We start from the raw sequence: 144179 nt of genomic DNA, 5'->3' as shown, positions 1-144179 counted from the left end.
CTCGTTATCACTCTCCTTTCTTTGTGTTCAGTCTCCTCTGCATTCGTTCAGTGTTTTCCAGCCCTAGTTCCCAGTGTTGTTTGTATTTGGACTCTTAGTTGTGAGTGTATTTTCATTATTAAGTCTTTGTTGCCTCCTCATCACTATGTGCATTTGGGTCCTTCTCCTGCTCAGCATTAAACTGGATATACAGCTTTGTCCACAGGTAACAAATCTGTCTTCTAGCGCCTCCTAAAGCTCACTAATGAATCTGAACAGAAGCCAAACTTTATAAGCTAGTCGACCCGTGTTTGACCTTTATGCAGAGCCAGTTTGGTAACAATCTCCTGTCTGTGGCTTCATATTTACTGTGCAGACGTGAGGAAGGCGTTGATCATCCTGTCTTACTGTTGTCAAGACGGCAAAAACGCCTATTTCCCAAAATATCAAGCTACTCCTTTTTTAAAGATTGTATTTTTGGCAGTTTTTCAAGCTTTTATTAGAAAGGACAGACAGGAAATAGGGTAAGAGGGAGAGAGAGAGAGGGGGGAGACATGCAGCAAAGGGCCGCAGATCGGAATTGAACTTCAGTCTCTTTACATGGGGCGACTGCTCAAACCACTCACCACCGGCCGCCCCTACGCTTCTCCTTTAAGGGATACTAAAGATATGTTTAAGTGTGGTTATGTGGTACTTCATAGTCATTGTCAGTTACCTGCAACAGATGACGGTCGGCATGCTCCTGGTTCGGAGACGCAGATAGAGAAGCTAAGCGATGTATGTTGTGAACGGGGGCAGCAGCTAAATCTTCTTTAGCCAACTTAAAATTCTACTACCAGTCAGTCTGCTCTTCTCCAGCTCCCCCCTCTCTCTTTCAGCCCTTCAGTCTCAACACAGTTGTCTCCACAGTCCCTGTTATAACCGCTCATTTTAATTTACCTGTATGTTAAAGTCTGACTCAAACAACTGGTCTGGGGCGCCCCAGTGGATCAGAGGCCGTGTACTCGTTGCAGCTTCCCGCGTTCGACTCCGACCTGCGGCCCTTTGCTGCATGTGGCCCCCTCTCTCTCTCCTATTTGCTGTCAACCTCCAGCTGTACTGAGAAATAAAGGCTAAAAGGCCAGAAAACCCTTTTTAAAACCCCCCAAAACATCTGGCCTGCATCTCAATACAGTGCTGCGCTGATGTGTGGGAATTTGTTGAGAAAATGTATGAAAGGGCTTTAAAATATGTAAATATAGTGAACACTTCAACTGATCTTTTATTGTGTTTTTTTTAGGTGGATCTTTTCCCCCCTTCACAGCGGCGTCTTGTCTGCTTCTTCAAGCTGGGATCTACTGAAGGTAACACACTGATTTTGGATAAAAACCTCATACAACCACACACGGCTTAAGGTTTAAATTGTATGTAATGCTCCAAAGGATTTTAGAGTTTTTCTGCCGTTTGTGTGTACAGAGTAAAGTCTTCACTGCCTGAGCCCCCTGGTGTCAGTCAAGAAAAAACAACTGAGGGAGCGGATTATTAAACTTGGGAACCTGTGCCCTCGGATACGACGTCAGCTACTTCTGTTCAACATTGCGACCGCACCGCACTTCACAGGTAAGTCGACGTTAATGAAAAGTGCGTTTGACGTGACGACCATAGTAAATGCAACGTTACGAAAGCAGTCAATGTACAGTGCTGAACAGAATATAGCATTAACTGTGAGGCTGCTCGTAAATACTGATAGCTGTTCAAGTATTGAACTAAGCTACATTTAAAGTATCCATGGGTCAAATGTTGCATCTACCTTAAGTAGTGATGTTACGCTTTGACCAAAATCAGTGTAAACAGGTCCATGCTGGATCTAGCCTACATGCTAAAAGCGTGCGTGCGTGCGTGCGTGTGTGTCTGCCTGCCCCCCCTGATGGCACACGGTAATCCTTTCACTCTATAGCCAACAGGCTCGAGGGTTCACCGGTCTCCGTCAAGGACAAATGCTAATCAGATATTAGAGCAGATTAGCATCAAGGATCTGTTTTCACACATTGTATGTTTTGCCAGAAAACAACACCGTTGGCCTCAAACTGACAGAAAGTCAGCGCGTGAAGTTGCAGTTTATTTTCCCATGTTTAGTTTTGAGTCTAATTTTCATGCACTGCCATATCTGATGCATACAAAAACACTGAATCTTCCAATCGGAGGTAGATGGCGCTTAAAATGATGATAAAAGTGAATATCAGAGATGATTACTGCGACAGCTAAAGACATAAACATGCCATTAGTGTATCCTGTGACTCAGCTGCAGCAGTTTTCTCTTTCCTATCTCATTTTTTAGAGAAAAAAGCCACTAAACACAATAAATTTCTTACACAAGATCCAGCAGGAAATGTATCTGCGGCACATCCTCATGGGGAATTCTTCCAACGTGTTGTTTTGCTTTTTCCAAGAAATTGGGGTCGTGATTTACTGGAGAGTAGAAACTGTTAAACCTGCGACATACGGGACTGAATTAACACCACAAATCTCCACAGCAGCTGCCATCTGTTCCCGTGTGCGTGAGTGTGTGTGTGTTTGTGTCTTAAGTTAAGGGCGTGTTGTGATTTTACAGCCTCACAGACGCTCGCTCACATGTCGGCACCAAGTTTCTGCCTCCTCAGGCGATTATTTCGACAAGTTCTCCACCTCCAGTCATCGGCCTCACGAGCTCCGCAGGAGAGAATCATCCGTAATCATCTGCACTATCACCCCCCTCTCTCTCTCTCTCTCTCTCTCTCTCTCACTCTCTCACTTTACTTTAACTGCAAGTGTGTGTGCTCATAAGTGCTGTTCGTGTATGTTTATAACAGCAAATATGCTTTAAAGGAAGCGGTTACATCCTCGTTCTATCAACACAATGAGGAAACATACTGGAGGTTTTACTGATACGCTCAGGCCCTCTGTCCCTCTGTCCCTGTCTCCGGCCCCTGCTCCTCTGATCTCCCAAACCTGATTTCCCCCAAACCGTTCTCTACTTGTCCTCCAGCAGTCGTCCTCAGTCACCGTTCACGCACATACCCAGGAAAAGTAATGCATAACGTGTCGTATGTAATCCACGTCTTCATTACTGTAGAAACTTGGGGAAATGGCCTCTTCAAAAACTTGATTTTGTCAAACAGACGAGCAAGAAAAATACTGAAAACAGCCTCTATTTTAGGACACACAGTCTCACAAAGTGAAAACATTAGCAGGGTTTCTGTCGCGGCTGGTGATTACGCCTGGAACAAAGAAGAAAATCCAGTCACGTAGTTTCAGAGCACTAAAGTCTGCGTAAGGAGGAGGGTCGGGGTGATGGACGGGGTCCCAAATCACTGGACTTCCACCTGAAGGACTGGTGTTCATGTCCTGGAAGTACTCAACCAAACCACAGCCAAGTTGTTTTGTTGCATTGACCGTCACCGTCACGCACCGTTCGGCGTTTCACAGCGATGTTTTAGATCTCAGTAGAACCTGCTGATGTGAATACATTGCATCCAGATGTCCTCAGACCTTCCCTCCCCCGTCCCAGACACCTCACCCTCTCATTCACCTTCTCTCATCATCAGCCCTACAGTACAGACACCAGTACTCCTCCAGTGAGTTGCCAATTTGCCAGTGTTGCCTCTGGGCGTCATACCTTTTGCTTTCCTGCTTCCGTTCTCTTGGCATCGTACGTTTCGTTTATGTTGATATTTAATGTTTTTGGCACCGTTTTACGTCTGAAACACCGGGGCTTCCAACTGGCTTTCATGTAACTTTTACACATTCAGAGCAAGCGATCCGGAAATCAGGTAACGTGGTACAACAAGCCTCAAATGCACGCTGGACGTTCACGCGGGAGCAACGTTAAGACCGGAGCCATCAGTGCAAAGCATAACTATTTCCATTTGTAAAAAAAGAAAATGGTTGAATCAGACGTATCTTGTTGATGGTGTTGTCTTGTGACTGATCAGTTATTTCTGTCTGGGCTGTTTCTGCCCGTAAGCTTTTTGCATCTTCACGTTTGTCCATGGACTTTCTTTCTCTGACGATACACACTTAACATTGGACGTCGGATAGATGTGCAGATCGTGTCCTTGTTGGGTCCTGCGGTTCAATTCTGGATCAAACTATCAAACTAGCGGCACTATTTGGACGTCCAACCAAGACCCAACTTGGACGTCATATCGACGTTCATCATTTGACCTTTGAACTGGGGACATTTTTTGACGGGTGCAGGAAATGTACATGTTGTTTTTACATTTTCCTGTTTTTCTTTTACTGGTTTATTTTTAATACTCAAGTTATTTATTCATGCATATATGTATTGATCTGTTTTATGTATTTAATACAATAATTTCATGGTAGCATGTCCACCTCATCATGTCAGAACTCTCTGACAGTCAAATATACTGAGCCAGAAAATGCAGGTCAGGAGCAACAAGCTAACATTAGCGCCTCTGCTAGCATCAAAAAGCTGCTATAGCTGCTGTTGCTGAGCTGTGGCTCAGGTTGTAGAGCAGCTTGGCCAATGTTCAGGGGTCAGCGGTTTGATCCCCGCCCTGCCTTGTGTCATGAGCGTTGTGTCCTTGGGTAAGACACTTCACTCACCTTACCTTGTCTGGATGCTGCATGTTTGAGGTGGTGGTTGTTGGAGCTATAGCTGCTGAATGGCGGCCTAGAGAAGTGCCATGTTACTATTAGTATAAGTATTAGTAATATTAATAGAAGTAGTCTAAAATTAATTTGATGTTGAAAAGACGTCCACAGACGACCACATTTGGACGATAAATAGCCCTCACACCGAGGTCCCACGGACGTCAACATTGGACGTTTGGTCAATGTCGATAAAGGACGTCACTTCCTTCAGTGGACCAAAATTGAACGTCCAGAAATGACACAGAAAATACTTAATAATACACTCTGACGTCACATTGCGCAGTGGGTAGCGACAACAAATAAACGTTTATTAGCATTTTGTCGCCTGATTGAAACCCCAGAAGGGAATCAGGCTTAAACCCTGGACTCTGGTGTGAAGATGCTGAGGTTTGTACGTCGACCGTGCAGATAAACGTATCCTTCATTAACTCGAAAAACTCAGTGATTAGGTGTCACCACAGTGCGATTGGGAAAACAATTTAGTAATGTGTAAACACTTCTTCTTGGAGACCCGTCTGGAAAGTTTACAGTTCTGCACTTTCTGTTAAATTTGTTTTCCACTCTCCGGCAGTTATTGATCATCAGGTTGTTTACAGTCTTTTCTCAGCAAATTGAGGTTTGAGAGTTTCCAGTACACTGGTGATTAGCCTGCTTTTGTTTTCTTTGGAAGTAAATGCATATGTTCCCCCCATGTGTTCTCCCTTTTTCTAAGAGACGAAGTGCAAACGGGCAATCACAGCCTCCAGAATCAGTCAATCAAAGCCACCAATCACAGGCAAGGTGAGATTAATCAGGCTGGAGCAATCAATTCTGCTCCATGTAAGGCATGTGAGCGGCTCCGAGGACAGGCAGCGTGGCTTAAGTGAAGCTATTTTAGAGCAGATTAGTTTAGGCCTGATTAGCTGGTTCTGCTTTACCACACCGCCGCTGCTGCTGCTGCTGCTGTTGCTGCTGTTGCTGCTGCTGCTGCTGCCAAACACGGACTCCCAGCTGCCTGCTGTGGTTTAAATGCTGCGTGCGTATTTCAGGTGAAGCTCAAATAATTTGCAAACACATTGTTGAATAATAAAATTGGTGGAAAAAAAAGATACTAATGCAAAGAAGCGAACTCGGGTCATACTAACAGCAATTGCAGAGCACCAATTAGTGTGTTTACACTTCAAGAGACTGATTAGCAGCGTGCAAACAGAGCGCTAATGAAAGAATATCCATATTTGCACCATTACTGTTAACTCATCCTTCTGCTGCTCTTACATAAAGGCCGCCTGCTGTGTCGTTTTTATTATTACTTCTTGCTAAAACACTGTTATGGTTCCATTGGTTTGTAACATGGGAAAACATGTCCAGCGTTATTCATTTGGAGTTCCAGTGGAGTCCAAAATGAAAACATATGTCAGACTAAATTACAAGGAAATACTTGTAAAACGATGCAAAGTACATCTACAATATCTTTACATGTTTATTATCTCACAGCTTTAATGAAATGCAGGAAGAAACAGGTGCAGAAGTAAGGGTGGCTGTGGCTTAGTGGTAGAGTGGGTCGTCCTCCATTTGAGAGATTGGCAGTTCGATCCCTAGCTCCCCCAGTCCACATGTCGAAGTGTCCTTGGGCAAGACACTGAACCCCGAATTGCTCCCCGTGCTGCGCATGAGTGTGTGGATGTGGTGTGAATGGTGAGGAACTCGGAGTAGAGCCGCTGCTCCTTTGCATTGAAAGGAGCCAGTTGAGGTGGTTCAGGATCATCTGGTAAGGATGAACCCTGGGCGCCTCCCTAGGGAGGTGTTCCAGTCACGTCCAGCTGGGAGGAGGCCTCGGGGAAGACCGAGGACCAGGTGGAGAGATTAGATCTCCACACTGGCCTGGGAACGCCTCGGGATCCCCCAGTTAGAGCTGGTTAAGGTGGCCCCGGAAAGGGAAGTTTGGGGTCCCCTGCTAAAGCTGCTGCGACCCGACCCCGGATAAGAGGCTGAAGATGAGATGAGATGAGATGGTGTGTAGATGTCCACTGCATCAGTGTGAATGTCTGTGTGAACAGGTGAATGTGACAAACACTGTGAAAGCGCCTTGAGTAGTCAGAAGACTAGAAAGGCGCTTTATAAGTCCATTTATCAAGTATAGATTTTTTGTACTTTAAAGCTGCTACAGGAAATTCAGAAGAACAATTAGAGGAACAATGCAAGAGAAAAGACATGCCAATATGTTAAGACAATACCAATATGGGGGTAGAGTGGTAAATGGAGGACTTTTAAACTAGGAGGAAATTGGACCTTTTTTTTGTGGATTTTGCACCGATATGACTCTGAAACGATGCTCTGAAGGCTGCTTTCCTAAACAAATCACTTTATTAAAGAATATTTAACAATATTACGCATGATATACACAATGTATTATCTGCCAATTCTAAATAAACACTGTGAACATAAAGAATTGCAATAAAAGCTGAATAAACATTTTCAATATCTGTCATTTAAATATAAAATAATAGCTATATAGAGTATTTTCTGCAATTTCTGTTCTTTAAAAAAGGTTTTCATATCGTTGTATATCAGAAAACAAACGCTGTATCAGTATTTTCTCAATAAACAAACACTTTTCCATCCCACCTCGAAGCCCTCACGGCTCCTTGTGGGCTTTAAATCCTTTAACAAAAATAAAAGGCACCTTCATTAGTAGGACTCAGGCAGAAACATCCCTGACACTCACAGCGTCCATTCAGAATGTTCAGGACGGCGCCGCTTCACGCCTTTGTGACTTTAAGCCGCTCAGAATAAAGAGTTCATAATTACTTCTAAGGACCCTGTGAAAGGTTCCCAACGTCCTGAAGCACAATAACCTTTTACCGAGAAACCGTTCAGGCCGACGGCGAGATGATTAGATAAAACCTGGCACTTCTGCAAAATACGGGGCGCAGTAATGGAGGGCCTGTTGAAACTATAATTTGGGAAATTAATGGCACCTAATGAAGCCGCAGTGGCGCTTAAATGCTGAATTATATACACAGTGTCTAAAGGTGCGGCAAACAGGAGCCTGCACAGTCCCCGGGGTGCGACACGAAGGTCCTCTGTTAAATTTCAGCCCTTTAGAAAAGAGACAGAGATGTTTTTATTAAAGATTCACTGAGCTGCCTCTGAAATACAGGAGGACACGAATACCTCGAAGGTCATGTTGCTCCAGCAATGAAATAGCATTTATTGTGCATGCTGCCGTGATAACAATGACGTCATCATGTCAGTAATGAATGAATTTAGCAAAAACATGCAGCTTTAAAATGACCAGCAGCCGCGAAACGCCCCGCACGGGTGTGAACTCTCATCTCATCTTCATCCGCTTATCCGGGGTCGGGTCTCGGGGGCAGCAGCTTTAGCAGGGGACCCCAAACTTCCCTTTCCCGGGCCACATTAACCAGCTCTAACTGGGTGATCCTGAGGCGTTCCCAGGCCAGTGTGGAGATCTAATCTCTCCACCTGGTCCTGGGTCTTCCCCGAGGCCTCCTCCCAGCTGGACGTGCCTGGAACACCTCCCTAGGGAGGCGCCCAGGGTTCATCCTTACCAGATGATCCTGAACCACCTCAACTGGCTCCTTTCAACGCAAAGGAGCAGCGGCTCTACTCCGAGTTCCTCACGGATGCTGAACTTCTCACCCTACGGGTGTGACGGCTGAATTAAATCATATACTGCAAAGGAGTCGCAACAGATCCTCCGAACCAGACGAAAACATCTGTGACACCGCACCGGACTGATGTAACGTTAAACATTATCAGCGACCTTGACACATTCACGTCTGAGCATGTGTGCCTCATAAACACCTCGTTGTCACCGTCTCCAGTGGTGGTGGTGTAGCATCAGCAGGTGTCGGTCAGTGCAGGGCAGATCGTGTTTGCTTTGAAAGAAGGAAGCTTTACCCTTTCTTTCTCGGCCGCTCACTCCGACTTAGGGACTGTGTCTTCAGAAGCACTTACTTGGCCTTTGAATCTAGATATGAAATAAGACGACGCATCTTTTTCAGACGTCTTATATTCCAGGGCCAGTACCGTTTATAGTTTCACCGCTGCAGTGGAGTCAGATTTTAGTAGGAAGTATGAAAAGAAGAAGAGTTTTGCCTTAAAGCTGCAGTCCTGCTCGTGCTCTTGCTCATACACGTGCACACACTCGTGCTCGCACATGTGCAAACGTGCTTTACAAAAGCCCACCTCTCCCAAACGGGCCGTGGCCGCCAACTGTGCCGCTCCTAGGTGTGGTACGGTTGCACTCACACTGGTCAAACGAACTCGACTTTACCCGTAAAACCTGTTTGGGTACGGTACGGATGGACAGTGTGAGTGCACCCTTAATGCCTTCACCGTACTGCCCCGAGCTAATCACTGTTAGCCTCGTCCGGCTGTTAGCGACTCTCCTGGGTTTCTCCGTTAATAGTTGTTACACAAAAAAACTGTCTCGATGGTTATTTGATGAATGTAAGTGCTGAAAACAACCAAGGGATCATTTTGCGCTGGAATTTCACTTGAACTGAAAGAAAGATCAATTATTAGATATCGAGGGGAACAACTGGATACAACTGCCTCCGTCTGGACTCAAACTCTGGTTGTCATGGTTGCATGTTACATAGATCATCGGTTCACCGAGACGCCCCCACTCGAATAACCGCTCTGTGACCACATTATCCAGGCTGAACGCTCCGAACCAATCCAAACATGACCAATGTGGCTCTTTTTAAGCCGTTTCACTGCCGAGTTTTCTGAGACAAAAGGAGAAAAATAAAAAATCCTTTATTTCTAACAACAAAAGGACGAGCGCTCCTCACAAACAGATGGCTGCTCTTCACATGCTGCCAGCTGAAAAACGCAGAGGCAGACAAGGGCAAAGTGTCCAGCAACCCTGGCTGACACTGGTGGGATTAGGATGGTGTGTGTGTGTGTGTGTGTGTGCGTACAAGCCTATATGCGCCGTCCTCTTTATCCAAACTGTCTGCTCTCAGCCACAAAATAGAAAAATGCTGAGCCGGAGACATGCAACAGTGAACCCTTTCCACTGGTGTATAATTGAAGAGAATATGAAATATTGAAGATAATGAGGAAACCAAGCCAGCGCTGAAAGCTGAGCCTCTCTGTGGGCAGTCCCATTAGTCCAAGGATAAGGGATGCAGATGTACATGCACCGAATCCAATAACACCAATAACTTATCATGCCGACCTGGAGGGTTGTGTTTTTCTTTTCCTCTTCTTCTTCTTCTTCGGCTCTGCAGCACACCTGGCTCTTTACATTTGGTATTTCAGTGCATTTAAAGTGGCTTCATACTGCCATCGAACATATATTCGAGGTCTGGTCCCACCTCCTGCACACACACACACACACACATTTTATTTAAGATGTGTTATTTTCTCTTCTTTATTTGTATTTTACCATTGTTGTGATGTAATGTTATTACAGACTTTTCTGTTTTACTGCTCAGATAGTTGTGTAGTGTGTGTTTGCAAAGTGTCGAACAAAAAACAACTAAGATCAATGAAAACTATGATGATAAAATGAGACATATATTTGGTGGTGTAGTGTTTGTCATTTACTCGTCTACTTTAGATTAGATTTTGAAGAATGAAGAATGAAGAAGAAGAAGAAGAAGAAGAAGAAGAATTACTTTATTTTTATCCCACACGGGGAAATTAAATTTTCCGCTTGCCGACAGCTTTTTGAGATCCCCGACAAAAGCCCCAGATCTGAGGCAAAGTGTAAACTTTGTACTGTAATAATCTGGTCCTTAGATCAAACGTAACATCCGTTCAAAATACTATTTCCGGTTCCAACAGCTCAGTTGAACAAAACGGCCGAACCTGTGAACTTTTTACGATAATTTCTTTCTTCAGTCGTCTCCTTTTCATCGAGAGAAAAGAAAATATAAAATGACTGAATTGGCTTTAAACTCAAGCAGGTTGTTTGAGTGACTTTATATCATCAAATGTATGTACCTGAGACCGTTCCCACTGTGTAGTGTGACGTGGAATTGACGTATTGGTCCTATTTCAGTCCACTGAAGCGGTTGTTTTGTAACGCCAGGTTCTTTTTCTGATGTCCAATGTTGGCGTCCGTGGGACCTCCGTGTGAGGGCTATTTATTGTCCAAATGTGGTCATTTGTGGACGTCTTTTCAACATCACATTTAGGATAATTCATTAATAATAATTATAATATTTAACATGGAACTTTTATAGGGTCACAGGTCACATTCAGCCCCTCGGACATCCTCCAACCCACTGTACCACCTGAGCCACAGCTCAGCAACAGCAGTTATAGCAACATGGTTTGCTAGCAGAGGCGCTAACGTTAGCTTGTTGCTCCTGACCTGCATCTTCTGGCTCGGTATATTTGACTGTCATGATAAGGTGGACAGGCTACCATAAATTATTTAACACAGATTACCAGAAAATGTAAAATAACAACAACAAAAATTCCCCCACATCATGTACATTTCCTGCACCTGTCATTGACGTCCAAAAAATGTCCCCACTTCAAAGGTCAAATGATGAACGTTGATATGACGTCCAAGTTGGGTCATGGTTGGACGTCCAAATAGTGGAGCTAGTTTGGACGTTGAATCGATGATGGTCCCAATATAGACATGATCTGCACGTCTATCCAACATCCCATGTTTAGTGGGTTGTCATACGATATAAGAACCTGTTGATGAGAATATGTTGAGTTATAATAAGTGAGAAGATCAACTAAAACTGCACCATGTGTGATATTAAAACATCTGCACGGATCTCTCAGTCAGACGCCGTTATCACCTCCACCAGCCAAAGACACTTCTTCGTCCTCTTTAACACTCACACCTTCATACAGATAGCGTCCGATAAAACAGGTTCAGCCCCACGGTTGGTAATCATCTCTGACTTTGCAGCGCAGTTTATTCCTCCAAGTTAACACTCAGATAGTATCGCTGGCACTTTGCTGACACTGTCCCTACACAAGCGGATGAGCTGCTAACGAGACAAAATAACACACTCTTTCTCGCCACATCCCTTTTAGCTCCTACGGTGAAATGACTGCAAAGCACTTAACACATTTCCTAGCATGCTGGTGCCTCCCGCTGCTTGGGATCAGCGTGTGTGTGACAAAGTGAGGGAGCAGGACAGAAGCTACACTGAGTGAAACAGTTCAATGGAAAACAGGGAAATCAGGACAGAGACAGAGAGGGACGAAGCAAACAAGTCAGGGAACATACGGAGAACCAGGTGGAGAGCCGTATTTGATGCCTGCGCTCCTCTTAACACCTCAACAGTTATCAAGTCATTAATTTAAGTGCAGCAGCTGCTCTCCACATGTCCATAATAAGGAAAATAGTATTCGTGATAATTATTTTGTTGGTTTGTTTTAATGGCTTTTTGTACATTTTTGTTATTTATGTAAGTGTCCCTAACGGAGCTGTACTTCATCACAACAAACGCCGTTCTCCACTCCATATCTTTACACGTTTGCTGCTATATAAATGCTCTGAATGCTGACAATGGCTCCTTTTTAGACGCTCATTTTATAACAATAACCAAACCACCCACGGATCCGTTTTGTTTTGTTCACCTGTACAACGTGGCCGCTGTGAAACAGGCTGCAATGTCATCAAACTCAATTCTCTACTGCAAATGTACGTCCACTAAACGTTGTTTTTCACCGACAAGCTCAGATTGATATCAGAACTGTTTGACTACATTATGGAAGTTGCCGTTCACCTGCCATGCTCTGCTGTGTAACTACAACACGGTAGCTTTGGCTAGTAGCATTAGCCTACCTCTGCTCTGTCTGCAGCTATGCTTTGGTAGGATGTCTTCTCGTCTTTGTCTGGCAGGAGTGTCAAACCGCGGACCTGATGGCCTGAAGGTGCTGTGTATCTGTAGTTATTAGGATCCATTTGTAGCACAACTAGACTTATGCTGTTCTGCATCCAAAGGGAACCTTAATCTGGGAAAGCAACGTGCGTGTTAGCAAGATTCAGAAATGCGTTTTCAATAAAGGTGAAAGGGACGCAAGGGCAACCTGAGACCGTCGTGGTTGGGCTAGTTTCATGAACACGCACACATCCACCTTCTGCATGAGTTAAAATTATCTTTTTGCACAGTGCAATCAATGCACAGAAGACTGATCTGCTGTTGTGAGTTCACGGTTTTCTAAAAAGATATGACGACTTAAGCAGGAGCAGAGCAGTGGGTCAAGAATGGATGCATCAGGCAACGTGTTGTTTTGACTTTTGACTTTATAGCTAGGCTATAAAGTTACAATGCTGCTAATTTAGCATAGCTTTTTACTCGTGGAGTGCTTGTCTGCCTCTTCATTCACATGAGGAGGGCAATGAAAACCCACAGACCCCGTTGCAGATATTTCAGAGCTGTGGTCGGGGCCTTAGGGCACACTCACACTGTCCTTCCACACCGGGCCTAGTGCATTTGAGCAGTGTGAGTGCAACCGCTCCGCGCATAACTGCGGCCAGCTGGCCGTCCACGGGCGGTGTGAGAGGGGTGGGCTTTTGGAAAGCGCGTTTGCACATGTACGAGCATGAGCGTGCGCACGTGTACGAGCACGAGCACGAGGCCTACAGCGGTTCTGACGTCATTTATGTGCGCCTGTTCGGACATAGGACGGATGGACCATGCACGGACATTTAAAACAATGGCGGTGAAAGGTTCACGTTGGTGTGATGCGGAGGTGGAGGGTTTACTGCAGATTTGGTCGATAAAAATATTCAAAAACAGTCGACAAGACGCACAAAAGCTCTGAGGTCTATGGAAAGATTTGTAAACAAAGCGACGCATCGCCATGACGTCATCAATGCGTGTGACGTGTTACGGCGTGATGACGTATAGGCAGCAAGAAGCATTCTCCGAGGCCCAGGTAGTGTGAGTACAAACGGACCTGGAGGGGGGACAAGGACCCTAAAGCACGGGGCACGGGGCACGGGACAGATGGACAGTGTGAGTGCGCCCTTAGATTCTAACTAACCTCACTCTGATAAAGCATCAGGGGCAGATCTCAGGTCTCTGGTATCAAATACATGTACCCCCATCTCTCGGATCATGTGGTTCAGGTCTGCTTTCTGTCCCCGGAGACAGAACTAAACATGGAGAGCAGCGTTCAGGTTTTATGTTCCACTAATCTGCAATAAACTAAGGAGAAAACTGCAACCCTCGGTTATTTTAAACCAAGGCTGAAAACCTTTTCTGTCTGAAGTGGCTTTGTTTCTCTTTCTCTCTCTCTTTTTCTTTCTTTTTTTTTATTAAACGACATCTTCACAGTTTATCTGACTCATTTAGAGAAGATGGGAAAGGGTGGCAGGTGAGAACAGATATGTGCGAGGACAAACGCCACAGATTTCATTTAGCAACTTTAACATTTCATTAACACCATTTTAGAAAGATGTGAGAAGAAGAATGAACTAAAAACTTAAAACAAACTAAAAATATAAAAGATTGGGAGGTCGTATTAAAGTAATTACACAACTAACAAAGGAGGTTAAAGGAAAAAAAAAGATAATTAAAGTATAATTTATCTCATCTCATCTTTAACCTCTTATCCGGGGTCGGGTCGCGGGGGCAGCAGCTCCAGCAGGGGACCCCAAACTTCCCTTTCCCGGGCCACAGTTTTTTACAGATATGACGTAGCGAAACGACTGTTGTGATTCAGACAACAATGGCATCGAGGAAGCAGGCGTCGACATCGATGCTGCTTTTTCATCCGTGTTGTCCGATCTGGCGATTATTTCTTCTTTAAGAGAACACAAGAGAACGGCTCTGAACGCTTTTGTTGGTGGAGACCATGTCGCCTGTTCTGTTTTGGCTTTTCCCTGCGTCACTCATCAGCGTCACAGGTTGGTTTTGATGTGAGCGGTTGAATCAGCAGGTCAATAAAGATGACGGACAAGTGGTTTATCCAATCATCTCATCTCATCTTCAGCCTCTTATCCGGGGTCGGGTCTCGGGGGCAGCAGCTTTAGCAGGGGACCCCAAACTTCCCTTTCCCGGGCCACATTAACCAGCTCTAACTTGCCAGGAGCGTGACCTCTGAACGTCCTGGTGGAGGACTGGTGTAAAGAGAAGTCCTCCGCGGGGACGGATAAAGTACATTAACATGATTAAAGCCGCTTTATGCAACTCTTTGCCTTGAGCGACTGAATACGTGACTCCGGTTACATTTGACCTCGGCGGCTAACATCCGTCCTGTCACTCATCTTGATGAGCTGTCTGCTTTGAAACGGCGTCAGGCCTGAAGCTTAAATGACACACGTCACTTAAAAGCAGCAGAGAGGCTGAAGAGAGCAGGCAGCGGACACAGAATCTGTGGTTTTAAAAGAGGAAGTATGACGCTAACAGTGTTTTTAAGCAGCTCCTGCCTAATTAACTGTGATTGTATGATAGAGCCGTCTGCATGTGAACACAAATCACCTCTAACGTTCCTCATGATTCTGCTACTGTTAAATTCTTCTTCTTTTGTCTTTCTATCAATGATTGACATGTGCACAGAAGGGAGGAGTGAGTTGGTGCACATGCGGAGCACATATGGGAGCGAGTCGGGCAAAGTTTTGACAGCTCAGTTTGCCTGAGTATTTTCCAGCAGCGTTGTGATTCAGCCGTTTTATCGTCGTTGGCCTTTGCTGCTCATATTTCAGCGTACAAATCTGTTAACTTTCATTTCATAGTCCACTAATGGTGCGGTGCAGGCGGCTGCTCCGACTGCTGATTGGTTCAATGTGTGTGTAAGTGTATGCCTGTGTGTGTGTGTGTGTGTGTGAGGAGCTGTTGACAGGTAAACGTCACAATCACAGATTCCTTTGAACAAACAAAAGAAGCTAAATGATGATACAGCAGGCCGACTCACCCGCCAGCTTGATAAAAACTGTAATTTTTGTTTTTTTAAATGCAATCAGAGCTCCTGGATCGGCTTTGATTGTGCAGAGCAGCAGCCGCAGTGACACAGTCTCTGTTTCCACAGTCTCTGTCTCCACAGTCACAAGCCGAATACCAAATGACAGCGTGGAGCAGCTGCACTCTGACAGTAAAAAGGCTTTCAAGAACATTTAGAGGGGTTAGAGATAATCCCAGAAACTTCCTGCGGATGCTCTTTGGTGACTGTGTGCATTCCTGCCTTTGAGTGATTGAGGATCAGTTGTACGTATGGTGGTATGCTACTTTACATTTCTGCTGCTCAAAATCACCCTGCGGGCGACACGGTGGAGTGGTGGTTAGCACTGTCAACCCTCACAGCGAGAGGGTTCCTGGTTTGAATCCTGTCCGGGGCCCATCTGTGTGGAGTTTGCATGTTCTCCCCGTGTCTGCGTGGGTTTTCTCCGGGTTCTCCGGTTTCCTCCCACAGTCCAAAGACGTGACCAAAATGAACAAAAACCACAAAGTGCTCGGGTGAAACTGATCAAACCTTTCATTTCTGCGGTTCGATCCGCGCCCTTCCCTACTTGTGTCATGGTCGTTGTGTCCTTGGGCAAGACACTTCACCCACCTTGCCTCGTGTGAATGTGTATGACTGCCGTATGTTTGAGGAGGTGGTGGGAGGGGCTGTAGGCGCTCATTGGCAGCCACGCTTCAGTCAGTCTGCCCCGGGGCAGCTGTGACTACTGCGAAGTTTAACACGACCATGTAGGTCTGTGTGAATGAATGGAACCTGGACTCTGTAAAGCGCCTTGAGCACTGAGAAAGACGCTATATAAATCTAAGCCATAATAATAATAATTTAGAAAAGGCTCATCCATAACGCACAGTCGTTAATGTTCTTTAACATCCAAATGACGTCTTAAAGAACCTCTGATCCATGTTTTTGTGAGTGTGAGACCTTCTGAAATGAAGGACGACAGAGAGGGAAACTCATTTTTTAAAAACTTGGAGGCGATCCAAGCCTCCCTTTTCTCATTTCCCTTATCAGTGTTTGCAAGCGACAAACTGGAATGCAACATATGACAAATTTACAAAGGGACAGGAATACATTAGACAGGCTGCTCTCTGCATGGCCCTGGACTGAATGCACTTCTTTCATCTGCCTGGGCATTTTCACCACTTCTTCATTATCATTAAATGGTTGGACACAGTTTTGAGCTGTTTGCCGATGATTTGATACTTTAATGTCGACACTGTTTGGGGGCCAGTTTGCTGTCGTTTGTGTTTGTCTCTTCCTTAGGGCGCACTCACACTGTCCTTCCGCACCGCGCCAAAACAGGTTTTTCAGGTCAAGCCTAGTGCGTTTGACCAGTGTGAGTGCAACCGCTCCGCGCATAACTGCGGCAAGCTGGCCGTCCACGGCCCGTCTGACAGAGGTGGGCTTTTGTAGAGTGCATTTGCACATGTATGAGCACGAGCGCGTGCACGTGTACGAGCACGAGGCCTACGGCGGTTCTGACGTCATTTTATGTGCGCCTGTTGGGACGTAGAAAAAAGAAGGAGGGACCATGCGCGGACACTTAAAACAATGGCGGTGAAAGGTTCACGTTGGTGTGATGCGGAGGTGGAGTGTTTACTGCAGATTTGGTCGATGAAAAGATTAAAAAAAAGTTGACAAGACGCACAAAAACGCAGAGGTCTACGGAAAGATTTGGAAACAGAGCCACGCATCGCGATGACGTCATCAATGCGTGTGACGTGTTACGGCGTGATGACGTATAGGCAGCAAGAAGCATTTGCGTGAGGCCCAGGTAGTGTGAATACAAATGGGCCTGGGGCGCGGTGGAGAGGGATGGGGGGACAAGTACCCTAAAGCCTGGGGCACGGTGCGGAAGGACAGTGTGAGTGTGCCCTAAGTGTTTCAAGCACATTTGGGTTTTGGCAGAGCCGCTGAGAGATGAAATTAGTGCTGAAGTCCTGCTACAGGAAAGCAAATTCAAGGACTGTACACACACTCAAAACCATTTTGAATAGATGCCTTCAGGTGCCAAAGCAGCTTTTTTTATATCTGAGAATGACTTCAACATCCGAATCAAGGTAAATATAAAATATGTTACAAAGAATACAAATTGAAAAGGCAAATATTTCACACAACAAGGATTCAGAGCTTCCCTGGAGACTGTCTGGACTCAACGCGGCCCCTACCACGACTTAAGCACCGAAACCAATTAACAAAACACTCCAAACCACTCAAACGTCTCTCTCTCTCCTCCACCGCAGAGGTCGCAGACGATGGCACAGCAATAAAGTGCATCTCTGTCTCGCTTCAGCAAAAATAAAGTTTTTATTCTGACTTCCCGCAGACCTCGTTGCCCCCGCAGACAAAGGGAAAAACTCATCTGATTTATCGTCCTCTTCCTCCAAACAGACACGGAGAGAGACGGAGACAGAGGCAGGCGGCGAGAATTAATTTCAGCACAGAAGAAAAATTGCCCACATGACGACCTTCAGTGCAACAGAAACACAAGAGAAAGACAATGTGAAGTGCGACGCTGCTGTAAATGTGCGTGTAGACTCAAAGCTGCGGAACAAAAGCAGCAGCTCGGTGTAGTCTAATAAAGGGGTAGAGGTCGCTGAAGGTTTTGAACGTTTTACACAAATCTCTCTGCAGGCGGAAATAAACTATCATCAATTTAGTTTGGCAGTGTTTGATGTGTTCACATAAAGCTCCGCCTTCACTGCTTCAGCTCAAATTAACACTTATTTCTATAGCTCAGTTTTAAAGTTATGAGATGTTTGTTGGACGCTTCACGTCTCTGAGTTTAAGGCCCCGTTAACGGTACACGGTTATTTTACAACATGTGTAAACGTAGCCCAGGATTAATGAGGCTGTGATTATCTTAACAGCTAATTTTAGACAATGAAATGTCTCCTATGGGGACTCACATCATCACACATGAAGACAACTGATTCATTGAATCCACAAGAGTCTCAGCTTTACAGACAGACTGTCACAGTGTGCTCGGCTCCTCCCTCTGCTCTGCTGCTCAGCCACACCCCTGATCAGTCCACAGCTGTCACCTGCTGCTCTCACCTGCTCACCATCTCTAATCAAGCCAGTATATATGCAGCCTCACTCCACTCACTCTTCGCCAGATTGTCTTCTCCAGCACTTGTTCCTGGACTGCTTAGCTGGTATCGACCCTGACTTGCCTCTGACCTTCGCCTCTCGTCTAAGCCCCGGTGAATCCACCATCCTTCTGTCCCTGACCGCGAGTATTGCCTGCCTAGTTTCTGTTCCTCGTCTGCCTGTGGCTGTGGCACCTGGCCTGTTCCTGCTGTCCCCTGGTCGGCCGTGTACCTGCTTTTACCTGCTGAATAAAGGCTGTTTTAAAACGAATACCCGGTTCATCTGTGCTGCAATTGGGTTCGCTCCACACCCATTACACAGACCCAGTTTATGACCTTCGACACTGTTTATGGACCTCTGTGTGCAGACATTTTCAAATAAGCAAACTTTGTCAGGTGGAGACCCAAAGAACCCGTTTTCATTCAGATATCTTGACGTCAGACGTAGAGGGACCCCTTTCAGCCCTCTTAGGGACAAGCTGCCATGATCCGTATCAATGCATTTCTAAGATTGTCTAGTTTCTTATGATACCAACATGTTATAGTCAAGTACCAGTCGCCGCTTCCCGTCTTTAAATAAAACGTCCTCTCTCACTCTTTCCAGACTTTCCTGTCTCACCTGAACTACCTGTCGTCCTGTGTAATAACAGCTACATGAAGTACTTGAAACGTAAGAAAGGCATTTTTCACATGCAGGAGGCAGAACAGCGGCTCAACTCCCCTCTTCCTCTGTAGCAGATTATGCTCCATCGCAGTTTCAAACGAGTAACACCCCATTAACACTGTGAACCCGGAGCCACTGATGCACAGAGAGCTCCATTAACGTCCTGTACAGTCGTTAGGCTCTCCATTAATCCGTCACCTCCATACTCTGCCGATTTCACCACGGTAAACTGCCGGCAGTGGGCATTTCAAACAGCCGAGTGATTAAATGTGCACATCTTCAAGTGATTGAGTTGGATGCGGATGCGAGAGTCCTAGGCAGACGCGTGCTTCAAGACACTGACAGAAGATCAGCACGCAGAATTAACCGCTGAAGGCTTGAGATGTGTTGAGAGGAAGCAATTTGAGGTGTTTAATCTACTGCTTCATTTGAACAGTGCAGCTGAGCATCAATTCAACAATCTCACACTTAGATTTTATATGGCAATGTGAAACGCTGTCCTTCTGCCAGAGAGTTTGAATACTCCAGATTATAACAACTGTCTTCTTTATAGAGCTTCTTTATGTTGCATGACATGTCGGTGTCACAGTAAGGCTGTTAATAAAGACTGAGTTGCTCTTTTAACGCCTGTTTTGTTGCACAAAATCGTGCATTTACAAGATTTCATTCGATTTTTAGAGCTGAAACGACTGAAACTGATCCAATTTTCAGTAATCAAATTAAATGTTTAAGTTATATATCATGTAAAAACAATCTTCTTTGTTCCTGCTTCTTAAATGTGAGGATGTGCTGCTTTCTTTCTCATAGTTGTCAGGCCAGGAATGATGCGATACACACACAGCCACGCTGACACACAGACACACACCTACACAAACACTAGCTGTCACTACAGAGACATGGCCGGGCAGCGAGACCTGAGGTACAGAGGAGGCTAGAGGAAGCTTCCTTTGGGGGGGCCAACCACACTGGGAGAGATCCCAGTCCAAGGTCGCAGGGAGCACCACCACAGAGACCACCCCGACCCGGGCAGACAGGAGCCTCCGCACTAAGGTGCAGAGCCCTCTAGTCGGCCGGGCCGGAACTGTCCACGGGACAGCACCCCCCGCGGCCAGACCAGAGACAACTCCCAATCTGGCAGGCCCCCTGAGGAATTGTTGACAATAAATGAAACCAAACCAAGAAGAACATCGAGGAAACAACCAGGAAACAGAGACACGCAGAGACAGAGCGCGGCGGACAGAGAGAGAATGGTTGGCATGGTTACGGATGGTGAGTGTGCTGGAGAGCGGAGGTTATCTCTGTTATAAATTCGCCGGTTCCTGATCACGGCGTCCTGAGCCGGGGCGGCGGAGATTCGTTCTGTGCGGAGAAATCTGCAGAGCAGCTGCACGGAGACTTTTACCGCCTTCATAAATTTAGTGCAGCAACTCACAGAGAAATGTATTAACAGGCGGAGATGGAGGATATTTATGGAGCGGCTGCATCAGACAATGAGAAGGAACGGAAAAGGAATCTGCGGGGTCAGATCCACCAAATGATTACAGGCAGAACAAAGCCCCCGCAGGGGTCAGAGGTCGCCGCTCTGACTGATTTACTGACTGAATGTAATGCCGTTAACAGAGATACTGGTCAGACAGCGATATCAATCTTTAAACCAATTTCACAGTGGGAAAAGATCACATCTGTTAGAAAAGACGTTAACAAGAACACAGCAGAAAAGAGACAGAAGCCGTTTGTTATTGTCCTTTTACTGAGCGAGCTGAACCGTACGAGTATGAGAATATGTGAGCGTCTGAAGCACATGTGCTGCACAAGGCAAAAGATGGCTTCAAAATTGTCTTTGCAAAATAAATCCATCACTGTGCTAAAAAAACAGCAGTTCGGTCTCACGCGTATCAAGCAGACTTTTGATTACACATGTTTTGTTTCAATTTGTGCAACAAAAGAAAAACAAGAAAACATCCGGAAGGTAAAACCAGTCTTACATGTGTTTACATTTTGAAAGTATTTAATTATGTCTGACACGGTAGTGGTTAGCACTGTCATCTCACAGCAAGAAGTGGAGTTTGCATGTTCTCCCCGTGTCTGCGTGGGTTTTCTCCGGGTTCATGATGACACAGTGTGCAAATCGAATGTGTTCTCATCAACAGGTTTGCATGCTATCTTAGGAAATATGATATTTAACGGTGTGTTCGTCCGTCCCGTGCCCCGTGCTTTAGGGTACTTGTCCCCCCCTCCAGGCCCGTTTGTACTCACACTACCTGGGCCTCGGAGAATGCTTCTTGCTGCCTATACGTCATCACGCCGTAACACGTCACACGCATTGATGACGTCATGGCGATGCGTGGCTTTGTTTACAAATCTTTCGGTAGACCTCAGAGTTTTTGTACGTCTTGTAAACACTCCACCTCCGCATCACACCAACGTGAACCTTTCGCCGCCGTTGTTTTAAATGTCCGCGCATGGTCCCTCCTTCTTTTTTCTACGTCCCAACAGGCGCACAGGAAATGACGTCAGAACCGCCACAGGCCTCATGCTCGTGCTCATACACGTGCGCATGCTCTTGCTCGTGCATGTGCAAATGTGCTTTACAAAAGCCCACCTCTCCCAAATGGGCCGTGGTCGGCAAACTACTGCTCCTAGGCGCGGTACGGTTGCACTCACACTGGTCAAAGGAATTAGATTTTAGCCTAGAAATGTGCTTGGGCACGGTATGGATGGACAGTGTGAGTGCGCCCTAACACTACGTCACCTGATGTTCTTTGCTACAGATGTAATTTCTGCAGTAATAAATCTGTGGACGACATTATTTTTATAGTTAAACGTATGAATGAGGAGAGGCTGACAGACTGAAGGCTAATGGAAACGGACGAAAACTGTCCGCTTTTTGTCCCCCTGCATGTTTTGGTGCATCTGGAGTTTTTTTATCTGGAGGCCCACTGACTTCTGTGTATGGCTGTGTATGTACTTTATGTCCCATGCTGTGCAGTAATCTGTGTTCTGACAGCAGATTTACCCTCTGACTCTTTCCCAGTTGTGGCCCAAAGCGGCGTTCTCTTCCAGCTGAGCGACCCCTGTCAGTCAGCGCCGACAGGTCAGCGATGCCTCGGGATCCTTAACGCTCCGAGGCGTCCTGGCGCCAAGACCTGCACCTAATATCACGCTTCACAACCCCAGTCAATACCCCGCAGCACCGGTGAAAAAAAGCCCGGTTCAGCCTAAACGCTCCCAGAACACCAGAGCACATACATTCACTCACCCACCGAGGTCAAAGCCATCGAGGAGAAATCAGCTGTCGTTTGTCAGGAGGGAAATGTAAGAGTCAGTCAGTGAGACGGCCTGTTAGCTACTCATGCAGTCGGTTAGTCAAACAGTCACAGCTGGACATCGAGCAAAGAGTTCTCGGTGAGTTGATGTCATAAACTGTCACAATTCACTGTCGTTCAGGACGTTCTGCTCCTGGCTTTAACCCACTGAAGGTCGCCTTAAATTATATCTTTATATTGCAGGAACACACCTGCAGGAAGCTCAGTTCAAACTTGACGCAGCTATATTGCACACAGTACTGTTCATGGAGTTGTTATGGAGGTGTCACACAGGATAACCCTGAGATTTAGATGCGTTCATACCCGTTGGTTCAATCCCAATCTCCACTCTCAAGGACTCACAGTCTCCGAGGCTCATTCCTGGTAATTCTGTGAGTGCTGAGGGCCGTCCCCCCGGTCAGATTGTCAAGTGCATGACTTTTTGAGCCCTTTATCAGCACTTTTAGTAAGTCCTCATTTCTGCAGACTTCGCCTGAGGGAGTTACCCACAGTTCATAGCGTGGTGGCTCTAAGTCCTCGCCGCAGCAGCCCGGGTTTGACTCTGGCCCGCGGCCCTTGGCCGCATGTCAATCCTTCTCGCTCTCTTCCCCATTTCCTGTCAATCTTCAAATGTACTTAAAAAATAAGGACGTAAAAAGCTGAAAAAATAATCTTTAAAAAGGTGTTTTACAGGGAGCAGACATAAAAGCGAACGCAAGCAGGCAATGAGATAAAGACACCACATGCAACATGAAATATTCACTAAATTCAAATTCAAATTCAAAAAGCTTTATTTGTCCCCGGGGGGCAATTCAGGGCACACAGAGCAGCAAATAACGACAGTGCAACTATACAAAAACATTTTAACCTATCAACAAGAATAAAGTGAAAAAGAAGAGTAAGTGTCAGGATGTTAGTGTGTTAGTACAGGTAGAATAAGTGTGTTAGTGTGTTAGTACAGGTAGAATAAGTGTGTTAGTACAGGTAAGAATAAGTGTGTTAGTGTGTTAGTACAGGTTAGAATCCAGTCACAGAGTTAGATACGAAGAACAGCAGAGAGGAAAGTGTCTTGATGTTAGTACAAGTTAAACACACACAAGTCACAGTTAGATACGGAGAACATCGTCGGCGTGAGATGTAGAAAGACATGCGTGTATCAGATGTAAGCAGACATGTGAACGGGTGTATATGATGTAAACATGCAGTAGACTGTTGAAGCAGGTATAAACAGAACTGTAGTGCAGGAAAGATATAAGTGGACAGTGATCGGATTCAGATGTGTTGATATAAAGTAATGTAACAAAGGAGCAGCGCTATAAGTAACAGATTTAAATGGTAAAATGGTAAATGGACTTGTACTTATATAGCGCCTTTCTAGTCATCTGACTACTCAAGGCGCTTCACAGTATCTGTCACATTCACCCATTCACACAGACATTCACACTGATGGCAGTGGACATCTACATACCATCTAATCTGATCTAACCATTCACACCACATTTACACACCCATGCGCAGCACGGGGAGCAATTCGGGGTTCAGTGTCTTGCCCAAGGATACTTCGACATGTGGACCAGGGGGAGATGGGGATCGAACCACCAATCTCTCGAACAGAGGACGACCCACTCTGCCACCAAGCCACAGCCGCCCATTTAAGGACGCTAACGACGCTGCTCGTCTGATCTCATTGGACAGAAAGAGAGAGGTGTGCTGGCTTTTTTTTTTTTAAATAGCAAGGCCATTTAATGCTTCAAAGACGTGAATGAAATGCAGCCACACCTTAAACCTCCAGGGCTTGTGTTTTGATCAACTTTACCTAACTGCAACACCGCTGCTGTCTGTTCTTCTAACTTAAATGTATACAAAGCCTTTCCTCTACTTTTCCAAACACGTTGAGGGGGAAACTAGCTCCACAAATTAACGATTGTAACAGTAACCAAGAAGAGAGTTTTTCAAAGGTGAGAGCGCGAGACTGTAATTGATGTTCCTTCACATTATTCACGAGGAGATAGTATCCAAGGTAACTGTTTGGAGGTCAGCCGTGGCACAAAGAAAACAACCATTGCTTCTGGTCAATAATGGAAAACAAACTGGAGTCGATAATGGAAACGAAGCCGCTCCTGTGAAATGAGCAGCAGCAGGCGGAGCGGCACAGAAGCCTCATCTCTTTATGCAGACGAGCTCTGTCTGTCTGTTTTGGAAAGAGAGGCGCGTACAATTAACCGTAAAGGAAAGTCTTGCTATCAAACTGCAGGAGGAAGCCGGTCTCTAGGAGGGAGACGCTTCAGACGGCCCAATAAGTCAGCCTGGATGTTGCAGGATTATACATTCATATTCAAGGTGACCATAGTTTGATCGTTAGCATCTGATTTTGTTTCATCACAGAATTGTGAACAAAATTATTTTCCGGTACAGTAGCACTTTAAATTGCTAACTAGCTTAGCAGAAATAGTTTTCACCACTCTATAAATTCATTAACATTGTGTCTGTAGAAAATAATAACTAACTAAGTAAGAAGTAGAGTACGAGACTGCAGGGTATACCCAAGGTTTACAGCGTTTCTGGGAATTTAAGGAATCATGATGTTTAATGTGTTTCGACTGTAGCGCTGTTGCCTTAATGTTCTTTTGTTGCCGTGCCAGTTGGTGTTTAATCAGACAATTTAATGGTTAAGTTCGTATTAAAGGTCAATCCCCACATGGATAAATGAATCAATGTTAAAAGGTGTTCAGACAGACAGATCACAGTAACACAGCAATAATCAGCCACAATTCAAACTCAGTTTAAACCAGTGTTTCACACAATGAGCTACACTCTGCATCAGAAAGTGTCTTTTAAATAATTAATGTCCAAAAGGTCCAAATAATGTTCTCCAACAGATGCAGAACAAAGTTAAATCAAAAATCAACAAAATAAAGAAAGAATTTCAGTTTGTTTAATTCTGTTTTAGTTGTTTTTTTTAGGCGTGAATCATCTTCTCAAACTAAATAATAAAGGATCTCTGATAAGTTTCAGTTTCGTTTTCCCGTTAAGAGTGGAGCCTCTTCCCAAACAATTAAAAAAAACGATCTTTGAACTAGTGAACATCCAACGCTGTCGGAGTTTTTTAAGAATTGGAAACATGCGACCACGTAGAGACAGAATTTACAATAGGATAAAAACATGATTAGTTTGTTTGCTAAAAGGACAGAACTGTTTTATAGGAAAGGATCCTTAAACGACTCCTGTTGGGATCGGACGCTGTTCAGAAAATACAAATAAATGAAATTAACTTGGGGTGGCGCAGTGCCCCCCTTATATAATGGTAGGGGAAAAACTGGACTATGTGACAGGTTGTTGTTACTCAGAAATGCCACACATATTGCCGCCCAGAATTATATACAATTGTTATTATTTCACTAACAAAACCACGATCTTGTGCGGTATGAAAGTACTTTTATCGGCTGGATCATCTGGGAACCTGGGGGGTCGAGACTCAGGGTGGGGGTCGATGAGAAACGACTAAAAACAGATGCAAAACAATCACAAAATGACCAAAAGGAGGTTCACAATGACTAAAAGTAGTCCTTGAGTTCGGGTGTCTAGTTCGGGGGGGGACCCAGGGAGCCAGGGAGCCAGGGACCCAATGTCTCATAATCTGTCCATGGGTGTCAGTCATATTTAGGCACCAAAACCACCATTATGTGACTAGTTTAGGCCGAGAAAACATGACAGTTAGGTTAAGGCATGAAAACCATTAGTTTAGGATTAGAAAATTTTTTTGTGATATTGTTAATGTCCCATAAACGCCAAAAGGAAACAAACCCAACCCAGGGTGAAAGTCTTGTATTTTGGGACCCATCCACCTCCGCAACCTGCCTCCCTCAGCCGAGATTCACTGTCTCACACTACGTCTCCTGCTTTGAATACACACAGAACAAATACGTGGAAAATGCACAAATGACTGTGCATTACTTTTCGTTGTTGAATGTACCAAAAATACATGAGAACCATTATCGTCGCCCCCCTGGGGTTCAGGTCCAGGACCTTTTTGTGACAGGAGAACGATGGCTAGACACACCCGAATAGATCTGCAAAGGTGTTTGGATTAGACGGAGAGACACGCATCTTGCACCTGAACCTTACTTGTCATAACTTAATGCATGAACAAGTACCCCGGTCCTTTTTAAGAACAGTAAGGTAAACGTATATGAATGTTAAATAGGTTCAGCCTTGGTGGGAGGAGGGTTCCTGCTCTTTCAGAGACTGGCTGGTCTGAGGAACGTTATATTAAAATACAGCATGAAACCAGGAAATCTGATCTTCTTTTGCTCTAAAAAGAGAGAAGAGATTTGTGTCCGTCACTCAAATTAACAGTTGAAGATTTACAGCCAACAGTAGAATCACCTTTCCTCACATAAAAACTAGATTTGTTTTAAATGCTTCCAGATTTACGGCAGATAAAGAGCGAATTCTCAAATGTCTTTCCTCTCTCCGTCAGGTTTGAAGCTTCCCTTCTCACCTCTTAAACAAACTCAAAGTCTTTCCTGTCTTGGCCCATCAGCTCGCTGGACAAAGCCAAAATCCCCCCACAAAGCTTCCAGCAGGTGCTGTGAATATAAAGTAGAGTGGGAGTGCATCATTCATTGGCCGGCTTCATTTGGTATGCAAAATAAAAATGAGTTACAAAAAACAAGCCCTGGCAGGAGGCTGCACGGGGGCTCAAATACAGCTGCAAAGCGACAAAGTGGAAGCAAAACAGGCCGTTTTCAACAGAAACAACACAATGTCAAAGAAGGGGTCATTTGTTTGACTTCAATCGAATAAGTTCATCAACTGTTTCCGTTGGCAAAGCTCACATGAAACACACAAAAATGCAAGTTGCTTATTTATAATAAGAGTTACGTCATTAATGACGCTGCAAACTCGTCCAGAAGCTCGTCTGTTGTTCTTAAATCCATATTAAATATCTGAGAAAGTCTTTTGTATTGGTCCCTTCAGGATCTCAGGGCGCACTCACACTGTCCATCTGTACCGTGCCCAAACAGGTTTTACGAGTAAAGCCTAGTTCCTTTGACCAGTGTGAGTGCAACCGTACCGCGCCTATTTGCGGCACGCTTGCCGTCCACGGCCCGTTTGGGAGAGGTGGGCTTTTGTAAAGCACGTTTTTGTACGAGCACGAGCGTGCGCGGACATTTAAAACAATGGCGGCGAAAGGTTCACGTTGGTGTGATGCGGAGGTGGAGTGTTTACTGCAGATTTGGTCGATGAAAAGATTCAAAAACAGTCGACAAGACGCACAAAAACTCCGAGGTCTACGGAAAGATTTGTAACAAAGCGACGCATCGCGATGAATTCAACCAATGCGTGTGACGTGTTACAGCGTGATGACGTATGGACAGCAAGAAGCATTCACTGAGGCCCAGGTAGTGTGAGTACAAACGGGCCTGGGTCGCGGGGGGAGAGGGGGGGGGGGGGGTGTACCCTAAAGCACAGGGCGCGGTACGGACGGACAGTGTGAGAGCGCCCTTAAGCCCTATTCGTCCAGATTAGTTTGACGTGGGGACATGGGGTAAATAGTTTGACCTCAGGACTTCTGTTTTTCATGCCCAACCCTAACTTTACCTTTTGTTGGTCCCGTAACATTACTTTTTTTACGTTGTTGCACTTCCGGTTTCGCGTCTTTTGACTTCCGATCCAGTCCTGCAGCTCTAGCGTCTCCGTCGAGGTCTGTTCTCTCAACTTGATCCAATTGTCCTCGCCTATGGGAGTCGCCATCTTGTCAGACTTTGACCTTACCTCATTTCCTCTTACCAAAAAAGGGTGTGTATGTGACGTTAGGGGGAGGGAGATACGTCCACTGCCATCGCGTTCACACAATCTAACCATTCACACCACATTTACACACTCATGCGCAGCATGGGTAGCAATTCGGAGTTCAGTGTCTTGCTCAAGGACACTTCGACATGTGGACCGGGGGAGGTGGGGATCGAATCACTGATCTCTCAAATGGAGGACGACCCACTCTCCCACTGAGCCACAGTCGCCCCTCATCTATCAGCTGATGACCACTTGGTTAACGTTAGGGTGGCTTCGTCATCATCGTTACCATTATAAACACTGGAGAGTTGGTTGGAAACAAACAGCAGACTCCTGTGGTAAAGTGTGACGATCCCTCCGCTGACTCTGATGCTTTTGCTTTTCTGTAAAAAGGACGGTCTGAGAGTCTGTTTGACCTCTTAGAGGTGCGCTCTGCTGCACCTGTAACCACACCCTCCAGCCCTATGTCTACATCCCAGCAGCAAGAAGTTAGACCACTGGATGTCAGCAGAAACTCTTTAAATACACGGCACTTTCCACTGGGAACAAGGTGCAGAAGAACCTTCAATCGTCACACGTTATTATTCAAGGACTCAGGGAAATAAATGTCCTGGCGAATGTTTTCATTTCCCATTTATTTGGACGTTTATTCGAAGATTGAAATACTTGTTTTCTCACCTTTAACTGCAGATTGTCACACGCCGTGACCGTGTCTTAGCCTGTTTATGTTTCCTGTATTGTATTCATCGTCACAACAGCGTTTCATTCTGCTTCCTGGTCTGGATCTTAAAAAGTGGATTTTAATCTCAGTTTTACCTGAAGGGGAAGAACAATTAGACCATTTCACAAGATTTCTTTCCCAGGAGGGGGTAAAATATGAACCGATGCAGCCTGTAATTAGATTCTGAGCAGTCATTTCAATTCCTTTTATCTCCTCTCAGTGAGAAACTTTCTATTGATTTGCAGGGGACTGAATCACCACGCTGAGGATCTTCTTCTGTGACCAGCGGACCTGAACTGCTGCATTACACGATGACAAACAGACTGTGAGCAGCAGCCCGGAGCCTAATGGGACCTGAGACGACTCCTTCCTCAAACATTGTCGGAGCAGAATGGTGTAGCCTGCGGTGGGTGTTCTGCTGAGGGATTTTGGCAGAGCGCGGAGTCTTCAAGTCTCTTTAATGACTGAAGTACCTTTCACTGGAGCTGTGATATTAGTGAAAGCTCTCCCCCTCTCTCCCCTCCCCTCCCCTCCCTTCCCTCCTCACTCTGCAGAGTGCAGCCGCACAGAAAGTAGCCTCTTACCTCTGCTGTCATCGCCGTGGAGAGAGAGAGAGCCAGGCGGATGTTAGGGAGCACTGCAGACGCAGAAGTGCAAAATTCAGCAGGTATCTGGAAAGTGAGAGCGTGGAGGAGGAGGAGGAGGAGTGGAGTAAAGAGAGGAGAGGAGAGGAGAGGCAGACTGTCTCCCTCCTTCACCCGCTGGGCTTTTCTGCAGCATCCTTCCACTTCACCATGGATCTCTGGAGTAAAAAAGTCTGGGGAATTATTACGCAGGTCACCCTGATACTTCTCAGCTCGTACGGGGCAACGAAAGGAGGTGAGTGAGATTTATGTTTTTGATATAACAGAGATCATATGTGAGGTTGTGGCTCTGCTGCTGAGTGCTGAACACTGTGTGTTTACATTTAAATGTGAAGGTGTTGCTCAAAGTGTAGACATCATACAGGTATTTCCCCTCTTTGTATAAGTTGTGCACGTTGGGAATTAACTAATGCAGATTAGTCTTTTTGGGGTTTTTCCAACGTGCACAGCAAATATCTCGTCACTGATTCATTTCCATGTTGGATGCACGAGTTCCCATGCACCGCTCTTCAGCGAGGCAGTGGGAGTGGAAGCGTGCGGGTGCGGACGGTGAATGAGAAACACTTTTTCACTCACTCAGCATTTTAAACAGGTGCCCATGAGCAAGGCGCCCGAGCCTCGCCTGCACCAGTGGAGCTGCAGGAGTCTGTGGCCGCACTTGAAAGCGTGGCTGCATGAGAGTGAAGCAGGTTTTGATGATGATGATGATGATGATGATGATGAGGATCAAAATGAATTCAGTTGGGAAGAGAATTAGCAGCACGAGGAGGAGAAATGCTGTTCACCTGCCTCTGCTGTTAAAAGCAATGTTTAGACCAAACCACTGATTCATCAGATTCTCTTGTGGGGGGGGGGGGGGGGGTCAGAAGCCCCTTAGGAAGTTTGCTTTTCATTCAGTAAAACAGAAAATACATAAATATCTCTTTGCTTTTCCGGTTTTTAAACCCAGCTTATTAAAGTTAACAGAGGATTTGTGGCTGGAGCTGTGTGCGTAAAAAATCACAGTTACCGGTTTATGAGACAAGTAAAGAAGAAGAAGAATTACTTTATTTATCCCACAACATGGAAATTGAATTTTTTCACTCTTATAATTAATCATGTTACACACACACATGCACAGACAGGACCAATATACATGCAATTAAGGAGAGATGTTAGAGCGAGGGGGCTGCCAGTGACCGGCGCACTGAGCAGTTTGGGGTTCGGTGCCTTGCTCAACAGCACCTCAGCAGTGCCCAGGAGATGAACTGGCACCTCTCCAACCACCTGTCCACGCTCCATACATGGTCCACACAGGGACTTGAACCAGCGACCCTACGGTTCCCAGCCAAGTCACCTATGGACTGAGCTACTGCCGCCCCAAAACCACTGCAAAAACATAATTTATGGTCCATTTGGCATCCCGATCATACACTGTGTTGATGGAAATGTCAACAGAGGGATCACTTCGCGCGGGAGCTGTTTGCGAGTGCCAAACAGCGGCATTAGGAGTGACAATACCGCGGTCTAATAAAGCACGTGTCAGAGGGTAAATGTTTATCTGACGCTGTGTTAGAATGCATCCTGAGTCAACACGCCTGGGCAAATACGACTTATTAAACATTTGAGGGAATCAAATACCACTAAGGGATTCAGTGTGGGTGGAGCGGGGACAGACGGATGAATAGTACATATTACCACGTCAGGTTCAAACTCCCCTCGACAGACAACAGCTGCTGGAGAGAGACACGCTGACATTAAAGGCTTTCAAAGAGTAAAATAAAGGAGATAAAGAGTTGTTTTTATAGCCCTGAAGGAAATGGTCTGGACTTTGCGGAGTGCCTGTCAGAAATCAGAACCAAAAGAAAAGAAAATGTGGACTGTCTCGCACAAATCGATAAAGTACGGCTTGAAAAACCCCTTTTTAGCCTTCTTGAAGAGCAAACACGCGGTTCATCATCCACTCTATAATCTCTGATGCCCAGACCTCTCCCCACGTCTTACTTGACTTTGTGTTCGTGCTGAGCCGGTGCCACAGGCAAGGTCTGGCTCCAGCCATTTGTCAGCGTGAACAAAGGAGGGAAAACGGTCGAGGTAGGGCAGATGTTTGTTTTCTGCAGCAGCGCGGTGACCCTGCTCAGCCCTGAGGCAGCAGCAGCAGCAGCAGCAGCAGCAGCAGCAGCAGCAGCAGCAGCAGCAGCAGCAGCAGCAGCAGCAGCAGCAGCAGCAGCAGCAGCAGCAGCAGCAGCGGGCACGGGGGCCATCCTGTGACACGATGACTGTCACAAGCAGCTTCGTTTTTCCTCCATCGAAAACAAAAGACGTCTCATGCTGCTCCGAAACTATATATAACTAACTAAGACTTTGGGTCGTGTCGTGGAAATGGATTTCTTCAATAAAGATCAACAAACTGGATCAGCTTTTTCTCCGTGGTTTATTTTGACAAAGTATTTTCCTCCGCAGACAAAAATACGTTTACCCGTGCCTCCTCACTCTTCCAAGAGTCCAGCAGGAATGACCCCGATCCAACTCGTGCCCAGTCTTTTAGAGGAAGAGCCAGAACGACCTTATCATTGGTTTGGTGACGTCTTTAGACCAAACAAAAACACGCCTTAGACATTACAATCCCCCTCTGAACTTCTCTCATCACAAGGTCTCTAACACAGGGTCCACCCAGGCCAAGGTCTCTAACACAGGGTCAACACAGGCCAAGGTCTCTAAAACAGGGTCCACATAGGCCAAGGTCTCTAAAACAGGGTCCACATAGGCCAAGGTCTCTAAAACAGGGTCCACATAGGCTAAGGTCTCTAAAACAGGGTCCACACAGGCCAAGGTCTCTAAAACAGGGTCCACACAGGCCAAGGTCTCTAAAACAGGGTCCACACAGGCCAAGGTCTCTAAAACAGGGTCCACATAGACCAAGGTCTCTAAAACAGGGTCCACATAGGACAAGGTCTCTAAAACACGGTCCACACACTAAATTGTCGTCAGGCAGAAAGCTGATGGGTTCTGAGACATTCAGCAGAAAAAATTGAAGAGAAAGCAATTCATCAGAAAGCAAAGTCATTTAACATTAATAATGCAGGTGAAGGAGAGAGAGGCAGTGGAGCATCCTCATCTCATCTTCAGCCTCTTATCCGGGGTCGGGTCTCGGGGGCAGCAGCTTTAGCAGGGGACCCCAAACTTCCCTTTCCTGGGCCACATTAACCAGCTCTAACTGGGGGATCCTGAGGCGTTCCCAGGCCAGTGTGGAGATATAATCTCTCCACCTGGTCCTGGGTCTTCCCCGAGGCCTCCTCCCAGCTGGCCGTGCCTGGAACACCTCCCTAGGGAGGCGCCCAGGGTTCATCCTTACCAGATGATCCTGAACCACCTCAACTGGCTCCTTTCAACGCAAAGGAGCAGCGGCTCTACTCCGAGTTCCTCACAGATGCTGAACTTCTCCCCCTCTCTCTAAGGGAGACTCCAGCCCCCCTCCTGAGGAAACACATTTCGGCCGCTTGTACCCACGACCTGGTTCTTTGGGTCATGACCCAGCTTTCATGACCACAGGTGAGGGTAGGAACCAAGATTGAAGTGGAGCATCCTGGAGTCTCAAAAAGTGGAAGATTTGCGTTTCAAGCCAGAACTTTCAACAACAACAATCTACTCTTGTTACTGCGAAACACAAATCTACATAGACTCTACCTTCTACCTTTAGAAAATGTTTCTGTGCAACAGACGGAGAGCTGGAGAGAGGTAAGAAGCTAATTGGATGCGGATGGGAATGTCTGTAACCTTTCACTTCCATCTGAAGTCCAAACGGTTACTGCGACTCATTTATCGAAACGCTTTCCTGCAGACATACGTCGCCTAGCAATACATCATTGAACTGAGTGTCACGGTTCAGGAGTTAAGTCTCCGTTTCTAAATGATCAGCGACGGCAGAACGACGTTGCATCATTGTCCCAACTGCATTTGTCCTTTTTCAATATTTCAGTCATGTTCACTCCTACATTATGATTCTGGGAAGGTCACAAAGTTAAATGCATGACAGCTTGTGTTGATATTTCAATTCTTGTTGCATAAAAAGTGTAATTTGTCTTCCGATGCACCGACGCAGCAGCTCAGTCAGCCCCTGTGCGCGTAGACGAGCTTTAGTAATGGGAGTTGTCTGAAATCACCAAGCTCAGAAAAGAAGAAATGCATAAAAAAATGTACTTTAATGAAGATTGTTTCATTTAACAATCATAAAATAAACACAATATGCTGCTTCTGCTGCCGTTCTCACAAACTGTTGAGGATCGAATTACACGAGGAAGCAAATACAATCAATTTAATCATATAAATGGCCTCAAACTGCTCATTTTGTTTTAGATCCTAATACTGAGAAACGTATTTATCCAAAGCGTGCTTGAAATTTCTCGCTGCTTCACTGAGTTTCGGGGACACTTGAAGTTTATTCCATTCAAATACGGCCGGGTATGAAAAGCTGAACTCTTGAATCTCAAAAGGATGAAAGCTGCACGGAGCCGAAGCTGAGCGCAGCGGGTGGAGGGAGGAGGTGTTTACTGTACGTGCACACATCTGTGGAGGTGAACCACTCACTGTAAAATCCTTATGAATGTTTCTGAAGAGTGGGAGGGAAACTGAGACAATAACACAACAATCAATAGTCTGAAGGAGACAGAGTGGAATGAAAACAAACGCGTTTTATTTACAGCGTAAAACAAAAAGGTTCTGAAAGTGTGGAGGAGGATGGGACGAGGGACCTGCCGAACAACTGAACCGATGAATGCATGACACCAGGACCGACTAATGTAACGAACAATAGACCTGCTGTCGTGTTTCTAGACAAAATATTATATTCATGTGGACACGAATAACCTGTTTTATGACTTGAAGCATGTACACACTGTTTCAGATACCCTGAATAAGACGCCTGGGGGCTGTTCCACAAAACCTAGATGACAGATTAAGCTGTGATTTCTTTATTTTTTTATTTAACCTGGCTGAATGTAGCCTCCACTCGTAGAGGCACATAAGTCAGCCTGCTGCAGACTAGACTTGATCAATCCAGGGACTTTGTTTTAGACCGAACTGCTAATCAGACTTTAGATAGACGTCTAAATTCATCTGGCACCTAACTCAAGACACCCAAATTCAGCCCAGAGAGTCAACTTTTAGTCGTTTTGTAGTAGTTTTGTTTCTCTTTGTGGGCATTTTAGGTCCATTTTTAGTTGTTTTTTATCTCTTTGTGATTGTTTTGCATCTATTTTTAGTCGTTTTGCATCTTTTTGTGGTGGTTTTGCATCTATTTTTAGTCGTTTTGCATCTTTTTGTGGTGGTTTTGCATCTATTTTTAGTCGTTTTGCATCTTTTTGTGGTGGTTTTGCATCTTTTTGTGGTGGGTTTTGCATCTTTTTGTGGTGGTTTTGCATCTATTTTTAGTCATTTTACATCTTTTTGTGGTGGTTTTGCATCTATTTTTAGTCGTTTTGCATCTTTTTGTGGTGGTTTTGCATCTTTTTGTGGTGGTTTTTGCATCTTTTTGTGGTGGTTTTGCATCTATTTTTAGTCATTTTGCATCTTTTTGTGGTGTATTTGCATCTTTTTGCATCTTTTTGTGGTGGTTTTGCATCTATTTTAGTCATTTTTCATCTTTTTGTGGTGTTTTTGCATCTTTTGCATCTTTTTGTGGTGGTTTTGCATCTATTTTAGACATTTTGCATCTTTTTGTGGTGTTTTTGCATCTTTTTATATCTTCTTATGGTGGTTTTGCATCTATTTTTAATCATTTTCATCCTTTTCTGGTGGTTCTGCAGCTATTTTTAGTCATTTTGCATCTTTTTGTGTTAGTTTTGCATTTATCTTAGACATTTTGCATCTTTTTGTGTTGGTTTTGCATTTATTTTAGACATTTTGCATCTTTTTGAGCTGTTTTTGCATCTTTTTGTGGTGTTTTGTAGTCTATGCGGTTGTTTTGTATGCTAGTAGTCATTTTTTTGGTCATATTGTATAGTTTTGTGTGTATACTTGTGGTCATTTGCAAAATCGCCCCCAAACAAATGACGTGGGTCCAGTTGAAAGGACAACATGTGCTCCAATGCTCTGCACAATGCTCACTCAACATGCTCAGCAATAAGAAGTGCTGACATTCAGAGAGTGCTCCTGATGAAGTGCACTTCCAGGCTGCTGCTCCTGTTCACCTGTTGTGAATGTTATCACTCCAGTGAATGGGCGTAATCATGGGCTGTTATCAGCCTCATAGACACAGGTTAGAAGGAGCCATGCACGATAACACTCACCTTTATCTTGGTTGGGACCCCTTGGCGTCACTTTTTAGCTTTGTGAATTCCAAACAAAACTTTACTTGTTGAGGTTCAGGCAACAAAACTATGTGGTTAAGTTTAGGAGAAGAGTGTGGATTGGGTGAAACACCAGAGAACGTTTTGTAAGAAAGTCATGTTGTCTTTTGGCCCAAAAGGAACGCCAACGCAGCTCCTTCTGGTGAACGTCCTCTGTGCGTCTGATCCACCCATGACCCCAACAGGATGGCCTACTGAGCCAACCGTACTCCCTCATATAGTAGTGATAACGGCTAATATCGGCCGAGTCACACACGACTTTAGACACTGAAAAGGGTCCGACCCTCCGGTGTGGTTGCATGAGTCCACCGTGGGATTTGTATCTCATCTCTCAGCTGATTTGGAGTCAGTGGAGTGTGTGTCCTAACCGCAGCCTAATGAGAGATAATACTTCTGTACTCCTGTGTGTCTGTGTGCTCCAGTTTGTGTGTGTTTTTGTGAGTGTGTGTGCATCCTGAGATAAGGGGCATGTGAACACGATGAAAGGTATGGAGAGAATGCTAAGCAACGCCGCTGTGTGTGTGTGTGTGTGTGTGTGTGTGTGTGTGCACATGTTGTGTTCAGATAACGAATGACTCACCACTCACAGTCACCCGTCTCCCAGGAGAGAGAGTCTCGAGTTAAAGCTGATGTGTAGGGTGGGGCTGCACCCACACAGAGGAAGTGTTCCCCACGTCTGCTGGTTTACCTCAAAGATGTTTAGAGGAGGGAACTGTTGACCGAACTTTGGGTTCTGGTGTGTTTGGTTATCCAGCAAGAGGCTAAATGATATGGCATCAAATGAATGGTTAGAAGTATTGTTTACTGGGGCGTCTGCGGCTCAGGAGAGAGCGTGGGTCGCTCTTTAGTCACAGGGTTTGCGGTTCAATCCCGGCTTCTCCTGTCTGCATGTCGAAGCCTCCTTGCAGCACCTTGCATCACCGTCCTCGAGCGAATGGGTGAATAGGAGGCAAATTGTAAAGCGCTTTGTCCCCTAAAGGTAGAAAGGCACAGTCATGTTTTTGCTGCCCATCATAAACACATTGTCGTGCTGTCGGCTGCTGAAGGAGTTTCACCAGGACCAACAATAATGTGCCTTTGATTTTGTGAACAGTGATTATATGAAAACTGTTACTTCAATCACAGCGGCACACGGGACGGAAACACAAACGTTGAGATTATGGATAATGTTTTAGGCATGTAAAACGATTGATAAAGTAACTTAAAAAGCACCATGGCAGATTTTGGGCTATTTAGTGGTTAGCCCAATCTCATCTCATCCTTAACCGCTTATCCGGGGTCGGGTCGCGGGGGCAGCATCTCCAGCAGGGGACCCCAAAATTCCGGTTACCCTATCTGACCCCAGTTAAGGCGTATACGTGCACGAGTACTCGGGTTACTAAAGGAGATATCTAGGTCTGTTCTACACGGTGTGAGAACTTTAACCGGGGTAAAGTGTTTTCATAGGGCTCGCGAAACCAGGGTAATGCCTTAACCCGAATATACCCTTAACCCTTTTTGTGGTGGTTTTGCATCTTTTTGTGGTGGTTTTTGCATCTATTTTTAGTCGTTTTGCATCTATTTTTAGTCATTTTGCATCTTTTTGTGTTGGTTTACATTTATTTAAGACATTTTGCATCTTTTTGTGGTGGTTTTTGTATCTTTTTGTGGTGGTTTTGCATCTATTTTTAGTTGTTTTGCATCTTTTTTTAGTCATTTTGCATCTTTTTGTGTTGGTTTACATTTATTTAAGACATTTTGCATCTTTTTGTGGTGGTTTTTGTATCTTTTTGTGGTGGTTTTGCATCTATTTTTAGTCGTTTTGCATCTTTTTGTGGTGTTTTTTGCGTCTATGTGGGTGTTTTGTATCCTAGTAGTCATTTTTTTTGGCATCATTTTGTGTATACTTTTTGTCATTAAGCATCATTTTGTGATCATTTTGTGTTTTTTAGCCACATTTTATGAGTCAGGGCCCCTGACTTTAAGGGCCCCTGGGCCTGGGTCCGATAGACCTGTTTAGTAATCCATCCATGACGTAATGTCATCTCAGAATTTGTGCTTTGAAACGTTTCCTGCATTGTGCGATGATTAAGAGATGGAAAGGAGATGGAGACATCAGTGGGTTGTTATAAACGGGATGTTGCTCCCCGCTGCATTTCTCTTCAGGGTCGATCACAGTCAGTGACTTTATTGTAACGTCAATAAGAAGGATGAGATTATATCGTACTAAGCATTCTTTGAAAGGATCGGGAGGAAAATGTCTCTTTGCCGCCAATGTCAAACAGAATATCAGCATTTGAACTGGAAGTGTTGACGGGAATGTAATTAGTGGACTGTTCATTTTCCTGCGCTGTCCTTGATGATTCATGAGGCGCAGGAGTTTGTGACGGCGGAGATGAAAAACGTGAGAGCAGAAGCCCCCTCTCATATTTCCTCTTTAGTGCCATTCATGAAAATGTGTGTTCAGAGAAGAGCCATGAATGCGATCAGAGGAAGTCAAGGCTACATTATGGCAGCGGGAATCCAGATTTATGAACCCAGGGACGAGTAGTTAAGTGATAAAAGTGAGACCGCATCCATCCGTCTGAGTTTGTGACCACTGATATTTGTTGAAGGCCGGTCCTGCTGGAGCTCCGGCTCCGTGAACACACACTCATCCATCACACGACCCTGTCATCACATCAGAGGACTTGGAGTTGGTCCACGATGCTGTCGGACTCCGCTAAGGTCACGCGGCTCCGTCAGTTAACGCAAAACCGGCTGTTGGTGCAGAAGTGAGCAGAGTAACAGCGCTGTTGAAGGTGTGTTGTTGAGATCAAATTAAGACCAGGTTAGGAATTGGTGATGGGAGCAAGGGGGTGGAGAGGGAGGGGGCCATAGACAACCCCACCACTGGCAGAAGCTCAGTCCATAGGTGACTCACCTGGAAACCGTAGGGGCGCCGGTTTGAGTAGACCATGAATGGAGTGTGGCATGGACTGGTCGCTGGAGAGGTGCCAGTTCGTCTCCTGGGCACTTCTGAGGTGCTGTTGAGCAAGGCACCAAACCCCCAACTGCTCGGGGCGCCCATCCATTGGCAGCCCCCTCACTCTGACATCTCTATATTAGTTGCATGTATATAGGTCCTGTTTGTGCATGGGTGTGTATTTCGGGCCTGTGTGTGTGTGACATGAATAATAATAATAACAGGGATTAATAAAGGAATTCTTCTTCTTCTTCTTACTTTTTATTTACACAAACGTTGGGTGATATTTACCCGCACGATTGTTGTCATGTGATTGTCATGGTGCTGCCGCTGTCTGAGTCACGTTACTCCTTCTGTAGCTCCGGTCTGCTCACTGACGTTACTGATGGGCGCCGTGTTTCCCTGTTTCAATCGCTGTTTTTTTCATCACACTCGTGTTCGGCTGAGTTTCACCCATCGTTAGTGATGGAGGGTAAAATATTTTTCTCCATTCTAAGTCATTCATTCATTCATCTTCAACCTCTTGTCCCTGTCGGGGTCGCGGGGTTGCTGGAGCCGATCCCAGCTGACATGGGGCGTGAGGCGGGGTCCACCCTGGACAGGACGCCAGTCTATCACAGGCCACATAGAGACGAACAGAGACAGACAACCATTCACACCTACGGGTGATTTAGAGTCATCAATGAACCGAACACCTGCACGTCTTTGGACTGTGGGAGGAAACCGGAGAACCCGGAGAAAACCCACGCAGACACGGGGAGAACATGTGATGCAGAAAAACTTTATTCCTTTACCAAACAAGGCTAACATGTCCCAGGGATGCCTGGAGCGAAGGACAAGTTCCCAGCTCCATTATTGTTGTTTTTATGACGTTTTTGTTAAAAAAATCCAGTATTTTCCACTTTTCTTAGAGCCTTTTTATTTTGACCCCCAACGATACCGATTTTACATTTTATGAGACCGTGGGAAAATGAAAGTGGGGTACTTCAATTTGCCATGAATTGTTATGTATATTAATGTATCATACGTTAATATATTTTGATGAGAAGATATATTGTCGGGAAAATTCAATTCAACTTTATTTATAGTGCCAAATCATAACAAAAGTTATCTCAGGACACTATACAGAGTAGGCATAGACCCAACAATTCCCCTGTAGATAACAGTGGCAACGAAAACCTTCACTATAACAGACAGGAACGTCAGACAGACCCAGCTCTGTGGAGGACGCACATCTGTCTTCACCGGAGAGAGGAAGAAAAGGAGAGAGAGAGAGAGAGAAAAACAAAGACAGACAAAAGACAGAGAGACTGACACACTTCCAGAGATGCAAGCAGCCAGCGAGTAACAGTAACTATAACAATATCTATAGTAATGTGAACATGACCCACATGTTATGGCAGTTAATACAGCAGCAACAGCAGGAACACGCACATCCAAAATATACCCAACGTTAGCGATCGTGTTACTTATTGTAACGTCAGTGATCTAGGGTTGATGGACATAATCCCTCCGAGCGTTTTCCTGCGAGATACTGTCACTTTACATTTGTTACCGCAGACTAACAGAGCTCATACGGCACATCTAGAGTTTCGCAGACATCTAATCTATTATTGCTGCCTGGATCTACTTCCTGGGCCTAATATAACAAAACCTCTACAAACTGGAGCTGTCAACGTATTCCTTTAGACTGTAAATCGCCATCTGCTCCCTCTTCCACTTCAGGCTGCCACGAGGGATAATTAGATTAGATGCAGTGTCTTGGTGGATGTGGGTGCAGACGACATGTTATTGGTATAAGAGTCTGTAGCTGACATTGAACACCGCGGGACATTGCTGAGTCGGAGCCAAGACTTTAAGATGTATCTGGCGAGCGATTTAATGATTCAGTTAATGAGATAAAGCCCGGAGTGAGGTGAGAACAGCGCCGGTTTATTTCTGACACCTTCTCCCTCCTCACATTATATCTGTTTTGCTCCAGGTAAGGGTCAGTTACAGAACAGCAGGCCTGCAGCCGGCAGGGATAAAATGACAAACCTACAGGTCCTGCTGTGTGGACGTGGAAATACATCAGGTATTTGATCATTAGCTGTAACGTCTTAAGCATCAAATGTAAACTTAGGGGTGAACGATATGGCAAAATATCATCATAATTGTTTTACAGTAAAATCATGATCACAATCAGTTTTTTACATTGAGTCTTTATTTCTCTACAGTCCTAAAAGAGAAGTATAAACATTTAGGAGGGGGTGGGGACAAACACTGTCCGATGCTCGTGTGCTGTTAGGACACAGTATAACCCTGTTTACAGTTTTAGCCATGACTTCCCGCTTCTCTCTGAATCAAACTCCTCGCCACTACCTGTAGTTCACTATGATTGGTTGATAGTCGTGTCTTCAAGACGGACATGAGACGGACTAAAGTGTGTTGTCCCAGAGAAAACATTTGCGTCTGTGCAAAGCATAGAACAGCAGAGGATAGAACATGCCCTAAAGACGATACTACGATCTCTCTGCTTTAGCAGATCATCAACAACTCCTTCACCGTCTTATATGGTCATATCGCCCACCCCTATGTTAACTTACCGCGTTTTATGTTCCCGTAGAAGCCTCAAGTCCGTGTGATATCAACCTTGTTTTAAGGAAAACATGTTTTATTCACGATCTCATTGAGAAGTACTACATTACCCACAATCCTCAGTAAAATTACAGCATCTCTGGTGGATGTGGCTGTGATCATAGAAAGGTTGGCTAGTGACTCTACAGTCGTTCATGGAGGCAACACGGCCTTGTACTTTTTTGTTTTCTTCCGTTATCCAAAATAGTTTTTGCACTGAATAAAAAGTCTGATGGTTGCGATTCATCTCGTAGCTCTTTGTATAAGGATTTTCAGAAACGTCCGTGGGAACAAATGAACGGGGGAAAATCACTTTAAAAAGTGGGCGCTCCCCGTCGAGCTGTATATTCTGATTGTTGGCGTATTTTCTTACATTGTGTCGCTTTAATTGTGTCTTGCTGTGGTTCTCATCCTTCTCTGCATCATGCATACTAAGGAGAAAACACCAGAGGATTGTTGGTAACGATCATAAAACCTGTCAGAGCGCCGACAGGTAAGGCTGCAAATGCACTCGCTGAGGTGATTAAGCATCGAAGGTTCGCCTCTCATACCGCAATATTGAGAAATAGATCTGTCTGTCTGTCGAACAATGATGACAAAGCGTACTCCTTGAGTTGTACAGTAGAACCTGATTTAGTACGAGTTAAATGTGCTGAAGAGGAACTTTTTTCTTCCCAAAAACCTGTATATTCTATAACACGACCTCAAAACATGAACTGCACTTTATAACTATTTTCAGAGAACCTTTCATTGCATCCATGTGAATTCCTTGCTGCTTCACAGAGGGAAGTGTTGCATAAGCAAAGCTTTGCATAGTTACACAATGGTATGCTGAGCTCAAAGAAATCAGAGCACAAAGCTTGAATATTGCATGATTATACACTATTTAGAACCCGTTTGTGAAGTTCTCCCCCTCCACTGAATGGCTGTTATCAGCCTCAGAGACGCTTAGATGAGAGCGGCTGCACCTGTGGGTTCAGAAGGCCGTTAACGTCTATTCACATGGAGACATTCACCATTAGCTCAATCAGGGCCCCGTTGTGAAATGCAACAAAACAAACGTTCCCTTACTTGGCAGAATAATAATGATGCTCAACAGTATCTATCTTTCTCTTTGTAATGGTGTGAAACTGTAGGTCACTGCAACGGTTAAGTTCTTCAGTCTTGTGTTTTAGGACCCTTACGAGGATTTTAGTGCTCTTAAACTACTTATATCTGATTTTATTCTTTGCTCCAGATGTCATTTCTGCAGTAATAAATATGAAATAAAAAATAATATGTAACATACAAATGACTAAATAAATGGGTGACACGGTGGTCTGGTGGTTGGCACTTTCTCCTCACAGCGAGAGGGTTCCTGGTTCGAATCCTGGCTGGGGCCCTTCTGTGTGGAGTTTGCATGTTGTCCCCGTGTCTGCGTGGGTTTTCTCCGGGTTCTCCGGTTTCCTCCCATAGTCCAAAGACGTGCAGGTGTTCGGTTCATTGATGACTCTAAATCACCCGTAGGTGTGAATGGTTGTCTGTCTCTGTTTGGCTCTATGTGTCCTGTGATAGACTGGCTTCCTGTCCAGGGTGGACCCCGCCTCACGCCCGATGTCAGGACGCCAGTCTATCGCAGAAAAATACATCATGAATTTACACAATCAAGAGTCACGGAGGTCACACACAACCCTGCACACAGCAACTGAACAGATCAGTGTGCACGCATTGTGATGCATTTAACTGCTGATTGTGACCCGGTACAAACGGATGTGCGACTTGCTTTGGGAAATACTAATCAAGTGTCATATTTCTGTCTAAGTCACCCGTAGGTGTGAATGGTTGTCTGTCTCTGTTCGTCTCTATGTGCCCTGCAATAGACTGGCGTCCTGTCCAGGATGTACCCTGCTTCATGCCCGATGTCAGCTGGGTTCGGCTCCAGCCCCCCCCCCCCCCCCCCACTCCAAATGAGTGAATGTCCCCTGCGTTCCCCAAGGATCTGCACCCATGTGGGCGTCTTTCTTACTGATGGGGTGAACATACTCTCTTCCTGTGATGTGACTTAATGGAAGAGCCTGGAGACGTTTTCCTTTCCTTGCACAAATGTCAAAAAGTAAAATGTGTATGAAATGTGAAAGACACCTGCTGTGACAAAAACGAATGCTCTTCTTCACATTATTAACTGGTAGCTATCAGCTGTTTTGACGACACGCTGTTGGATTCAGTGTTTTAATGAGTGTTTAAAGGTTTTTAGATAATGAGTATTGAACAGTGACTAACAAAAGGCTTGTCTACCAATGCACTGATGATTTTTATTCACACAACACTCTTGAAATAACTGGTTCAAGGGCAGAGAGTCAGTAGGGTTCCTCCCCGACAGGTCAGCGATTAGAGTCTCTCACTTCATGAGCCAGATCCTCTAACCTTCCCAACACTGCAGCTGTGGGAGGTTCGGTTTTCTGTCTGTAGAGGAGATGAAAGTTAAACCTGGCAAATTCAGAGTAAAAAAGCATCTGCAGCAGAGTATACCCCCTTTTTTTTTTCATAATCAAAAGAGTAGAATAATCTGTAAAGCATATGTGCTGGCGTCAGAAAACAGCAGGAAGAAGTGTTTCTGAAGCGGCTGCGAGGAAAGTAAAATGGTTTGAAGAAAAGTTTAAACGCTGCTCGAGAAGAAGAGGAGGAGAAGTGGTGGAAATTCTGATGGAGCACTCTTGACACGCCGCCGCAAACTTGGTGAATCTATAAACAAGTGAAGCGCTCGAACAGAATAACCCCTCCCTACTTGTCTTATGTTCTCCAGTGCCCTTGTCCTGAATTAGATGCGGGTGAGTACGCGAGTACACTTAGGACACGCGTCAGTGGACACAAGAGCAGCACAGGACAGACGGCAAACTTTGCTGTTGCTTACAATTTCCCTGCATGGAGCGCAAACACTTTTTACAGCCTTTAACATTCTCCACCATACAGAGGGGGTCAGGCCCTCCCACCAGTGGGGAGAGTACAAACACTTTCAGCTCTGGACAAAAGCCCAGTGGACTTTTCATCTGTGAGGCACATTTCAAGAAGGACATAAAGCTCGGTGTCTCCAACACGTCCTCGTCCCAACCGAGCCCCCACCACAGCAACCTCCTGGTTAATCCAATCAGGAAGTGTCAAAAACTGCAGTTCTCTGAGTGTCCACTAGGGGCAGGTTTCATAACAGAGCAGTTTCTCATTGACCCCCATGTTAAACAGGCCGTTTTCACAGCATCATTAAACCTGTTTAAGGCCTGGGACAAAAGAACAGTATGATCTGTATGTTTAGGTCATATCTCCATGACAACACTGAGGGGTTTAATTTTTTTATTAGAGGTTAAAGTTTATGAATAATTAGGGGCGTGGTCTCTTGAGTGACAGCTACCCTCTGGCCCTCACTTCTCCTCGGAGGTAAACGTCAGCCAGATGGACGTATCCCCCTCCCCTCGACGTCACATACATGCCCTTTGTTGGTCAGAGGAAATGAGGCGGAGTCAAGGTCTGACAAGCTGGAGACTCCCGTAGGCGAGGACGATTGGATCAAGTTGAGAGAACGGACCTCGACGGAGAGGCTACGTCCATTTTTTAAAACAGTCTATGGTCCAAACTAGTCACATGCGGTGGTTTTGTCCCGCCCCTTTGGCAGCTCTTGTCAATGCTCTCGGACACTCCGCTACATTTGCTGTTTTAAACACAAGGAACATGTGGTTAATGCTGTGGATTTAAACAAACCTGCGTGGTTAGGTTTAGGCAACAAAACCACTTGGTCAGTGATTGGATAAGCAACATATTCTCATCAACAGGTTGGCATGATCTCTTGAGGAAGGTTATGCACAGACATTCGTATGATATCTTACCAAATATGACACTGGATGTGGACTGCGATGGTTAAATTTAGGCATCGAAACGAGTTGGTTAGGATTAGTAAAAAGGTTGTGGCTTGCTCCTCCTGTTTAGCGCTCCGGCTAACTTGAATGGGGTTTAAATCGTTTAATCGTGCAGCTCTTCTGGACTTTTGAAAGGTTCTTGGACAGAAGGTCGTGATGCTCGAAAAAAAAAGTGTATCCACTGATTTCCAGACGTCTCTTTCTTCATGTAAGTTAATGGGGAAAAGTCTTTTGGGGCTCAATGGCATCACGTGACTGCCACCGTGTCAAATCCGCTTCAGAGTCCGGTGCTCTTCCATGGGTGTCCTGGGTGTCCTGGGTGAAACGCCATTTACCATCACAACCTGCCTCCTGACGTGGAGTTTGACGCTCTTGTGTCTAATATCACCGCTGGTTGAGACGAAACGATGATATTTGACGCCCTGGCAATGAGAACGGGCTGGTTCGTCTGGGTGGTCTCTGATTGTTGTCAGCTTTTTTATTTTTGCTGCAAATCATCTTCAGTTAAATATTCAAGTTTCGGCTCAACAGTTTTTTTTTGCAAGCAAGGAGAATCTTGTGTATGCAGGTTGTTCCCATAAGAGCACAGACATCTAGACAATATAATGTAATACCTCTAACAAATACTGTGTCAGGAGTGTGTCATGCACGGCAACAGCAACGTGTCAGGAGAAGTGCTGCGTTCCAGTGCCATGGGAAGTTTCGGACCTCGGACTAGACAAGGTGCACTGGAATGACTGTCGAAGTGGAAGCTACTGCTATTGAATTCGAGGGAGATCTACCTACCCTTGAAACTTCGGACTTCCCATGACATTTGAACGCAGCATGTGCAACAGAGCGACGATGACAGGCAGGAAGCTCGGCTAATCATTTTATTCAGACCGAATAAATGATTTGTCAGACTTTTAGCAGCAATATGAGAAAAATGAATATTGATGAGCTTCAACACCTGGTGGATTCCTTTTACATTGTATTGTGCCATACGCGTATTAGGAGCATTTTAAGATAACTAAAGAAAAGTGTAAGAATGCCAGAGAGGTAAGAAATGCTTTAACATTAACAAAAGTTAATGCGGTGCTTCTGCAGTGGATTAGCCTGCATTGTGAGTGTCCACACCCTGGATGGTGTGCTGTATATTTTACACAAACAGCAGGCTATATTGAGCTACTGACAGAAAAAACAAAAAACCACCAGGGCACCAGGTGTGTGTCTATGACTGTCGGATGAAGGGCTGCACACATTGTTTTTTCAGCCTCCAGGCTGAGGATGTGCTGATCCTCACAGCTCAGTAGCTGTTTGACAGACAGGCTCCTTTGCTCCAGCGACAGAGGCATGCTGGGAGGATGTCAGACAGGTCAGAGCAGTAAACAGAAGACCGGTCTGATGTAGTGCAGCTCCACAAATCACACAAAGTCACGCCCCCGATGCTCATACGAGAAATGTTGGGTATCTGTAAATTATAGTGTCCTACACTTGCTCTGTATTAAAAGTGTCTTGAGATAACTTCTGTTATGATAAGACGCTATATAAATAAAAATGACTTGACAATAAGTCAAATTCTTGTCCCCCATTCCTTCGTCATCAAACTGTGAATCCTCATGCAAACTGGCGCAGAAATCTTTGACCCTTTTATCAATTCTTAATAAAATATTTAGCACTCACAGCTCAGGCCAAACACAACACTGTTCCCTTTCTCATTTCATCTTCAGCCTCTTATCCGGGGTCGGGTCGCGGGGGCAGCAGCTTTAGCAGGGGACCCCAAACTTCCCTTTCCTGGGCCACATTAACCAGCTCTAACTGGGGGATCCTGAGGCGTTCCCAGGCCAGTGTGGAGATCTAATCTCTCCACCTGGTCCTGGGTCTTCCCCGAGGCCTCCTCCCAGCTGGACGTGCCTGGAACACCTCCCTAGGGAGGCGCCCAGGGTTCATCCTTACTAGATGATCCTGAACCACCTCAACTGGCTCCTTTCAACGCAAAGGAGCAGTGGCTCTACTCCGAGTTCCTCACAGATGCTGAACTTCTCCCCCTCTCTCTAAGGGAGACTCCAGCCCCCCTCCTGAGGAAACACATTTCGGCTGCTTGTACCCGCGACCTGGTTCTTTGGGTCCTGACCCAGCTTCCAAGACCACAGGTGAGGGTAGGAACCAAGATTGACCGGTAGATCCAGAGCTTTGCCTTCCTCAGCTCTCTTTTCGTCACAATGGTGCGGTAGAGCGACTGCAGCTCCGCCCCCGCTGCTCCGATTCTCCAGCCAAACTCACGCTCCATCGTCCCCTCACTCGTGAACAAGATCCTGAGGTAAGGGGGGGGGGGGCTGGCTAAGGACTCATTCCCTACAGCTGTCATAATGATAATCTGTAAGAGTATTATTATTTCTGTTATTTCGACAACATCACTGCAATGTCTGGAAATCTTTCTTTGAGCACAGGAGGAAGGGTCCACTCATGTCACTGTGGATTAAAAACACAGATAAACACCTAAAATATAATGTAAATGTACACTGCATGCACTATTTATGGCACTCTCTCGCTCTCTTTCCCATTTTATCCTGAAATTACATCCAAAATTTAATGAGTGCATCAGTAGCAGGGGAAAGGCATCCGTTTCATTACCTCAATTGCTTCTTCACGTTCTTAGAACAAATATACAGATTTAATTAGAAGGGGGAAAAAGGCAACCTTAGCTCTTCTTGCTCAAACTGTGGATTGAGGTTTTGCACGTCTGTAAAAAAAAAAAAAGCAGCTAATTTATTTATTTCATGTTTGAAAGCACAAGCAGGCCTCGGTGTGATTACCGCATTCAAGAGATGCATGAATTAATGGTTTCATCACTGTGAGCGATGCACACTGAGCAGCGATGTACGGGAACCCTTAAAGGACCCTTAAATGACCCTTAAAGAGCTCTGAACCTGTAAATCTCCCGATCGCTGTCGTCACTGAAGCGGAGGGAGATGCTCATCAGCTTGATTTAATCGTAAATGTTGTGGATACTGTGATTTTGCTGTGGATGGAGAGAGAGAGGCGGATGAGAGCAAAAGTACTGGTGCAGCTCTCTCTGTTTGGATAAATAAGGATTAAACACACTTGTTGTGGTTGTTGTGCAGGGTACTGAGAGTCCTGAGAGGTGTCCTGTAGTGCTCTCAGACTCACAGAGCTTTGAATAGGAAACGTGCCAACGTGGGGAGGACTGACTCTCAATATCTCTATTTGAAACACCCCTTTAGCGGCCGTGACACTCAGTCCTTGTGTGCCTGAAGCACTTCTAAAGTGTGTTAAAACTCTGCGACTGTGAATGGGAAAAGTTACTACAGCAGGTGTACTTGAAAAATACCTAAAGCAACAACATGTCCTGGAGCCACATTTTTTTTTTTGTTGGCGGTTTTTCAAGCCTCTATCATGTAAAGGATAGACAGGAAATGGGGTGAGAGAGAGAGAGGGGGAGACATGCAGCAAAGGGCCGCAGGTTGGAGTCAAAACGCCCGCCCGCTGCCTCGAGGACCTTCAGCCTCTTTACATGGGGCGGTTGCTCAAACCACTGTACCACCAGCCACCCAAAGGAAGCCATCTTTAAAGCTAACAACAGACTAGCTTAGACACTGCAACACTTCTAATTTTTGCAGGTCCTCACAATTTTCTAACCCTGCCTTCTGCTAATTCCCCAAATTCATATTGATATCCAAATCCAATGTGTGTTTCTGTGTGTGTCATGTGTTGCCAGATCAGATTGGAGGACCGAATGAGCTACTTTACACATTACACCATACACATTAGCCTTCATTTCATGAAACCTGGCAACCCATAGCTTCATGGCCTGCGCTTACTCTGCCACTGTAGGTTGAAACTGTTAGGTTTCACTCACTTGTGTTTTGGATGTTGAATGTTCATGGGTACCCCCTGTAGACAATTACCTTACATAGAAGATACGCATACCTTCATCAGCGCAGTTGGCTAAAGGAGGCCACGCCCACCAACACACTGTGCACACACAGGCAAACATGGACTTCTGACCTTTTGTGATGTGAATTTGACATGTTAACTTGTGATTATCACTTTATTGTACCTTGTGTTCTAATTTTAATGTGAGTTATACATCTAAGTACCAATTTTTCAGTGCTTGTAATGTTCTTTTATTAAATCATTCAAATGTCTTATATCTACAAGCTGACATTTACACGGATCAATAGCTGATTAAGTGGCTAACACTGTTAGGGAATATTTCATTTCCCTAGACAGTTGGTGTAGTTAATAAATCAATATCTCTGTGTTATGGTGCAGAGCTATAATAATAATGACTTTATTAATAAGGACTCTCTTTTAGATTACTGCTGTGGTCAGTTATAAGTCCTAAACCCTCTGGAGAACACGCCAAGCCCATGATTTCTCTTGGCGTCTTCTATCTCGCTCTCTGGCAGGTCGCAGACACAGCTGCAGAGTTTCATGATAACGTTCACTGTCACTGGGTTACACTTTGCATTTCCTAGCTGGTGTGAATCCTTAATCTTCATGTTCATGCACTATAGCCAATTGGATGTCAATACATCTCCTCTTGCTGTATTGGTTCACCTTTCATATTATAAGAATCTGAATCCCTAACAAACATTTGGGATTTATTAGAGCTTTAGAGTTCAGAACTAATGCTAAAGCTAGCTAGAAGAACAACTTGTGACTGTGATTGTTCTTTTGTTTCTCACGTGTTTGTAGTGTTTTGTAAAACCATTAACATGCGCACGTGTTGGTTAGACTCAGTGTGACATGAATTCTGAGCTTCACTGTGTGACTTGACTGCTGATAGAGGTGCAGAAAGACGACTTTGGATAGAAGATGCATCACAGTATTATACTTACATTTCTTCAGAGAGAGAGAGAGAGAGACAGAGAGAGAGAGAGGTGTGTGTGCAGAGTCTCCTTTTATGATCCTGGTGAAGTGCCAGCTATTAAATGCTGTCTGTACACTGCAGTCATATTCAATATGACTTTATTGCTGAACTGGAAACTCGTCCATGGGGCTTTCTCTTTAGTTCCGGCAAAACTCGAGCTGTAATTTAAAGCTGGCCAAAGGTAAAGTAAATGTCCCTCTCAGACCACTAAATGAATTCAATTAGAAAAGGCCCGTTCACGTTTGACATTGAAAAAAAAAGCCACGTTTCATATCGTAGAAAATTTGAGCTTGAAACCCAGAAAGGAAGATCTGGAAAAGACAGAAAGGTCGTTTTTTTAACTTAAAACAAGATTTCTTCCCTAGATGCAGGCTCAGTGTTTACGGTGGCAGTTGTATTCGATCTCCTGCTGAGTCAGGGGATGTTGTGCTCCCCTGGTTTCCGTCAGCGACCCAAACTCAACTGATGAAATGCAGATTTGTGTTTTTGAAGCCCTCTCGATTTCTCACATGAACTGCTGTAATTCCTCTACGTTCTCCTACAATCTCCTCCGTGTCTGTCACACGCTGGGCCCAAAAGGAGGTCCTGCCCCTCAAGAGGGTGAAATGATTTATTGATAAATCAGAATTTATGGCTCACTATATGATAAAAATCGTATAGTTTGAATGTGAATGTGAATATGAGGCAACCTGAACCACTGACAGAGGAAAAGAGCTCAGTCGTGGTTGTGGGCTGTAGTGGTCGTGCGGTTTCATGGTGTGAGACCGTACCAACCGTGTCATTTCCAACAACGAACATCACTTGCTTTAATAGTAAACTGATTTCTGATGCGTGAAGACCATTTCTGTTTCTGCCCCCCCAGAAAATCACATTTTCTGATCTAAAAAAATATACGTCTCTTTGTAAGTACAGGGAAGGCAACTGACATTTTTACGTGATAAGATTCCCACGTTATATGTGAGTGAGACACAAGTTAAAGACATTCTTACCTTTCTTGCATGCCTCACAGCATGTCTGACCTCTGACGCTCTCATTACACGTGCGCTGAGAGAAATGCTGCGTTCGAGGACAACGGGAAGTCCGAAGTTTCGGACCTCCAATTAGGCAAAGAGCACTGTAATGCTTGTCAAAGTGGAAAGTGCAAAGTGTTTTCTGTGTAGGGACTCTTCTCATGCTGCTGCAGACGTTTACCGAAATGTTGACTAATGTGCTTTAATTAACTAAATAAATGAAATGAAATCCTCCATTCACGGCTAGTATGTCAGGTTTTCACAGACTCAATTAGAAATGTCATAACCCATGATTATGTTAAAGTTAGCCTCCGTGTCTAAGTTATTGTAACAGATTATGCAGCCTTGTGTAAACAACACAATGAGCAAAAGCAAGATAAAAGTCCCGTGAAAGAGAGACCAAAGTCAAATGTCTTGAACAGGCAGGAATCCAATATCGCAGCGGCGAGGCCAAGTCCGATTAAATCTCGATTAAACAAAGTAAAGACAGCTCGAGATCCTTCATTAATATAATCTCACCGAGAGATTATCTCAGCTCTCAGATATTTTCCTCTCAGCGATAGAGGACATCTTCACAGACGGGGGATTCAGGGCCCGCCGGGTCGTTAAAGTGTGCAGTGGGGTGTATTACAAGAAAAATACAACTAATTTAAGTACACAAACGCTCATAAATGTCTAGATTTCTGTGTTTGAGCTGGCCTTAAATAAATTCTCCTGTAAACATGCACTTGTATTGTTAACTTAATCTACTGCATACAACTGTGTAGTGTGTGTTCATATACAGTCAGGTGCATGGCGTAAAGTGTGTGTAGTTGTATCGGTAAGTCATTTAAAAAGAAGGTAAAAGCGTGTTGTGTTGCAGAAAGCATCAGCGTTATAAAGTCTAACTGTCAGAGTGTGTATGAAAAGCCTCCTCATCGACTCCTGTGGCCAGTTTGTCTAATTAACGCGCACTGTCAGGCAGTTGGGACACAATGCATTATTTATCCAGGAAGGCCTCATTATAGTCAAAAGGCAGTTTACACAAGGTCTTATAATTGAGGGTTAGGCTCCATAAATCTGAAGACATTCACAGGCTTTTCTTATTGTGAGGGTTCAAGAAAGGACGACGAGCCGTTTCTGATTTCCTGCGAACTCTGTCGTGACTTTGAATTCCTTCTGTCGTGTGATTCGCAGAGGTGTGTCACAGTCCGCTGGTGTCCAATCTGCTGCCGCTGTCCTTCAGGAGCTCCTCACAGTTGTCCGGCAGCCATGGGCCAGGCTTCGCTAAGCTCAACCGGAGAGAAGGTGAGTAACAGTGACTACAGAGCGCTGCAGGAATGAGTCCAAAAACCTGCAAATGAGTTCGCGTTTTTGCACTTTGGGTTCTCTCATAAAGAAGTCAGTGGGTTTCTCGGGTTGGACGCCTGAAATAAGGTCTGGGGTTAACGAATGCTTAATAGGTTTTCATGTTTTGTTTCATTACATAAAATGAATCAGTAAATATCTTGTGAATTTTGAGCTTTTACGTATCACAAAGGAATTCTTATCTTTCTTGCATGCCCCACAGCGATTCCAACCAAAGTACCACCCTCTTCCCGAAGTTTCGGACCTCCAACTTGGCAAAGTGCACTGGAATTTGTGTCAAAGTGGAACCTCCTACTAATGAATTCGGGGGAGATCGACCTACACCAAATTCGCTAGCAGGAGGTTCCACTTTGACACGAATTCCAGCGCACTTTGCCTAGTGAGTTAGGAAGTCCGAAACTCCAGACTTCCCATGGCACTTGAACACAGCATGAGCAGCGCGATGACAGACAGGAAGCTCTGCAAATACTTTTATTTGGACCAAATAAAATGATTGGTCAGACTTCCGAAATATATATGAATTGAATATTGATGAGCTTCAACACCTGGTTATTTTAATTTACATTTTAGTGCCATACGCTTTTAGGAACATTTTAACAGTAAACAAGAAAAGTGTAAAAATGCCAGAAAGGTAAGAGTTGCTTTAAGAAATGGATTAGCTGTCAATTGTCCCACTACAAGACTTTATTACTACACTGCAAGTCGTCAGTTTGCTGTTCTGTTCAAACTACAAGACTTTGTGTCGGTGTCTTGAAGTTGTTTCACGCTGACAGGGACAATAAGTCACCAACTATAAGATCTTTCACCTTATAATACTGCTGCGGATGGGTTTACGGTTGAAAACCTAGTGCCTTTGAAATCACATTTGGTATCAAACACAGAGGGCTGTGATGGCACTTCTCCTCTTGCCATGGGAGCTTCAATTCACCTCGCTGCTTCGCCGGTCCCCGGGCAAGTGAGCCTGCCTGCAGGTGCACACACAGGAAAGTTTATTTTGATTCACCCCCCCACCCCCCCCCCCCACCCTGGTCTCCCCTCAGCATGTGTCTTCGTTGGCTCTCAGAGTCCCTGACAGCTCCAGGTATTTAGTCTGCTAGATATTCACACATGGCGTTTGAACTCCGAGCAGCGAGTCTACCCTGACTTCCCTCTGATCAGGGTTTTTTTTTGTCAGGGAGCTCCAAAAGCTGTTGGCGAGTGGAAAATCAAGCATTAAGGTCATCACGCCAAGCACGCAAAACCAGTTGGAAGCCAGTGTTTGTGACGTTGTGGTCATGCAAACACGGTGATTGCACTCACACTTCAAAAATCACAAAAGTAGTGTTCATGTGTGAAGATTAGCTTGCTGAACAAAACTTGTAAGTAGCATTAAATTATGTTTGCCATAGAGTCTATTTTCTGCAATAATTCAAAATCCAATGAAAAAAAAAATCCCTTTACCTTGTCGTCGAGTGAACTTCTGGACTGGCCCACGAAAATGCATCATCTCTGCAGCACTTTATTACAAACCGTCATGGCTGTTATTTAATGTTAATGGTAAATAAATCTGTGTGGCGGGCACGTTCAGTATGGGCTACCCTCTCTATAATGTTGGACTAAGAATGGTGATCAGTTTGTTTTTGTTGGCATCTTAAGCTTCAGTCCAAACCCAAATCCATCAGGCGAAAATCTTCCTGCGTGGCGTTCAAAAGTGATTGGGAACATAAATCATGGGAGCTGGCACGGGTAACGGACTGACAGCACCAGTCCAGTCCTCCTCTCTTCTTGTTTTTATTATTTTTGCCGTGCAAGAATAATAATAAATGATTATAAACAAGAATACAAAGAAACAGTATTCCCCTGAATGAGAGCTCCCGTGCGTTTGCTGGATATGTGTCAGTAAGCGGTTGATTGCTGGCAGCTTAGCCATTAGCAGGCGATGCTCCAAATGAATAGCAGGGTCTGTGTGTTTGTTGTGGAGTCAATTTGCTCCCTCAAACAGATCTGGGTGTGGATTATTTTTTTTCTTCAGCTGCCTAACTTAGAGATGCTCTTTTGCAACTTTACCTTCTCCATATTTATAGAATAAAGATATGCAGTGTGAAGTTGTGCACATGCATAAAACACACCCCAGATGCACCACACTGTGTTTAAAGAGAATATACGGAAGTTAAAGCAGACCTACCTACCTAGACTAAGGTAGGTGAAGGATTAGCAGGCCTTTATAATGTCTTTGTGATCATCAAAGGACCGGATGTTACTGTTCATGAGAAGCAGGCGTTTCGTCAGACCTGCGATGGTGTCGGCGAGGCCACGGTTGTGATCTTTCATATTCCACCTCTCCCTCAGCCGCGCTCCCCAGCATTCACATATAAAATTTAGCAGTTTAGCATCAATAAATGATCGCCGCAATCTTGTCCTGTTTTCTTCTCATTCTTTTTTATTTATATTTTTTTAAACCCCCGGCGTTTTCACCAGTTGTGCGGATAATAAAAGCTTTCAAAGGACGCCGCTTTGTTGTGTTGCAGCAGCACCGCACACCTGAACGCGTCCCTTCCCTTCTCTGCAGGACACACGGTGCACACAACATCAAAGACATGTTGGAATAACACGGACTGACAGACACCTGATTGGGTGAAAGATGGACAAACAGACAGATAAAGCCTACAACAAGTACAGTGATGAAAGCCTCCCCTTTGCTCTGTTTTTATGTAATTATGCTGCAGATCATAAATCACACACTTTGCAAAAGGTTGGCTTTTGTCACAACAGGAAAGAAAAGAACGACCTTTGACACCTTGACATAACCCAGCTTTTGTGCAGCATCCTGACGATAAAAGTTGGCTGATATTACTCGTACCGGAGACAAGAATCCGACAGAAGTGCTGTGATGTCTTTGTCTTCGACACAATAGAGGATCTGAATGATTTTCACCACCTGGGAGACTGCAGGTAGAGACGCCCGCAGGTTGCCGTTTCCTAGGTGCGTTTGATGGGGAAAGCTGTGAGCAAACACACGCTGCGTTCCTTCGCTTCAGTCAACCTGCTCTGTCTGTTTACCGATCTGAGTTTAATGTGCGTTAACGAGGATCTGTGGCTTCTTAAGGAGAGACCAGGTGCTTCTGAAACACAAGTTGGTTTGTCTGCACAGAAGAAAACGAGAGAAGCGAATGGATGAAGGATTGAAAACGAAACAAGACAGGGACTGAAATAATTTTCATTTGGCACATAAACAAAGAAACTAAAGATGCTGGAAAAAGAACACATTTAATAATCTGCCGGCTTCATTTAATGTCAGTTAAAAAAACAGTATTGATTCATGCATACATGCCGCTCTGCACACGGTCTCTTAAAGAAACTAAGGGCGCACTCACACTGTCCTTCCACACTGTGCCAAAACCGGTTTTGCGGGTAAAGCCTAGTGCGTTTGAGCAGTGTGAGTGCAACCGCTCCGTGCATAACTGCGGCAAGCTGGCCGTCCACGGCCCGTTTGGGAGAGGTGGGCTTTTGTAAAGCACGTTTGCACATGTACGAGCACGAGCGTGCGCCTCATTTAATGTGCGCCTGTTGAGACATAGAAAGAAGAAGGAGGGACCATGTGCGGACATTTAAAACAATGGCGGTGAAAGGTTCACGTTGGTGTGATGCGGAGGTGGAGTGTTTACTGCAGATTTGGTCGATGAAAAGATTCAAAAACAGTCGACAAGACGCACAAAAACTCTGAGGTCTATGAAAAATTTGTAAACAAAGAGACGCATCGCGATGACGTCATCAATGCGTGTGACGTGTTACGACGTGATGACGTAACGGCAGCAAGAAGCATTTGCACAAGGCCCAGGTAGTGTGAGTACAAACGGGCCTGGGGCGCGGGGGGAGAAGGGGGGGGACAAGTGCCCTAAAGCCCAGGGCGCAGTGCGGAAGGACAGTGTGAGTGCGCCCTAAGGTGTGCTATACAGTGGATATCAAATATGCATTTATAGATGATATATACAGCGAATGCAGCGTCTCCAACTCCTCTATGACGAGGTGAACTTTAAGAGTAACCACAGAGCTTTGGTGTCCCCGATACAATCTCTCCCAACCTCCTGCGTTCTGATGGTTTAGCTCATTAGCTCTTGTAATTCCTTGTCAATTATTTCTTGCGAACAAATAAAACCTCACACTTTGCAACGCCTCATTGACTCTCTGCCCGCGATTTGAACCGAATTAGAATTTTTTAAAACTGAATTAGACTGATCAATAAATCTAATTCAGCTTTGAGAAGCGGCAGCACGCGCTTACAAAACGCATTGATGTAAAAATGAAAACCGCTTTAATTTCAGAATCCCATCTGTTCTCTGTAGAAATCATTGAATAAATTAAAAACCCCCCCTGGTTGTTCTCGACTCCTCCAGCTGCTGCTAACGCTGCTCGCCCTCTGTAGTCATTCCTCCGAGGAGCCGCCTCATTCGGAGTTAATTTACCAGCAAAATGAGCAGAGACTCCTGGAGGAAACACACAGCTCTGAGAGGAGCCTCCTCCGAGCACTCTGCAGTAATCTTTTTGCACTATCAACCTATGGATTAACCCACAAAGGAGAGCGTTGTTAGGAAAGTACATTTTACTTCAATGAAGTTTCTAAAAAAACAACATGCATGTTTAAACAGTGGTGTGGTGGTTAGCACTGTCGCCTCATAGCGAAAGGGTACCCAGTTCAAATCCCGGCAGGGGCCCTTCTGTGTGGAGTTTGCATGTTCTCCCTGTGTCTGCGTGGGTTTTCTCCGGTATCTCCGGTTTCCTCCCACAGTCCAAAGACCTGCAGGTGTTCGGTTCATTGATGACTCTAAATCACCCGTAGGTGTGAATGGTTGTCTGTCTCTGTTCGTCTCTATGTGTCCTGTGATAGACTGGCGTCCTGTCCAGGGTGGACCCCGCCTCGCGCCCGATGTCTGCTGGGATCGGCTCCAGCCCCCCTGTGACCCCGACAGGGAGAAGTGGTTGAACATGAATGAATGAATGAGTGAATGTTTTTACAGCATGAGTAAAAAGCCTCTAATGTGTTGGAGTTTACCATCTCTGACCTTTTTCTTTTAGTTGCATCTCCTTCTAAATATATGTGGAAGAAACTGGGCGCACCATGACAGCCTTGTTTTTCTACTAAAACCAACTGGCATCAGAGTCATTAGAGAAATGCTGTAATTGCATATAACATGGGATCATAGTGACTTTTTAAATAAAATAATTTCTGCTCCAGCACTGCTGGACGTTATATAAAAAATAGCCAATCATAACTTGCAGGCTTTTCAGAGGAGCGTATATTAGATGAATGTGTTGAAGGACCAGCCCCAGCCTGGTCCTGGTCCTGGTCTTGGTCTTTGTCCTTGCACTGGGCCTGGTCTTGGTCTTGGTACTGGTCCTTGTCCAGTCCCAGCCTGGTCCTGGTCCTGGTCTTGGTCTTTGTCCTTGCTCTGGTCCTGGTCTTGTTCCTGGTCCTGGTCCTTGGTCCAGTCCCAGCCAGAGACGCGTGCATGAACTGATGAAGCCTCTTGGATGAGAGGTGAAACGTCTTCCTAGACAAAGTCCAGTTGCTTTTGACTGAAATTGCTTTGAGGAGCACTGAAGGCGAAACCTAATCCTTAATGAAAAGTGCCTCAGTCACTGGACTTCAAATTAGAGCTGCAACGATTAGTCGAAATCGATTAGTTGTCAACTAATAAATTACTCAACAGCTATTTTGATCATTGATTTATAGTTTGAAGTTCTGGAGTTGTGGACAAAACATGACATTTGAGGACAACATCTTGGGCTTTGGGAGACACTGATCGACATTTACTGACATTTTCTGCGCCAAACAACTAACCGATAAATCGAGAAAACGATCCTTAGATGCAGCGTTAGTACAAATGTCTATGAAGAAATAAAGTAGTTATAAATACCATCAAGTCTACAGTTAGTTAAATATTGTTCTTATTGTCAGTTTTATCAAACTATTGCTGATTAACGCTATTCTTACCTTTCTAGCATGTGGTCTCACAGGGCTTCCCTCCACAGTCCCACCCTGTTCCCCCTGCCACGTGCGATGAGAGAGACATGTTGCGTTCAAGTGCAATGGGAAGTTTCAAACCTCCAACTAGGGACAGTGCACTGTAAGAAGAAGAAGAAGAAGAATTACTTTATTAATCCCACAATGGGGAAATTAGATTTTTTCTGCTCTGTTATTATTCAGACCGGCGCCCCGAGCAGTTGGGGGTTCGGTGCCTTGCTCAACAGCACCTCGGCAGTGCCCAGGAGATGAACTGGCACCTCTCCAGCCACCAGTCCACTTTGACAGCATTAGAAGAAGAAGAAGAAGAATTACTTTGATCCCACAATGGGGAAATTGAATTTACAGCATAGGGGTGGCAGTAGCTCAGGTGGTCCACACAGGGACTCGAATCGGTGACTCTCCAGTTCCCAGCCAAGTTACCTATGGACTGAGCTACTGCCGCCCCCGTGCTACTATCTAATCGGGGGGAGATCGACCTAGCCCGAATTTACCAGTAGGAGGTTTCACTTTGACATTCATTCCAGTGCACTTTGCCAAGTTGGAGGTCCAAAACTTTGGACTTCCCATGGCACTTGAATGCAGCATGAGCAACAAGTGAAATGGACCGACGATGGCAGACGATTGCTTTAACGTCTGTGCACCAAAGGATATTTTATGCACTTTGTTTAAACATCTCTAATCGAGTTTGAGGAGCATTATAAGAAGATCCTGCTTCCTGTCTGTCTGTCCGTCATAACAAACGTGCATTATTGATTGCCAGAGGGGCCGTACTTCCTGTAGTTATCTGTTGCTGAAGCCGTCAGCTTGACCAGCGCTGTGTTGCAGCAGGGCTCTCCTGCAACAGTTGATATCCTTGCATGATTTCCAACACATCTCAACTGTACCCGCTTCTATCTGTCAAAAAGTTAAAAAGTATGCAGGGCATTTCATCACAGACAGATACTTGGGTACAACTTTGATGCTGATATGCTAATCTTAGTCATCCAAGTTGGGAACCAAAGTACAATATCAGCCTTAGGAGGGGAAGTGACTCATGTAATGAGGATGAGATGCTGGCTGCGTGAAAAGTAAGTACAAAAATACTCAGACATATCTGGAACCGCGGAGTTGATCAAGTTTGTGGCGCCTGATTCTTTTAATGTTCGTCATGGAGGAAATTCAAAGACATAAGCAGGCACCAAAGGATTTACCCTGACGACTTTTGCACAACCTTAACTCGACTGATACCAAGTGACTCAACTGGCAGAGAGCCCGGCCTCAAAGGTTCTCTTTATTCCCACAGACCTTTGTAACAGACATCGATATATTATTTCCACAGTATAATCTATGGCTGTCACTACAAAGGGAACTGTAGAACAAAAGGATGACACTGATACAGTTCGTGGGTTTCATTATTAATTAGAGATTTGTCTTCAAAGTCAGACACCGGAGAGCAGTCATCTTTCTCAAACATGGAGAAAAGTTTGGATAAAATGAAAGATGCGACTCTTCTGACATCGGTGGGAACATGAGGACTTTGGACTGTTTGAGGGTCAACACTTGGCTTTAGGATTAGTTTATGGTTTCCTTCTTGGCTACAACGGGTTTGTTTAAGACTTGCAGACTCAACGAGGGCATAGGGCCGTCCCACTGTCAAATTATTAAGTGCTTGAGGACTCTCTCGCAGATATTTCGAGCCCTGTATGCACACTGTTAGTAATTATGCAGTTCTGCAGACTTTTCCTAAGGGAAATAACCACAATTCACAGCGTTGGGACGTTAAAACTAGGAGTTACAAGGGGAGGTCACTGGGATTGGTCCTCTCCCTCCCACTTTGGATCCTTTGGATGGCAAGTTAAGACAATAATTTATAGCTCTAATGTTATGCACCCAGGATTAGATGGTGGACCTGAAGTGAAATCGAGCTTGTGGGGATAAGTTCCAGAGATGCTCTAGGAATGAGATGGTTGGGCATTCAAGTAGAAATGGTGAACAAGTTAGGGGCGGCTAAAGGTACAGTAAAAGATGCCAGGTAAAGGAGTTAAAGTGTAAGTCCCATGCTCTTTTTCGGCATCCATATACATCAAATAAGCCATTGGGACAATATTTTTTTTGATCAACTATTACCGGACAAATCCCAGAGAATCGCTAGCAGTCAGACATGGCTAACACTGAGTAGCTCGGGGCGGAGCACCAAAGTGTTAGGGGGAATTTGTTGTGGTGCAAGAAAGAAGACAAATGCCAGAGTCCTGTTTGTCTGATACTGAAGGAGTTTAACTACTTAACCAAGGAGAAACAGAGGTTTTGTCAACACAAAGTCGTGTGTGAAGCCACCTCAATTCTGAGGCTCTAACAGCAAAGTTCAGAGTCTTATAGCAAGAGGAGATGTGCTATCATCTCATTGGCTGTAATGCATAAACATGACATTAAGGAAGTGACGTGAGTGTTATTGTCTGCAGCTGTATCTAGCAGCCTGCAGAGTCAGATTGAAGGCGCCAAGGGAATCTTGGCCTTGGAAGGCTCCAGGGAGTTTTCAGGGCAGCCTGACTGACACAGAGATAATCCGAACAGAAGCCCACTATGCTAACGAGGATTGGAAATTAACCCAACTGTCTAGGGAAAATGCAATATTCCATAACACAAACCATCCAAAACAGCTTTTTTAACCACTGATATTGCTCAAAATCGATTACCGATTTTGCACTGAAGTATAGTTCAATACTTTCCTCCTTCAACTAAACTCCAGTGCATTAAGTAAGCGAATTGTACGGACTGCGTCTTAATGTGGATGTAGCTGTAGCATTGTAAAACAGTCTTTTTTAATAAACTCTGGGTTCACTATCTATGTTGTTGGTGCTTTGTTTTCTGTGTAGGGACTCTTCTCATGCTGCTGCAGAGGTTTGCTGTTATTTTCAGCAGTATTAGTGGTTAAAAAAGACCTTTGAATGCCTTCACAGTACTGCCCCGAGCTAATCACTGTTAGCCACGTTGGACTATTAGAGACTCTCTGGGATTTCGCTGTTAATAGTTGATCAATGAAAAAAACTATCTCTATGGCTTATTTGATGTATTTTAATGCTGATATAGACCATGGGGTGCATGAAGGCCGGAGTTACACTTTGATGAGCAATGTAATTCACCCTAACAGGGGCATTCACACCAGCGTTGTTGGTGTGCATGGTGGGGTCGTTGAGGGAAGTTGCGGTGTGTTCGCCAGACTATATTTGCGTAAAGTTGACTGAACCACGGCACTTCCATAGCACAACTTCAACCAAACCAAAATAAAAGGAAGATTCAGCAGTGATGTTGCTTATTTCTTGCCTTAAATGTTCTCGTAAATAGATTTCTTCATGACTTGTTTACACAGAATAACAGAAAGTTTGTGAGTGGGCACCACTTTAACTGGTTCGTTTATCCAATCAGGTGCATCCGCAGCAGGGTTCATCACCGACTGGCGGAAATTCCCCGTAAGAGTTTAGGGAATGCAACACGTCATGAAAGCTCTCACAACACGCATACATGAAAATCCATCCATATGGTGTCCTGGCAGCAAAATGTCCCCTACGTATGAGTCAGCACAAACACAGACCTTTTGGAGTGTAAATTATTCAATGTGTCTTCATAGTATGGTCTTCTTCTGCTCGGCTTCTCAGTTTATATGAAGGTCTGCTATGAACCAACCGCTTTAATATTTTATGAGGCTGTTGCCCACGAACGCCTCGGATTATAAGATGTGCAGAACAGGCCTTAAGCTGCAGATTAAACTCCTTTTTACTGTCCCAAATTAAACATCAAAGAAATAAGTCGATAAAGCGGTTGTGCTCAGGGCTTTTTAAACTATGTCTGAAATACATTTAGCACGATGTGTCATCTTTTAAGAAACAACTGAAAGCTCTGAACTTTGATTTGTCTTGTTCATTTAGTGATAATACGCTAAAGACGCGTTCCAGTGTAGATCTGACCACATATCCAAGTCTTGATGTGTTTAAATTGATTGTATTTCCCTTTGATTCTCCAGCAACTTAACTTACGTTCTTGAGAATTAACAAAATGATCAGTGGTTGTTCGTTTTGTTTTGTTTATTCTGATTTTAACATTGAGAAATAAAATCCAACACGTTTTATTTGGACGATACAAAGATGCCTCTCTCTCTCTCCTTGTCCTCCCAGGAGCTGGAGGTTGGTCTCCTCTGAGCTCAGACAGATATCAGTGGTTGGAGGTGGACCTTGGCGGGCGGACGCAGATCGCTGCTGTGGCGACGCAAGGGCGCTACGGCAGCTCGGATTGGCTGACGTCCTACCTGCTGATGTTCAGCGACACAGGACACAACTGGAAACAGCATCGACAGGAGGACAGCATAGGGGTGAGTCTGTTAAAGTAAATATACTTACTGGGAAGAAAATGAGTCTGCAACAGTGGAGTCAGAGGCAAAGCATTTTTACCGCCGTTTTTACCGGCCTTTAGCGTCCTTTTGATGACTCTTGTTCAAACAAAGATAAATAAGCCTGTTAAAATGATATTTGGTTACAAAGATAAGATGTTAGACTCTAGTTTTACACCATTAAGTTAACTCTAAACATTACACCGTCATTTATTTTTCTAGGTTAAACAGAAAGTTTTATAGAATGTAGCCAAAAACTGTCCGACTGGTGACACAGATCTGTTAGATGGTGTCATTAGAAAGTCCAGACAGGATTAAAACAATATGCTTCCATCGTTATATCCGCTGGTCGATGCTTATTAACAAACCTCATCTTACATGTCGTGGCACAAACTCAACCACGCAGATGAATATAAATCCTATTGTCTACAAGTCTACAGTCTACAAGAAGGGCCTGAGCCGGCTTTACTTCCTGAGGAGGCTCAGGTCCTTCAATGTCTGCAACCGGATGCTGCAGATGTTTTATCAGTCTGTTGTCGCGAGCACCATCTTCTTCGCCGTGGTGTCCTGGGGTGCGGGCAGCAAAACAAAAAACGCGAACACACTGAACAAACTGAACAAACTCATAAAGAAGGCAGGGTCTGTTGTTGGCTCTAAGCTCGTCACCCTGGAGGAGGTGGTGGAGCACAGGATGCAAAACTGCTGGTGATCATGGACGATGTCTCCCATCCCCTCCACGAAACCCTGGACGAGCTTCAGAGCAGCTTCAGCAGCAGACTCATCCAACCTCGCTGCCTTAAGGAACGGCACAGGAAATCCTTCCTACCTGCTGCCGTCAGACTCTACAACGCTGCACAACAACGCTGAGCGACGCTCAGGGAATAAACTCACACTACTCAAAGTGACTTATCACTGAAATGCACCTTTCTCTCTCTTGCACATTAAAATCCACATAGTACATTGTAATATAGTGTTTATCTGCGATACTGTACTTTTATTGTAGTTCATATTTTGTATTTTATATTGTATTTTAATTTTTGTACTTCTGATTGCTTTGTACCGCTTCTACGATGACCTAATTTCCCCTCGGGGATAAATAAAGTTATCTATCTATCTATCTATCTATCTATCTATCTATCTATCTATCTATCTACCTACCTACCTACCTACCCACCTACCCACCTACCTACCTACCTACCTGCCTACCTATCTATCTATCTATCTATCTATCTATCTATCTATCTATCTACCTACCTTGTGTGTTTTAACACCACCCAGCTGTATGAATATATGGGTCTTTTTGTAATGTTATATTGCACCAATAAACAAAAGAAAGAGTATTACAGTAAGAGGTGCTGCAAAGAACCAGCGAACCAGAGAGTGAAAGAGAGGACATTTAAAACAGCTCCATTAACGGGACTGAAGCACGATCCTGCAGACTTTCCCAGAGAAAGAGTGCTGCTCACACCGCCCATCATTAGTCTTCTCCCCTTTTATTACCTCTGCCAAGGAGGTTATGTTTTCAGTTTGGTTGTTTGTCAGCAAGATTGCGTGCAAAAAAAAAACTACAGGCTCAATTTCCGTGAAACATGGTGGAAGGGTGTGGAACAACGGGCCAAAGAGGAGCCCATTAAATTTCAGAGGGGATCTGAATCACAAAGCGGATACAGGAAATTATTATTCAGCTTTATTACCATTGCGAGGTAGAGGGAAGGCCGTGGCGGAGGTGCGAGCTCTCCCTGTGCCCTTCTAGTTAATGATGAGTTAGGTTTATCTAACCAAACCCTGTGCACTGTGAGAACACACGGCACTACAGCAGCGCAATTAATTGAAAATAGCTCTGCCGCCGTGGAGCAGAAAGAAAAAGGCACGCTGGTTCCTGAAAATTCCCCAAATCTAAAGGAATTAAAATCCTATTTACTCGTACGATTCCTTTAAAAAATGGCACACCGGGGGCTCCCTCGCTCGCTCTGTTAACCACATTACACTTTCGTAGGTTGAGGCAGTCGGGCGTGACCCTCAAAGCTCCTGGCGTGGACGGAAAATTCACCATTACGGCGAACGCTGTGACGAACAGCTTCAATTTAAAGTTGATGAGAGGTAAGACTCTCACAGCGAGGGTAAAGCTAATGTCGGGCTAAGACTCCTTCACACAGAGAGAACAGAAAAGGCGGTTTCTCGCGGCTTAAAAGCTTGTTGATTTCACACTCGGCATAAATCAGGATAAATCCACAGCATGTCTCAAAAGTCCCTCTAAAGCTCCACATATTAGCCGGCCTAGTTTATTGTGGCTTTCGGGGGAACGGGGAAGTGCTTCATCAGTCACAATTCCTCCAGGACCTCTCTTCTTCTTCCCTTCTTAAGTTTGTGAGTACTTCTCTCTCTCTGTCTCTCCTCGTTCTCTCTCTTCACAGCCGCTGCAAAGGTGGGAGAGAGCAGATGGTGTTGGGAATATATACTCTCCCTATCAAGGAGTATAGCGTCCTTAAGTGCTCATGGAGGAAAAGGGAGTTGACTCATAGATTCCCCTGTAGGACACATGTGAAGATGGGGATTCTGTTAATGAGAAAATGCAAATATGGGCTCTTTGTGATAAAGGGAAGGGAAGTGATGACATAGTGATGTGGTGGTAAGCACTGTCGCCTCACAGAGAGAGGATTCCTGGTTCGCATCCGGGCTGGGGCCCTTCTGTGTGGAGTTTGCATGTTCTCCCCGTGTCTGCGTTGGTTTTCTCCGGGTTCTCCGGTTTCCTCCCACAGTCCAAAGACGTGCAGGTGTTCGGTTAATTGATGACTCTAAATCACCCGTAGGTGTGAATGGTTGTCTGTCTCTGTTCGTCTCTATGTGTCCTGTGATAGACAGGCGTCCTGTCCAAGCCATCGCCTCACGCCCGATGTCAGCTGGAATCGGCTCCAGCCCCCCCGCGACCCCGACAGGGACAAGCGGTTGGAGATGAATAAATGATATTGTTGCATGAACCTGTACTGGTAACTTTGTTTTCAGTCCCTGTTTTTAATGTTAAAAGTCCTAAAAAAGGCTTTTCTCAATCGGAGCGATTGAAGACACGTTGCCTTTTTAATTCTTTTTTGCTTTTTCGGTGTCGACCATAAGAAGGATCTTGCGTTATGAACCAAAGTGCAGTGAATTCTCTAATTTACCGGGGCAGTGACAAGCGCGTCTCGCTGAGCTCCTTCTCCAGTCTCCCACAGTCACGTCGGCTCTGAGCCAAAACGCGCTTAGCCTTACGGGCACCTCATAGTGCTTTAAGTCCCGCTCGGTTTTTCATAGATTTTTATATATAGCACATGGAAGCCTCCGTAGAGTTTTAATACAGATAAGAAAAGATTCGCTCAGGAGGGGAAGGGCGCACTCACATTGTCCTTCCGCACCGCGACCCGGGCTTTAGGGTACTTGTCCCCCCTCCCTCTCCCCCCGCGCCCCAGCCCGGTTTGCACTCACACTGCCTGGGCCTCGGCCAATGCTTCTTGCTGTCCATGCGACATCACGCCGTAACACGTCACATGCATTGATCGCCTGTGTGTGGCTTTGTTTACAAATCTTTCCACAGACCTCGGAGTTTTGCCGACTGTTTTTGAATCTTTTCATCGACCAAATCTGCAGTAAACACTCCACCTCCGCATCACACCAATGTGAACCTTTCACCGCCATTGTTGTTGTTGTTAAATGTCCGCGCATGGTCCGTGCTACTGTTACCGCCGTAGGGCTCGTGCTCGTACACGTGCGCACGCTCGTGCTCTTACATGTGCAAACGGCTCTGCTAAAGCCCACCTCTTTCAAGCGGGCCGTGGACGGTCCGCTGTCGGCTGTTATGCGCAGAACAGGTGCACTCACACTGCTTAAAGGTACTAGGCTTTAGCTGAAAAAACGGTTTTGGCCCGGTACAGAACGACAGTGTGAGTGCGCCCTGAGTCAGATTGCTGGTAGAGGTAACTGTACACCAATGAGGTCTTATTTAAAAATGAAGGCATTGATTTGAGGTAATAAATGTCTTAAAATGCCACATAGTGTCCCATATAAGATTACAACACCAGGTAGAAATTTAAGTCTTGATCCCGTTCAGATATACCGCAGTGGTGCCCACCTCCACAGAGAGGTCAGCGGTCAGGATCAACTGCAGACCAGCAGCCTGGAGCTCATGGGGAGTTCATTTGAAGGACATCTGCACCCGCTAAGCCGTCCTGTAGCCTCCTTTTACTTCATAACAGTGCTGGCATTCTGCGGTTTAATTGTAGGTTGAGTTTACAGAATTTGCATTTAAATTAAAAAAGCAAATAAAGTGATCAGAGTGAAACGCTGAAATGAGGGGGCAGAGAGAGAGACGAGAAAATCAAGACAGAAATCAGAGGCACGGGTAATTTAGGAGGAGCAGACACTGAGTCACAAAGATATCAAGACTGGAGCACAATCAAACAAACATACTTTACTTGCATAACACTATTTTCCATCTTTGTCCTTGTGAAAAGAAGCCAAAAAGTAAAGGAAATCAGTCTATTAGAGAAAAAGAGTTGATTTAAAAACAAAAAGGTTTAAGATCAAGTCTAACTTCAAGCTTCAAAAGGGTAAAAACAAATCCAGAAAGACTGTACTCGGATCACAGAGGTTAATAAATGTTATTCTCTGTGGGCCGGGTGTTTACCAATGCGTCCAAATCATATAAAAACTACAACCAACGCTTCACAAATCTAATTTTCTACCTGATTGGGAATCCGTTCACCAGGAACGCAGCCCCTGTATTCCCTTCATTAAGAGACACATCAAACATAACACTTCTCCCAGAGGCCTCGGGCGCGTGCGCTTCAACTTCAATAAAAAACGATGAAAGAACACGTTCATTTATTTAGACGTAAGCGTCACTACAGTATACATCCAGAGGGAGAAATCTAGCTTTGTGGTGTCAAAACAGAAAATGAGCTCAAACCTGCTGTTGTGGTTTCGTTTCAGGCTTTCCCAGGAAACACTAACGCAGACAGCGTGGTTCAGCACAAGCTCCAGCATCCTGTGATCGCCCGCTACGTCCGCCTCATCCCCCTGGACTGGAATCCAAACGGTCGGATTGGACTCAGACTGGAGACCTATGGATGTCCTTACGGTCAGTTTAAGCTCTTTTTATTTGTTTAAATCCTTCACTTCAAGACATAAACGGAAAAGATGGATCATTGAATGGGATCGAAGATTCACTGTACTTCCAAATTCGAGCCTTTTTAAAGCCTGTGAAGCCGTTCTCCTCAAAGCAATTTCAGTCAAAAGCAACTGGACTTGGTTATTTGTTTAGGAAGACGTTTCACCTCTCATCCAAGAGACTTCATCAGTTCATGTACGCATCTGACCAGACTGGGACTGGACCAGGACCAGGACCAGGCGGGGACTGGTCTAACTAACTGGTGTGAGATCCAGGTATTTAACCTCTCACAAGGCCGATGATGTCTTTGACGATCTAACCTCAAGGAACAACTGTTCACAAAAGGCCTCCTGTGACTCCAACGACAACAATAGAGCGCTAACGAAGTCAAAACCAACTTCCACCGACGACGGCCACTCTAACGACATTCGTTGGCACTTGGAGCACAAAGGGTCTCAGTGAATCACTGGCCTTGTGAGAGGTTAAATACCTGGATCTCCACACCAGGTAGTTGGACCAGTCCCAGCCTGGTCCTGGTCCAGTCCCAGCCTGGTCCTGGTCCTGGTCCATTCCCAGCCTGGTCAGATGCGTACATGAACTGATGAAGCCTCTTGGATGAGAGGTGAAACGTCTTCCTAGCTCCTTTCAACGCAAAGGAGCAGCGGCTCTACTCTGAGTTCCTCACGGATGGCTGAACTTCTCACCCGTAGGATCAAATTCGCCAAAAGTTAGCATGTGATACAATTCCAATCAATGAGAGAAATCACATACCCAAAAAGGTAACAGCTGTTCAACGCACTGGTATCGGCCAATACGCAAGTTCAGGTACCAGGAAGAAAAGAATAGTACCAACAATCTCTACTGTTTTATGTTTATGTTAAATAGTTCAAACTGCATCATTCAAGTAGAGCGTGAATGATCACTATTACTAATATCGCATTCACAATATGTTTTTCCGATTGATGAATTTGTCTCCTCTCAAATTAACAAGTGCGTAGGAAGATGGATGGAAACACACCTTCTCTGTGTACAACATACACACAACGCTAATTGGAGATGAGGAGCAGATGGTAGGAGGCAGCAGATCAGGCTTGATTATGATCGAGCTGCAGAAGTGACAAACAACGAGAGCCTGCGCGGCACCTGCAGGACATGAAAGTGAGGAACGGGCAGGAACAGCACGAGAAGAGAAGAAGTGAGGGCGGAGGAGGCAGGAGAGTGCACAACAGCTGCGGCCACGACCATAATAGAACTTCCTGTGTCTGCGGTTTGGCACAGAAAGTTTCATTATGGTACGTGAACGCGGGCAGAAGTAATTCGTCTGCGAGAAAGTCAAGCCTGTGTGAAAAGTTAATCAGTTCCTCTCTGCCCCCCCGAAAAAGGATTTACACACACTTGTCATGCAAATCCATCAATGCAGTGAGATTAAAAAGAAAACAAACCCCGTCCGACTCTGCGGACAAAGGCAACGAAAGATGAGAAAGCCACACAGTGCACGGGTAAAATGAGACAATAATGATGTTTGTGAAGCAGACAGCAAATATGAAATGACACGGTTACATCAACACACGGTGGACCATATCAACTCAGTGCATGACAGCAGTGTTTTATGAAACCCTGGTGCAAGAACGAATTATCTTTGAGAGTGTCTGTGTGTGTGTGTGTGTGTGTGTGTGTGTGTGTGTGTGTGTGTGTGTGTGTGTGTGTGTGTGTGTGTGTGTGTGTGTGTGTTTGCTGCTCTGCTGGTTCAGTGGGATTAAATGGTGGCTCTCAGCTTAAAGAAATGGACTTTAATTAGTTAATTTGGAGGACGCTGCTGGCAACACTTCCTCGTTTCATGCACAAGTTACAGAGGAATAGACTTTAAATACTTCCAATTTTGGGTTTGTGCGTTTTCCAGCGTCACTGCCGGACACAGACGGATCACTGAACGGGCCAACAGAGCACAGGCCCAGGGGCCCAGAAAGTCAGGGGGCCGGACTCATACAATGGTGCTGAAAAATGACCAGAAGTTTTCACAAAACGACCACTAATGACCGAAAAGAGACAAGAAATGACTGTAGGGATGCAAAATGACCAGAGACAAAAAATTATTATAGGGATGCAAAATGACCACAAAGAGACTAAACATGACTGTAGGGTTGCAAATTAGCGACAAAGAGACAATAATTACTTATGGATGCAAACTGGCCACAAAGACAAAAAATGACTATAGGGATGCAAAATGACCACACAGACAAATGACTAAAGGGATGCAAAATGGCCACAAAGAGATAAAAATGACTATAGCGATGCGAAATAGCCACAATGAGACGAAATGACTAAAGGGATTCAAAATGAGCCCAAAGAGACAACAATTACTTTAAAGCTGCAAAATGACCACAGACATGAAAAATGAAAAAGCAGGTTTAAAATAAAGGTAAAATGACCACAGAGAGAAACAAACGACAACATAGAAACGTTAAAAGTATGAACATAGATGCAAAACCACCAGAAAAGATGCAAAATGGATGCTGTAATTGATGCGTCTCAGCTAACTTTTCTAATGTGATGCTTTGATGCTGACGCTGTAGACAACCATGGAGTAAGTGTATCATTTAAGGATTGTGATTTGTGGGCTCTTGTGTTCCAGACTCCGACGTGGTGAGCTTCGATGGCCGCAGCAGTCTTCACTACAGGCTGAGTCCCCGGCCGAGGCAGATGACCAGGGAAAGCATCTCCCTGACGTTTAAAACCCTGAGAAACTCCGGGATACTGCTTCAGGCGCAGGGACAGAGCGAGCACAGCCTCATCCTGGAGTTAGAGAAAGGAAAGCTGCTCCTCCGCCTCCGAAAAGGTACAACTCTAAAATCCTCATACGCACAGTGTCAGGATGGTTAAACATCCTACTGGAGCTGCGTGCTTCTGATTGGTCGGACTCCAGTTCTGCATTAAACTCATGTGGTCTGTGGCTGCGGGCTTAGAAACACCTGTGAGCTACGTGGTGTCCGAACCTCTCTGGCTGTTTTATCACAATGTTTGTTGACGACTTGTTTCTGTTCTTTTATAAGTGCCATGAACTTATTTGCTTAGATGGTGTCAATTAAAGGGCTGATGCACGGATTTTACACTTGAAGTTCATGAGCGACATCATTCAAACTGTGAAAATGTGCAAAAAAATAAAAAGTTAAAACAAGTATTAGTAAAATGTGCGAAAAGTCCAATAAATATTTGAAAAAATGTCCATGAAATTTCCCCAAAAATATAAATAAATTGTTGGAAGAATATAAGTAAAAAATATTTTTAAAATGGCCGACAGATATTAGTTAAATGTCCAAAAATATTAAGTGTTTTGTTCCAGTTTGTAAAGAACCATATTAAAACATACATTAGTCGATATTTTTAGAAGTTTAGATTTGAATTAAATATGAAAATCAGCAAACATAGACCAGATGTTGTGGTTTGTGCAGATGACCCTCGTGCAGTCATTGTGAAAGAAATGGGGAGGTGGGATGAACGATGAGGCAGGGGGCAGGAGGTTCGAGGAGCAGCGGCTGGATATAGGATGGGTTAGTGAGGCAGGTGAATGAGCGCGGAGAATGGTGTGGCCGGAGGTGGACTGTTGAGGTTCACCAAGAGACTCAAAAGAACCACAAAGTGTCTAAACAAGGGCTTCAGATGAACTCTGATTTGAGATTGCTTCATGTTGTGTAGTTAAATCACGAGTACCTGTGAACCAGTCACAGAGCAGCACAGGCTGTGGCGCCCACTCATCCATTACTAACTACTTAATCATCAGTCAAACCCTTGAGCGCACAAAGACAGTACATAGATTGTACACATGCTCTACAAACTGCCACATAAAGGAGTCAAAAATAGAAGCTTGAACTCGACTTCACGCATTTCTCGCAGTTGTGAGTGACGACGAGGTTGATTGTGTGGCATCGTCATCTCTGTCTTCCTCGCTGCGACGTAGAAATGAGTGTCCTGGGTTTCTGTGTAGTTGTCAGAAGCAGCTCTTTGTGATTTGTTTCTGAATTATGACCTGAGGCAGATTTAATCGCTGCATGTGTTCCTAAAGTTTTGTCACAGCTCGCACACTGATGGATTTCGGGGGTTTTCGTCTGTGCCAAGTTTGGTTATTCCTCAGTAGGAGTTAGAAGCAGGGCTGTTTCCCTGTCAAGCTCTCTGAGAGGAGTTTGTTTTCATAATCATATCCATGGTGAAGTTTTAAGTAATGCTGAAAAATGCATGCTGCAAAGTGCTTCCTGAACATTACCCAGATGCGAGGGTTTTTGCACCAGTCGAGGGCCGTATGAGCCGATCTTGAGTAACGGGGAAACGCGACTTTTTTTCACAGGTAAAGAGAAAAAGGGCAACAATACTCCACTGTAGTTATGCACACACAATCAAAGCATGTGTTTTTGGCTGATCCTCCCTTTTTACTAATGATCATAGCATTGGGGCGACTGTGGCTCAGTTGGTAGAGCGAGTCGGCCAATGTCCGAAGGGTCGGCGGTTCGTTGGTCGCTGTGTCCTTGGGCAAGACACTTCACCCACCTTGCTTCGTGTGAATTTGTATGACTGCTGTATGTTTGAGGAGGTGGTCAGAGGGGCCGTAGGCGCTGATTGGCTGCCACGCTTCCGTCAGTCAGCCACAGAGCTGTGACTAATATTGTAGTTTACCACCACCATGTGTCTGTGTGAATGAATGGAACCTGGACTCTGTAAAGCTCCTTGAGCACTGAGAAAGACGCTATATAAATCTAAGCCATAATTCATTCATTCATCTTCAACCTCTTGTCCCTGTCGGGGTCACGGGGGGCTGGAGCCGATCTCAGCGGACATCGGGCGTGAGGCGGGGTCCACCCTGGAGAGGACGCCAGTCTATCGCAGGACACATAGAGACGAACAGAGACAGACAACCATTCACACCTACGGGCAATTTAGAGTCATCAATGAACCGAACACCTGCACGTCTTTGAACTGTGGGAGGAAACCGGAGAACCCGGAGGAAACCCTCGCAGACACGGGGAGAACACGCAAACTCCACAATAATAATAATAATCAAAGCCCAACATGTACATTGCTTCACCCACAATGCAGCATCCCATGAGTGTTTCCCAGGTTCACGCCACTAAAACTGGAACATCTGCCTCTCTTAGTCCAGCTCATCATGCGCCCAACCGAATTTAGAACAGTCTACCTTAAAAAACAGAGATAACTAACGAATTTGCACATTTACCTACATTAAATTCTCATCAGAGTGCGCAGGTCTGGCCCCCACCGTAACACCCCCATTATCAGTGTCGTTCCCCCGTGTACCCCAAGCAGCACTTAACAGGAGACACTTAGTTCCACTCAGTTTGCCCGCAGCCGTCCGAACGATACACCGGCTTATTAAAATGTATGCACTCTCCATATGCATCTCATTTCCTCATCTCTCTCTCTCTCTCTCTCTCTCTCTCTCTCTCTCTCTCTCTCTCTCTCTCTCTCTCTCTCTCTCTCTCTCTCTCTCTCTCTCTCTCTCTCTCTCTCTCTCTCTCTCTCTCTCTCTCTCTCTCTCTCTCTCTCTCTCTCTCTCTCTGGGCGGCAGTAGCGCAGTCCATTGGTGACTCGGCTGGGAACCGGAGGGTTGCCAGTTTGAGTCCTTGAGGGTGCCCGGGCACTACTGAGAGGCTGTTAAGCAAGGCACCGAACCCCCTCACTGCTCGGGGCGCCGATCCAGGCCTGTGTGTGTGTAACATGTATAATAACAGATTGTAAAAATCGAATTTCAATAAAAGTTAATAAAGTCATTCTTCTTCTTCTTCTTCTTCTTCTTCTTCTTCTTCTTCTTCTTCTTCTTCTTCTCCTTCTTCTTCTTCTTCTTCTTCTTCTTCTTCTCTCCTATATATATATATATCTATATATACATTCCTCCACCTGTCAGTTTACCGTTCTGTAGCTCACCGGCTCATAATTAAGCTCATCTCTTTTCTGCCACTTGAATATTTGAAACACAGCAGGGATCAATGTCCCCTGATCTGGTGCCTTCTGAGCTTTTGTCTGTATAAAAGTAGGAAGACAGGACATAACTTTAGTGTTTTTTCTTCTTCTATACTTCTATACAAAAGCTCACCAGATATTAATTATGCATACATATGAAGTCCTTGCACTGCAGTTTGCTGAGATGCTTGCTGACATTGCATGCATATGTAACACTCTGTTTAAACTCAATTTCCAGACTCAAAATTAATTTGCTTGAGGAACTTGTTTGCACGAAGTCGCCGAGTACAGCCCGTGTACTGCACGTGCACATACAAGCAGGGCTGCGGAGTAGCGGAATTAGGATATTAGGTATTAGGATTACACATTTAACATGCAATATATGAGTAATTGTTCTCCATTAAAGTTAAAGGTGCGGAGGGTTTCTGCTGTCCTGATGTCAGTGGCGAGCTCGTTCCACCGCTGTGGAGCCAGAACAGCAAACAGATGGGAGTTTGTTGGCCCACTCTTGGAGTAGTGGGGGAGCCTCAAGCCGTTTGGCAGTGGCAGAGCGTACTGGAGTGTGTAAGGTTTTAACCATGGCCTGGATGTAAAAAGGGCAGGAGCCATTCACAGCACAGTGGGAAAGTACCAGTGCCTTGATTTGGATTCGAGCCGCCACCGGGAGCCAGTGCAGGGGGCAGAGGAGCGGTGTAGTGTGGGAGGACTGGGGTTGGTTGAAGAGCAGCCGGGCTGCTGCATTCTGGATGAGCTGCAGAGGTCACACGCAGGCTGAGCGGCCAGCCAGGATTACTTTATTACCTTCTGCCAAGGAGATTACAGAAAAACGGCTGGCTGTCTTGGTGGAAGGGTGAAGCTCGGGCCAACGGAGAACCTTAAACTTTTAAAACAGATACACAGAATATCCCTTGCTTTTGTGAACATTGCAAGATAGAATATGGACTTGGTGGAGGTTTACTTTGTTGTTCTTTTATTTGTTTTAATATTCATACGAGACACGCATTTTCCAGAAACAGAAACAAAAATTAAAATTGCAATAAATTGTATTTATGCCGTGCACGACACGGCAGAGGAGACCAAAAGTCATCCAAAGTGCTGCGACTCCACCACTTAATTTTTAAAATTTGTTGGGCAGGTACCATGATTATTACCTCATGACCAAAATGTCACCTTTATAAGGTTATGTGGAGGTTACAGCAAGAGAGTTTCTGGTTCGAATCCTGGTTCGGGCCCTTCTGTGTGGAGTTTGCATGTTCTCCCCGTGTCTGCGTGGGTTTTCTCCGGGTTCTCCGGTTTCCTCCCACAGTCCAAAGACATGCAGGTGTTCGGTTCATTGATGACTCTAAATCACCCGTAGATGTGAATGGTTGTCTGTCTCTGTTCAATTCAAAAAACTTTATTTGTCCCCGGGGGGCAATTCAGGGCACACAGAGCAGCAAGTAACGACAGTGCAACTATACAAAAATATTGTATCTGTTTGTCCCTGTGATAGACAGCCCCCCACGACCCCGACAGGGACAAGCGGTTGAAGATGAATGAATGATTATGGAGACCAAGCAAGACTAGTCTTTGTATGAAAATATTTTTTACACGAGAAAAACACTTGCACTTCAAGTTAAGTCAACCTAATTTTACAAGAAAACTTGACTTTACTTGCAAAATGTATTTATAGGTTCATACAAAGACTAGTCTGATGCAAAAATTGGCTTTAATTTTAGTTAATAATTTAGATTTTTAACTAGTATCAGTATCAGTGTAATCTGTAGAGGAACACATTTTAACTCTCCCAGAGCTGCAACATCAGAATGACAGAGAGAGCCGAGGAAACACACCAGCTAAGTGATCTGTTGATTTTATCTCTGCAGTTAACGTATGGCCCTGAAGAAAACAGCTCAGGTTCTCCCCAGAGGAGCTGACTGAAGCTGCCCGTGAAGCTCACAGGTTCAGATGGAAGCGGTGGAAATAGAAGAAGATTGATTTGCGGTCGTATTAAAACGGCTTGAACAGCAGGTTCAGTTACTGCTGAAGCCTCCGTCCTGTGATAATGGACTGAAGGGACTGCGAGGCAGAAATGTGTCACAAGCACTGGTCTGGTGACATTATTCTCAATACAAACTGACTGTTGCACATTATCAAGAGAGCTTTTGTAGCTCTCAAACATAATCAAACTACTCCGGGTAGGGATTGAGTCCTTACCCCAAGTGAAGGAGTTCACGTACCTCAGGATCATGTTCACGAGTGAGGGGACGATGGAGCGTGAGTTTGGCCGGAGAATCGGAGCAGCGGGGGCGGTGTTGCAGTCGCTCTACCGCACCGTTGTGACCAAAAGAGAGCTGAGGAAGACAAAGCTCTGGATCTACCGGTCAATCTTTGTTCCTACCCTCACCTGTGGTCATGAAAGCTGGGTCAGGACCCAAAGAACCAGGTCGCGGGTACAAGCGGCCGAAATGTGTTTCCTCAGGAGGGGGGCTGGAGTGTCCCTTAGAGAGAGGGGGAGAAGTTCAGCCATCCGTGAGGAACTCGGAGTAGAGCCACTGCTCCTTTGTGTTGAAAGGAGCCAGTTGAGGTGGTTCAGGATCATCTGGTAAGGATGAACCCTGGGCGCCTCCCTAGGGAGGTGTTCCAGGCACGTCCAGCTGGGAGGAGGCCTCGGGGAAGACCCAGGACCAGGTGGAGAGATTAGATCTCCACACTGACCTGGGAACGCCTCAGGATCCTCCAGTTAGAGCTGGTTAATGTGGCCCGGGAAAGGGAAGTGTGGGGTCCCCTGCTAAAGCTGCTGCCCCCGCGACCCGACCCCGGATAAGAGTCTGAAGATGAGAAACATAATCAAATATTACCAGTAAAAATATGTAAAGAATGCAACATCATGCGGTCGTAGTCCCTGTTTACAGCAGCTAAAATACAGATGACTCATTCTGGATACAGTCGGTCAGCTCAGCTGTCACAGTGAGGGGTGGGCTGTGTGTCCTGTTCAATACCGCAGTATTGACTTACCGTGTTATACCCAAAGTGATTTATAGGACGGTGTCTCAGCTGTGTTCAGTTTTTACAGGGTTGTAAATAAACAGCTTAGCCTTCATCCAGGAGGCACCGTGCTCGGAGAGAGCCAGCGGTGCTTAACGTTACAGCCTGCGTCCGATCGGCTGTGAGGCCCAAATAGTCCTGTGTTTCAGTCACTGTTCTCAGATAAGTCCAAGTGTTTCTGAAACTTCCGCGAACAAACTTCATTTGAAAACTTCTTTCTGGATGTATTCCTTTTGTCACCGTGTTTAAAGAATTGCAGATCACGTCGACTGATTCTGTGGACGGCCACGGCCACGAAAATGAAAAGGGGGGAAAACAAAATGTAAGGAAATAAATGACAATGTCTGCCTCATTCTTGCAGCACAGAGGCAGTTTCACAACTCACGTACAACGACAGAAAGTTTAGACTTTGCTTGTATTTTTTATGCATCTTAAAAAAAGACTCACAAAAGGCAGAACGGCAGAGGAATATCAATGTGACCCCGTGATAAATCTTTCTCTTTACTCCCTTTTTGTTTTGTGGCCGAGCTTCTCTAAAAGTCGTCGAACACGAGCAGCTGTTGTGAGGAGGTTCAGAGGTTGAACATTATGCGTGTGTTTACTGATGGCGTGTACGATCTCCATCATTTAACCTGAACAGAATAAAATGAAAAGGCTGAAACACTCACGGCAGTCTGTCATCCGATAAGAGGCGTCAATGTCTTCAAACAAAATTAGATTTAGAGTTGAGGCGAAAAGCCGTAATGCAGAAGCAGACAGCAGATGATTAGGTGATATTGCCTTGGGGAGCTGTCTGAAATGATCGAACACAGTAGCCTGCACTGTAAAAAAGAAAGTGAAACATCTTTAAGCAGCTTTAAGAAGCTTCTCAGGCCATAAAAACAGCACAAGATCCTCAGTTAGTGATTCTGGAGCTCACACAGGGGAACTCCCAGACATGAAGGACCCTCATCGGTAAAAGCTTATCATCATGCAACGCTGCTAAAGCTGCTTGGGATTCAGGGTCATCTCACTCTTTTTGTACAGCACCCAAGCACCATCACGGCTAAAGTCTAGTTCGTTTGACCGGTGTGAGTGCAACTGTACCATGCTTAAGCGTGGGACTATTCCTGGCTGCGGCCAGGTAGAAAGAGGCGGGCTTCAGCGCGGCACGGTTGCACATGTACGAGCACGAGTGGTCGCACTTTCTTTTACCAGTCAGGAGAAGAGCGGCTGTGTTTTGCACGAGCTGCAGGCGACAAAGCAACGACCGGGCGACACCAACAAACAAAGAATTACGCTAATCTAGCCACGTAGAGATATGGGCGTGGATCACTCTCTCTGGATCTTTGGGAGGAAGGCTTTAATCTTGGCTAAGAGTCGAAGCTGGAAGAAACCTAATGTTACTCCAAGGTTCTTGACATGAGCCTGGGAGTTAGGAGTGAGTGGGCCCAGAAACCAGCAGAAGAATCATGAACATTTTGCCCAAACATCATAATCTTAGTTCTGTTTTCATTAAGAAACATGTATGTCTACCTTGTTCCCTCACACACCAGCACTCAGGTTATGTCAGAGTTAAATGAACTTAAATATCAATAAGGTAAACATTAAGGTCTTTGCCGAACCATAACCCAATGCTTTGAGTTCCTGAACAAAACCACAACAAAGTTTAATAATGCTTCAGTTAGCAGCAGATTTCAATCAGAAATGGGCAAGAGCGGATATTGTCGTTGTATGAAAACAGTTGCCAGGAAACATTTTTGCAAAAGCGTTCAATCAAAAGCGTTTCCTCAGCTCGGACCAGCGTTATGTTTCTGTCAAAAATATATTTGCAGCTTCAAACGAGCCGGCCGGCTTCGGTTTCTCTGAGACAGATCAGTGATGACTAAATACACTTCTGTATTCATTTCCCTGTTCCTCTGTCTCTGCGACGTGTGCCCACATCTCCGCTGATCAATGATGATTAAATAAACTTCGCTCTTCCCCTCTCCGTCTGTCTCCTTCCCTCTCTCTCCTCGGCTCTCCCTCCGCTGTGCCAACTACCCGTCTGACAGATCAATGATGATTGATGACTGAACACATTTGACTGTCTCAGTGTGTCCGTCTCGCTTTCCCTTCACTTCTCTCGCCCCCCCGCACGCACACAACGTCGTCTCCTTTCAAAACAATATCCAATTCATATTTAATGACCGAGTGCCTTTGGCTCCGTCTTCGCCTTCTCTCAGCGGAAACTTTGCACTCTGCCAACACTTTAGGGAGGGCAGAGACCCATCAGCATTACCTCTCATTTATTTATGCCTTTCTACCTCTTCATCGGCTCCCTTCAGTGTTAATTATGTGTTATCATCATCTATACCTTTTCTGGTCCTTTCCCCCAGTTGTGGACGATCGATTTTGGTTCTTGTTTTGAGATGTTTCCCCTCCCCCTCAGCAGAAAACTGTGACAGGGCTGCACCTTGAAATAGACCCCGAACACAGCAGGTCCTGCCAGTTCATGAAGAATGAACCGTGATAAAGTGCATCCTTTGTTCTTAGAGAGGGAGGGAGACAGAAGAGAAGGAAATACAAAAAATTCTCTCCGTGAATCAACCAAAAAACTTTAACCGCAAATATTTCATATCAGTTTTCAAGCACCTGCACTAAGTTTTAAAATAAATTCAAGGTATCAGCTGTCTCCTCCATCATCGTATCTTCCTCCCTCTTCTCTTTTCCGTGCTCCAGGCAGGAGTTCGTCCCCCGAAAGCCAGAACCTGGTGTCTCTGGGCAGCCTGTTGGACGACCAACACTGGCACCACGTCGCGGTTGAGCATCACAGCACTCACCTCAACCTCAGCGTGGACAAAAGCACTCTGTGGGTGCAGATCCCATCCAGATTCACCCACTGGGACCACGATCAGGTGTGTGCGTGTGTGTGTGTGTGAGTGTGTGTGTGTGTGTGTGTGGTCTTACATGTACAGTCTCACCTGCTCATGTCTGATTTTTATTCATCTGCATGTTTCTCCCGTACAGTTGAGTGTGGGAGCAGACCCGGGGCTCGGCTCTCCGAGGTCAATCCGATATTTCCACGGCTGTTTAGAAAACCTGGTTTACAACGGCGTGAACCTGGTGGACCTCGCTAAACGGAAAGACCAGCGGGTCACCGTGAAGGTAAACAGGCTCGCAATGTGCCAATGAGAAGTGTGTTTGTATAATTCCACCATAGGTTGTTTAAAATATGGATGTTGCCTCTGGGCGCCTCCCTAAGGAGGTGTTCCAGGCACGTCCAGCTGGGAGGGGGCCTCGGGGAAGACCCAGGACCAGGTGGAGAGATTAGATCTCCACACTGGCCTGGGAACGCCTCGGGATCCCCCAGTTAGAGCTGGTTAATGTGGCCCGGGAAAGGGAAGTTCGGGGTCTCCTGCTAAAGCTGCTGCACCCAGGACCCTCTCCATATGTTCATGCGAGCATCATTTCTTTGGTTTGTTTTCTTCAATATCCGACGTGTCACATTCACAGAGCCAGGGCTGCGTATGCGTGAAGAGTTAATTTGCTGTTAGATTTGTTGTTTCTAGCGGCCTCTTTAGCGGTAAGATGTAATTGAAGGCGAGCCTCTTCTTTCATGGCCCTCCATCATGTCAGGTTTGTCGCGACATACATTCACCTCTCTACTACAAGCCTGACTAAGAAGTTGGAAGTTCCGGTTTTCCGATTACAAGTGAATGCAGCATAACCGGCAGAACAACGGCTAACATGGCGGCTTACCTAGCATCTAGCCCGGGAATGACGCTGATATTGTGAATACTCTGCAAAGAGGCAACAATTGCTTTCATTAGTGGGTCACATGATCAATCACCATTGTTTTAACTCTCTGTGATAGAAAGGAATAGATGAAAATCTTACGGAGTACACAAGTACTCTCGGAAAAAGTAAAACCATCTAATAATAAATAATACAATTAAATATAAATATCTCCAGCCTTCTATTCATTTTACTGTAAATCAGAAGACATATTCGTGTAGCTGTGTGTGTGTGTGTGTGTGTGTGTGCGTGTGTGTGCGTGTGTGTGCGTGTGTGCGTGTGTGCGTGTGTGTGTGTGTGTGTGTGTGCAGATTGTCTCAAGCTAACACCCAACACCTCTGAATCTCCGCCGCCCTCTCTCCTCCTCAGTCTGCGTGACTGTGTATCGCTTTAACTACCCCACAAAGAGCTTTTAGATTTGATCAAGTGTCGTGTGTTGCGTACGCCACTGAAATAAGAAACCCAGTGGGGAACCTGGGATGTAACGTATCACTGCTGGTGCTCTGCCAGCCGACTTTCTGCAATTACCGCCTCCCTGAACCATGAGGCTGCATGCAGAGATGACCGACTGCTCCCTGTCCTTTTTATCTCTTGCTCTCTTCTCGTCTCTTTCTTCTGTCCCTCGCCCCTCGTACTTTCTCTGTGACCTTAGAAAGTTGTCGGGTGACATTGGTGCCTTCAGTTTGATCTCCTTGTGCGTACTCTCACCGTGGCTATTATCATTATGGTAATACGCTCGTGCTCTTTAAGGACTCGCTGATGAGATCTCCGCTGCCACGCAGGCCTGGAAATGAATTCAGATTCATGCGTTATCTTGTTTTCCCTCTTTCAGTGTAATAATTTCTCTCTCTCTCCATATCTTTCCCCTCTCCCTCCTTCTCTTCTCCTTTTCCATCTATCTCAGGGCAATGTGACCTTTTCCTGTGCTGAACCCGTTTTTGTTGCCATGACGTTCACCAGCCCCCAGAGCTTCCTCCGGTTACCAGGGGTGACGGAGCCGTCGTCAACGGGCGCGTCGGTGGGGCTTCAGTTCCGGACGTGGAACGAGGCAGGGCTGCTGCTGACCTTTGAGCTCCTAAAGCGAGGGGGTGCGGTCTGGCTGTACCTGAGCAAAGCCAGGCTCCATCTACAGATCCACAAGTCCGGCAGGGCGCCGCTGGAGCTCAGTGCCGGTCAGTCTGACCCCAGAAACCTCCATCTTCAACCTTAATTTCCTCACCTCAGACCTCAGACCGAATTGTGTGCTGTGGTGGTCCAGATAACACTGTCAAATATTCACAGAGCAGGAACGGACTTGTGCTTTAAGTAATTCACAGGATTGCTTTTTATATTCACTGTAAGACACAGAGCTGACGGGGCAGACAGAAACTAATTTGCACACTTTTCCAGAAACAAAAAAACTATGAAATAAAATGTCAATGTCAAACCTGAGGACCAGAATACCATCTTTACCATCTGTAGAGCATTTGAGCCGGATGATGAATCCTCTCAGGTCACGACGATCTACCTGTTGCTCTTTTTTCTGTGACTCAGACGCTGTTCGCAGCAAATAGAGACAGTAAAATGATCTTTTGAAGGTCATGTTAACATCAAAAAAGCATATTCACCAAGGTTTCAATGTGTATCTATGCCGCAGACATGAACGCTTTCGGTTTCCGTGAACGGAGTCTTAACTTCTTCTGCCTAAAACAAATATAAATGCCATTTATGATGAAATGAAATTAAGCATTTTTCTATTTATGGCCACTGTCATCGGCAAACACTATGTAGACAGGAGGCAGCTTTGTCTGTAGTGACGCCCCGAGCGTGTGAGACACGAGAGTTCCAGCGAGGTAGCTGTCACGCACGTTACATGCGAACGGTGTTACCAGTTTAAAGAGCATCGATTTGTAGTTGAGATCGACCTTTGACCTCCTTAAAGCAATTCTTACCTTTCTTGCATGTCTCATAGCGCTTCCCCTCAGAAGTCCCCCCCCCTGCCCCCCCCCCCGCCTGACCTCTGACACGTGCGTTTAGAGAGACACTCGGGGGAGATCAACCGACCCTGAATTACTATTAGAAGGGTTTCCACTTTGACAGGCATTCCAGTGTCCGAAACTACAGACTTCCCATGGCGCTTGAACGCAGCATGAGCAGCGCAAGTGGAACGGAGTGACAGATGACAGGCAGGAAGCTTGGCGAATTATTTTATTCGGACCAAATAAACCAAATAAAATGATTGGTCAGACTTTTATCAGAAATATATATGAATTGAATATTGATGAGTTTCAACACCTGGTGGTTTCTTTTACATTTGTGTGCCATACGCTTATTAGGAGCAATTTAAGATTACTGAAGTGTTATGCTAATGAATAAACCCAGACACGTACGGGGATCGCCATTTTTTACTTCTCCTCTCTTTTCCTGTTCTCCCTTCACCGTCCCTCTAGCGCCTCTAACGACCGGATGTTATAACTCGTGATCACATTCTATTTGTTATGAACTCAAAATAAAGGAAAGTGTAGAAATCCCAGAAAGGTTAGAATTGAGTTGAGACACAATCCTCAAAGAAATTTCAGTCCAAAACAACTGGACTTGGTTATTTGTCTAGGAAGACATTTCCCCTCTCATCCAAGAGGCTTCATCAGTTCATGTAGGCATCTTACCAGGCTGGGACTGGACCAGGACCAGGACCAGGACCAGGACGAGGCTTGGATTGGTCAGATGGTGAAACGTCTTCCTAGACAAATAACCAAGTCCAGTTGCTTTTGACTGAAATTGCTTTGAGGATTAAGATGACCTGGACGAATGAGAACATTCACAGGTTTAAGACCAAAGGCGACCACAGAGAATTTCCCTACAGAGATCAAACGGTGAATGACTGAAATCCTAATCTTAGCCTTCATGAAATCCAAATGAGTACGTGTGCATCTGAATATGTTTCTGTGCCCCCTCAGGTTCAGCCCTGAACGACGGCCAGTGGCACTCTGTGCAGCTGATCTTCAGACGAGGACATCTGACCGTGTCCGTGGACGGAGGCGAAGGAACCACGGCTCACGCCAGTCCCCCGTTTCCCATCACCACGGGAAGTCCGCTCTTCTTTGGTGGTAAGAGAGAGAGAGAGAAATACGTGAAAACATGCATAAACAAGCACCCGATCATCCACGGTTCTGATCATATGTAATCCTTTTTGAAGTCTTTTCATCATCACGGTGGACATCGTGGTTTCCTCCGTGTTGACTGATGTCGTTTCCTCTCCCGTTGAGCAGGTTGCCCCGCTGAAGGGAGCAGCCTGGAGTGCATGAACCCCTTCAAAGGTTTCCAGGGCTGCATGCGTCTGCTGACCGTGGACAACCAGTCGGTGGACTTGATCAGAGTGCAGCAGAGGCTCATGGGAAACTACAGTCACCTGCAGGTCGACATGTGCGGCATCATTGACAGGTCGGAACTAAAAGCACCATTTGTTTGATGATAGGTGGAACTAAAGAAATGCTAAATGCTAAAGTGGTTCTTACTTTATTTACGTTTGGCACATTTCATTATACTTTATACCATAAAGCATTGTTAGAAAAGAGAATAGTGTTCAGGCGTCCTTTGTAATCTCTCTGTTCCTGCTTTCTGTTAAATGATGTTACACGTGGATTATTAGATAGCGGTGCATTTGGATACAAAGGGAATTATAACAACAGTGTCTCCGTCTCAAGGCTTCCCATAATGTCTCCCTACTTAGAAAACAATCCACCTCCCAGCTTCCCTTTCTCAGAGCTGACATGTGGTTTCTTTGTGCCTTCAAAATGTGATTTATTTGTGAGAGGCTGCAGGAACACAGTCGTTTGGCTTCGTGCCTCAGCTTGTGATTGAGTTTGGAATAATTCCTGAATCCATTGTTTGGGAGTTAGCGTCGGTGGATAGAGAGCATTGGCAGGTTGGAAGAAGATTTCTTATCCGCCTCGGTTTGTTTTCTGCTCCTGCTGATGCCAGACGATCAACGTTACTGCGTGTGTTGATTGGTTTATTTTAATATTCTAGACTCCAATGATCTTGGAGGATGAAGAGAAAAAACTATTTAAAAGTGTTGTGAATAAAAATTAGCACTGCTGTGAGGGAATCTCCTGAACTCAAGTTAGAAACAACAGATTTCCTAACAAAGATAAAACAAAGATTAGATTAATTTAGATTAAAACCTTTCTGTGTGGAGTTTGCATGTTCTCCCCGTGTCTGCGTGGGTTTTCTCCGGGTTCTCCGGCTTCCTCCCACAGTCCGAAGTCTCTATGTCTCTATGTGCCCTGCGATAGACTGGCGTCCTGTCCAGGGTGGACACCGCCTCACGCCCGATGTCAGCTGGGATCGGCTCCAGCCCCCCGCGACCCCGACAGGGACAAGCGGAGGAAGATGAATGAATGAACATGAGAGGGCTGGGCAATATGACGATATATATTGACAAAAAATATATAAAATCTATATCTTATATATTTTTCTATATCATTTCTACTGCGATATAACAACTTCAATATGAACGTCATTTTGATGCTGTTTTAAGTTCTGATCCTTGCACGTTTAAGCTGATTTTGCGCGAAAATCCTCAATTGAAAAAAAGAATAAGCTTTACCATATGGTTATTTCATATAGAGTATTTTTATTGAATTACCAGAACATGTTATATCATGACCTCTATCAGGATAGAGGATATTGGCGTATATCGGTGGTGCATTATGATCCTTTTCTTAAATGCTTTTGTGCATGCTTTAGATGGACAATATGACATCCGTGACTTAAAAGGATCATTTATGGAGGCCCAGAGGGTCAAAACATTACAATGTTTCAGAAAAACCAATGACATTTCACAAAATGAAAAAAAAACAACATAGATAGATAGATAGATAACTTTATTTATCCCCGAGGGGAAATGAGGTCATGATAGCAGCGGTACAAAACAATCAGAAGTACTAAAAATAAGATAAAATATAAAATACAAAATATGAACAACAATAAAATAAAATAAAAGTACAGTATCGCAGATAAAACACTATATTACAATGTGCTATGTGGATTTTAATGTGCCTCATCATGTGCAACATAAAAAAACAGCATATCAGTCACAAAAAAAGAAAAAGAAAACAGAAAACAAAACATTGTAAATGTTGTGTTTTGATCCTCAGGGCCACCGTATATGTGTAGAGCCATATATACAGAAATGCTGAGCACTAACACACAGATATTGCACACTGAAAAAATCCATCACCACTGTTGGACAGACTCATTATTATAGACATTTCTGTATCATCAAGTGCTGCAGAGACTGCGGCCTCTAATAAGTCTGTGTTGCAGAAAATGTCAAGTCGAGCTCCACTGCGTCAGTTTGATGTTGTATCGGGTGAACAACACGCCGCACGTCGCTCTAGGAACATGCCTTTAGACCTTTTCCCAAATCATTAGAGCCCACTGGTACATTCATAACATATTATCCTCTGAGCAGCTCTTGTTTCAATAAAATGTCAACTTGAAAAATTGATTTGAACCGATTTACGACCCCTCACCTCCGACCTCCGATGTACTTGTGCTTAAATAACGGCCGCTCGACTGATTGAATGCGGGCTGACTTTATCGGTGGACACAGGAAAGAGACGCTCAAGTGTGCATATGCCTATTTGCAGATAAGCAAGGCAATAATGGACCGCCAGAATGTATAATGCATATTTATAAAAAAGCAAATACATCACTCCGCACCTGCCTCCGTCCCAACTTACTTTTAGATAAAAGGAAAGCAGAGAAATTGGTGCTAAACTTTACATCTGACAAGGTTGCTGAGTAAGGCTTTTTTGAATTGACTTTCCCACTGACTGAAATATTAAAAATACATGCTGCTCCCTCTTTCTCTTTCAGTCTCTCTGCCGTCACAATTCGCTGACCTCATTTCCCCCTCCTAATATGTTTACCGAGTCGCCGCTGAGCTCCATTCATCCCAGCTTCCATCCCCTTTGTCGTTCCCTCCCTCACTCCTTCCTCTCCTCGGATCCATCTCTTAACCTTAATTCTCTTTCACCCCCCTCTCTTCCTCTCTCTCTCTCTCTCTCTCTCTCTCTCTCTCTCTCTCTCTCTCTCTCTCTCTCTCTCTCTCTCCACAGTATCTCCATTTTGTGTATTTCCTCTCACTGTTTAACTTCTCAAATTCTACCTCAACAAATCGATTGGTCGTTGCGTATTTACACTGGCATCATGATGAGGTCAACCAGAGTTGAAGTGAACTGCTGTTTTTATAAAATGGATACCAAGTATGGCTATATTAAAGTGACGAACATGTTCCAATTTTAGACGTGTCTAGTATCTAAAAACCATCCAAAGCATTGTTCTTTCAGAGAAATAGGCCCTCCTGGCCGACGGTTGCTCTGGAGCTTACTATCTTGTTTTCTCTTAGTCAGGTACGATGTCCGCGGTGCTGAACTGGACACTAAACTGCTTTGCTAGCTCATTCTTGTTGAAACCAAGATATCTACTGAAAAATAAATCATGGACAGATCTAAGCAACAGAGGCAGCAGACAGGTTTACTCCCTGATGGGTCAACTTAAGCTAACGTTAGCTTGTAGAGGTTCTCAAACTGAATAAATACATAAATAACACATATAAACACTAAACTGCTCTGCTAGCTCATTCTCGTTGAACTAAGTTATATACTGAAAAGAAATCGTGGACAGATTTAAGCAACAGAGACAACAGAGAGGTTTACTCCCCGTTGAGTCAACTTAAGCTAACGTTAGCTTGTAGAGGTTCTCAAACTGAATAAATACAACACATATAAACACTAAACTGCTCTGCTAGCTCAATCTAGTTGTAACTAATATGCTAATACTAAAAAAATTTCTGTGCACGGATTCAAGCAACACAGTTGCTACTCCCCGCTGAGTCAGCTAGTCAACTTAAGCTAACGTTAGCTTGTAGAGATCGGGGGTTGCTCAAAGTGAATAAAAAACACATATAAGCACTAAACTGCTCTGCTAGCTCATTCTTGTTGAAACTAAGATATCTACGGAAAAATAAATAGTGGACAGATCTAAGCAACAGAGACAACAGACAGGTTTACTCCCCGTCGAGTCAACTTAAGCTAACGTTAGCTTGTAGAGATAATGGCGTTTCTCAAACAGAAGAAATACAACATATAAACACTAAACTGCTCTGCAAGCTCAATCTAGTTGTAACTAATATGTCTAATACTATTCTTTTTTCTATGCACGGATTCAAGCAACACAGTGTCTACTCCCCGCTGAGTCTGCCAGTCAACTTAAGCTAACGTTAGCTTGTAGAGATCCTTCGAAACACTCTTTTGATAAACTCTGGGTTCACTAACTACGTTGTTGGTGCTTTGTTTTGTGTGTAGGGACTCTTCTCATGCTGCAGCAGAGGTTTGCTGTTATTTTCAGCAGTATTAGTGGTCAAAGAAGACGTTTTAATGCCTTCACCGTACTGCCCCGAGCTAATCAGTGTTAGCCACATTTGGCTGTTAGCGACTCTAGTAAATTTCTCCCTTAATAACTCATACAGGAAACTGTCTCGATGGTTTATTTGATGTATTTAAGTGCCATAAAAGACCATGGGAAGATTTTGCGCCGGAATTACACAATTAATAGACTAGACTATTGTTTTTTTTCTCAAGATCTCAAATAAATTATTTCGCTATTTCGGGAAAACAGGAGAAATATCTTGTTATCATGAGAGAACGTAGGAATTATCTTCTCATGGGAAAATGGAGGAAATAATATTTATGTATGCATGACCCTTTAGGACTTCCATACATGACCTTGTTGGAGGTCTGCGCTCTCTGAGTACGCCTCTCTTTTGTTTGCACTTGCTCGCTGCTCCATTAAGACATTAAGAAGGAAAACGCCCAAATGAGTTTGCTCAAACAGGTTCCACTGTGTGTACTCTGGATGCCACAGTCCGTGCTAAAAGTCACAACAACTGGAAGATTATTTCCCCATCATAGTTCCCACAAACACAAACAACACTTCCTCCCGAGTCACGTCCACAGAAGACAAGAAAAATATCAAACATTCTCCTGAATGTGGAAGCATTTTTTCAGAGAGCTTCGTTCCACTCAGTGTTGTCAGAAAGACGCTTCAGGTGACAGGAACATGTCGGAGCGCCTTCGCCCCAGCTGTTAGTGGTGTAGGGACACGTTTCTGAGTAGATACACTTTTAAAGTCCCTCACACACGTGTAGTTACACGTATTCACTCTCAGGGCCATGCTCCGGTGCACCATGACTGCTGTTGTGGAAGGAAGAGTGAAGGGAAAAGCATTTATGATTTTACTGTCTGCAGTGTCCTCGTTCATTCTGCATTCACGCAGTCGAATGAACCAAACATTTATAAGAACCAGGTCGCGGGTACAAGCGGCTGAAATGGGTTTTCTCAGGAGGGGGTCTGGAGTCTCCCTTAGAGAGAGGGGGAGAAGTTCAGCATCCGTGAGGAACTCGGAGTAGAGCCGCTGCTCCTTTGTGTTGAAAGGAGCCAGTTGAGGTGGTTCAGGATCATCCGGTAAGGATGAACCCTGGGCGCCTCCCTAGGGAGGTGTTCCAGGCACGTCCAGCTGGGAGGAGGCCTCGGGGAAGACCCAGGACCAGGTGGAGAGATTATATCTCCATGCTGGCCTGGGAACGCCTCAGGATCCCCCAGTTAGAGCTGGTTAATGTGGCCCGGGAAAGAGAAGTTTGGGGTCCCCTGCTAAAGCTGCTGCCCCCGCGACCCGACCCCGGATAAGAGGCTGAAGATGAGATGAGATGAGATGAATTCCTTGTAAAGATAAAACCAACAGTGAACGAAAAGTCTTTCCAGCCAAAGCAGGATATTGCTGATACCTTTATTTGTGATTATTGTTGTCGTCAGAAATATATTGAAAACACATAAAAACAAAGCTGTGTCGTTGCAATGGATGCCATATAATTTCATTACGGTGATAAATGAGGTTGTGCAGCCAAAGAAGCAGTTAGGTTTTGAATGTAATGACAAGTAAAGGTGTTTAGGTGAGGGCGGTGAATTTATTTGCTGGGTTTACTTCAGGATCAGCTAAAGTGGAAAAACCTCTCGTGGAAGTTTTTGCTATTTTATCACCAGGGGAACCTCACCCTGACCTTTGCAGGATTGTTTCGCCACAAGCAAACGTGATCATTTTGAGAATGTCTTAAACTCTGATTAACTCGGATGCTCTCTGGTTCACCCTCCCCCTCCTGATTGCACGTGTCCCTTCATTTGTCACCACCTTGCTTGGCACCAAGGGATGGAAACAGGTTGGGTTTTTATTTTATTTTGAACATGTGAGAAAAAGAAAAGAAATACAAGAGAATAGAAGGATTAACAAAACAGATATTTGTATTTTTTTGTGCATAAATGAACCAACAAAAGATATATGTTATGTTATTTTTTCCCAAATTCTTTTTATTGATTTCTGCAGACCAGAACACAGAAACAGGTAAAACACGTACGTGTACAGTCAATCTGCTTTAAGGTGAAAAAAGAAGAAAACCACAGACAAAAACAGAAAAAAGCCCAACATGAATCCCGCTCTCCCTCCCAACAACCCACGTCCGACACGGTCACAATAAAAAGAAAAACAAGTAACTGAATAATGTGTAACAAAAGTAGATAACGTAAGAAAGTACAAATAAAGAAAGAAAGAGGAAAACACACTAAAACTAATAGCAAAAATTCATTCATTCATTCATCTTCAACCTCTTGTCCCCGTCGGGGGGGGGTTGGAGCCGATCCCAGCTGACATCGGACATGAGTACAAAGTGCAACAAACAGTCTTTAATGTTCAAAAAGGGTGCAAGCATAGGTGCGAGGTGGAGGGGTAGTGCGAGGTCCCAGGATCCTGATGGATGAGGAGTGCGTGGATGCAGGTGGCGTGCAATTAATCATTTGTTTTATGAGTTTATGTGTGACTTTGTCGACACATAAATGTGTACATGAAAGTCCTCAACAGTTACATACAGGGTCTCAGTGATTTACAAATCATTGCATTCTGTTTATATTTATATATAACACAGTGTCCCAGGTGTGAAGTTACTTTCCACCCCTGGACATCCCCATCCTCTGTGTTGGTTGTCATACATTGTGTCCGTCCTGATGTTGTCTCTTGAGGATGGATCATGTGTATAAGTCACTTCATGTCCCTTTATGTGGTGTTATTTAACTACAACACATTTCAAAATGAGGGTGCTTCAGGGAGAGCTAAAGGGGAGTAACTGACTAAAGTCTATGTGTGTGTGTGTGTGTGTGTGTGTGTGTGTGTGTGTGTGTGTGTGTGTGCGTGTGTGTGTCTCTCTGTCTCTCTCTCTCTCTCTCAGGTGTTCCCAGAGTCACTGTGAACACGGAGGCGGCTGCAGTCAGTCATGGAGTACCTTCCACTGTAACTGCTCCGGCACCGGCTACAGCGGAGCCACCTGTCACAGCTGTAAGGGCGCGAAGCTTTGTTGTTTTACCGTTGTTTAAATGTCACACAGAACAGACTTTGTGTGTGCGTGTGTGTGTGTGTGTGTGTGTGTGTGTGTGCGTGCGTGTGTGTGTGTGTGTGTGTGTGCGTGCGTGTGTGTGCGTGTGTGTGTGTGTGTGTGTGTGTGCGTGTGTGTGTGTGTGTGCGTGTGTGTGCGTGTGTGTGTGTGTGTGTGCGTGTGTGTGTGTGTGTGTGTGTGTGTGTGTGTGTGTGTGCGTGTGTGTGTGTGTGTGTGTGTGTGTGTGTGTGTGTGTGGGGCGGCTGTGTATGTTTGCATTTGTTCACATGTTTCCTGTAATGAGACGACCTGCTGCTTTTAAGCGGAGGTCCCTGCAGACACCGGAGTGGCGGAAGGTCAGCATCACTCAGATCGATAACTTACTCTGGTTCTCAACACTGGCAGCGTACGCTTAGGTCACTTCATCCTGAGGTTTTCAAGCTTTTGTTTGGCCTGTGATTGAGATTTCTCCTTCTGACATGAACTGCAGAATATAGAGATGGTGATGTGTCCCAAAAACACGTTTAATTTGTTTTTTAATTACAATATAATAATATCAGTCATAGAGACCTTTAACAGCTGTTTCCATCTCTCATGTGTGGGTTTCAACCGGTCCTGAGCCGCATGGATTTAGATTTTTGAGTTTGATAGTGGAAACAAAACCCAGGCTTTAGAAATATATAATCTGCTGGTACAGGTTTGAATTTAAATTGTAGCATTTTGTATAATAATTGTGAAGAGTAAATACGGAGTAACAGTGTGGATCTGTTAAGACAGGAAGCTTTAGAAAAAAAGAGATTCAAGTTTGAAGAAGTTTTATTTATTTATCCAGAGGGAAATTATTGTGCAACAGTTTCAATACAAAGAGTCAGAGTAATAAGCATAAAAACATAAATCATATCAAATAAAGCTAACATCAAATAAATCAAACAATTAACTAAATGTGACAGAGTGCAACAGACATCGTGGTTAAACGCAGGTACGTACAATGTACAACAATACGCAGCGTGCAGTTAATCCCGCAACGGGAAATTTGATTTTTTCACTCTATTATTATTCACGTTACACACACAGGCCCGAAATACACACATGCACACACAGGACCTATATACATGCAGTTAATGGAGAGATGTCAGAGCGAGGGGGCTGCCAGTGACCGGCGCCCTGAGTAGTTTGGGGTTTGGTGCCTTGCTCAACAGCACCTCGGTAGTGCCCAAGAGATGAACTGGCACCTCTCCGGCCACCAGTCCACGCTCCATTCATGGTTCACACAGGGACTCAAACCAGTGACCCTCCGGTTCCCAGCCAAGTCACCTATGGGCTGAGCTACTGCCGTTTAGCAGCATGTTGAAATAAAATAAGTACAAACTAAATAAATGATAACAGTGTTAAAAGTGTAGCAGCATTTCTTACTGAACTACGTTACAGTACAACTCAATAAAGTGATGCAGTGATGATATAAAGTGATATAAAGTGATGATATCAAGTGATATAAAGTGATATAAAGTGATATAAAGTGATGATATCAAGTGATATAAAGTGATATAAAGTGATATAAAGTGATATAAAGTGATGCAGTGATGATATAAAGTGATGCAGTGATGATATAAAGTGATATAAAGTGATATAAAGTGATGCAGTGATGATATAAAGTGATATAAAGTGATGATATCAAGTGATATAAAGTGATATAAAGTGATATAAAGTGATGATATCAAGTGATATAAAGTGATATAAAGTGATATAAAGTGATATAAAGTGATATAAAGTGATGCAGTGATGATATAAAGTGATGCAGTGATGATATAAAGTGATATAAAGTGATATAAAGTGATGCAGTGATGCAGTGATGATATAAAGTGATATAAAGTGATGCAGTGATAATATAAAGTGATGCAGTGATGATATAAAGTGATATAAAGTGATGATATCAAGTGATATAAAGTGATATAAAGTGATATAAAGTGATGCAGTGATGATATAAAGTGATGCAGTGATGATATAAAGTGATATAAAGTGATATAAAGTGATGCAGTGATGCAGTGATGATATAAAGTGATATAAAGTGATGCAGTGATAATATAAAGTGATGCAGTGATGATATAAAGTGATATAAAGTGATGATATCAAGTGATATAAAGTGATATAAAGTGATATAAAGTGATGATATCAAGTGATATAAAGTGATATAAAGTGATATAAAGTGATATAAAGTGATGCAGTGATGATATAAAGTGATGCAGTGATGATATAAAGTGATATAAAGTGATATAAAGTGATGCAGTGATGATATAAAGTGATATAAAGTGATGATATCAAGTGATATAAAGTGATATAAAGTGATATAAAGTGATATAAAGTGATATAAAGTGATGCAGTGATGATATAAAGTGATGCAGTGATGATATAAAGTGATATAAAGTGATATAAAGTGATGCAGTGATGCAGTGATGATATAAAGTGATATAAAGTGATGCAGTGATAATATAAAGTGATGCAGTGATGATATAAAGTGATATAAAGTGATGATATCAAGTGATATAAAGTGATATAAAGTGATATAAAGTGATGCAGTGATGATATAAAGTGATGCAGTGATGATATAAAGTGATATAAAGTGATATAAAGTGATGCAGTGATGCAGTGATGATATAAAGTGATATAAAGTGATGCAGTGATAATATAAAGTGATGCAGTGATGATATAAAGTGATATAAAGTGATATAAAGTGATGCAGTGATGATATAAAGTGATATAAAGTGATATAAAGTGATATAAAGTGATGCAGTGATGATATAAAGTGATATAAAGTGACATTTATCTCAGGTCACAGTGTCTCCACTGGTCCTTACCTGACCGGGGGGAGATGAAATATAGAGTTTGAGAGTTATAGTGTTGTGAACAAATTGGTAGCAATGACAATCTTCAACCACATCAACACAAAAGTAGTAATAGTGTAAAACATAAAGTGATGATGACGATGATGCTGATGCTGCTGCTGCTGCTGCTGTGTCTTCTCTCCTCAGCGATATACGAACAGTCCTGCGAGGCGTACAAACACAAAGGCAACACGTCGGGGTATTATTACATTGACGTGGACGGCAGCGGACCAATCAGGCCACAGCTAATATACTGCAACATGACAGGTCGCTGACGCACACACACGCACACACACACACACACACACACACACACACACACACACACACACACACACACACACACACACACACACACACACACACACACACACACACACAAACACACACACCCTCTCTCTCTTTCATCCTGCCTCTATTTCAGTCCTGCTGAATGCAGAAAGTAAAAATAAAGACATTTGTGTGTTTGTCTCCACCAGAGGACAAAACGTGGACGGTCATCCTGCATAATAACTCAGATCTGACGAGAGTGCGAGCGTCGCTGGGAAAGAACCGGCACTCGGCTCACTTTGAATACGCCTCGGAGGAGAAGCAGCTGGCGGGCGTCATCGGCCAGTCGGAGCACTGCCAACAGGAGCTGACCTACCACTGCAGGAAGTCCCGCCTCCTCAACACACCGGGTAACTATCTGCAGCATCCAGTGACGACACATAGAGATTATTTAAGACTTTCAATATGAAAAGGAAAAAACAATAAATAACTGTCTTTTTGTTTGGGTGACATAACTTATACACAGGGTTACTACGCAGAATGGAAAAGTATGGAAAGGTATGGAATTTAATTTGAGTAATTTCCAGGAACAAGGGAACTACAAAAGGAAACACGAGTCTGTGCTTCATTGGCTTTAGACGGAGTAAACATACTTGAAGTGTTTACAACCCAACAACAACATAGAAATCTATGTATGCTGTCAAATGTTGTATAACCTGCAGCAACAAGTTCATTTGTATCATCAAACGTCACCTGGGCGACCGAGTGAGCCACAGTCAGTCTGAGTCAGGGATCAGGTCATGTCCAGGTACAAGAGCCGGCTGCACCCGGAGAAATGACCCACACTTCCTCAAGTTATCATCCCACCACTCATGTAACTGATTCATAGCAATATTTGACTGTGCTTTGGGTAGAAGGATATAACAGATGGTTAAATTCATTCCTTAAATCCTCAAATTAAAGTTATTGTGGCCTTTTACTTGATTGGCGCGTGCTGCCCGCTGCAGACAGAGAACCACCGCACGGCTGACCCCTGCGCGGTTCTGTCACTGTGGGGATATGTGAGATTCACTCAATCACAAACTCTGTGTTGATGATCCCCAACTCCCCCGGTCCACATGTTGAAGTGTCCTTGGGCATGACACTGAACCCCGAATTGCTCCCTGTGCTGCTCATGGGTGTGTGAATGTGGTGTGAATGATTAGATTAGATGGTCTGTAGATGTCCACTGCCATCAGTGTGAATGTCTGTGTGAACGGGTGAATGTGACAAACACTGTGAAAGCGCCTTGAGTAGTCAGAAGACAAGAAAGGCGCTTTATACGTACAAGTCCATCTACCATTTAAAATGATCCGGGTTGACCATCACTACAGGACGCTCAGTCCATGTTATTAAAGTCTAGGTAATCTCCTGCAGCCACGACTCCTCTGAGAAACACGCTGGCGTTTGTTCTTTCCAATTGAGAGGAAACCTTAAGTCCAACAGTGAGTGTCTCGGTGTGTTGCAGACGGCCCTCCCCTCAGCTGGTGGGTAGGAGGTCCGGGTGATGGACAGGTGCAGACCCACTGGGGCGAGGCTCCACCGGGCAGCCGGCAGTGTTCCTGTGGCCTGCGGGAGAACTGTGTGGACCCCAAACACTACTGCAACTGTGATGCTGACCGCGCTGAATGGTACGGTGTTACTTTATTATGACTTACATCAACAGGACAACAAGACGGTGATCTGTGCAGCACTAAAGAAAACGAGTCAAGCTTTATGTTCAGGTCTTTGTAATAAGTGTTAACGGAATATAAATGTTAATAAAAATACTTTATTAGGCCTTATATGAAGCTAATAAACATACGATATAAGTTATCAATAAAAGCCTCATAATCTTGTTAGATTATAAGACATTTATAATCAATATATCATTCATTCATTCATCCATCTTCAACCGCTTATCCCGGGGTCAGGGTCGCGGGGGGTGCTGGAGCCGATCTCAGCTGACATCGGGCATGAGGCGGGGTACACCCTGGACAGGACGCCAGTCTATCACAGGACACATAGAGACGAACAGAGACAGACAACCATTCACACCTACGGGTGATTTAGAGTCATCAATGAACCGAACACGTGCACGTCTTTGGACTGTGGGAGGAAACCGGAGAACCTGGAGAAAACCCACGCAGACACGGGGAGAACATGCAAACTCCACACAGAAGGGCCCCAGCCGGGATGCAAACCTGGAACCTTCTCGCTGTGAGGCGACAGTGCTAACCACAATGATACTTTATTCATCCTTGAGGGGAAATTCTTTTAAGCACTTAGAAATTCTTTATCATGCACTTATTAACAATTCAATTCAATTTTATTTACCGTGTCAAATCATAACAAACGTTATCTCAAGACACTTTACATAAGGAGCAGGTAAAGACCACACTCTGTGACTTATTCATGATTTACAGAGACCCAACGATTCCCCCATGAGCAGCAACAAGTCACACTATCGTTAATTAAAGTAGTAGTAATTATTATAGTTATTGCATAATGCAGGGGAAGGCAATTCCGGTCCTGGAGAGCCACTGTCCTGCATGTTTTAGGTTTCTCTCTGCTCCAACACACCTGAGTCTAATGATTTGCCCGTTATCAAGCAGCTGATGCTCGTCACAGTTTGATTATAGTTAGACTCAAGTGTGTTAGAGCAGGGAGAAACCTAAAACATGCAGGACAGTGGCCCTCGAGGACCGGAATTGGCCATCCCTGATATACAGTGTTGATCCAGCATTTATGTGTACACATTGGCGACGCAAAACATTCCCTTTAACAGACAGGAATGAACAGACCCAGCTCTACGGAGGACGGACATCTGTCTGCACCGGTCAGAGAGGAAGAGAGAAAAGACAGACAGATGGACAGAGAGACAGAGAGACAGAGAGACAGTCCCAGAGATGCAAACAACCACAAAAGTAAAAGTAGCTATAATAATATCTATAATAATATCAATATGACTGTCATGTCATGGCAGTTCATATACCAGAGTGATATAAATAGTAGAAACAACAATGAACTTTGCTGTTTGCAGCCACCTGATCTAAAGAGAAAACAATGCCTTGGTAGGGTAATAAAGCCTTTATTTATTTATTTATTTATTTCCAATATATTTAAAGAGAGAGGGGATGATATGCAGCAATTTCGGGCCTCCATGTTAGAGTTTGCTAATAAATGCTTAATGTGTTGTTTATTAATGTCTTAAAATCTAACAATATACATGTTTACGATGTTATTATTTACACATCTTATAAGTCCCTCATTACCTTTTAACTAACACTTCTTAAATAATCTTAATATAAAACATTATCAAATAAAACAACAATACTGTTGGTTACTAAATCAAATGGTCTGGTTGGTAGAAGATGATAATCAAACCACTTCCTATCCTCTCTGCTCTCTTCCTCGGCTGCTTTTGTCTGAAAGTGTCTCTCTAGTCTTTGGTTTCCTCTTTGAGCTCTTCCTCCTCCTCCTCCTCTTCCTCCTCCTCTTCGTCCTCTCCTCCCTCCCCCTCCTCCAGGACTAATGACTCGGGCCTGCTGACCCATAAGGAGACCCTCCCTGTCAGATCTCTGGTGTTGGGCGACGTCCAGAGGCTTGGCTCGGAGAGCGCCTACAGAGTGGGGCCTCTCCGTTGTCATGGAGACAGTAAGTCAAAGTCACCTTGTTGGAGTTTTTTTTTTTTTTAAATGAAGTGTCGTGTCTCGGTACATTACTGGTCAAGCATTAGTGACTGATGATTGACTTGATTACTTTATTTAAAAAGGGACGACGCACGTTAATTAACAAGAGCAACACAGTCACACATGTGAACGTGACAGATTTATCCATTTTCATCCGCAGGCCCTCGCAGGTTTATGACATTTAAGCACAAAAAATGCACAAAAACATAGACGGAAGAACACTTAAGCATAACAAATAAATAAAGCGTTATCTCATCTCATCTCATCTCATCTTCAGCCTCTTATCCGGGGTCGGGTCGCGGGGGCAGCAGCTTTAGCAGGGGACCCCAAACTTCCCTTTCCCGGGCCACATTAACCAGCTCTAACTGGGGGATCCTGAGGCGTTCCCAGGCCAGTGTGGAGATCTAATCTCTCCTCTTGGTCCTGGGTCTTCCCCGAGGCCTCCTCCCAGCTGGACGTGCCTGGAACACCTCCCTAGGGAGGCGCCCAGGGTTCATCCTTACTAGATGATCCTGAACCACCGCAACAAAAGTGTTAGTTAAGACATAAACACATAGTCATGGACGCGATTAATAAAGCAGCACACAGACATGAAATAAAACTGTGTAACAAACAGCACATTTAAATACATGAATATTTAAACACAGACAAAAGCTCCGTGCACAGACAAGGAGCGTAAAAGCACAGACCACAAGTAAAGACCAAGAATAGTACATTAATCAAGATTATGGCAGCATATAAGCATACATAACAATAGCCATTGTTTTATAGATTTGGAAAAAGGATTTCAAAGATGTAGCGTTCCTTAGTTCTGTGAGTATTTAGTATTTCAAGTATGTGCTGCTGCAAAGGAAAAGACTGACTGCTCAAAGCTTTACATGGAATTTAACAATCCCCTCTTGCAGATGCTCTGGTAGATGTGTTTAGACTTGTGTAATGAATTCATTGAGTGGAGGTGGAGCGATACGATGACAGATTTTAAATACAAGTAAAATGACGGCTATTGTATTCACGTTTCGACTGTCACGCAAAATCATCCCGTGATCTTTTTTGGCACTTTTGTACATGAAAAAATCCATCGAGACAGATTTTTTAAAGTGTATAAACTATTAACGGAGAAATCCCGGAGAGTGGCTAAAAGCCGGACGTGGCTAACAGTGATTAGCTCGGGGCAGTACGGTGAAGTCATTCAAAGGTCTTTTTTAACCACTAATCCTGCTGAAAATAACAGCAAACCTCTGCAGCAGCATGAGAAGAGTCCCTACACACAAAACAAAGCACCAATGGGCTCCTTCCTTTGGGATTGACTTTGGTAATCCACTGTAATGGACTTTACTATGAGAGGAGCTGGTACAGGGGCCAGTAGGTAAGTCTTTAAAACACTCTTTTAATAAACTCTGGCTTCACTAACTACGTTGTTGGTGCTTTGTTTTGTGTGTAGGGACTCTTCTCATGCTGCTGCAGAGGTTTGCTGTTATTTTGAGCAGTATTAGTGGTTAAAAAAGACGTTTGAATGCCTTCACCGTACTGCCCCGAGCTAATCATTGTTAGCCACGTCCGGCTGTTAGCGACTCTGTGGGAATTCTCCGTTAATAGTTGATACATGTCAATGACTTATTTGATGTATGCATGTATGAAAAAAACCTTGGGATGATTTTGCGCTAGATTTACACTTCATGGTCCGTCGTACAAAAATTCATGTGTGATAAAATCCTGGCATTCATGTACGACTGTGAGGCCTCAGGCGTTACATTATTCCTAATGTGTCTGAAAGATGAATCGAAAGCTCATTCCTGTGCTCTACCAAACCGTGATTATAGCAGTCAAAGCATTTTCATTTCTCTGCAGAAAACGTCTGGAACGCTGCGTTTTTCGACAAGGAGACGTCGTACCTCCACTTCCCTACGTTCCACGGAGAGCTGAGCGCCGACATCTCCTTCCTGTTTAAAACCACTTCGTCCTCCGGCGTCTTCTTGGAAAACTTGGGCATCAAAGACTTCATTCGGATCGAACTCCACTGTAAGTAAAAGCTTCCCCCGGTTGGATGTTTAATCCAGACTTTGCTCAGATGTGAGTACAACCTGAGCGGGAAACGATCATCCCGGGGGTTAAAGATTTATCTGGATTGAACTCAGCTGGCGGTGACGGCTCTGCCTCGAATTCAACCTCAGAACTTCTTAACCCTAAAAAAAAAACCGCAGCAACGCCGCCATTTATTCGTCCCCCTGTGGGAAATCACTGCGGTGGAGTCGTACTGTAGTCTGCAGCAACACATTCCCTTTATAACTACCGGAGTTTATAGTTCTGTTTGTCATTTTACCCAACTGGTAGTTCACACAGTGTGTCCTTTGTAGCAACAGCTCCTGATAAAGTGTTAGGGAACAACGGACAGAGGAGACACATGCAGGGAACAACGGACAGAGGGAGACACATGCAGGGAACAACAGACAGAGGGAGACACATGCAGGGAACAACAGACAGAGGAGACACATGCAGGGAACAACAGACAGAGGGAGACACATGCAGGGAACAACAGACAGAGGGAGACACATGCAGGGAACAACAGACAGAGGAGACACATGCAGGGAACAACAGACAGAGGAGACACATGCAGGGAACAACAGACAGAGGGAGACACATGCAGGGAACAACAGACAGAGGGAGACAAACACAAGCACAAAAGGAGAGGGAGGGGCTGGCAGAACAGGGATCCTGACAGTGCATACTGTATCTATGGCTGTGTGTTGATGTCTGCAGGTGGAACAGGTGAACAACAGGCTGTTGGGTGATACAGGATGAACGAGTGCTTTGATGAATTTGTACGATAAGTTTTGATTTTCTTCCTTTTCCCCGACTCAGCCTCCACTGAGGTCCTCTTCTCCTTTGACGTGGGTAACGGTCCGTTGGAGGTTCGAGTGAAGGCCGGCTCCCCGCTGAACGACAACAGGTGGCATCGCGTTCGAGCTGAGCGCAACGTCAAAGAGGCGTCCCTTCGCCTTGACGAGCTCCCGGCTGACATGCAGGAGGCCCCCGCTGACGGGCACATCCACCTGCAGCTCAACAGCCAGTTATTTATAGGTCTGTGCTGCATAGAAGTGCATATATATATTTTTTTCTCATCTTTTTAGCAAAGGTTCAGTCGAAAGAGTTTTTAGCCTGCGGCGGAAGATGTGTAGACTCGCTGCTGTCCGAATGACGACGGGGAGCTCGTTCCACCATTAAGGATCAAGGACAGCAAACGGTCCTGACTTCGTCGTGTGACTAAGTGTTCCTCTCAGGAAATGAAACATGCAATTCAAAGCTGCCTTAAAGTGTAATCCGGCGCAAAATCATCCCAGGGTCTTTTTCGGCATCAAATAAGCCATTGAGACAGTTTTTTTCGGTATAAACTACTAACGGAGAAATCTGTGAGAGACGCTAACAGCCAGACGTGGCTAACACTGATTAGCTCGGGGCAGTACAGTGAAACCATTGAAACGTCTTTTTTAACCATTAATACTGCTCAAAATAACACAAAACGCCAAAGCTCTGCACCACATGTACAGCCTTATCGACTGAAAAACATAATTCAACATAAATAATAACAAATATTTTACAAGTGCGCACAGCCGCGCACTTCAAGTCAAATCAGCAAATTATTTCAGCTTCTAATTATGAATGTGTCAAAAAATCAGCAAGAAGACGGGCCGCCATGGGCAGGTAGCTAGGCTAACGTCCCTCACATGTTTAAGGTGGAAGGTCATGTTCTTGGACGAGTGAGAGGAGAAGTTTTTCTTGCTAAGTTTGCGTGTGACCTTCTTGGGGTCACCCCGACATGATTCGCTATTAATTATTAACTGTATAACCGAGATGTACAGCCAAGGGACCTGCTGTGTAAAAAAAAAACACTGACAGTGAGTGAGTTTCATGACTTCCTGTATCTGGCCTATCAAATTAAAAGCCCTGGAGCCTTCAGTCACATAGATTTTCACATAATTTTGACAAGAAATGGCTCAAAATAATGTTGTTCGAACAAACGACCAATGAAATGTTGGTCTGCTTATGATGTTTTTGGTTGATCAGTGTCTGGTCGACTATTTGGGAGCAGCTCTATTAAAAAAACGAAACAAAAACGCACAACATGTAATATAATCCTGCGTTTCAGCCTTCCATGAGCACCTTGTGATATCTCTCGTTATCCCAGAGTGTTCCTCACTTTCCTTTCTTTCACTCTGTGTCCTCTCTTTCATGCACACAAAAAATAACTCTGCTCCCGTTCGGTACAATTTCATCAACCCAGGGAGGCCGGCGACCTCCTGAAGTAAACACACAGTGACAGAAATAAAGCCTTCAGCAAAACGCCACACTAAATCTCTGCTTCCCACCCTAGTTCACTTTGTACAGTAACCGTATTTTGGTGCCGTCTCTGTTTATTGATCCACGTTCAGCGAGATCCATCAGCCTATAACTGTCCTTGCTCCTAAACCTTGTCTACAGGCTGAGGTTATGGAAGTAAAACCTTTATATTCTCTTAATAGACTGAGAGAAAATCCTCACAAATTGATCGAAATGCAGTGAGAAGCTGCCTGTAGTGGTCAGTTTCCCTGCAGTAACCTTGGTGCAGTGTTTGAACCCAGTCCATTAGTTAAGGTAGTCCCTTTCCTGACAGCTCCTGATGAAACTCCGAGCCCTGCCGTGAACCTCATCAACTCTGCAGTCCTGGAGAGCTGTTTATCTCGTAGTAACAGTCTTGAGGTTGCCAGTTTGAGACAATTATAATGTAGCCAAGCACTGAGGTCTGAGGACAGCTGGAGGTCGTAATGCGAGGAAACAATAACTCAATAACTGGAGTTTGAATGCTGACAGTTCGACCATCCAGGCAGAACAGGAAGACGGATGGACAGCTCGCTAACTTTCCTGGATATCAGCTCGGTGCTCAGCTGGCGGACGGCAGAGTCAACTTCTTGATTTGTTTTCACCTGCCAGTTTGTATTTCATGGTATTTCATCAGCTCGTCATTTAAAAAAATTCTGTATGAAGGCAGTGACAAACCTGCGTATGTGGAGGTTCAGAGTTTGGCTGTTTATGATAAAATCCAATATGAGTCAGTGTCACTCCCAAACTTGAGTTGATGAGATTTGATTTCCATTCGTTTCTGTATGAGAAGAGTCTTGCTGGGGTTGCATAATCCATCACAACGGCGTTTATTTCTCTGTTATGAGGCGGTGCAGACCTCTCAAATCAATCTGCACTTAATCTGCGTTACCATGCAACAATAAAGCAACTGGCAAATAGAAAATAATGAAGAGTCGATGCTTATTGACGGATTATACCATTCAGAAATGAATGGAAACTAATGTCTGCATGAAACACTTTGCTTTGAAAAACAGTCAACAGTAATATAAAGTATCATTGATTTGATGATTTGTACCTAAAAAGTTAAAACGTGCAGAGACACAGGTTTAAACATCTCATCATCTTCAGCCTCTTATCCGGGGTCGGTTCGCGGTGACAGCAGCTCCAGCAGCTCCAGCAGCTCCAGCAGCTCCAGCAGGGGACCCCAAACTTCCCTTTCCCGGGCCACATTAACCAGCTCTAACTGGGGGATCCTGAGGCGTTCCCAGGCCAGTGTGGAGATATAAACTCTCCACCTGGTCCTGGGTCTTCCCCGAGGCCTCCTCCCAGTTGTACGTGCCTGGAACACCTCCCTAGGGATGAGTCCAGGGGGCATCCTTACTAGATGCCCAAACCACCTCAACTGGCTGAAAAATGCCCCAAAAAGAAGAGTATTTCATAATTATATTGTCTCTCGATGGAGAGACGATGGAGCATGAGTTTGGCTGGAGAATCAGAGCAGCGGGGGCGGTGTTGTCGCTCTACCTCACCGAAAAGAGAGCTGAGCCAGAAGGCAAAGCTCTCGATCTACGGGTCAATCTTGGTTCCTACCCTCACCTATGGTCATGAAAGCTGGGTCATGACCCAAAGAACCAGGTCGCGGGTACAAGCTGCCGAAATGTGTTTCCTCAGGAGGGGGGCTGGAGTCTCCCTTAGAGAGAGGGGGAGAAGTTCAGCATCTGTGAGGAACTTGCAGTAGAGCCGCTGCTCCTTTGTGTTGAAAGGAGCCAGTTGTGGTGGTTCAGGATCATCTGGTAAGAATGAACCCTGGGTGCCTCCCTAGGGAGGTGTTCCAGGCACGTCCAGCTGGGAGGAGGCCTCGGAGCTGGTTAATGTGGCCCGGGAAAGGGAAGTTTGGGGTCCCCTGCTAGTGCTGCTGCTCCCGCGACCCGACCCAGAGTAAGCGGTTGAAGATGAGTGATGAATGACCTTTATGCAAAAACAATGTGTGACATCCTGTGCAGCCAAAAGCAGGAAAAGTGGTGATTTAAACATCCAGCACAGTTTATGATTACGACAATGAATCAATTGTTAATCGAGAGGAATTTAATCTAACAATTAAGATAATAGATGGGTTACTCCAAGTCATTAATCAAGCAAAATATGCCACAGCTTGTCAAATGTGAGGATTTACTGCATTTCTGTGTTTTGTATCACTGTGACTTGAAAGTCTTTTGGACTCTTGGTCAGTCGAAAGAAGCTTTTCTAAACACAGAAGAAGAAATGGAGCGGGGCCGTGTTACAGAAACGTCCTATCTTAAGTCCTAAGTTAAGACAGGAGAAGTATAAAAGAGGATTTTTTTCTCACTCTCATATTCGGATGTTTCTGTAACACACCCCCAGATTCATTGCAGCACCCCTGAAGTTGCTCCTTTTTGTGCCTCCAGGAGGAACGGCGTCCAGGCAGAAGGGCTTCCGAGGTTGTATTCGCTCTCTGCAGCTAAACGGCGTCACCCTGGACCTGGAGGAGAGAGCCAACATCACCCCCGGAGTTCAGGCGGGATGTCCGGGCCACTGCAGCAGCTACGGTTCACTGTGCCAGAACCAGGGGCGCTGCGTGGAGAGGCCCAACAGCTTCTCCTGCGACTGTGGGTCGTCTGCTTACACTGGAGCCTTCTGCGACAGAGGTACGCAATCTCCCAGCAGCACCTGGTGCACAAATAATGACCAACTGAAGAAATAGCCTGAAAAAGTGGTAGTGTGTGGTGTGCTTGGAGGTCAATTTAGTAGCATTGGGATTCATCTTCAGCTCTGTCCTGGTTTCCCTCTTTGCTCGAGACGTAATTTCCACAGTAATAAATAGATGGAAATGACAATGCATTACTTTTCATACTTATGTGTACCAACAGAGAATGAGGACAGCCTGAAATGAGCAATATTGAAATGCAGGAATCACAACAATTCATCCTTGCGTGGTGCATGCAAACTCTTTATTTTTTATTTTTATCATGCATCTAAATCCCTCCAAACTGAACAGCTCACACCTGAATTCACTTTTAACGGTGAAGTGGGAAAAGTTGGGGATTCTTGGATTGTTTAAACCCTTAAAGTCGTACTAAATTACTCTAATTTCCATTGATTGAGTTGCTTTTTAAGTTGATATCTATCAAAGAGTGAGTTAAAACAATGGTGATTGATCATGTGACCCTCTAATGAAAGCACTTCTACTTCCCTTTTTGCTGATTATTCCAATCATCCGTGTCTGTGGCGACATTCACGGGCCAGATGTAAATAGGCCTCCATGTTAGTGATGTTAGTGATGTGTGCCAGGCCAGATCGTGAGGCTTGTAGTAAGGGCAGAAGTGTTATAGGAACGTGCGTGTGCGTGTGTGTGTGTGCGTGTTTGCGTGTGTGCGTGTGTGTGTGTGTGTATTTAAGAGGGGAACATATAGGGGACGGACTGGAAGTAGAGAGGTGTTGTGGGAATTTTGGATATTTGTAATTCATAATCATAGTTTTGTCAGGTCAGACCGGTTCAGTGTCTCATTCAGTGTCTAACCTTCTTAAATGATAACGCAAATAACTAACTCATGATGGTATGACGGCATATTTGTGCATCTGTACCCTGTGTTAGAGACCTTGTGATGAGAGAAGTTCAGAAAGTTCAGAATTGAAATGTCTGAGGCGTGTTTTTTGTTTGGTCTAAAGACGTCACCCAACCAAGGCTATTCGCGTCCTGTCCCTCTCCCTAAAAGGCTGTTTGAGATTTGGCTCATCGTCATTCCTACGAGACTCTGACTTTGTGAGGATGCAGGGGTGAACATATTTTTGTCTGCAGAGGAAAATGCTTTGGCAAAATAAACCACGGAGAAAAAGCTGATCCTGTTTGTTGATCTTTATTGAAGAAATCCATTCCTGAAGGTGAATGTGTTTCAATAAAGTTTACAAAAGATAAAAAAACAAAAAAAACAATTGTCAACACACACAGTGACCATGACAAGATGGAGGCTCTGAAAGAACAGGCTCACACCTCAGAACGAGTTATATGCGACGTATACTGGGGTAAACGTGTTGCTTCTGGTAATTTGACGTTAGCAGGTGTGCTGTCATGCTAAAAGTGACATATTATATTTTTCCTTTTCCGGCACGGCGTACCCCCTTCAAACCTTTTAGTAGTACACCGCAGCGGCCCGTACCGGCTTACTTTCACCCCTGATCACATGACGCTAAAACGCAAAGAGCTGTGTGCAGAGTTTTGACTCTTGTCTTCTTGTCTTGCCCTCTTTTTTAAGAACAATTCCTCTTGGACACATGCTGTCAGAGTGGTACACACCCACACGTCTTGTTACTTAAGTAACTACAGGAACATTGAGTCACCACGTCAGTTACACACCCTCACATTTACTCAGTTACTAATGAGCCCAGCTGTGTTGTCTGTACAGGTGTATCTGTGTCTGATACACAACCGTGTCATAATTAGCAGCCAAATTGTGCGTCGTTATTTTCACCTGTCAGCTGCTTTTCTGTGGCACAAGCTCACTAATTAGATGCTGTCAGTGCTGCTGAGTTGCTGTACACACACTATGTGTATCGCTGATGATGCCGGCCTGTGAGATTAGTTTATATGCAGAGCGAAGTCCTACTATACTCGTTCAAATTTAAATTTAAATGCAAATCATACCCTCTCCGCAAAGCATGAATAAAGCTGTAAACCAGCTTCATCTACATGACGCTACTCCACTTTGTAGTGAAACTTTCTGGCATCATCTCCACCCCCTGCTGCAGAGGTTTCAGCCAGCTTCAAGTCAGGAACGTCCATCAGCTACACCTTCAAGGAGCCAGTGTTGAGCGACCTGAACCGCAGCAGCAGCAGCAGCGGCAGCAGCAGCGGCAGCAGCGGCAGCAGCAGCAGTGGCAGCAGCAGCGCCCGGCCCTCCTCCATCTACTCTGACATGACCCTGAGAGCAGAAAACATTTCCCTGAGCTTCAGGACCAGCCAGAGTCCCGCTCTGCTCCTCTACGTCAGCTCCTACCACAGAGAGTACCTGGCTCTGCTGCTCAACAAGCACGGTGAGCACTCGGATCCACTTACCATCTGTCAATGCTTATATGTCTTATTTAATCATTCATCTCTCTAGTCTGAGAGAAGGAAGTTTTTTGTTTATTCCTCTATTTCACTCTTAGAAGATGTTGTTTTGGTTCTACTTGATGACTTGAGTTCACTGGATGGTCCTGTATGTTCCAGTTTGGCATCCAGGGTGCAAACAAAGACATGAGCGCCGCTGAAAACACGACGGGGATCTCTGGAATATAATAATATAATCAAAAATAAACATCATCATGGATCATTCGTAGAATTATTGATGCGTTTGCTGAAACTGAAAACATGGTTGCCACGTTTGGTCACCTCGTGTAGTGAGTAATTAAAATACTTGTAATGAATAATTCACAAACGCTATGTTAAATAAAAGAAAGCCTAACAAACAAAATGAGTTGTTTCCACAGTCTATTAACTTCATTTGGAAACAGACTCCTGTGTGCACGGCGTCTGACGGACTGTCGCTGCCCTCCATGTTTAATATGTTGAAGAGCGATTGCCACTGATGGCATCCAAGGGCCAAACGTTGATTAAAAATTCCTCAAAATGGCAACTGTTACTGTTCGAGCCCTGTGCATGAGGGTGATGCATCACTAATGCACTTTAATAAAGATACCAGCGGGCGATTCTGGCCAATACCATCGCAGCGTGGCGGTGTAATATCAGACGCTTCGCTCACTTTTTAAGAAAAAGTGAGGTAAAATGTGAAATGCGCCTTTTTTTTCCCTGCTGAAATGGCTTAAAAACTGGTACCATCTGTGTTTTTTAATGCATTTTAACAGGATATGGTGCTCACTGTTGTATTTGTCTGGTAAATGGACTTGTACGTATAAAGCGCCTTTCTAGTCTTCTGACTACTCAAGGCGCTTTCACAGTGTTTGTCACATTCACCCGTTCACACAGACATTCAGACTGATGGCAGTGGACATCTACAGACCATCTAATCTAATCATTCACACCACATTTACACACCCATGCGCAGCACGAGGGGCAATTCTGGGTTCAGTGTTTTACCCTAGGACACTTCGACATGTGGACCGAAGGAGGTGGGGACCGAACCACCGATCTCTCGAATGGAGGACGACCCACTTCTTCCACTGAGCCACAGTCGCCCTCGTCTGTTTGTATTCTTCTATTTTTAGTTGTAACAGTGTTAATGCTGTCCGGGAGCTCTTGGAAAAGAGATTCTTATCTAATCAGACTTTTACCTGCTTACATAAAAAAATAAATATATGCAGAGTTTAGAACATAGTGCCCTGCTTCAGATGTATCATACTGGGATGTTTGGTGCTGTCACAGTCAGGGTTTCAATGTACACAACTGTGTCTCTGTAGAGCCTTTGAATAAACAACAAAGGAGAATATTTCTTATGTAAAAACTGTAGTTTTGTTGCTTAGTTTTGATGCTTTATAGAGAGGGATGGTGTAAAGTACGGCCGGATCAATATCATTGCACTGATCTGGAATGAAAATAGACCTTTTCTATGTGGATTGTGCAAATGTGCTCAAACACCGGTGTCTCATCAACTTGAGTGAGAGAGTGTGACGAGGCTGCTTCAATGAGCGTGGCTAGAGGAGGCTGATGAGTATCATTAGAGACGACGCGATGATCAGATAGTCGGCAGGTAGCTGAAATTAAAACGGAACAAAAACTCACAGACAATATAAAACTTCAGTAGGGACCAGTGGGCTCTGGGTGAGTGCTGCAGAACGTTTAGAAAGTATGAAGAGGCGGACTAACACACTGTTTTGTAGGACGTTGTTTACAATGAAGGTATCGCCTGCTCTGTCCTCTGCAGACACTCTGGAGGTGCGATACAGACTGGACAGCAGCAAAGACACAGAGATCCTGAGGAGCAGAGTGAGGAACCTCGCCAACGGGCAGCTGCATGCTATCAGCATTAAGAGACTGGCAGATGCTGTCTCTGTGCAGGTAACACACACACACACACACACACACACACGGTACCAAACCCTGAGTCACCCTGGTGTTCCCAGCAGCCTCTCTGTCAGTCAACTTCAGCGACCAGCGGGAAAACCTTCAAGAAGACAGCAGGGAGGAACTGCAGGCACACATAATACAGACTGAGCTGCAGGAGAACAGTGGACGCAGAGTGCTTTTCTCTCTAACTTTCAAAATAAGACTTGCTCTTCTGGCTTTGGGCACGAGATCCTCCGGCTTAAAAATGCTCAGCTGTGTTTTAAAAACACTCAGCTGTGTTTGGCAGGTTCCTGTTTTTTACACTATATTCATGCTGTGGTGCCTGACTCTGTTTGAGGAGAACGTTCACTTTCATGATACACAGCTGTTGGCTTGGGCACCGAAGGGTTTGTGGTTCAAATCCACATATGGACTAAGGAAGGAGGGTGGACTGGTGGCTGGGGAGTTGCCATTTCACCTCCTAGGCACTGCCGAGGTGCCCTTGACCAAGGCACCGGACCCCTGGGCACTTCTCATGGGGCAGCCCTCTTGCTCTGACATCTCTCTATCAATGCATGTGTATAGGACCTGTGCATGTGTGCATACTTGAGGCCTGTGTGTGTGTGTGTGTGTCTCAGTTGAGATCAAAAGGAGCAGTAGAAGGAGGGAGATAACATTCCCGTGTCCTGATGACCAATGACCAGAGTTTCTAACCATCTCAGCATAACGCAGCCTTTTGCTCTGTGTCGTGTTTTGTCAGAGGAGAATCACAAAAACTAAAGCGCTTCACATACCAGCAATGTTTTTTTGAAATGAAACGCGCGCTTTTTCTTCCAGGTCGACCTGAACGCCAAAGAGGAATTCAACTTGACGTCTGATGTAGAATTCAATGCCATGAGGTCGCTGGTTCTCGGCAGAGTGAGCAGTAAGTGTGACGGCTACAGAAACCCAGACGAGGCCTCTCAGGCTGCAGAGCACTCAGACAGACTCATATCAGAGATGTTCTGCCCCATCAGACAATGAGGTATTGGAAACTTCCATCATGTTGTTTGGATCACAGAGACGACAGTTGTCTAGACGATATATAGCGGGTAAAGTACACACGTAGAAATGGATACAAATGCCGGGAACTCTCAGCACCATTTAAAAGGTTTGACGTGACAGCAAGTGAATGTAGCTGGATTTATTGTCCAGCTGTAAACACGAGTAATGCACATTGTTCTTTTGACTCAGAGAATAGCTGAACACAATATATCAAAACATCCCATGACTCGTTATGAAGATCTCCAGCAAGGGAAGACACGAAGACGATAATGTGTGTGACTTTACAGAGTTACAGTAGTAACAGCAGTTACAGTAGTCAGCTCCTGAGTAACAGTAGTTGCTAACAGCAGTTAGCTCTCAGATACCTGGCTACCGTTAGCACCTCTTCTGCTTCTTCTTCTCCTGGTAAAACACGGCCACATTACATTGTGGTATACGTTTACATTGTGTACATCATATATACACTCAAATTACCTGTGCATTGTGGGTATTTTATAGAGGACTATGTAGTGAATAAAATAAAATACTGAGAATTCACCACCCCTAAATGCTGTACGCACTATACAGTGCACCTATTCTGTGATAGGGAACGATTTCAAACGCGGCTGTGGTTCAGCGGCAGAGTGGGTCGTCTTCCATTCGAGAGATCGGCAGTCCGATCCCCACCTCCCCCGGTCGGCATGTCGAAGTGTCCTGGGGCAAGACACTGAACCCTGAATTGCTCCCCTTTGCTGCGCATGGGTGTGTAAATGTGGTGTGAATGGTCAGATTAGATGGTCTGTAGATGTCCACTGCCATCAGTCTGAATGTCTGTGTGAACGGGTGAATGTGACAAACACTGTGAAAGCACCTTGAGTAGTCAGAAGACTAGAAAGGCGCTTTATAAGTACAAGTCCATTTATCATTTACCACACATTACCAACTCTTTCTAGTCTCCTCCATATGATTGAGATGATAACGATTAAAGAGACAGTGTTTGACGATGATTGTACCGACACTTGGACAAACCACAGGCAGGACTGCAGCACACCCAGAGCCTGCGGTAATAAGAGAAGTTAATCCATGATCATGATCACATTTGCTAATGGTTCATTCGGACAGCGGTGCAAGGTTTTCCAGTCGTAGCAAAGCAATTTAATTATAATTGTCATCAGTAGTGGTACAGTATGATTACTTGACGCAGTACATAATAAAAGTGCTTTTGTTGCAAGTATAGAGAAACGTTCTTTAGTGTGTGTACTGGGTTTGCCACTTGTGCCAAACAACAATATTAAAGCCAGGTCTCATTATGTGCTGCACAGCTCGTGTTGTAGGTTTTACCAGACGACGATGCATACTTTCAGATGTGAGTCATGGTTTCCAGGTCCTCATCGTCATCGTCCTCTTTTCTCTCCAGACGCTGCAGAGCTGGATCCGGAGCTGTCTCGGCTCGCCTCTCTGGGTTTCACCGGCTGTCTGTCCGCTGTCCTCTTCAACTCCATCAGCCCTCTGAAAGCTGCCGTCCTCCACCCGATCACCAGCCCCGTCGTCGTCACCGGCCCGCTGGCTCAGTCCATTTGTGGCTCCTCTTCGGCCAATCCCTACGCAGCAGAAACCACACACCACCTATCAGGTCAGAGGAAAACTTTTCTTAATTGGCGTTGTCATTGCCCTGCAGGGTCCCGGAGGTTCACACTGAACTGTGGAAACAGACCTTTAAGTCCTCTTCCCCCCACGCTCTGGAACCACTTGCAGACAGTTTACAGCTTGATAGGCTGATCCCAATTAGAGCCTTTAAAAGATTTAGTGAAGGCGTTGGAGGATAATTCATTTGGAGCCTGTTACTGCTTCCCTAGATAGATCCTGATATTGTGTCTTGCTTAATGTGTTTTAAAGTTTGCCTGTTTGTTGGTTGAAACACTGCATTGTAAGCTGTATGTTTGTTTAGTGTGTTTAAAACGTCCCTTGGAAAAGAGGTCATCCTTACCTGGTTAAAGTTATAACCCGTAAGATTTTCATCTTAGACCTGGTTAACTCCTCCTCCGTATATGCCCGTTACAGCTTAATCCAATGTAAAATACTACCCAGAATTCACTGTGCTAATGACATCTCATCTCATCTTCAGCCTCTTATCCGGGGTCGGGTCGCGGGGGCAGCAGCTTTAGCAGGGGACCCCAAACTTCCCTTTCCCGGGCCACATTAACCAGCTCTAACTGGGGGATCCTGTGGCGTTCCCAGGCCAGTGTGGAGATCTAATCTCTCCACCTGGTCCTGGGTCTTCCCCGAGGCCTCCTCCCAGCTGGACGTGCCTGGAACACCTCCCTAGGGAGGCGCCCAGGGTTCATCCTTACCAGATGATCCTGAACCACCTCAACTGGCTCCTTTCAACGCAAAGGAGCAGCGGCTCTACTCCGAGTTCCTCACGGATGCTGAACTTCTCCCCCTCTCTCTAAGGGAGACTCCAGCCCCCCTCCTGAGGAAACACATTTCGGCCGCTTGTCCCCGCGACCTGGTTCTTTGGGTCCTGACCCAGCTTTCATGACCACAGGTGAGGGTAGGAACCAAGATTGACCGGTAGATCCAGAGTGTTGCCTTCCGGCTCAGCTCTCTTTTCGTCACAACGGTGCGGTAGAGCGACTGCAACACCGCCCCCGCTGCTCCGATTCTCCGGCCAAACTCATGCTCCATCGTCCCCTCACTCCTGAACATGATCCCGAGGTACTTGAACTCCTTCACTTGGGGTAAGGACTCATTCCCTACCCGGAGTAAGCAATCCACCGTGCTAATGACAGACTGGCCAAAATATATCCTAATGCGAATGAGCGAACAAATCTCATTCACACGTTCTGCTCTTGAACATATTTTGTAACAATAGATCAGGTGTTTGATGCGGCCATTGCTTCTCTATCTGTTAACTTTGGCGTGTGTCTTATGCGGTATATGTATCCATTCTTTTAAACCCCTTATCTTCTTTTACTCTGTGTTATTTAAGGCCTGACTTGAGCGGGAATGGCAGGGGGCGGCAGGTTGGAGGGCTCTGGACTGAGGTCTGTGTCACTTTAGCGGGTGTAGCTTTCCTCCACACAGCTTCTAATAGCTGCGGACATTTAATACGTGAGAGGATGGTGGCCCGACTCCGGGGTTCACCATGTTTATGTCTTACATATTGAAGTTGTATTTGTAAAATTAGAGAACCCACTTGCTAAAGGAGCTCAAATGATGCTTCCCGTGTGGGTGCTACCTCTCAAACTTTACAATGGGGCCTTTGTGTGTCTACTTGTGTAATGACACAGGGTTATAATGGTCAGCAGATGAGGCAATTAATTCACTTCCCTATGCCATACGTTTCCCCTGTGGTCACTCAAACAGAGAGTTGAGTGGAGGTGTGCTGTGGTATCCATTATTCTTCATCATGTCTCTATCGAGCACCTCTCTGTCACCAATAACCACCCCCTCCTTTTCTTCTCTCCTGCTAACCTTTCTTCCCTTTCCTCCTCATCTCTCTTTTTCCTCCCCTGTGATCCGTCTTCTCCCTCTTCTCTCATTTCTCCCGTCACTCCTGCACCTCTGCCACTCCTCTGCCTTTCTCCTGTGTCTCTGTGCTGCAGGCCAGTCTGGATCAGTCGGAGCGGGTCAGCCTCTGGTTAATGCCGTCAGGAGTGACTCGGCTCTAATTGGAGGTACTGTAGCAGCAACACTTTGCACCGCGGTACCGCCGTTATCCTCCATCATGAGACAGAAACTGTCTGCAAAACAAGAGAGGTGTTGTGACGTGAAAGAGCTCAGTTAAGATAGAGATTAAAACTTAAACTTCATATATTCATGGACTGATTCTGAGACCATGGGTCCCTGGGCACAGACATGTAAGTGGACCCCCAATCTGTCTACGTAGGAACAAGACACCCAAATTCTCTACTTTCAGTCATTTTGTTTCTCTTTGTGGTCATTTTATATCCATTTTTAGTTGTTTTGTATGTCTTTGTAATTGTTTTGCATCTTTTTATGGTGCTCTTGCATCTGTTTTTATACATTTTGCATCCTTTTGTTGTGGTTTTGCATCTATTTTTAGACATTTTGCATCTTTTGTGGTGGTTTTGCATCTATTTTCAGACATTTTGCATTTTTTGTGGTGGTTTTGCATCTATTTTTAGACATTTCGCATCTTGTTGTGGTGGTTTTGTATCTATTTTTAGACATTTTGCATCCTTTTGTGGTGGTTTTGCATCTATTTTTAATCATTTTGCATCTTTTTGTGGTGGTTTTGCATCTATTTTCAGACATTTTGCATTTTGTTGGGGTGGTTTTGCATCTATTTTTGGACATTTTGCATCTTTGGGGTGGTTTTGCATCTATTTTTAGACATTTTGCATCTTTTGTGGTGGTTTTGCATCAATTTTGAGACAGTTTATATCTTGTTGTGGTGGTTTTGCATCAATTTTGAGACAGTTTATATCTTGTTGTGGTGGTTTTGCATCAATTTTCAGACATTTTGCATTTTGTTGTGGTGGTTTTGCATCTATTTTTAGTCATTTTGCATTTTGTTGTGTTGGTTTTGCATCTATTTTTTTAGACATTTTGCATCTTTTTGTGGTGGCTTTGCATCTATTTTTAGATATTTTACATTTCTATGTCATTGTTTCGTTTCTCCCTGGGGTCATTTTACATCTATTTTCATTCATTTAGTGTGTCTTTGTTGTCATTTTTGTGTCGTTTTTGTTAGTTTTGTGTATAGTTGCGGTCATTTAGCATCTCTCTGTGATCATTTTGTGGGTTTTTTCAGCAACATTTTATGAGTTTATGGGCCCTTAGGTCTGTGCGTGGTTGGCCTGTTCAGTAATCCGTCCATGCATACACTGATGGATACAATCAAATAGTTGAATGAAACATTTATGTGTGTGCTGTAGATTTGAGTTTTGGAGTTTTGTGGAGACTTTTCCTTTGTTTTGAAATATTCATTGGTTTGGAGCGTTTTCATAAAATTTGCATGCGGTCGTGAAGTTTTAATGAAAAAAGTTATTCCTCAAACAGCGTAACTGCGCCTGAACACACGAAGGAAACCACAGCTAATTACAATACAAATGACTTTGTAGTCCGAGAACAACACTTGTTATTGCTCGGTGCGGAGGCCTGCTATTAGCTGCGACTGCCCTCAGAGCCTGGAGAAAATGCGCTGGCTGCTCGACCAATGACCGAGAAAGCAATCTAATGTTTTCTTGCTGCCTGTTGAGCCACTCACCAGTTATTTTTAAGTAGGAGTTTTATTTCCTAATGTAATGTTTAATCTCCAATTTGGTTCAGTTCTGCTCTCACATTTCATGATAAGGTTCATATGTTCACAGGTCATTCAGTTGAAATCTGCTCCCTGCATGCTTTAATATCAGTTCAAACTCAAACAAGAAGAAGAGTAAAATAAGCAGTGTGTGAGTAAAACTATCTTTAAATGCACAAATGAGACTTCAAATAGAGATGTCAAATAAGATTGTCATGTGTGATGACGGAGAATACACGGAGGAGGGGACCCAAATGCAGACACAGAACTCAGGAAACGGTATTAACAAATTTAATAAAACTTATTTACAAAAGGTGCATTAACACAAAGGAAAAACAGGAAGAGAACTGATACAAACTGACACGATGAATGGACACAAGAGGACAGGTACACAGGGAGACATCAGGGTATGTAGATGGGTATGATCCGGCAGTGATGTTAACAAGGATCACCTGCCAGGAAAACAAACTCAAAACCAGAGAAACGAAAGAGAGCACATTCAGAAAAACACAGACAGAGGGAGTAAAAAACGACTAAAAAGGAGAGGGAGAGACTGTCCAGAACCAATCACGACAAAGATACTCCACTTATCTGTGTAAGCAAAGCTCCAAATTATTGCTGTAAATCATTTAAACTGTTTAAAACAGAAGGAGATACCGTATCGGAGAACTTTGACAGAAATTCATTGTAAAGGCTTTTATTTTGAAGACAATGTCCTTTCCAATCAACCTCACAATTATCATTAACATCCATTGTTAAACGGATTTTCCACCACGCTGTCGTTTTAGATTTTCTCTTCAATTTTTGTACAATAATGAAGTGAAATCACACAATTCAGGGTAACCACGGCATGCCAAGGGCTCTGCAGCGAGATCATCTGGACTCCCGGCGCTTTGCTCCGCGACACGATGTGAATTTCCAGCTGAAACAAAACACCCGCTGCCGTCTGTGTGAGGAGACGACAATCCCCAACTAAAGCCAAAGCTGCACAGGAATGTCTGCGATACAACAATGTTTAATCAGAGTCCCGACCTGCAGCCAAGTCAGAATTATTGACGGGACCAGATGATTGCTGTTCGCTCACCCCCCCCCCCCCCCCCAGGGAAGTTGCCAGACCTTGAGCGGGTTTTGCAAAGAATTGAGGGAAGAAGTCCAGCTGTGTAGAGACGCTACAGACCTGTCCAGAGAGTTATTAGTGCTTTTATTACCTCTGGGTTGGACTGTTAGAAGTCTTTGCACGTAGACATTGATCAGTCGTCTGCAGTTCGAACAGAATGCATCTCATCTTCTAATATATCCACAAACGTCCTTCATATTCATTTGGCCTCCCTCCACTGGCTTCCCGTCGACTATGCTCATTAGGGAGTAGCCTGTAAATCAAAGAATGTGGTCCAGACTTACTCTGTCTCGTCCTGGCATAACTTTTGTTATGATTTGACAATGTTATTGTTTGTTTTTAAATGTTCTGACGCCACCTTAAGCCCAGTTCAGACCAAAGAGAGGGAGAGAGAGGGAGCAATACACTGAATATGGAGAGCGAGCTCTGTAATCCAGAACAAAGCAGTGAATCATCACAACTACAAATGCAGCTGTAGCAAGTACCTATTCAATTCAATTCAATTTTATTTACAGTGCCAAATCATAACAAAAGTTATCTCAGGATGTCATGAACAGTACAGGTATAACACAAAAGTGGACTCAGATGCAGACACGGACAAAAATAAAGTTACGAATAAAACGTTTAATGATACAAACGGACAAACGCAAAAACACTACAGATAAACAAACACACGACTAACTAAACGAACACGGGAATACAGGAACGGGGAGGCGACGGGAGATCAGGAGACGGACGGGAAACGGGAACACGGGAAACTACGGAGAAAGACAAAACACAAACACGATTAGTAAGCTGACAACGGGGAGCGTGAAAACCACAACGAGAGAGGGGATGCCAGTCCGGGGGGAATAGTTTTACCAAGGTTGGGTCGACGACGGTCCGGCGCTGCATACCTGCCAGCTTCAGGCTTTTAAGGTGTTGGTGTAATCAGCATAACAGGCTGCAGCTTTGGAGGAACGCCTACCGGACCTACAGACAGACAGGGAGAAGCACATGCAGGGAAACGCAGACAGAGGGAGACAAACACACACAAGACAAAGGAGAGGAGGGCACTGACAGAACCAGATCTTGACACAGGACACTTTACAGAGTAGGCATAGACCCAACAATTCCCCCGTAGAGTACGGTGGCAACGAAAACCTCCCCTACCTCACTACCTCTGTCCTCGTTTATGTTTTATAATGCTACAAGTTATATCCAGCTACCAAAGAAAGCCTGGAAAGTCGGTGGTTATAGTCGGATGTACAGAGAGGCGTTGCTATGGAGACTATAAACCGTCTCGTCTCCTCTCCTTGGTCTGAACTGGCAGGTTTCAGGACGTTCAGACCCCCACGTTGCAAGTTTCAGCTGGTCTCGTTGCAAATCCTTGGTCTGAACTGGGCATTACAGTATTTAGTAGGACTTGTGCATCATCATACTCCAATTCGAGTGCTGAGGTCGACCAATCGGAAGCTTCTGGATGTTCTGAGATCGTTCTAAATCTAACAATTCAAATGCCTCGGGTACTTTGACATGCGGATCTTCTTATCAGCAGACGACCCGCTCCACCTCCTGAGCCGCCCGTCTAATTATACATCAATGTTGTAGATTTTTTAAGTCTGTTTTTCAGTTGATCTGTATAAAAAAATAGTTTAGTTCTTGATTTTATTAGTTTTTTAGTTTATATAGTTGATATTCGGCTGTGATTCAAGGAGGGAAAACAATAAACGGACCTGTTTTTGTTCTTTTAAGGGGAGAAACCACAGGTGGAGAGGGTAAAACGAAAATATACTGTGTATATCACCTTAACCCTATAAAGTCGGACCCATGAAAAAAGAGTCAGAAAGTTCTAATCTAACAAAGACGGACATATGGACAGAGAGAGAGAAAGACAGACAGATGGACAGAAAGAGACAAAGACGGACACAAAGACAGAGAGAGACAAAGATGGACACAAAGACGGACAGATGGACAGAAAGAGACAAAGACGGACGGATGGACAGAGAGAGAGAAAGACGGACGGATGGACAGAGAGAGACAAGGACAGACACAAAGACAGAGAGAGACAAGGACAGACACAGACAGAGAGAGACAAAGATGGACACAAAGACAGACAGATGGACAGAGAGAAACAAAGACAGACAGGTGGACAGAGAGAGACAAGGACAGACACAAAGACAGACCCATGGACAGAGAGAGAGAAAGACAGACAGATGGACAGAAAGAGACAAAGACGGACGGATGGATGGAGAGAAACAAAGACAGACAGGTGGACAGAGAGAGACAAGGACAGACACAAAGACAGAGAGAGACAACGACAGACACAAAGACAGACACATGGACAGAGAGAGAGAAAGACAGACAGATGGACGGAGAGAAACAAAGACAGACAGGTGGACAGAGAGAGACAACGACAGACACAAAGACAGACACATGGACAGAGAGAGAGAAAGACAGACGGATGGACAGAGAGAGACAAGGACAGGCACAAAGACAGAGAGAGACAAAGATGGACACAAAGACGGACACATGGACAGAGAGAGAAAGACGGACAGATGGACAGAGAGAGACAAAGAGCTCTCAGAAACTAGCGTAGCAAATATGATACAAATGGTTTTATAAGGTAAAAACTTCCCCCAGCTGACATAATGACAAACATTTGTTCTGTTATTGTTGGAAATGTTACGTTTAAATATGTAAACGATGCGTTATCCTGTGAACTATGAGCTAATTTTCCATTTCCAGAGCAGAAATGTGAACGTTGGATGACACAAGACTCAAAATCCTTGCTTGGAGGTTAAAGGTTTTTAAAGATACCAGAAAATACTGCCAACAGAAATCAATCTTCTCCGTGTTTTTAGGAATAAATGTTGTATAAATCAGGCTATGAATGATATATGAACAAACGCCCTCTGTGAAATCCTTCAGAATATAGATGGGAATGAAACTGAAGGGTTGGGTGAGTGTAAGTGCCGCTGAGGTGGAGATTTATTGTCTTAAAGTGGAGAAAAACTCATTTTGGAGATATTATCCAACGCTAACTTTGGGTGAATTTAAAGTCCCCCTCTCCGTTGTTGCTCCAGATGGATGTTTGAGCTTCACTGTGCAGAACGATGCATGTGCAGAGTTTGACACGAGAACATTATTCTCACATTTATCTGCTGAAAGTGGAAAAGTTTCACTCTGCTCATTATAAAAATCTGAATTGAAGGGGCGGGCCTACAGCCGTCATTTGTGACATCACAACTAGTTTGGAAGTCAATCCCGGTCGAATTTGCAGGTTTATACAAGTGTGATGTAGGAACTCGAAGCCTCCAGTGCACAAACACTGATAATGGGCTCGGAGACGTCGTGTGACCAGCAGGAAAACATATTCTTATTCATAGATTCTTGCATTTTTAATGAGGTAGGAGCCTTTTTTAAGGATTTTAATGAGGAAATTATACTTTTTTTGTGGAAAAAACCACATCAGACACACATTATTGTTACAACCAGACTATGTGTTTAATTCTTCAGGCTGTTGTCGTGGAGCATCCGTACATGTAACAACTAAAAAGTAATGAGCAGTAGTTTGTGTGTATTGCACGTCGATATTGTGTGTATTTCCCGCAGTGACAGCATGTGTGACGTAGTTTAAGACGACGAGTGGCTGCGTACGGAGGCAGGTCGGGATGGAGGCTGCCGCTGAAAACACCGGACTTTAAGCCAAGGGGGCGGGATTCAGTTCATATCCGTAAAATACAAATCCACGGCTGTTTTTCTAATCCTAACCTAGTGTTTTTCATACCTAACGCTAACCGTCACCTTTTGTAGGTTAAAATCGATGGTTTTTGTGGCTTGATTAACAAAATCTGGTCCATTACGGCTTGTTTTCTCATCCTAACCTCGTGTTTTTCATGCCTAACCCTAACCGTCACCTTCTGTACGTTAAAATCAACGTTTTTTGTGTCTTGATGAACTTCCGGTTTTGCGATTTTTGAGGCTTGAGGCTTGTTTTCTCATCCTAACCACGTGTTTTTCATTCCTAAGTCTAACTATCACCATTTGTTGGCTAAAATCTTAATTTTTTGTGCGTTGTTGCAACTAAAGTTCCGCATCTTTTAACTTCTTTTTAACATGAGTTGCTAAGAACGTGTTCATTAGAAGACGTTAAATTCCTACTACATGTCCTGAAGGGATCTTTTCAAGAGAAATGAAGTTATTTATATTGTAGATTATAGAATGGTATAGTTATTTATCTGTATATTGTATTAAGTTATTTCTAAAATAGGTGTTTATACATGAGTTATGATGAATAGTGGATAAAGGGGTAGAAACAAACAAGTGCAAACTTCTTCCTGCTCCTTTTCGAACATGTAATATCAATTAATTTAAATTTGTGTTGCTTGTATTTGAGGTTTATTTTCTATGGTGCTTCATCTATATAAATATTATTTTGTTTGAAATTAAGAAATGTAATTAATTCATTCATTTCTACAGACACAAACAGACAAAGTGAACTCAAATAAACACCTTAAATGCGTATTTTGGATGTTTTCTTTCCTCTAGACTAAAAGACGACATATTAAAGAAGGAAAATAGTCCAAAATCGACCTGTGCATGAAAAGATGAATTGTGTATTTGCCCGTAGCGTCTCCCCTAACACAGCTCTATAAGGTGAGTAGAGAAAGAGCTGCCGTTTCGCTGTAACGTGTGACACTTCCTGTGCTCTGCAGGTGTGATCGCGGTGGTGATCTTTGTAACCGTGTCCGCGTTGGCCGTAACCGCCCGAGTCCTCTACAGGAGGAAGGGGACGTGTCAGAGCCAGGAAGTGAAAACGGTGAAGCCCGAAGCCGGCCCGGAGCTGGCGTTCAGCAGCCAGACGCAGAGCGGCTCACAGAACGGCCCAAGCGAGAACCAGAGAGAGTATTTCATTTAGGCGGAGCGTCGTCCTGCTGCGGACCGGGCAGAGACAGAGGTGCCTTTGTTGAGCCTCAGTGCTTTACGCTCCTCTACAAACCGAAGACGCACACAGAGAACTACACACTCCTGTTCCTGCCGTCATTGGTTTGGTTTTTGCTTCTGTGGTTGTATTTTTGTAAAGAATGTACATAGACGCACAAGAACAAAGGTGTTGGATTTATAATACATCAATGCTGTCGGTAGAATTGTAAATATTCAATGACGTCAATCTTAAAATCCTGACTTTCTATCAATCAGTCCTTTCTCTGTAAATGTTTGATTAAATGAGGAAGTGGACTTTTCATGGAGGTGTCGGTATATGCGAGTTAAAACAGCTTCGTGGGATCAGAAGCGATTTAAATACTTTTTCCAACGTGCATAATGAATGTTTTACTGTTTGGAGTGAGTGAGCCTATAGTTGATTGAAAATCCAGTTGTTTTTGTTTTGTATGTATTTATATTTTTGCACCTGCTGTAACGATCTGTGACAAAGTTAAATGTATCCGTTCGCACTGGACGTTTCGGACCAGGGCTCTCTTTTATTGAAACTGAACTCTTTCGTTTTCCTTTATATTCCTTTGCTCCTTTTTTGCTCTCAATGTAGTTTTGAACAGTAAAAGTTTTGATGCGGATGTATTGTGGACTTTCTGTTCCCAACTTCATTCCTTTACGTATCTTTTAGATTCAGTCGAGCAACCATGCAGACATAAAGGAAGAATTAACTTGTGGTGTTGCAACCAAAAAAATGAAGCACAAGTCCCAAGAGTGAGTGAGTGAGTCCCCATAGACCGCAATGTTAAAATGCCCCAGTTTACAGCAGAAATAAACATGTTTACAGCCTGCTACAAAACACCTTTTTGGTCTCTGTAACTAATTTCTCCGTTCATAGGCACTTGAACACAACCCAGAGACTACAGCCAAGCACCAACCAGCAGTCCGTTCTGTGTTCTGCGTGGAACCCGGAAGTCACCACAAGTTTAAATTCTATAAAGGCTTAAAGTATTGCATAATTAAGGGCGTGGCTGCGCTGAGTGACAGGAGACAAGTGTAGACTTTGAGGCCTAGTCCACATGAACATAGGTATTTTTAAAACAAAACTTTTATGGCCCCCGGTTAAAAAAAATCCCGTCCACACCAGTGTGATAAAAAATATCTCCGTCCACATGAAACTGCAAAATCCGTGGCGTCAAACAGTGTCAAAGTCAAACAGTGTCGACAAGAAATTGCGCTTTACCTCTGTTTTCAGACTCTTTCGGAAGTTCACCCCGACTCCAGTTACAAAAAACTCTGTTTTCAGGAGCCCACAACCGCGGTAACGTGTGGATGAAAGGCGATGAAAAGGAGAAACACGCGCTTTCAAAACTACCTGCGTTCGTGTGGACGGCCCCTGAGGTTCATTTCTGTCGCCTCATGTCTCCTGTGTCTCATCAAAAACAGGCGCTTGAACACAACGCAGAGACTACAGCCAAGCACCAACTAGCGTAGGTTCTGTGTTCTGCGTGGGAGGAAATAGCTCTCCACACCAGCAGGTGGCGGTAGTTTGTGTTCGTTGTTCAAAAAGGGAAACCAGAAGGCCGACAAGAAGGACAAGACACTAGTTAGCCCATTAACAACACAACTCCATGTTGAAAAAGAAACAATTGACATTTACCCTGCGTAAACGGACAATAACAAACTATTTCTGCTAACGAGCTGAATGGGTAAAAGTAAATAATCTTAGTTTGTGTTTCAATCTCACAGCCACAATCCTTGGCATCAGTCCTGACCCCAAGTGAAGGACTTCAAGTACCTCAGGATCATGTTCACGAGTGAGGGGACGATGGAGCGTGAGTTTGGCCGGAGAATCGGAGCAGCGGGGGCGGTGCTGCAGTCGCTCTATCCCACCGTTGTGATGAAAAGAGAGCTGAGGAAGACAAAGCTCTGGATCTACCGGTCAATCTTGGTTCCTACCCTCACCTGTGGTCATGAAAGCTGGGTCAGGACCGGAAGAACCAGGTCGTGGGTACAAGTGGCCGAAATGGGTTTCCTCAGGAGGGGGGCTGGAGTCTCCCTTAGAGAGAGAGGGGGAGAAGTTCAGCATCCGTGAGGAACTCGGAGTAGAGCCGCTGCTCCTTTGCGTTGAACGCCTCGGGATCCCCCAGTTAGAGCTGGTTAATGTGGCCCGGGAAAGGGAAGTTTGGGGTCCCCTGCTAAAGCTGCTGCCCCCGAGACCCGACCCCGGATAAGCGGATGAAGATGAGATGAGATGAGACGGCCACAGCAGCTTGTTGATTTTCCTCACTTCCATTTCTCTTCTCGTGCACTGACTGAATAGAGCGATTTCTCTCCCCAACGGGCCCTGACGCCTTTGTGGCCTAAGGGAGCCAGCATGTATCAGTGCAAACACTAGGAGGAGGGTCGTGTTTGGCGTGTCCCTATCTAAAGTTGACTGTACACAATCTCGAACAATGTCTTCCTTTAATCATGAAATTCTTGCAGCCCCTTTATTGTTTTGCAGCCAGAAACTTCATATGGCACCTTCAAATAGTCCTGAGGAATCAGTTTGTGGTTGTCGGAGAGTTTGAGTGACCTTCTGGAATATTTTGAGTTGTGCAGATATTGTTTAAGTAAGAAGAACAATTCTGTCCAGTGGAGATAAACAGTTTTTTCTGCTTTTTCCTCTTTATCTCGTCACAACCCTGCACATTTATTACTGACCCCAACGGCATCCATTGTAAGTCTTTGCGGAGTTGGATCAATGAACACGAGATTTCCCGGTCGATCAATGAACACCTTTTAAACTTCCGCAAAGAGCGACGTCGTTTGCACTTTAGAAACCTCGTCGTCTGAATCGATTCTGCCTCTCTTACATCAGCATTACCACAAATTTACATCTGTTCACGTCCGGACCCCTTTTTTTTTTACGTGGCTATATTGGATGAATCTTTTCTTCCCCGTTTGACATTTGTGATGGATATAAATATGCATCTGTCTGCAGAGAGGAGGTAACTTCACCATCTGCTGCTTTGTGAAGCATCCAGGTGCCGGAGATGTCATATTTGTCACCGGCCCACCTAGCCTCTCTCCGGGAGATGATAACACACGGACACACAGAACTATGAGATGATGAGGCCCTCCAGAAGTCTGCTGTCCGCCCCTTCTCTCTCTCTCACACTCACACACACACACACACACACACACACACACACACACAGGACTCTGATGACTGTGTGGTTGTCAGCAGGTTTTATTTACAGTGAAGGATTCATCCATGCTCCTAATAACACCTCATCAGGGAGAACAACAACGAAGCGCGTTGTAATGACACGTGCCGCGGCCGTAAACGATTGAGACCATAAGTCAAGATCATCAGCTCGCTTGTTTGAAGTGAAGACAATTATATGAGAATTATATTCTTCCGACTAAACCTGAATTATGTGATGATGTGCCGCCATAAATCTCATTGTTAAAATTAGGCTGCAATTTGGAAAACGGAAACCTAAACAGGAGCTTCATTTGTTATGAGGCACTGTCGTCGTTACACGGCAATCAAACGGGCGGAAACAGACTCACTAAAGGGCCGGGGCACAAAAACAGGCACCACTACACAGAGATAGAGGGTAAGGGTTGTGTTTAAGTAGAGTTCTGCACAAGCCCCCACCACAGTGACGTCCTGGTTGATTCAATCAGGAAGTGCCAAAAACGTCCGTTCTCCGAGTGTCCACTAGGGGCCGGTTTCATAACAGAGCAGTTTCTCATTGACCCCCATGTTAAACAGGCCGTTTACACAGCATCATTAAACCTGTTTAAGGCCTGGGACAAAAAAACATTCTAGTCTGTATGTTTAGGTCATATCTCCATGACAACACTGAGGGGGAGGGGCTAGTTTTTGTTTTATTGGAAGTTAAAGTTTATGAATAATTAGGGGCGTGGCCTTTTGAGTGACAGCTAGCCTCTGCCCCTCACTTCTCCTCGGAGGTAATCGTCAGCCAGATGGAAGTACGCCCCTCCCCCCAAATGTCACATACATGCCCTTTTTTGGTAAGAGTAAATGAGGCGGAGTCAAAGTCTGACAAGACGACTCCCGTAGGCGAGGACGATTGGATCAAGTTGAGAGAACGGACCTCGACGGAGAGGCTACGTCTGTTTTTTATACAGTCTATGCTTGAGACGACCATTCGCCCAATGGGTTCTTGATTCGCGCTGTTATTTCCCCTTTCAATCATGTCAAAATGAATCTCAATCATTGCAGAGTAGTTTTCACATACTTTAAAACCTGTCTGGAGTGGAGAAGTTCATATACTTGACATATTTGACATACTTGACACATGCTTTAAATGTCTGAATGTCTTTCTTTGACGCTCTGCTCAGTCGATGCACGGTCAAACTGTTCGTTGAATCAAGAAGTGATGAACTCAAGAGGAGAGCTTTCTGCCATGCAGTGTTCTCCAAACACTGTGCGCTCTGTGTGATTAACAGCCGTCTGCTGCCTGATTAGAGATCCTGTGGGACTGCAGCAACACGAACAGAAAACGGCTCCAAAAACCACCTGATTATAACCTCGGACTCTGCATCGCCTGTGCATCCATCATACTCACGCAGGAAAATGCATGCGGAATATGAATGTGACATTTATTGATGTTAAAAGACTCAGCTGTGTGCTGCTGCCGGCCGCGTCACAGTCGAGACCCTGCTGTCCCCCGTGTCAGCTGGCCGCCGCTGTTAAAAAGCCCTGCTGACAGCATGTCGACCGCCTACGTTTGCACACTGACAGCGCAGTCGTCAGGGGTCAGCGGCATGCGGGCCACAGGTTGGACCGCTGAAGTGAAACCTATAGAGTCAAATTTAGATCATGACAACTTTTTTCCGTAGCAGAGGCAACGCGGCTCGCCACATAACCCCAAAATCACAGGAACAGTCGGTCCTTTTCACAGTTTTAGCTGTCAGAGGCTTTGTTTTTCATGCAACTTTAGTGAAAGCAAAGACGCCGTGATAGTTCCCAACCTAAACTCCAGACATGACAGCGTGGCTCCCTGTCAGCCTTCTACTCTCCCTCCTCTTTCCTCTCATCTTACTTTCCCAACGATGATCGCTGCACAGCAGTTTCTGACACCGGCATCTTTTCACTTCATTATCACCAAAACAGCTTTTTATTGATTTCCTTTGGGATTTCCAGACCCGGTATTTTCTTTAATCACAGATTCTCGTAGGTGTGGTCTATTTTAGAAAAAAAGATCCCACACTTTCATCACTTCTCAGCAATCCTACAAAATTAAAGGAACACAGTGAACTAAAGTTGACATAACTCGTGTTAATGATTCTGATTCTGCACAATTCATCCTTAAAAATATTCCCAGAAAGAGAGAAGACATGTATTTTGTATTTATATCTGCAGAAGATGTGATTTTTTCCCCCTAAATTACTAAATCAACACCTTTTGAAGTGTCATATCTGCCCTAAGTTGGTCATTATTGATGCTATCAGTAACACATGTGCCTTTCCCACCAATCAAAGTGTTGCTGTGGGAAAAGAAAAGCCTATTAAATCGTCACCTCACCTACCTCAGCTGACACACCTGACCTCCATCACTAATTACCTGAATCCTATAAATACACCTCTGTGTGCGGCCGGCCCTGTTTGACAGTGCGTCACTGAATCACACCTCACACGACACGACTTTGCTGTCATGAGAAAGAGCGTTTTTGATCGAACTTTAGGAACAAAGAAAGAGTTATTTATAGACAAAGCAGAACAGTGCACACTTTTGATGGGGTCTTAGTTCCCTCTTGTGTGGTGTCATCCAAAGAACCATCCATAGGGCCAACACCAAATTACATGTGGCTCATAGGTGCAGATAGAGGGACAAAGGGGACTTCAATATTTAGAGCATGTGCATTTGTGCCACGCAATAAAAACATGAAAGTAAACAGAGGACTTTTATTTTGAAGAACCACTAGAATCTGACTCATAGATGCAACAATGCCAATGGACAGTATGCAGCCTTTAAAAGCAACGATAAATGAAATAAACACAGGAAAAGCTGCTTTAATACAGCTGCAAATCAGAGCGAGAATAAAAACTAAAAGGCTGAATTCCAGTCTGTCAACTACGAGTATTAAGCTGCGTTCAGACCGGATGCAATCGGCCGAATTTAATCGCAAGAAACGCGTCGCATTGCCTGATTATCATCGCGTCAACCGTGCGATTGAAGTGACGATGTGAACCCGCCAATATAACATTTTCTCCCTCTGTCTCCTTTCTCTCATCAGCCATGGCTGAGATAACTGCTGCTGCTGCTGCATCGTGCGTGTTGTGGAAGTGTGGTGTACGTCGCAAAGCCGAACGCCTGTCGTACTAAATGGGAAAGTGATGCTAGTGCTAACCAGTGCGAACTTGGTTCATAGTTAAGCACAACTGATAGCTACAAATAAGACACATATGCACACGACTAACCTCAGACCCACAGCGTTACACAAATTTGCCTTCAATATTTTCAACTTGCGGTATAATGCGATGGATTTGACATCGCATCGTGCTGCTTGAAATTTGCCTGAAACAGCTTCTGTGCGTCGACTTTGTGTCTTGTCCCATACATCGCTATCATCGCATCTGAACGCAGCTTTAGGTCCAATATTAGAAAAAAGTTATAAAGACAAAGTCATAATAGAATAGGACGCTTTGAGTCATATCACTATATATATATTTTTTTAATTAAATTGAATTAAATTTTAAAAAAAAAAGGGTTTTCAATGGCAAGGCGAGTTTTCTTTTTTTTTTCATTATAAAGTTTAAAAATGTTGTCATGATCTTACTCAAGGAAAGCCATATTACTTCTTAAAGTTTTAAAAATGTTCTATAAAAAACAACAACAAAGAATTTCCTGCTTGGCTAAAGGGTTTCTCTGCGGTCAGAAATCGCAGTCATCTTGGCTTTGAGCCAAGTTGTTGGTGCAACCACGAGGGCATAAAAAGCACTGAGTCCCACCCACTCAAGGCATTTATACAGCAATAAAGTTTATTGGGTTGTTGTTATTGTTTTAAAATGTAAATCACTCCCAGACTGGCTCTCATTGGTTCACAAGTTGAATCCTCCGCCCCCCGGTCACAGGGCTCCTCCCATGAATCACCAGCTCCTGTAGAAAGAACATTCCCTACTCCGTAGCGTCCTCTTCCTGGGGCTGACCCACCATGCCTGTCAGCTTCAGGTATTTAAGGTGTTGGGGTAATCAGCATAACAGGCTGCAGCTTTTGGGGGAACGCCTACCGGACCTACACAGAGACGAGGGAGAGAACATGCAGGGAAACACAGACAGGGGGAGACAAACTCACACAGAACGGAAGAGAGGAGGGTACTGACAGAACCAGATCATGACATATGGCTCTGCTCTGGCTGTCTTAGGGCGCACTCACACTGTCGTTCGGTACCGGGCCAAAACCGTTTTTTCAGCTAAAGCCTAGTACCTTTAAGCAGTGTGAGTGCACCCGTTCCGCGCATAACAGCCGACCACGGCCCGCTTGAAAGAGGTGGGCTTTAGCAGAGCCGTTTGCACATGCACGAGCGTGCGCACGTGTACGAGCACGAGCCCTACGGTGGTAGCGTTATGTCCGCCTGTTCGGACAAAGAAAATAGAAGGACGGACCATGCGCGGACATTTAACAACAACAACAATGGCGGTGAAAGGTTCACGTTGGTGTGATGCAGAGGTGGAGTGTTTACTGCAGATTTGGTCGATGAAAATATTCAAAAACAGTCGACAAGACGCACAAAAACTCTGAGGTCTGTGGAAAGATTTGTAAACAAAGCCACACACACGCGATCAATGCGTGTGACGTGTTATGGCGTGATGTCGTATGGACAGCAAGAAGCATTGGCCGGCCCTGGCAGTGTGAGTACAAACAAGGCTGGGGCGCGGGGGGAGAGGGAGGGGGGACAAGTACCCTAAAGCCCTGGTCGCGGTGCGGAAGGACAGTGTGAGTGCGCCCTTAGATAAACCTGCACATGAACGGTGATTATTCACACAGACTTTATTTGATTTAATCTGTAATACTCCATACAGAAAAACACTTTTCATTTTTCCTCTGATAGGTCGATGGGAGTTAATAATCAATAGTATCGACCCAGAGGTGACGGTTGTGTGCCGAGTTCCTCAGCAGTGTGGGAGCAGAGCCGTTCTGCTCACAGTTCACTTTGATTTTAACTTTGCGTTTGGTGAAAAATCACGTGGGTGTTTTTGCACAAAGTAAGCGAGAAAATGATCTATTAATCCCTTTATACAACATCTATATTAAAATTTGTCTGTGCACGGCGGCGTCAGACGGACAGTCAATGGTCTGACGCTTTAAATGTGTTTCTAAAGATGCAAAATGACAATAAGCAGCCAATAAGAAGCAACGACATTTTCAAGTCATGAATTAAAGATGACGGTTTAAAAAAGTGGTTACCTGGGGAAACTGAATTATGCATTTGCAAATGGATTCATAGTTTGCCCAGATGAGTTTTTCGACTTTGATTTTGTCCGACAGCTCGCTGAAGCCGAGCCAACGGAGACGTTTGACGGCTGCAGTCAGATTCTGGACATGCTGTTGTGATGATCACTGTCCCTGCAGCGTACTGACACTTTACATTCAGCCAAACAAACACAATAAATATGATTATAATCCTGTGACCTTACACATCATGCACATGTCTGATGACTGACCTGCTGTGTTGTACTCTCATGTGATGAAGCGAATGAAGGAGCTTTAATATTAAATGAGACTTTTCTGAGAATAAGAAGAAATAATTTAAACTGGAGGCGAAAACACGACGCTGACATTTTAGATTCTACTTCCAAAAGAAGCGTGTGAATGTGAAAATACGCTAAAACCAAACGATAAACTCCGCTGGACATTTTATTCTGATGTGTCCTGTTCGACATGTAAAACAGGGTCAGTGAACTGTGATTGGTTCTGGACAGTCTCTCCCTCCTTTTTAGTTGTTGTTTTTGTCTCCCTCTGTCGGTGTTCTTCTGTATGTGCTTTCTTTCTGTTTTCTGGTTTGAGTTTGTTTTCCTGGCAGGTGATTCTTGTTGGCACTAATCACCTGCCACTCTGTATATCAATCCGGTACTGAGCCTCACTCAGTGCCGGATCATACCCTCTACTTACCCTCTACATACCCTCTATATACCCTCTATATACCCTCTACATACCCTCTACATACCCTCTATATACCCTCTACTTACCCTCTACTTACCCTCTACATACCCTCTATATACCCTCTATATACCCTCTACATACCCTCTACTTACCCTCTACATACCCTCTATATACCCTCTACTTACCCTCTACATACCCTCTACATACCCTCTACATACCCTCTATATACCCTCTACATACCCTCTACATACCCTCTACATACCCTCTACATACCCCCTATATACCCTCTACATACCCTCTATATACCCTCTACATACCCTCTATATACCCTCTATATACCCTCTACATACCCTCTACTTACCCTCTACATACCCTCTACTTACCCTCTATATACCCTCTATATACCCTCTACATACCCTCTACATACCCTCTACATACCCTCTACATACCCTCTACTTACCCTCTACATACCCTCTACATACCCTCTACATACCCTCTATATACCCTCTACATACCCTCTCCTTACCCTCTACATACCCTCTACTTACCCTCTACTTACCCTCTACATACCCTCTACTTACCCTCTACTTACCCTCTACATACCCTCTACTTACCCTCTACATACCCTCTACATACCCTCTACTTACCCTCTACATACCCTCTATATACCCTCTACATACCCTCTACATACCCTCTACATACCCTCTACTTACCCTCTACATACCCTCTACATACCCTCTATATACCCTCTACATACCCTCTACATACCCTCTATATACCCTCTACATACCCTCTACATACCCTCTACATACCCTCTACATACCCTCTATATACCCTCTACATACCCTCTACATACCCTCTACATACCCTCTATATACCCTCTACATACCCTCTACATACCCTCTATATACCTTCTACCTACCCTGATGTGTCCCTGTGTACCTGTTCCTTTTGTCCATTCATCGTGTCAGTTTGTATCTAGTTTTTGTGTTTTTCCTTTGTGTTAGTGCACCTTTTGTAAATTAGTTTTATTAAATTTGTTAATACCGTCTCCTGAGTTCCGTGTCTGCATTTGGGTCCCCTCCTCCGTGTATTCTCCGTCATCACACATGACACAGCATCCGGAGCAGTGACGATGTTCTCATGGTTACTTATTATTATTATTTCAGTTATTTATTCGGTCTCTTTCAAACTCTGCGCTGAACATCGAGAACATTTACGTATTCTTATCTTAACTTTCTCTTACTTTTCTACTTTTTTTGTGTGAGATACAGTAGACTCTCCTAACTTCAGATAACTGTGCAAATGACCACGTGAACATGATGAATACTAATAATAATTAGCATACAGTAACGCCCTGATCCACCAGGTGTGAAACTCATATTTCTGATGAAAGTCTGACCAATGCTTTTATTCAAACCGAAGCTTCCTGCCTGTCATCGTTGCAGCGTCCCTTCCAGTTCCCTACCGCTTTCAACGCTTGCGAGTGGCGCACCCCTCCGCAGAGCGACAGAGCGGTAGAGGGGTCTGTAGACTGGACTTGGACTTGTACTTGTATAGCGCCTTGTAAAGTTCACACATCGGGCTCAAGCCGACAGATTCGCCTTTAATCTGGGGTTTTTGGGAGATCCAAAAACTTCTAGGTCTACGGTATAACGGCGTAGTGTGAACTCTGAATCATGTGTCACACCGTCACCTTCACATAACTCCAAAGAAACTTGTCAGCGGACGGAGTATTCCTTCGATGTCGTATCTTTTAATGACATGCATTCCTCACCTCTACACATTTTAAACTGTCATGAACTACATGTCATGTCCATGAGATTAATCCTAGGTGAAGCCCCACATAACTAAACCTTCTTGCGTGTTGTGGTATTGTAACACCCTCACATATCACATTTGCAGCTGTGGGCATATTCATTAAGCACAGATTGGGCGGTACAGCTCGGCGTGGCGGCCACCTGAGCTGTGTGTTTTCCAGCTCGCTCACAAACGCCACCCACACGTCTTTGCTTTTCTCTCTGCATATAATCAGTTTTTTTTTTTTTGCAATGCTTCAAATCACACGTCTTTATCCATATTTATAGCCGCCCATGAGCGGGCCGGGCTGTGTGCTAAAGGTCCTCCACTCCTCTGTGTAATTATTCAGTCTCAGTTGCTATAATACATCAGTAATGCTGTTTATGGCTCAAGGTCAGGGCCGAGTGTCCCGAGAGCCGAAGCAGTGATGGATTGCTGTTTTCCGGATCCTTGAACTCTGCAGGACAGTGACAGATGTCCGCAAATCAAGAGAAAGAGTCTTTATTGACACCTCACAGCGCCTGAAGGGAAAAATAGCCTTCGGTGAAGCTCCGATGTGGACCCTCATCGTCCTGCAGGATCAATGTGGCGCCTCCCTCCCTGAGGAGACGGTCATCTCCTCGCTGTTAAAGGGAAAACTTCAACCAACCTCCATCATCCTCCTCCTCCTCCGCTTCATCTAATGGCCTGTTGCTCTGCGGTGAACACATCTGCCCGTGCTCAGCACTAATGTCGCTCCCTGGTGCTTCTCTGTATTAACATATAAAATCGCTGCATTGTTTGTACACTCAGGTGTTTGTGATTTTTACCCAGTCAGCACATTCTGCCTCTCATCCTTGACAGTCTTACTATAGATACACAGAGGTAAGACGCTGTATGTGCCGCAACTGAACTGCAGAGAGGGTTGCATATAATCATATAATGCTATAATGCCTGTATGTAACATAATGAACCAAGAGAGAATTACCACCCAACAGGTTTGAGCTGTTTCTCGTTCATTGTTTTGGGTTTTGCAGTCTACAGCAGCTCTCGTCAACCCACACACGCAGCAAACACATCACACCGTAGCACACCTGTCAGCCGCAAACAGCAGGTGGAGAACACATTTCGCAGCTGAAGACAGATCAGTGGTCTGTTGAGAGCTAAGGAAGAGGGAAAATAGGACTGTGCCCGCAATGTGATGTCAGAGTGGCGTATTTTCTTAGTCATTTTTGGACGTCCAATTTAAAATGTCCACTGAAGGTGTTGTTTTTGACACCAAGTGACGTCTGTGGGACCTCCGTGTAAGTGCGTGCGCGCACCAGGCTTTAATGGAGAATTGGTAAATACCAAAAACCAAAAAGCATATGAATACCCCATCATGCACTTGAACACAACGCACTGGTAATTTCCAGTTTATAAATGGAAAGGACCATCTTTTCCAAAGCACTTGAAGGCAGCATAAGAAACCCCTAGTCAGAATGCATTGCGGGATGCGCAAAGTCACACGCGAATTGTGGCACAGTCGGCCTGCCACGGCCTCAAACTCCAGCGAGGGAAGGTGGTCGGGGTTGGTGGGTGGTTACTTAATGACATAACAGACGTACGTTTTGGACCTGAACCACAATCTTTTCCTCGACCTAACCATGTAGTTTTGACGCCTAAACCCTACGTACGTAATAGTTTTTGTTTGAATTCAACCACGTGTTTAAAACTATGTCTGGGGAGCGAGTAGAGAACGAGGATGGGGTCGCAGTCGTTCAGAAACCAATGAACGCCAGCGCTCGATTCTGGCGACTGCGTCGGAAAGTGAAGTATGTGTGAGGAATGAAAAAATTTGCTGCTAACTTTCTCAGGGTCGTTGCTAAACTGACCTTCACCGCGTAGTTTTAATATCACCTGTGATTCTTTTATTTCCCCCACATCTAAATATTAATAAAACGCTTCCACCTTGATTGTTCTGACAAACCGAGGAAATCCCTTTTGGATGCACGTTGAGAAGAAAGCAACGCCGTTTCTTTGTTTTGCTTTTTGTTCAGTCACATCTGAGCCTGAACACACGCTGAGCGACTTACTTCAACAACCACCATCCCACACAGTTTATCTGGAAATGTTTCTCCTTTTTTACGCCGATCTCCAGTTTTTTTTTTGTGTTTTTCACGAAGCACAGCTCCGCGGGGCTTTAATAACATCAAGACAGCTCTATGTGAACATTAAAGGGGTGCGGATCAGAGGCAGAGGGCGAGCGGGCTGCTCTTTAACAGTGAACTGGTTCGTTTTTAAAACAAAAGCAGAAAAGTTGCAGAATTCGTCCTTTTCTATTGGTTTCTTTAGAAAGGAAGTTCATCGTCTGTGCATGGAGACAAAAGTCTAATATTGAGCAACCATGTCAGCACATTTACGCATCCAAACATCCAAGAGTGGTCACAGTTTTTTTAAAGTTAGTGTCACCACTTTAAACTTTGCGGGTTTGGCCACGGTTCTCGTGATTAAGGGTTTTTAAAGAGGATAAAATCCATCCAGATATGAATAACCTCCACTTTGTCGTATTTCAAGGGTGTCCCAAAAAAACGTATACACACTTTAGCAGCTTATAACTACATTTTTGATATATGGGGATACCTAAAAGACAAAGTCTACGCTATGAGACCTGCAACAGCTGCTGAATCGACAACAAGGCAAGAGCAGCTTAATAACATCTCATCTCATCTTCAGCCTCTTATCCGGGGTCAGGTCTCGGGGGCAGCAGCTTTAGCAGGGGACCCCAAACTTCCCTTTCCCGGGCCACATTAACCAGCTCTAACTGGGGGATCCCGAGGCGTTCCCAGGCCAGTGTGGAGATCTAATCTCTCCATCTGGTCCTGGGTCTTCCCCGAGGCCTCCTCCCAGCTGGACGGGCCTGGAACACCTCCCTAGGGAGGCCCCCAGGGTTCATCCTTACTAGATGCCCGAACCACCTCAACTGGCTCCTTTCAACGCAGTTTAATTACCCTGCTCTGAATGCAATTACCCAACAGGGAGCGGACACGCGGACTCAGCTGAGCCATCGGCACCGGTGATGACAGCGATGCCGTTAGAGCTTGACGTCGTGGCCTGCCAGAACAAACACTACGCTTAATTTTTTATTGCCAAGTTTATGATGATTTAAAGCAGTGATTTTCAACCAGTGTGCCGATCATCAGGTGTGCCGTGGGAAATTATCAATGAATGGTCTATTTTCGAACTTCATTCCTATATAAACTATAAGGCGCATCTGTCCCTTTAAGAAATAACATTCTTGCGTCACCTAAGAAGTGACGCGAGAGTGCTATGGTTGCGCCATCTTGGATTCGCTCAGATGCTAATTAAGCAAAGTTAGAGTTAGTGCTGCAGCTGCGCGTCAAGTGACAGTGGCAATTTGGAGACACAGCAAGACGAGCGAGTGACAGTGATGGAGAAGTTTCTGAGAAGGGAAAATGCAAATGCCGAACAGGGCCCTGGACAAAATGATGACACAGATGAAGGCCCTGATGTGAGTGGTGGACAAAAGAAATAAAGGAAAGACGGTGAGCTCGAGGCAATACAGCGAAAGCTATCTTTCATTTGGATTCACTTTCACCGGGTATGCAACGGCACCGACTCCGCTGTGCTTGTTGTGTGGTGAGAAGCTGTCCAATAGCGCCATGGTGCCAAGCGAGCTTAAACGCCATCTCCAAACGAAACGCCCTCCGTTCAAAACAAGCCCACGGACTATTTTGTACGCTTACGTACAAACAATGAGAAACAGGGAATTTTTATGAGTAAACGTAAACGAGAGAGCCCTCAAAGCTGGCTACCTTGTGTCATTTTGTGTCATTTGGTTGGTGATGTGCCCCAGGATTTTGTATATGTAAGAAATGTGCCGCAGCTCTTAAAAGGTAGAAAATCACTGATTTAAAGAATGTATTTTTATTACTAAAATGTCCATTTATGCTGATTTCTTTTTGTTATATTAGTATGTAGCAGATTTTCTTGGTAAAGTTTTGGAAAGAAGAAGGTATAATAATCTGTATTTTGAATGTATTGTACCTGTGAGGGTCGGGCACTTTGTGTGCAGGACACGAAAAAACTAAATTTAAATGAAATGAAATCGACCATATGGCCACATTTCATATTCAGCATTAACACCAGTTCTCAGCAAACAAGTGCCTCTAATTAAACACATCATGCACTTCGCGCTAAAACCACAACAACACTCTAATTAGTGGGAATAAATCCACTCTGGGCTGAAAGATGGCACCTGCAGCTACGACGAGATGTGAATCCAACGTGAGCATCATTTGGTTGTTTACTCTCATCCTCCTCATCCTGAAAAAGTTCACTCACTGGAACGAAAAGGCAGCAGTTTTTAGTCCGAAGCAAGTTTTTGCCATGTTTGTTACTCAGTTAGTAAGGACACAGGAGGATGAACAATAACCTGCTGGCTCAGTCACAGATCCTACGCCTTTTTCTGGCCGGAGAAACGAAAAGAAGAAATCCCCTAAAGCCATTTTCTCAGTTTCACACCGAACACTTGTCCCCATGGTTTGGTCTGTTGTCGGTTAGCAGGCTGCCTCATAAGGTGTGAACAGATTTGAAATAGGTTTGATGGAAAGGTGTTCAGCTGTGGGTCGAACAATTAATTTGTCTTTGGTGCAGGAAGTTGTGTTTTTGAAGGTTTTCTGTGGGACATGTTTGATCATGAACTTGTGGTCGCGTGCGTGTGTGCATGGATCGAATCTTGCATACTGGAGCAAGCAAAAGAGCAAGTCAGCTGACGTAGTGTAAAAGCGCTTAAATTGGCATATAGGGGAGGCTGATCGGGGTGGTGGATGGGTCCCAGAACACAGGACTACACACACACACACACACACACACACACAAATATCATGAACGGTACAGGTATAACTGCAAAGGTGGACCCAATGCAGACACAGACAAAAAGTAAAGTTGTTGGGTGTGAGACTGTGTTGCCTCGGCAGTGCCCAGGAGATGAACTGGCACCTCTCCAGCCACCAGTCCACGCTCCATTCATGGTCCACACAGGGACTCGAACCTACGCCCCCTTAACTACCTTGATCCAACATGCCAGAGGCTGTTCACCTTGGAAACCTGCTGCGGATACGGGTACGGCCTGGCACGGGATTTACACCTTCTCAGCCGAGGCACCTATGGACTGAGCTACTGCCGCCCCCATTTGTACAGTTTCCCCCAACACATTTACTCACTTTAAATAATAATAATAATAATAATCACCATAACATATAAACTGTTGTGGCTCACAGATATATAAAGTACAAATAAAAAACAGATATATATGTGTGTGTGTGTGTGTGTGTGTGTGTGTGTGTGTGTGTGTGTGTGTGTGTGTGTGTGTGATATGAGGTTGAAGTGTCTCCTGTTGGTGTCAGGTGGGCGACAGCCCGCTCTGAAATCGAAGCCTTCCTGTTTGCTGTGAATGTTGTTTTTCACACTAAACAAATGAACAGCGTGGAGCAAGTCGTCGTCTGACACGTGGAAAACAAGCCGTTCAATCTCGTGTACGTGCTGAATGTGTACAAACACCAGCTGGAGGAACGGCAGAGAGGCGTACATACTGAAACAGTGAAAAATGAACTTTTCGTGCAGCATTTTCACAACATGATGGATGTAAAGTACCTTTACAGCGCCACAAGTGTGCCTTGTGTTTTCCTCAGTGTGTAGGTGGAGAAACATACTGAATCTCTATGCTAGTCATTGCCCGAGCAGCTGTTCAGTCATCAGTGTTGAGGTACGTCTCAGTCTCTGAACACACACTCAGCATTCAGTTTGCCGTGGTGTCTTGCTCCCTGCTGGCCGCAGACTGAGAGCTTCAAATCCACTGACGCCGTCTGCACACGATGGCCCAGTGCCAGAGTCACATGGGTAATCTTCCATCCATTGACTCGATGTAAACAGTGTCAAGTCTGACTTTTGATTTGACCTCAGCATCTCCAACTCTGTTCCTCTCCCGTCTCTGTGGACCTCCGCCGACCAAAATATAAAGTTTTATGAAGCTCACAAATGAAATAAGCCACAACACCGAGAGCGACTCCATGACCCACCGCTGCTACAACTCCTGCCAAACTTCCAGCACCACCTCTTTCACGAGCACGAGTGACTGGATAATTGCAGCGCCACTTTCTGGTGTGAACAGGCTCTCAGACCGCCACTTGACACCCCCCCCCCAGTGAATTAATGTGTGAAGTGAATCAGCGTGAGGTGTTTGCAGACATGTTGGCCTGTCGAAGCAGGAAAACACAGGTGTAAAGAACCACACTAACAACGCTCCTTTGCATTAATTATCCCGGTTAGTGAGTGCGCTCGAACAATACCGCAGATCTGGAACTGGCTTTCTAAATTAAATCAGTGACATTTGTGAATGAAAAGGGTTCTTTTGAACGACTCTTATATGGAGGAACAAGAGCTCGCTGGAGGAGTTTCCATCTCTCAACAGTCCCCCGTCATCTCCACAGTGTCTTCAAAGTAGTTGAAGAACATTTTAGTCTATATTTTTAATACTGTTCCCAAGTTTAGTTTATGGTTTCTTTACACAGAGCCTTTCTCTCTCTCGTCGTGCCCAGAGTTCACTGGAGCTCCAACAACGCCGTTGATGTATATGAAGTTTACTGATCCCATTCCCTTTCTAAGGAGATACAGCCGCCTGATAGATACAGTGCGGCGAGTTGACTGACAGTATCTGAACTGCATTAACACGACTGGACCTCAACTTTATGCAAATGCGGAGCGTGCACTGCAACGAACCAGGCTCGCAAACTACGATCAAACTGTCGAACCAGGCTCACGAACTACGATCAAATATGAGTCAATATTTTGTTACTGTCGTGTGTATTTCTGGCTTTAAATGTTTCAGAAATGTATTTTGTGCGCCGTTTACCTCCAAAATGAGAACATCTGTCACCCGGCTCCCAAGTTGAATACAGTCAAAGCCAAAACCAAGCAGCGCCTGCCGACCGAAGCCAAGCGGACTGTCTTGGGTTCTGACGTGTCGTTCAGTTTGATGGACAACATGACACAGCTGCAGGATGCCACTGAAAACACACCAAACACACTTTTATCCAACATGTGTGACGGACAGGCCTGATGGAAGATAAATAACCCTCGCCCCTCAAAAAAAGTATTGAACATTCTTTATTAATTCCCTTTATTCAATCCGTTTTTTCACACACACACACACACACACACACACACACACACACACACACACACACACACACACACACACACACACACACACACACACACACACACACACACACACACACACACACACACTTTACCGTATTCATGCACTAAATGGAGAGATGTCAGAGTGGGGAAGCCCGTGGAAAAGTGCTCCGAGCAGTCGGAGGTTCAGTGCGTTGCTCAAGTGCCCCTCTGCAGTGCCCGGATGACACCTCTCCAGCTACATGTCCACCCTCCACACTTGGTCCGTACGTGGGACGCCGCCAGTTCCCAAGCCCAAGTCCCTACTGACCGAACTAGTGCCACCAATTAAAAAAAGAACGATGAACCGCTCTCAGAAAGGAACGGAAGCTTCTGGCTCCAGTCAAAGAGACGTAATTCCCATCACTTAAAGCAACACCATGTAGTTTTTTAACCTTCATAATGTTTCCAAGACCCTTGTGATGGTACATCAACTTGCAATACATTTAACGACACATCTGTCTTATCCTGACGGAGTCTGTATCGCTTTCACAAAAGAAACTACAAAAAAATCGTCTGCATGTGTAACCCCCTCGGATGCCGTAGCGTAGCGTGTGTCTGTGTGTTGGCTTGTACAGCGTGTGAAGACTGTGTTGATGTCATCGTCGACAATGAAACTAAACGTAAGAAAGCAAAGGTTTTGTCGGTGGAGACCAAGAAAAGAAAAAGGATCAATATTGGCCCAGCGTTCACTCGCTGGAGTGAGCTAAAGGAGGACATTACATGCTGAAATATAGGCCTCTCTACCTGGGATGAAGACCCTTCACTCTCTGGCTCTTCTGGCTTGGACGGACTGTGTTGTGTGTTTCCTTGGCTTGTCAACAAATGCATGAGCATCCCCTGATTGTGTAACCAAGACAACTTTTACGATAGTAGTCGAAGAATACATGTAGTTGCTTTAATGGAATACAACAATCATTATTGTTATTATATGCTGTGCTTTTTCAAGAATATCTGAAGAGTGCGGACAGGACAACCACAAAGCATGTGGTGCTATAAGACCCGCTCTGATTTGGTTAAAAAATCTCTGTCAGCATCTCCCTCTGGGCGCCTCCCTAGGGAGGTGTTCCAGGCCTACCAGCTGGGAGGAGGCCTCGGGGAAGACCCAGGACCAGGTGGAGAGATTAGATCTCCACACTGGCCTGGGAACGCCTCGGGATCCCCCAGTTAGAGCTGGTTAATGTGGCCCGGGAAAGGGAAGTTTGGGGTCCCCTGCTAAAGCTGCTGCCCCCGAGACCCGACCCCGGATAAGAGGCTGAAGATGAGATGTCAGCATCTCTTGAATATTAATATTAACATTCACAATGGAGAGATCAAATTAGTGCTTTCCATTTTTCCCAAGCATGTACGCCAGCTGCAGGAGCCGGGAACTGCATCACGTCCACACAGAATGCTGCAATTAGCACCAGTTTAAAATGAACACGGTTGTGCTCAGAGTGTGTGTGTATCCTAAGAGTCTTGATATTAATACAAAAGTACAAAAGCTCCAGAGATGGGTAATTAGTTGTTTTAACAAGCAGGGATTCGTATACTCAGAAGCCTCCTCTGAAGGCTGCTGTGGGGCTCAGATCCGACTCTCAGCACTGATCCATCGATTTGATCTACGGATCCGACAGCAGAAGCCGTCCGTCAAAGGCAGGCGTCGCGTTTGAGCCGGCCGCAGCGCTCTCCCTCACATCCTTTATCATTTTCACACGCCTCGCTTCCCTCTGAGAGAACAGGGATCAAAACACATTATGAATCCCCGGTGGAAACACAAGCTCGGATCCACACACAGGCTCAGCAACACACACACACACACACACACACACACACACACACACACACACACACACACACACACACACACACACACACACACACACACACACACGCTTTTGAGTGTTGAACGTTCTCACAAACACACATGTAAAAAAGACAGGTGAGCTGTACACAGGCACGCATGGTTGCACACTTTTGACAAGCTCTTAATTCTCCACACCTGTTCTCACTTTGTTTTGATGCTTTTACAGGTGTGTGTGTGTGTGTGTGTGTGTGTGTGTGTGTGTGTGTGTGTGTGTGTGTGTGTGTGTGTGTGTGTGTGTGTTTCCCTTGATAGAAGAAGGATAACTTGCTTTATCTCATCTGAAACAGCAGCTAACACACTTTTCCATCCCTTGCTCTCTTCTCTCACGCTGAAATTTAAAAAATGAATATAGTAGAGTGTATTAATTTGCATTCATGCCGAGCACCAAAGAGAAATGAATATGAGTGCTGGATTCCCAATAGATGTGTTACACGGCTGACTGCTCTGATCCCCTCTTTTAAATTACCTTTTAATCACCACTGTAAACACTAAGCAGTAACATTAAGCATGTGTGTGTTAGTGTGTGTGTGTGTGTGTGTGTGTGTGTGTGTAGAATTTGGATGCAGCTGTGGCGACTGCAAGAGCATCCTTTTAACTTCTAACAGCATGAAGCTTGAGTTTCAGGTGGTGATTTGAACGAGTAGGGGACTGTAAACGCGCTGCAGGTTTGTCGGTGGTGTCCACAGATCCATACAGTTAGCATCAAAGGCTAATTTCCATCTGGTGTCCCCCGATTGGATTGTACGAGGACGGCCTCCCAGCGTGGCTGTACAGAGCTCTTTTTGTCACTGACACACACACACACACACACACACACACACACACACACACACACACACACACACACACACACACACACACACACACACACACACACACACACACACACACACACCTACCTGTCCTTGTCATTTCCAAAAGGAGGATTTACAGTTACATGGTAAATGGCCATGTCAGCATGAGCTGCTGGTGTTTCTGATGTCGCTGGTGCCGACTGTCGGACATTAATGAGGCCACACATCCAGAAAAAGACGTTTCCACAAACAAGTTTATTTATATGGACCATTACAGCTACAAGGCAATGCAAGGCGCTTTACATAAAGTATTAAAAAGGAATTAAACATTTTAAAACAGTCAAAAAGAATCAAAACACAAAATTGACGACAAAAATGCAAACCGCCTAAAACTAGACGCAAAACCACCACAAAAAGATGCAAAATGACTAAAAATAGATGCAAAACAACCACAAAAAGATGCAAAACATCTAAAAATAGATGCAAAACAACCGCAAAAGATACAAAACGTCTAAAAATAGACGCAAAACAACCACAAGAAGATGCAAAATGTCTACAAATAGATGCAAAACTACAACAAAAAGATGCAAAATGACTAAAAATAGATGCAAACCCACCACAAAAGATGCTTAATGTCTAAAAATAGACGCAAAACCACCACAAAAAGATACTAAATGTGATGCATTTCTGGCCTGAGATTGGCGGCTGCAGCCAGACGCTCATGATTTCTTTTGAATGTTAATGTATTTCAATAAATGCACGTTTCTTTTTTACATTACACTAAATGGGTGTAATTGACGACGATAAATGCATCAGTGGTTCCTCTGATTTTCCATCTGTTTCCATCTTTGTAAAGACATCAGCAAAGTTAACGCCTGCGTCCTCCCATTAATCCCATTAATCCCATTAATTCCATTAATCAGCAGAGAAACGTTCCTCCAGTGGGGATCTGTTCTCAGTGAACGGCTGATTAGTTTGGAGTAATGTGGTGTTAGCGAGGCTCCGGGGAAACACATTGTTTCCTCTCTGTGTGACGCCTGTCGACAGTATAATCCACAGCCGAGCTTGTGCTGCACACACTGATGCAAACACTCACACACACACACAAGGAGGGAATGATTCATATGAATAGACACGTCCGCATTTCTATGAATATTTGGACATGAAGGTAACCCTGTGGTGGTGGTGGTGAGGCATCTGATCATCTGTGACAGTTTGAGATGAATAATACGATTCAACCTCTTGAACAGATGTATAAAGTACACAGGAGCTTGTTATACTTGCTAACAAACAGGTCACAATCTGAATTAATTACTTTCTGCTTTAACATAATACCTAAATCAGATCAACAATCAGCTCAGTCCTGGTGGCTGGAGAGGTGTTAGTTCATCTCCTGGGCACTGCAGAGGTGATGTTGAGCAAG

General features: G+C 44.7%; 1 protein-coding gene across 1 annotated transcript; it reads left to right on the top strand.

The window, feature by feature from the left end:
• Positions 1–29888: 29888 nt before the first annotated feature.
• On the top strand, positions 29889–121956 carry LOC310953440 (contactin-associated protein-like 4; the record flags this gene model as incomplete). Its single annotated transcript, XM_083922478.1, has 25 exons — positions 29889–29973; positions 52571–52681; positions 62893–63086; positions 68067–68214; positions 70877–71080; positions 79939–80114; positions 80227–80364; positions 81899–82166; positions 83931–84080; positions 84243–84414; positions 91313–91419; positions 94483–94602; positions 94815–95015; positions 96113–96275; positions 98153–98280; positions 100164–100334; positions 101175–101393; positions 105077–105316; positions 107415–107515; positions 107552–107699; positions 109526–109659; positions 110485–110572; positions 112088–112303; positions 114279–114350; positions 121754–121956. The coding sequence occupies 25 exons, from the start codon at positions 29889–29891 to the stop codon at positions 121954–121956; spliced, it is 3957 nt and encodes a 1318-aa protein (XP_083778604.1).
• Between the last annotated feature and the right edge of the window lie 22223 nt (positions 121957–144179).

Source organism: Echiichthys vipera (genome assembly GCF_963691815.1).
Source record: "Echiichthys vipera genome assembly, chromosome: 11".
NCBI lineage: Eukaryota > Metazoa > Chordata > Actinopteri > Perciformes > Trachinidae > Echiichthys > Echiichthys vipera.
Note: the sequence above shows the minus strand (reverse complement) of the source record. Positions and strands in the feature narration are given on the sequence as shown.